The sequence below is a fragment of the Macrosteles quadrilineatus genome, unplaced genomic scaffold (genome assembly GCF_028750875.1).
Source record: "Macrosteles quadrilineatus isolate MER2022 unplaced genomic scaffold, UCM_ALF_1.0 Scaffold_2__2_contigs__length_208266976, whole genome shotgun sequence".
NCBI lineage: Eukaryota > Metazoa > Arthropoda > Insecta > Hemiptera > Cicadellidae > Macrosteles > Macrosteles quadrilineatus.
The window spans coordinates 15,834,218-15,964,387 of NW_026542595.1; the positions used below are offsets into that span (position 1 = coordinate 15,834,218).

The following is a 130,170-nucleotide window of genomic DNA, read 5'->3' on the forward strand; positions in this document are numbered from 1 at the left end:
CCCAAAAAATATTAAAACACATAATAATAAACTACAAATCCAGTATCTACGAAGTAAAAGGCCAGGGACATGAAAACGTACGTTTTTAAATTTTCACTCACTTCCATTTGAATTCATGGTTTTAGAATTTACCTGATCCGGCATGCCTGAAGGTCACACTTATCAGTCTAGTCGCAGTTCTTTTACAGTCCAGTCTCAGTTGCATCCGCAATTTCTCAGTCAATTGTCCGTCAGTTGGGTTTAGCGGTTTAAGGCATTGAGATATAGATTATAACTGGAGTCACTACTCTCTGGTTAAACATTAGAGAAAAACGTGCCACTGTTTTTGCTGGTTTGTTTTCGGTGTTTCGTGTTGTTAGGTTGGCCGTGTGATCGGTTGGTGGGATGCTGTCAAAGTCAAATTCCAATTCATTCTAACCTAACCATACTATTCATTTGAGGTTAGGCCTATCCGTTATTTCAAGGACTTAAAAAACTTATTTAAGACATCGCACGTTAAAACCTGTGCATTTAAAGTTATTTTGAAACATTATAAATTGTTTTTGATGATAAATAAATAGGCTACTAACTTATTTACCTCTTTTCAAGCTATGTGGTGAAAATAGGCTAGTCACGTTTCCTGGTTTGGAGATATTGGTTTATTGGTTTAGTCTTGGGTTTATTGTGGCAGGTTTACCTATGGCATTTGATAAAGAACGACCATCGGCTTATGATCTTGTTAAAACGGGTTTATCTTGCACGTATAATAAATAATTAAACTTATATTGCAATCATAATGTTGACATATTTTTGTTTGCTATCAACAAGACAATAGACAATAGGATGACGCCATCTTGATTTTTCCTCTAATTTGACAAATCCCACCAACCGATCACCTGGCCAACCTAACAACACGAAGCTCTAAAACAAAAACATCAAAAACAGTGGTACGTTTTTAAAACACAGAGTGGTTACTCCAGTTATATTATTATAGCTCAGTGGTTTAAGGTCGATTCACACACATCAGTCCAGTCACAGTTCCGTTACAGTCCAGTTGCAGTTCAGTTACAGTCCAGTCACAGTTGCATCCGCAATTTCTCAGTCAATTGTCCGTCAGTTGGTTTCAGTCAGTCTTCCGTCTCTAATATTTACAGTATTTTACAGTTAAAAAATTTAAATTTTAAACCTATATTCTATTAAATTATCATTGTCAATCTTGTTGATTGTTACAAACAGTACTCCAAATACAAACGCAACCATTTAAATAACAATAACACTATTTCCTAACCTTAAACAGTTCCGTCAGGCGTCCGGAGAATCAAAAAGTATCGTTGGAAAGAAATCTGAAATTGATTGACGGATGCCAGCAGAGTGACTGACGGGACTGCAACGGATGAGTGTAGATAGCGCAATAGAAAATCCATCAATGAATATTTTTGTTAACTGTGACGTGCTTGAAGTGACTTTACTGTGACGTGCCGTAACTGATGTGTGTGAATCGACCTTTTTTTGACTGTAAATTACTGTAAATATTAGAGACGGAAAACTGACTGAAACAAACTGACGGACAATTGACTGAGAAATTGCGGATGCAACTGTGACTGGACTGTAACTGAACTGCAACTGGACTGTAACGGAACTGTGACTAGACTGATGTGTGTGAATCGACCTTAAAGGTAGATTCACACATATCAGTTCAGTCACAGTTCCGTTACAGTCCAGTAACAGTTCAGTCTCAGTTGCATCCGCAATTTCTCAGTCAATAATCCGTCAGTTGGTTTCAGTCAGTCTTCTGTCTCTAAAATTCACAGTAATTCACAGTCAAAAGTTTTAAATTATAAACCTATATTTTATCAAGTTTTCATTGTCCATCTTGTTGATTGTTACAAACAGTACTCAAAATATAAACACAACCATTTAAACAACAATAACACTATTTTCTAACCTTAAACCGTTCCGTCAGTCGTCCGAACAATCCAAAAGTATCGGTGGAAAGAAATCTGAAATTAACTGACGGATGCCGGTAGAGTGACTGACGGGACTGCAACGGATAAGTGTAGATAGCGCAATAGAAAATCCATTGAATATTGTTGTTAACTGTGACGTGAGTGACTGGACTGTGACGTTCGGTAACTGGGGCCCTATTTTTGAAATGGTTGACAGTTGAGTCGATCGTCAGCACAGCACTCAACTCAACCAACAACAAGATTTGGTATTTTTGAAACCCAACAGTTGGGAAGCGAGTTGGGAATCACTAGTTGAGTGACTCGTGGTGGAAATGTAGAGCATACGACCGCACGAAATTCAGATGACGTCATTTTCAACCAATCACAATGCAGAGTTCTTGCGATCTTCGATTTAACCTCTTCTTACTCTAAAATGTGGCAGCTAATCTCAATCTACCATATTTCGAGACACTGAGGTAAACTGTCAACTCCGTTCTTGAGAGATTGAGGTTATGTCTTCAATCTTAGTGATTGCAAAAGTACCTTAACTTATAAAATAAAATAAACTTAAGTATTAAAAATAAAATTTACTATGGATGTTTGTTTTAGGGTGTAGCTAATTATAAGTTTAGGCATATCCTAAATACATTATTATTTGCTTTCTTCGTCTCTATTTTGAAACACATCACCTTATTTTAGTTTCCTTCATCGGTTTGCTTGATGTTATTTTAATTGTGTTTTATTTAGGGTAAAGGTTAAAGCGGCTATTTGCCATTGCACTGAAAGCATATCGTAACTTAAATTAATTTGATACCTTTATTAGGTGAATGGTATTGAAACAAACTATGATATTGTTACCACAATCTTTAATACCTTAAATCATAGGTCTAATAACAATAGGCCTGATTATCTTTTAATAAGTTCAATTAGTATGCCTAGTGCATTTCAAACAAATTAAATAGTCTTATAACAAAGTAAATAGATTAAATAGTCTAGTATTGACACAGTAAATAAAATTAACAATCGCATAAAGTATTGGGTGCTAAGACATTGACAACAAATACATAACCTCTAAATCGCAATTAATTAATTAGTAAATTAAAATTAAAGCAATAACAAAACAATATGGCGTCGACTCAAAAAGAGTAATTTTGGCCGAAAGAGAGGAAGAAGAAAGTGCAGTCAACCTCCACTCAACAGCTCGATAGGTGTTGAGTAGTTTTGGTTGTACAAGTCCACCGTCAATCGTTTCAAAAATACGAAACGATTGGAAATAGAATGACTCGACACTCAACTCAACAGTCAACCATTTCAAAAATAGGGCCCCTGATGTGTGTGAATCGACCTTTAGTCAGTATTCCGGCTCTAAAATTTACAGTAATTTACAGTCACAATTTTTTAGTTATAAACCTATATGCTATCAAATTATCATTGTCCATCTTGTTGATTGTTACAAACAGTACTCAAAATGTAAACACAACCATTTAAATAACAATAACACTATTTTCTAACCTCAAACAGTGAAACAGTTTCGTCAGGCGTCCGAACAATTAAAAACTATCGGTGGAAAGATATATGAAATTGACTGATGGATGCCAGCAGAGTGACTGACGGGACTGCAACGGATGAGTGTAGATAGCGCTATAAAAAATCCATTAAAGAATATTTTTGTTAACTGTGACGTCACGTGCCTGAACTCCTGGGGCCCTATTTTTGAAATGGTTGACTGTTGAGTTGAGTGTCGAGTCATTCTATTTCCAATCGTTTCGTATTTTTGAAACGGTTGACGGTGGACTTATACAACCAAAACTACAAACTACTCAACACCTATCGAGCTGTTGAATGAAGGTTGAGTGCACTTTCTTCTTCCTCTCTTTCGGCAAAAAATTACTCTTTTTGAGACGACGCCATATTGTTTTGTTATTGCTTTAATTTACTAATTGCGATTTAGAGGTTATGTATTTGTTGTCAATGTATTAGCACCCAATTATGCGATTGTTTTCTGTAGAATAATCGCATTTTAATTTTATTTACTGTGTCAATACTAGACTATTTAATCAAGGGTTTTATTCTTGTTGGAATGTTTGAAATAGACTAGGCATACTAATTGAACTTATTATAAGATAATTATTGTTATTAGACCTGTGATTTAAGGTATTAAAGATTGTGGTAGAGAGAAACAATATCATAGTTTGTTTCAATACCATTCACCTAATAAAGGGATCAAATTAATTTAAGTTACGATATGCTTTCAGTGCAATGGCAAATAGCCGCTTTAACCTAAATAAAAAACAATTAAAAATAACATAAAACAAACCGATGAAGGAAACTAAAATAAGGTGATGTGTTCCGAAATAGAGACGAAGAAAGCAAATAATAATGTATTTAGGATGAGTGTAGGACCTAAAGTAAAGTGCAGCCTATGCCTAAACTTATAATTAGCTACACCCTAAAACAAACATCCATAGTAAATTTTATTTTTTATACTTAAGTTTATTACTTTATATTTAGTTTACTTTAGTTTATTACTTAAGTTAAGGTACTTTGCAATCACTAAGATTAAGCAAGACATAACCTCAACCTCAATCTCTCAAGAACGGAGTTGACAGTTTACCTCAGTGTCTCGAAATATGGCAGATTGAGATTAGCTGCCAGATTTTAGAGTAAGAAGAGGTTAAATTGAAGTCCACAAGAACTCTGCATTGTGATTGGTTCAAAATGACGTCATCTGAATTTTTGACGGTCGTATGTTCTACATTTCCACCACGAGTCTCTCAACTAGTGATTCCCAACTCGCTTCCCAACAACTGTTGGGTTTCAAAAATACCAAATCATGTTGTTGGTTGAGTTGAGTGCTGACGATTGACTCAACAGTCAACCATTTCAAAAATAGGGTCCCAGATGTGTGTGAATCAATCTTGATCCGATTTTACCGGACCGGAGTGACCGAACGCAGTGTGTGACAAGCCTTCACGGGAAAGAAATAGCCGAGAGGCTTCTGACGCAGTCAATCACATCCAACTCTAATACATTAATCCCCTCGCATTTTGCCAGTCTAATACATTAATGTATTATAGGTGGCTGTGAGTCAATCCCACAAGCTTGGTCAAAGACGAAATGTTTTTTCTTTCCACCATGGAAGACATCAAGTATCAAGTAAGAAGTAAAGTGTGAACGTCATGAAATCGTGACATCGAGCCTACATCATGGAGCGTCCCGTGAGCCTTGCGGGAACTCGACCCGACTGACACTAATGCACATAAAAAAAACTTAAGACCGAGACGAGACGGAGACGAGACGACTAGACGAGAGACGAGACAACGGAACTGGAAGACCATCTGATCTGACCAATGAAATGACCATATGTCTCCCTGTCAGTGTTGCCACTTTTAGGGTAATTACCCTTTTTTAGGGTAATTTACTGGTCTTAGGGTAAAGTTTAGGGTAATGGTAGATTTGGAGTAATTTTAGGGTAAAACTAAAAGTTAGCATAACAATGGAAATTTTACTAAAAACATGAAAAAAAAACTTCAAAATTTGGCAAAATACGTTCATTACATACTATGGCCAAACCATCATATTCGATTCAACCGGTTTAAATCGATCGCTATAATGAATTTTTCATAATAAGTTATCCTAATCGATCTTATCAATAGTTGTGAATTTATTTATTTATTTTATTTATTTATTTATTGCATACACGGCAAACGCCATTTTACAGGAGAGTTGAGTTGAGATTGATAGTTAGTGCGATCAATAATTAAATATTTTAGCAAGTATGAAATACTAATAAATAATATGAAATATAAAAATATGAAATACGATAACAATACAGTTTTGATTAATAAAATATCATGATTTACAGGACGTGACAGCTATACAGGCATGTTGCACGAAAAACAAAATAAATAAGAAAATTTAACAACAAAAACAATCATAAATATAGACTATTAACAACAAAAACTACATGACAAACCATTTTGAACAAGACAATATGGATCAATTACAACAAAAACAATATAAATAGACTGAATTATCTGTTTTAGAATGTATTCGATTCTATAACACGTTATAGGCCAAATAAAATATGAAATATTATTCATTACTGGGTTTGATATTTAATTATGTGATTGAATTGAATTAAACTGGATTATTTTACAAATTGTGTCAAGAAATTACTACTATGTATACTGTATAGATTAAAGCTTTGGTGATACCGTACTGTATTTTAAAGATATGATTGTCCAAAAAACAGTAGTAATGGGTCGATACAGTAAAAAATACGATAGTTCTTGATTCGATATTTTTCGTATATACGATAGAGCTGAAGCTGAATATCAACATTTTGTTCTTCTTTCGGGTTGTTTTTTAGAATCGAGTATAATTTTACGTAAATTGATTGATATTGGAACTTCATTTAGTATAATTAACCACCTTATGTAAGATTTATATGATTTTAACAATGTTTTATAGCATTAAACGCAAATATTAACATTTAGGGTAATTTTTAGGGTAACTCAAAGTAGATTTAGGGTAATTTTAGCCCGCCTTTAGGGTAAAATCGCAACAACGTGGTGGCAACACTGCTCACTGTCATCTGGATCTGATGACCAAACGCCGTGCCGTGACCCGTGACCCGTGATATATATATTTATTTCGCACTTCACAGAAAAATGGTAAGAATTATCCAATAATTTACTAGTAATCCTCATGATTACCATGTCAACACAAATTCACCTATATATTAGGAGGGATTGGGAATCGAATTAAATGGATTAATTGCGTTTTAAGTCACGCCGTACAGAATTTGGTATTAATATAAAATGTTAACCTAACCTATTCAAAATAAGTTTCTTTTAAGTCATAAGTCGTTTATTCAGCAAAATTAACATAAAATGCATTAGCTACGTCATAAACAAAATAAAATAACCTAAGTTTAGGCCTACAGTATATACATAAAAAAAAACATTTTTAAAATTAGTACCAAAAAAGGTCTTTTATAAAAGTATAATTTTGGGTCTAGAATGCAAGTAAGTAGGCCTAAGTAGCATAGACCTAATGGTAATGGCATTAAACCTATTGAGAATGGCTGTCAGAGTCAGATAAGTGCCGGAATGCCAATTAAAGTAGGCTACCTGGAAGTTTTTTTTTGAAATTTTTGTTGGTTTGATTACAAGCTGGCCTAAGTTAGCTTAACATGACCAGGTACTGTAGGTAGGGCTGGCCCAGCATACCTATGTGGTTTTAACCCTCCCAGTGTTACTTGACGAAAATTCGACAAGCAGCACACTTTGTGTAGTGTTACTTGTCGATTTTTCGACACGCAGACATCGTTTACGGCGAAGGCTCTATGACTGACTGAATCGGATTGAACTGGATCGAGTTAGGTATCGTTCTTTCCGTAATATTCTAAGCTTTCTCCAGAGGTCTGTCTCTAAGCGCTATTCATTTTAGTTCCGAAAATATTGTAGCAGACAGCTGACGTGCGTGTATTTGTAAACAGCTAGGTTCCCCCGGACCGATGACTGATGTGTTTTATTACGTTTATCATTGTTTTAGTGTTAAAAATCAAAAGTAGTGATATACGTGGTGCATTATAAGAAGATTTAAACTTAAGTGGTTTTGAAGTGCTGGTTGATGATCCTGAAGAAGTAGGTAGTGATATTGATGTAAATTATCAGCCAGATTCCTAGCTATGGTTAGGCTATGCATTCTTAGCTAAACGCTATGTACTGAAATCAGTTTTTTGCCCATAACTTATTTATTTGCAAATATACTTCCTTATATTATTATATATTTGTAATCCTCAAAAAATTTAGAACAAAGTGGCTATTTTCAAATATTTATAGGCCTATAATTTATACAATTTCATTGAGCGCGAACTTATTTTTTTTTTGAAAATTTTCGAAAATATATTTTTTTTACCTAAAAATTTTTTTTTTGAAAAAATGTTCCTTATGTTTTATATATAATATTGAAGCCCATGATTTTCCAAACAAAATGGTATATAGAACATTAGAATTAACATTGTTTTAAGCTTCTCAGATCCGTTTTAATAAAACCTTGCAAATGTGCCAAAAATAGGTGGACATTAAGGCCTAAACTATGGACACTTGGAGGGTTAAGAAGTCTCATGCTTAACTGGCTGGAATTTATTTTTATTTTCTCCCCCTATTACCATGGAGAAAGTAGGCTATTGTCAAAATTTTTGAGTTTGGGGTAAAAATTTAGGACCCAGACCCCAGCTTAAAAACACTCTGAAGTGTGAAATTGTGTAAAGAGTGTATAAAATGAAGTTTTGGAGGATAAAAATTGGGGGAAAAGCAATTCCAGTCCTAAATATTGACTGGAATTTAATAAAACCGACCCTAACAACAGTTCCTCCAAAACCTCAATATAGGCCTACACCAATTTTACACAATTCCACACTTCAAGAATGTTGGATTCACTATATCGGCGTGAAAAATTCACAAGGAATATGCACTCGACATATAATTTACTTACTGCTGTCTCACTCAAAAATAACCAAAACCGGCACGCACGGAGAGCACCATGTCTTTGGTTTGCCGATAGCCAACCAGCAACTAGCCTACAACGAAAATTGAAATCACTTAGTCCAACAAATACATAATGATAGGTATCCACATACGGTATTTCATTAGGAATCACCCCGTTTTCTACATAATGTCCGAACGCGATTTTCCGACTAGAGTTACACAGGACACTGCCTCCTGCATTGATCACATATTTGTGCGTTACTGTGACATGGCTGCTGTGCGCGCTGCTGTACTGCACACTAGCCTCACCGACCACTATGCAACCGCCCTCACTATACATGACACTGCATACACTCACGCACACACACTTAACATTCACACTGCAACCGGACCTTCTCAAACTTACCTTGATCACACCCTTCTCACTCAAAATCTCTCTCAGACCGACTGGGGACCTGTCCTAAACTGTATAGATATCAATATGTGCTGTGAAATGTTTTACAAAAATCTAGATTTTTCTTTACAAAATGCAAAAAAACCTATAGCTTCAAGATCATCTAGACGTAAAAGAATTAAACCATGGATTACTGACAGTTTGGTCAAATCAATACGTACTAGAGACAAATTAAGTAAAGCCACTCGTCGTGAACCATTTAATGATTATCTACAAACTTATTATAGGAATTACAGACAAAACCTATGCAATCTATTAAAAAGAGCCAAACGAGATTTTTACAGGGAAAGATTTACCAGAACAATAGGAATCCAAAATTGTTTTGGGGACTGATCAATAATCTTGCTGGCAGGCCACGTAATAAAAATTCATTTCCAATCGATAAATTTATTCCCAGCATGTCTCATGATACTCAAGCCGCAAAACACGAGATAGCAGATGATTTTAATAACTTCTTTGCTTCTGTTGGAGTGAATCTATCGAAGCAGATAGATGCGGGTGGGACCCCAATGGTTGTTGACTCTGACTACAGACTGGACTCTACTTTCACATTGCAAACTGTTTCTGCACAAGACGTACTACGACACATCTCCGAGCTGCGCGGTGGCTCAGCTCCGGGTCTGGACGAAGTTTCGGCTGATTTACTTAAACAAAACGCACTCATAATTTACATTCCGCTGCTACACATAATTAATCTATCTCTACTGACTGGTATATTCCCGGCTCAATTCAAAACTGCAAAAGTAATTCCTTTATTTAAAACAGGTGATCCAAAAGACTGTAACAACTTTAGATCAATCTCATTGTTAAGCGTGTTTTCCAAGGTTTTAGAGCGTATTGTCAAGGAGCAGTTGGTGGAATACCTTCATAATAACAATATAGGCTATTATCTAATTCACAATTTGGGTTTAGAAAAGATAAAAACATCTCTGATGCACTTTTTGAAGTATGTAAATCTATAAATAACTCAATGGCAAATAACAATCGTTCTATGTTAATTTTCTTAGATTTAAAAAAAGCATTTGACTCAATTAACAGAAACTTGTTGATAGCAAAATTGGAACAGATCGGTGTCAGAGGCACTGCTCTCGCCTGGTTCAAAAACTATTTATCTGACAGACATCAAGTAGTTTCCATTTGTGGTGTGAATAGTGATGCAAATTCAATTGAGTATGGGGTTATTCAGGGAAGTACTCTGGGGCCTAGATACTTTTTCTAATCTATATAAATAACATTTCAAAACTGAACCTGGATGGTGAACTATTTTTATTTGCTGACGACACATTAGTTTTGTTAAAGGGTCGTTCTTGGGAGGATGTCAGGTCTAAAGCTCTCCGTGACCTCTCACTTCTAAAAAAATGGCTAGATCAAAATGTGCTCTCACTTAATGTGAACAAGACTAAATTTATTCCGATATCACTCAGTACAAGCACTGATTATAGTCTAGACAATTTGAAGATTCATTGTTGCGGCGACCATAACAGTATATCTTGTAATTGTGAATACATTGAAAAAGTAGATTATTACAAATATTTAGGTGTTTATTTTGACTACCGAATGAGGTGGTCAGAGCATGAGCATGATTTCTTAAAGAAAAGGATTCGTAAATACATATATGCTTTTAATCAACTGAGTGTCATTTTGGACGAGGAGGACGTAAAGAGAGCTTATTTCGCTTATGTACAATCCTTGATTTCATTTGGTATTATATGCTGGGGAGCATGCTATCACACCACCTTGGAACCCTTGAATGTGGTCCAAAGATCAATTTTGAAAGTAGCTTTTAGAAAAAATAAAAGGTACTCCACTGATGCGCTATTCTGTGAGACGGGAGTATTACCAGTCAGACATATTTTCATTCAGTTTCTTCTTAGTCACACATTCAAAAACTCAAACACGATCCTTACAGCAGTCACACATCAACACTACACAAGATATTCACACAATGTTGGAATATCTGTCCCTCAGCTACATAAGTCAGTTCTAACTACCAACTGTTTTTATGTTGCTCAGATTCTATATCGAAATCTAATTCAAAAATATAATATTCAACACATTTTTAGTTTACCCTCAATACAGAAATTCAAAAAACAGATGCTTGTTTTACTGCACACGATTACCAATGAAGAGGCCGAAACTTTGATCAGACCTAACCTTACTTGACCCTGACTAAACAATCCTTGACCCTTCGACCCCCTCGCCCTCACAATGTCTCCTGTCTTAGATTGCACTGGCTTTGGTTGTCGTCGCCGACATTCTCTTATCCGCTAAACGATTAAGTTAAATTAACAAGGCTTAAAAACCTTCCCAATTTTAGTGTGTGCCCTCAATTTGCTTAGACTGATAACAGCCAGGCCTACGCACAGGCACCTGCCCATGTAGGCCTATCCCATAAGTAAGGCAAATTTTATTTTATTTTAGAAATATTGTACTGTTAGTTGTATAGCTACTCTCTGTTTTAGTTTATATTCTTGGGATAAATAAACGTTTTTCATTTCATTTCATTTCATTTCAATAAGAATGAAAATTAAACACAAATTTGAGCTACGTCCTCCTTGGTCACTACTTCACTTTGAACTAACAAACATGGAGTCATGGAGACGGTTCAAAACAAACAACTAACAACGAAACCACCAGCCAATCAGATTACTACACGAAAGAAATAATCTGCCAATCAGAAATCTGTACAATTACATCATCTGTTGATCTGTTGTTTTGACCACAAACCAAAACAATAGCAATGCAGTTGCAGTGACAGGTCACTGTACCACAATTACCCCTAGAATTCCCTCAATTTAACCTGAATTCCCTCTGTATATCTCGTAAAACCCCGTTTTTAATAGCAAAGTACAGCAGTTAAGATTTTAACATGTAGATCTTATGAACACTCACTTTTTGAGAAAAAAATAACCGTTGATTATGAAATGAAACTGTTCTGAACTAACCAAACCAACCAAACTTGCTGTACGATTCCCAGAGGAAAAAATAATAGTTCATTATGAAATGAAACTGTTCTAAACTAACCAACCAACCAAACTTGCTGTATGATTTCATAAATCGGTTTTGTAAGAGAACTCGTTAGCTAGATATACAACCAAACAGTAAAGTACAAACCATGAAATTAAATAACAAATTATGTTACATAATCTGATCTAATCTAACCCAACCTAACCCAACCTTAATATTAATGTTTAAATAGCAGTTAAATGTCAGAAAAGGCATGTGAGGAAGATAGGTCGGACTTTATGCGGATTCGTGACTATATTAAGTCCTTTGAAGTGAGGTTAGATTAGGTAAGTTAAAGGTTAGGTTATAATGAACCGACTCATTAATTTATGCAACTTCCAGACTGTTTTTGCACAATTAAAATAGTGGGTGAAACACAATGAAATAACAATATCAAAAATGCTTGCGCAAAAATGCTTATCAAAAAGTCATAAGTATGATGGTAAAAAGTTATTTTCACCTATAATTATGTATCAATTTGAGAACGTTTTGAATTTTTTGCGCATTTCGAGAAAATGGAGTGTACAGTATTTAGTAGCCTATATAATTTTTTAACCAAATTTTTTACACCCAAACCAATATAAACATGTTGTAGTGTATTCATTTACCTTTATAAAAATGTATAACACCTTGGGTAAATCATTATATATCATATATATATCATCTCTGAATGTCAGAATCGTCATTTTTGGACATGATGCTAACAAAATACAGTATTTAGTATAGGCTATAACTTTTTTACAAAATTTTTTACCCCCAAACCATTATAAACATGTTGTAGTGTATTCATTTACCTTTACTATAAAAATGTATAACACCTTGGGTATATATCATATTTGCTTACTAACAAGGATTACTAAGCATATAGTAATATAGCATTCAAGCATGGCGAACTAAGGTCCGTCTCGTACAACAATCTCTGAATGTCAGAATCGTCATTTTAGGACATGATGCTAACAAAATACAACCTTTTATGAACACTATTTCACACAATTCAGTAATATTTATGCATGAAGATTACTGTTATATACACACACACAAACTTCACTAACACTAACACTACGAACTAATAACGTATTTAGTAATAAATCACGGATAACACGAGAACGAACACTATTACCGGCAACAACACAAACAAACAATGGCGAATACAAGACAGCTGACAGACTGTAGCAGTAATGACTCACTTCCGTCGTCTACATGCGAGCATACAGAAATAACCCTGAGTGCAGGGCTGCCACTCTCTGAATCTATATTTCTTCCTCTTCAAAATGACATACTATATGACTAGTAATAATAAATTACACTGTATGTAATTCGTATTTTCCACATCGTCACCTGACGACCATTGGCCATTTGTTAAAAATTTCGAAAACAGCTGTTTTCATAAAATCGTACCGGTTGTGCAATCAATATTTCGTTCTAAATATTACTACCACAATGAAGATAAAATCAATGGCTATTCAGTGGTACCACCCGCAACATCCCACGACGAAAATTACCTGAGCAGGGTAATGCCAAACAAGACGTGTTTTGCCAGTTCCCATGTGTCGGCTGCAAAAGTCATGCCGCGCCAAAAATTCATTTGATTTCTAATCGTCGTGACATTGTTATATACCTGCTACAGGGTTTGTTTATGTAATAAAATGAAAGTTCAGAATGTGATCTTTCGAATGGTATATATATTATTTTCATCTGAGTTGATTATACGTGTTTTTTTACCGCAAAAAAAATTTCGGCCCACATCGTCACCAGACGACTTTGGCCATTCTAAGCATCAACGTCAGATCGTCACCAGACGACGATCGGCCACTGCTATGGTTAACATACGCTAGTATGTTATGGTCCTTACAATTTCGATAGTTTTTTAATTTATTAGAAATTTTGATTTTTAATGGGGATTTTCCCATAAAACCCCATAAAATAGCAGAAAAAATGGGATTTTCCCAAAAATGGCCTGAACGATTTTGATAAAAATTTAGTATGTTATAGTCTTTTATATTCTGAACAAAATGGTACAAATCCCATTTCTGTAAAAATTATGGGTTAAAAGTTACGGTACCGTATTGTAAATTATGTTATTTTCCCATAAAAACCCCATAAAATAACGGAAAAGTCGGATTTTCCCAAAAATGGCCGGAACAATTTTGATAAAAATTTAGTATGTTATAGGCCTAGTCCTTTAAATTCTGAACAAAATTGTACGAATCCTATTTCCGTATATTTACTCTCACCGCTTACACATAGGATAAAGGTCGTTGACAAACTTATGGGAGAAAGTATGTGTCAGAATGCTGATACCGTACCGTTTATTGTTTTTCTTAACCTAGGCTAGGGGAAGGTGTTGTACCTTGGACCTATGCTCATTCTGGCACTGGCACTATCTGTTGAGTAAAGGGAGAACTTGTACCCTTAGTTTATGCTTTAGCCACCAGAGGTCTATCCTAATGTGTTCAATTTGGAATTGAATGTGTCCTTTTGACAAGAAAACTAAAACAAGTTTTTACAAGGAAAAAGTAGGTATATTAAACTTTTAATTTTCTTTTATGTTAGATTTAATGATTGTTTATCTCAGCTGGCAATTTGATGCTATAATCCAACAACTCAGCTACAGTTTCATATGATTCACACCATGTTAATCCTAACCTAGAATAGTCTAGAACCAAGTTTTTACAAAATGGCCAGGTGTTGTACCTGGGACCTAGCTCATAGGTAGTTTGTACCTTGGACCATAGTAGCTTAGACTACTAAAAGCAGACGTTAATAATTCTGTCAAAAAGGTTTATTATAGGCATTTGTAATTTAATTTGCTAAAAACGAACAGGACAGAGCCCCCAAGACAGTTAGACGAATATTTTACGTAGGCCTTAACTAGCTATAAGTGAACTTGAGTGAATTTCTTACAAAATATGATTAAAATATGTATTGTAAGGGCCAGTTTTGTTATATTTGATAAAATAAAAACTAATTATTAATTTGATAATATTTAAATGTGTTTCCTCTACTTAAAAATCAGTGGTCCAAGGTACAACATATGTAGGTGTGAGGTACAACATAGGTATTGTACCTTGGTCCTAATGTCTTTTTTTTATTTTTTTTTAAAGTTGAATAACTTTTTTTGTTGAGTGAAAATAAATGGTTAAATAAAATATATGTAAATTATGAATTGGTCTCCATGGAAGCATGAGAAAATTCACAATTTTACCTTTGCGTTGAAGTTTTTATATCTAGGCCCTAGTCTATATAAAAATGTCAACGCAAAGGTAAATTATGTGATTTGAAAAGATAAACCTATTTATTTTTTTCAAATTAAATCATAGAGTTACAGTATTTTTACACACACACATCAGCACCACTTATGTACTGTAATAGTACTGTAAATTGCCTAGGAAATTTAAACCCCTTGTACAAGTAGCCTATGAAGAAAATACTAGCTACTACACTGAGTGGTAAAATTAAGGTCTGTTATTTAAAATAATATATTTGTAACTACTTCAACCAGCAGATATAAATAACATAATTATTCTCTTCCGCGTCCTCTTTCCGTTGCAAAGCGCAGGAGTAGTAGTTTGTTTAACATTTAATATTGATTTAACAATAATTTCAATAACATAGAGTTATGTAACCTCTCTTTACGATTGTTCTGGGAGAATTTCTAAATATACATTAAGTTAAAGATCCTGACAAATTTGTGTTTCAGCAACCACAAATAATATTACTGAAAGAGGGTACAGAAAATTCTCAAGGGAAGCCACAACTGATATCTAACATCAATGCCTGCCAAGCAGTGGTGGAAACTGTCCGAACCACACTCGGACCCAGGGGCATGGACAAACTCATAGTTGATCAAGGAGGAAAGGCTACAATATCAAATGATGGAGCCACTATCATGAAGCTACTGGAAATTGTTCACCCTGCTGCTAAAACATTGGTTGACATTGCCAAATCTCAGGATGCCGAGGTATCCAAAATCAGGATAACTTACTCAAAATTTTACAGTAGTTGTAAACCACCCCTCTCTTTAGGAGAATGGATCTGGAAAGACTTTTTATTCATTCTCCTATTACACATATATTTTTTGAGGGAATATTAAAAGGACTAGATGACTACTGTACATAAGAAGTTTATTGCTACAGTTCAAGGCTACGGCTACAGTTTTCCATTATTAGTGAGGATTTAGTAAATATTTTTGTCATTAAAAAATACCGCTAATGCAGCAAACCTAGTAGACTAAGCAAATTTCCATTTATCTGGTTGGATATTCACTAAAATATTCATTATATATATTCTTGTGGTAGGTCTACGTTTTTGTATTCTACAGTTAATACAGGTAAATGTTTCATATTTTAATTGCTTATTAAAGTTATATTTAAAGAACATTTTAGTAGACTTTTAATAAGTCAGATGATAAACAATTTAAACTCAATACCGCTTTAAGTTTTTTAACTTGAAAGCTTTCTTGTAGGCTAACTCTGTTAAAAATTATTTGAAGTGTCAAAAGAAAACTAGAAATATTAGGCTCGTTAAGTTATGACACCAAAAATAGGCCTACTAGGCACACGATCTCCGAATTCGTTATCTTTGTTGTTAGCTTACATTTTTACATATGAGATCAAGGTATCATGGTCTTTGTTCTTACAATGAATCAATATTAAAAAAATATATACCCTTCCATTTTGAATTACTGATGCTTAAATTTTAAAATCACATAAATCCAATCAGTATGAGCGAAATAGATAAATAAGCAAATTATCTAGCACTTGGCTGCAGCAGTCATCACGTTGCAACAATGTAGTGTAAACTTACCTAGTCTGTTTAACAGCTTTGACCCAACAACTCAATCATCTTAGATTCAATCCAGCTAATCTGCTATCACAGTTATCTAGCTACCAGTAGGATTGTGTAGTGATTTAGCTGGGTTTGAATCAAATATAAATCAGGTTACTTCATAATACTTTCAGTTAGGCCTGTTAAATATTTTCAAAGAATCTTTACGACATTATCATTATATTCATTAACAGTTTCCCAATTACAGGCTTAGAATAAAATTATACTTAATTATTCTGTAATTGTAATTAACTTAACTTAATACACTTATCCACTGTACCAACCGGAAGGCCTAATGATTTGTCAATTCCAAAATTGATCGATTCTCAATTTCTCATTATCAATACCAGAAAAATTAATTCTGGATTCTTTATACTCGAGTATATGAAAAACTCTAACTAGCCAATTTAAGTTTAAACCCTTCTTTTAAACACATTATTTATCTATGGTAAATATTGATATTTTCAAAACATGTCAAAAAAGATTTGATTATAATTAGAGATATGCCAGTCTGAGGTTTTTGATCAAGCTCAGAGTAATAGTTTCATCATATCTCGCGGTTGTGAAGACATGGTCACCGTCTTCCGCAGTCACTGCAAAATCCTGAATATCTTCCTCAGTCATAAAAATATCATCACTGTCTTCCGCAGTCGTGGTAAAATACTGAATATCGCTCAGCGATAACGGAATCATCATCATTGTCTCCCGTGGTAATGTGGACATTATCATCGCATTTAATGATTGCGGCAAAATTATGATCATTTCCCGAAGTCATGTTAACATTGTCCTTGTCCCTCGCGGTAACAGGACAATCCTGAATATCCCCTGCGGTAACGAAAACATCATCATTGTCTTCTGCAATCACGGCAAGATCCTGATCATCTCCTGCGGCCATGTAGGTATCATAATCGTCTCCTGTGATTGTGGCAAAATTTGTGTAATTTCCTGCCATTGTCACAAAATTCTGATCTTCTGCGGTAGTGTGGACATTATCGTCCTCTTCCACAATCCCGGAAAAATTCTGATCATCTCCTGCAGCCATGTTAACATCATCTTCCTAGGTCAAGAAAACATCACCGTCGTCATACATGATCGTGTGGTAAAAGCGGTAACTTGACGATCGCGTGATCTTTGGAGACATGCTGGTTATCAGAATTGGCACTTTTGAAGATTGATTCTTGATACTAATGTCTAATCAAGAATGGACACACCCCTAGTATGTCTCACAACCTAATGTAATCTGTATTGAATATAATATTATATTGTATCTATTTTTGTGTAGGTTACGTCTAGGGATGGGTCAATTCCTCTTTTTTTCGATTCCGATTCCGATTCTTGCAAATCGATTCCCGATTCTCGATTCCTATTCCATTGATTTCTAATAAGTAAAAAAAGTCCTAATGAGTAAAATACCATAGAAGTAGCCTAATTGAATAAAAAAAAATTTCAGATTTTCCCAACTCATTAAAAAAATAAATGATTTATTTATGACTTTTTAAAACTCTATAGTTTAATTCTGATAACTGAGATTTTGCATTTTGCAAGCAAATTTACAGGCTACAATTCAACAGTTCAATCAAGCATACAAAAACTATAATTTATGTAATCAAAAATATAATTGTATATGATCACCGTTTCCTTTTTCCCCGACCATTAATAATGTATCATTCATGACCCAGGCCTACCACCAACTAGCCAATTTTCTGTAAAAATTCTGTATTCTGAAAAATTAAATAAAAAAATTAAATAATGATCTGTCATTTACTGAAGAACAGATTTCCCTGTTGTAAATCAAGAAATAAAGAAATCCCAACCTCCATAGCCTGAATGGACACTGATAGTCATTGCCTACCCATATGAGTTATTTACGTCGACATATATTTTCACATTACCTAGCCATATGAATTTTTGACGTCAACAAATACTGTAAAATTGCCTAGCCATATAGGCTTTTTCAAAAAAACCGTCGGGGGAAAAAAAAACTTATCCGGATCCGGTACCAACATTTTCTTGGATCCGCCCATCACTAAAATGAATAAAGATGTTTTGAATTGAATACTGTATTAGGTGGGAGATGGGACAACCAGTGTTGTACTCCTGGCAGGAGAGTTCCTGAAACAAGTCAAGTCTTATGTGGAAGAAGGTGTTCACCCTAGAGTTGTCATCAAAGCCATCCGCAAAGCCTTGCGGTTGTGTCTTGAGAAAATTGATACCCTAGCTGTCAAGGTAATATAGGTACCTTTTATGGAACTACATATAGTATAAGAATTTAGTTTCAGCATAAATTATTATCAGTCATAGTTATTTTATTATTTTCTAAATACTAAATTTTTTAGCGATAACTGGGTTTTGTGGTACAGAATCTGTGGGTTTAGTTCCCATTTCTAGGCCTTTCTGGCAGTCTGCGTATTACTCTGTCCTAAGAGTATACGGTTCTGTGTATAACTAGGTATATTAGTAGGGTATGTTTTGTTCTGTTTTATTTTTTTGACCTTGATTTATGGTAGGTATAGTTCTTTTCTCTTTTCTAATAAACTAAGATGTATGTTTAAGTTTCAATTGTAAACCCCACGATGGATGTATACAGATCGTCAGCTGTAACTCCAAAATGTAGTAATAATTGCGTCTAGTTGATTAAAGGTGTCCAAATATACACAGCCAAATGACCCGTGCTAACCCCCGCTTATACATCTTGGGATGTTTTACAAAACAAGTTTTTCTATATTTTTTTTACAGCAGAATAATTTAAATAACTGAGACCAATATTTTCATAAAAAGCTATTAAAAATTATGTTACGTTTACCATTCCCTTGAAAAATCTACGTTATAGGTCATGGCGTCCATCTCAGCGTGTATTCAAATGCCTTCAATCTGAGTGACACAATTAATTATTCCTTTATTTTGGGGCTACTGCAATTTGGAGTTAAAGCAATTCATATATTTTTGGACTTTCTGAAATTTGAGCAACAGAAATTCATACAGTGGGTATATAATGATTTATAACTGCACAAAACCCGAAGGACAGTCTCTTTTCAAAGTTTATTTTAATTTTAGAATGTAAATGTTTACTTCTGATAATGACTGTACTTTTGGACGTAGAGCATTATACCTTGGAGCTACAGAAACCCCTGTGTATCCTGTAATAGCATGTTTTTGGAACTGCAGCAACAAAATAAATAGTTTTGAAAAACTGGACCTTGTGCAATGCTCCCATGAATAACTAACTGTTTCATACAATAAATCTTAAATAACCTAATTTTTCTCCTTTGTGTCTCCCCCTCCGTGGTGAAGGATGTGTAGTGGCTAGTTGATCGTAATAGTTGACAGAGACAATGTTGTATCATCATTTGTGTGGCGTCGTCCTTTAATCCAGCTACTAGGAGGTCACGAATTGTGGATATTTATAGGCATGCACTGTGGATGTGATACTCCCTGGTGTGGATTAACGTCCGCACGAGTGAGTGCTAAGACTATCCGCAGTACTATCCTAATAATTAGACCAATTCGTATATACCAAGGAAAAAATGTGGTTCGGATTCCACTATAAACTGTAGGTCCCTTAGTTGCCATTAGCTGTATGGGCTATTAATTAACAGCTGTGTCTAAGGAATGTCCACATTAGTCCCTAACAAGACTACAAGATCGCGCCACTCATCCTACACTCATCTCCATTCACACTTGGCTTAAAATACCTACTATGTCTGGTCGCCATTTCATCGAACAGTATTAACAGTATTTTGATTTTCAGATTGAGAAGAGCAACACCACAGAACACCGTGCTTTGCTACAGAAGTGTGCTGCAACTGCTCTCAGCTCAAAACTGATCCATCAGCAGAAAGATTTCTTTTCAAAAATAGTTGTGGACGCAGTTCTATCCCTGGACGATCTATTACCCCTGAATATGATTGGAATAAAAAAGGTTCAAGGTGGTGCTTTGGAAGTAAGTATTTTAAGCCTGAAGTTGTTTGTGTAATATCATATCACATTATATGAAATGGTGGCCGTGTGGCTGGTTCCGGAGTAGTTGTTAATCTAATCAATTATAACTGATGGTATCTTTGTATGTCCATTTGGGCAACATATTATATTCTCACTCATTATCATTCATATTTATAGTGGTGGTTGGTTGTTCTTATACAGGGTGAGGCAGACCACCCGTACGCATACTTTTACTGGAGTACGTTTTCACCTAGAAACAGGAAATAAAATTGTTCCCTCTTAAATCACCTACGAAGAACCCATTAAAAATATTTAGAACATAATACCAGCACAGGGTATTCCAGAAATGGAGGTCACAGGTTCGAATCTTGAAATTTTGTTATGTCAACCTGTATCTTATTATACATTTTTAGAAAGTTCTTGCTTATAGCAACAATTTGGTGAAAACAGACTTCAATTATCTTAATTAGTTTTAAAATGGCGGGCCATTTTTGTAAATTTTTTCCGTATTTAAGTAATACCCTAATTTTTCAAAACCGCTAAACATTTTTCCGTATTTAAGTAATACCCTGTATTTTCAGAATCGCTAAACATTTTTCCGTTCTATTTGAAAATTAGCAATCCTGGTAAACACAGATTTAAACAATGATGTGTCACATGTAATAATTATTATCAAACATCATTTTATGGAAATTTTTTTAAATGTAGGTATCCCTCCCTGTATCGTGGCAGAGCTTCAATTTGTATACAGAAATACTTATCTCTACTAATCTTTCCTATAGTCAATGACAAAATCCTAGACTACATAAAATAACCTCATATCATAGTTCTATTGAATATTTTTATATCTATCCAGCTGTTAGTTTAACCCTTAAGTGCGTGTGCATGTTTTTTTTACGCTACAGCATCCCCAAATAAAAATAGCTTTGATTGATTTAAAACTAATAGTTTGAACGCTTTATTTTTCTATATATATAAAATCCCTCCCGTGCGGTACCGGGTTAGAATAGGACCGCAGCCTCCCTCGGCTTGTCGTAAAAGGCGACTAACAGGGGGTGGGAGATCCTTCTCTTTATGCTCCCATCTCTGAGGCCAAGTTTGCTTCTTACCTTTGGCTTGTACCTCGAAATCTTTCATCTTTCCTTTTTACACTTCTTTTTTTCAACCCCGGTTTGAATGTTTTCCTTTCTTATTTTTCGACCGGCGTGCACTATTGAGCCTTGGGAGTGCCCTTTCTGTGCAAAAGGGCTGTTTTGTGCCTCGCACTGCCGATGGGACCTCTCTGGTGTGTCGTCAGGAACCAGCCCCTTCGGGCCCTAGTCAGGGAGTGCGGCATGGGTGCAGAGGTCGGGCTCTGCACTGCCACGGACGACCCCCGGTACGTCAGGATTCTCGGTACTAGGCAAACGGAGACCGGGCCCCAGGGAACTGGGGTAGGGGCTACGTCCCCGAGGGTATACCCGTTCCTGGTTATTCCGGGCCGTCCCTTGCCGCACGATGCGCTGGCAAACATTTTTATGGCTATTTCAACCCCAGGTAGCATGGAGGGCTTGCTTGGCAAGCAGTCAGAGGAGAATGCGTATAAGAGGGGAGGGTGTGTTTCAAGGTCACCCCCTCTGACGGTAGAAAATATATCGTTGGCACCTTCGCTGGTAAAGGGAGCGACTGTCTCCCCTCCACCGGTGCCAGCTTTCAAGTCTGGTGAAGGGCTGTTGGAGGAACACCTTACAACAACGTTGCAGTCGGAGAGCTCAGGGATGGTGCTTCTGCGTCAGAAATACCTTGACGCAGAGAGTAGCATCGAAACCCGGCTTCGAGACATGGAGGAGACCATTAAAGCTATGCTGGACACCTTTCGGACCCAGAAAGTGTTAACCAAGTGGTCAAAAATGGCATGGCCAAGCTAGAAGATGACCTTGGATTCGTTTTTGCCTGCCGGTTGGTAAGCAAGGCGGCCATGGAGAAGATTGCGGAGAAGGTAGTGTCTATGCCCGACGACAGGGCGCTGCCTTCTAAGAAACGCAGAAGGCCATCCACTACGGAAAGCCCTCCAAAAAAGGAAGAGGCTGTTCAGACCACAAGGGCTAAGGTTAAGGCTAAGGCGACCCAGACAGACCTTTTGTCTGCCGGGCCCAGGTCTTCCCCAGATGTAGCTGCTTTCCCAACAAAGCGTCTGCAACCTCAGCAACCCGTGACCCCTCTTAGGGGAAGCTCCCGTAAGGGATCAGTCGTTGAGACACCATCTGGGGCTGCATGGGAAAAGCGTCTTACCCGAAAGGAGAAGAGACAGCAGAGGCGGGCGGAGGTCACCTCCAAGAAAAATGTGGCGGTAAAGGCACAAACGACAAACGTTGCCCAAATTGGGCCCGGTTTGGCCCCCGCTCTTAAAAGGTCGCGGCCAAAAAAGCCCAGGACGGAGGCAATCTTGGTTAAGCCCTCAGGGGGGAGATCATTCGCTGAAGTCTTGGGTATAATAAAGGCTAAAGCTAAGCCGGAGCAGACCGATACGGTTGTGCGGTCGATTAAGCAAACCCGGGGCGGGGACGTCCTCCTTGAACTGGGTAAGTCAAAGGACAAATCCGCTTTTGCTGCTGAACTAAAGGCAGCCGTGGAAGGCCAGGGCACCGTCCGTGCACTCGAGCCTAAAACGTCAGTTGAGGTTCGGGACATAGATGGTGTGTCGACAGAGAGTGAGGTGGTTGAGGCCCTAAAGGAAGCAGTCCCCGAGCTTGCCAGAACATCGGCTGTTCTTAGGGTGTGGCTCACAAAACCAAATAGAAACCAGCAGCGGATGGCGGTCGCCGAAATGGCAGACGCACACGCTAGTAAGGTGTTGGCACTCCAGCATTTGAGGGTCGGTTGGGTCAACTGCAGGCTCAGACGGAGGGTGGAAGTAACCAGGTGTTTTAGGTGCCTCGGTTTCGGTCATTCCTCCCGAAATTGCAAGGGGCCTGACCGAGGCAAGCACTGCCTCCGGTGCGGAGGGGTGGGTCACGCTCAAGTAGTAGGGACTGCCAAGTCGAATCTTGCTTTCTTTGTAAGGAAAATGGGCTCGCGGACAAAAACACCAAACATATAGCTGGGTCTGGGCAGTGCAGCGCTTTTAAAACTGCGCTCCAGCAAGCAAAAGCCCACCCACGAAAATAAGAATACTCCAATGTAATCTTGGGCGATCCAGGACAGCTGACGCGCTTCTCAGTCAGCTTGCCCTCGAACACGGTGTCGACGCGCTCTTGGTCAGCGAGCAGTACCAGTACCGGAATAGGGTCCCACCCTTTTGGTTCCCCGATAGTCTTGGTACTGCTGCTTTCTGGGTGCGTAATACAGCTCAAGTGCAAGTGCGGGGTCATGGAAAGGGCCGTGGATTTGTTTGGGTTCGGTGCAAGGACGTCACCTATTACAGTGTCTACCTCACCCCTAACGAGGCTATCCATGACTTCCGCGAGGAGATAGACCGCTTGGAAGAGAGGGTGCAGGACACCACAGGGCATGTAGTCGTGGCTGGTGATTTCAATGCTAGGGCCGTCGAGTGGGGACTGACCCTCACTAATTCCCGGGGGAAGTACATCCTGGACTTTGCTGCCAGGGCCGGACTCGTTGTAATCAACGAGGGCAACACGCCAACGTTCCGGCGACCCGGGATGAGGGGAACGATCCCAGACATAACCCTCGCATCTGAGTCTCTTCTGCCAAGGATCACAGCCTGGAGAGTCTTGGAGGATTATACGGCCAGCGACCATCAATACATTATTTCCAATGTCTTAGATCGCCTCCCGAGACAAGTTGCTGCATCTCGGGAAGTGCCCGTTCGGTGGAACACCAAAAAACTGGACGTGGCTAAATTCACCGAGGCCATCCTGCGGGGAGTGCCAGCGGTGCCTGCCGCACCTGGCATGGCTCATGCAGAGGCTATAGTTACATCGATGATGGGGCTGATTGCCTCGGCTTGTGATGAGTCAATGCACCGCAAGAGACTCCGTTGCGATAGGAGACCCGTATACTGGTGGACTGCAGAGATCGCGGATTTGCGCCGAGCTGCTTTGAGAGCTAGACGGCTCGCTACCAGGGCCAGGGCACCCTTGGATAGACGCCGTAAGCTGGAGACAGGGTGTCTAGTAGTCGGGAAAATCGGGAAAGTCGGGAATTAGTATTGAATTTCAAAATGGTCTTGAAAAGTCGGGATTTAGTCTTAAATTTGATTTCAAAGTCGGGAATTTTTATGATTTTTCCGCGATCGTCGTCTTCCGTTTACGTAACCGCGAAAGCCAATGATGATTGTCCTCACGGCCTCGGGAAATGTTCATGATTTTGCCGTGATCGCGGACATCGACGATAACGTTTCCGTGACCGCGGGAGATGACGGTGATGTCTAAACAGCCGCGGGAAATGTTCATGATTTTGCCGCGATCCCGGACAACGACGATGACGTTTCCGTGACCGCGGGAGACGACGATGATGTCTACACGGCCGCGGGAAATGTTCATGATTTTGCCGCGATCGAGGACGCCGGCGATGACGTTTCCGTGACCGCGGGAGATGACGATGACGTTTCCGTGATCGCGGGAGATGACGATGACGTTTCCGTGACCGCGGGAGATGACGATGAAGTTTCCGTGACCGCGGGAGATGACGATGAAGTTTCCGTGACCGTGGGAGACGACGATGATGTATACACGGCCGCGGGAAATGTTCATGATTTTGCCGTGTTCGCGGACGATGACGATCACGTTTCTGTAACCGCTGCAGTCAATGATGATGTCTAAACGTACGGTACACAGAAGATTTCAAGATTAAAAAAACCAAATTTGCTAGTTAGAATTTTTTATTGCTGCATTATTTCTTTACTTGAAAACACCACATTATCATAATACTACTTTATGACAAAGACAAAGTAGTAGACAAAGGTGTAGTATTATTTAGAAAATTTGGTTAGAAAAAGCTATAAAAATAGGTATCGGTATCAAGAATCGAGAATCGATACATTTTGGTATCAACACTAAATGTGGAAAAAACTAGTCTTGAAAAATTTGGAATTAGTCTTGAAAAGTCTGGAATTAGTCTTGAATTTTATAATGGAAATAAACTAGACACCCTGTGGAGAGCTACAAGGTGGCGAGGAAGTCTCTCCGCCAGGCCATCAACCGGAGCAAACACAATTGCTTAAAAGGACTAAGGGATGATGTCGATTCCGACCCGTGGGGCCTGGGTTACAAACTAGTAACCCAAAAACTCACCACTCGCTCTCCACCTTCCGTCATGGAGGGGGCCGCTATGGAGAGGGTCGTCAAATCCCTTTTTCCAGAACATATTCTGCGCCCACTGCGTGAGTTTGAGATGATGGACGATGTCCCACTCTTCACTCATGAGGAGCTGGAGACTTCCGTTTTATCCCTAAAAAACAACAAGGCTCCTGGACCTGATGGGGTACCTGGCGAGGCTCTTAAGAAGGTTTTTTCAATCAATCCCCTGATTCTTCTGAGCATGTACAACGCCTGCCTGGCAGAGGGGGTATTTCCGTTGTGCTGGAAAAAAGCTAGGCTCGTGCTCGTAGGGAAGGGGAAAGGAGACCCAGAATTGCCGTCCTCTTACAGACCCCTTTGCATGTTGGATACGGCTGGGAAAGTCCTAGAGAAGTTGATCCGTTCCCGACTGAATTCAGCCGTGGTTGCTGCAGGGGACCTGAGCCCTCGCCAATACGGCTTCAGGAAGGGGTGATCAACGGTTGACGCTATTGAGGAGGTGAAGCAAGCCGTGATGAGAGCTGAGGATTTTAATCACTACTCTCGTAGGGTTGTGCTGCTCGTTACACTCGATGTGCGAAACGCATTTAATTCTGCAAGATGGTGCGATATGCTGGACGCTCTGGAGAACAACTTCCACGTCCCGGCATACCTCATGCGCATTATAGAGGATTACCTCTGGTTCCGCCTCCTCATGTATGATACTACAGAAGGCCCGCGGACGATGAGTGTCACTTCTGGTGCTGCCCAAGGTTCCATACTCGGCCCGGACCTCTGGAACGTTGCCTACGACAGCCTCCTTAGGTCTGAAATGCCTGAAGAAACCGTTTTAGTTGGGTACGCAGATGACATTGCAGCTTTAATAGCTGCTCGTAAGAGCTGGCCCAGCTAAAATTAAACCGAGTCATGCGAACTATAAACTCATGGATGGCAGATCACGGTCTCTCACTCGCGCTGAACAAAACCGAGATCGTGATTCTGACCAAAAAGCGGATTGACACCATTGTGCTGTTGAGGGTGGGGGACGTCGAAGTCCATTCCGTTCGTGCCGCCAAGTATCTTGGTGTCATGGTGGACTCTAAGCTAAGCTGGCGGGACCAGATATTCCGAACGGCGGACAAGGCCGCTAAGGTGATCTCTTCTCTTAGCCGGTTAATGGCCAATGTCGGAGGTCCTCGTTCCAGTCGCAGAAGGCTGATGATGTCTACAGTTCAGTCTGTGCTCCTGTATGGTGCGGAGGTGTGGGCAGACGCGCTCAATAAGGAGGTGTATAGGATGCGGCTTGCCAGAGTGCAGCGTCAGGCAGCACTCAGGGTAGCATCCGCCTACCGAACAGTGTCTGAACCTGCCATCTTGGTGGTTGCTGGAGTAATCCCCGTCAAACTTTTGGCGGCAGAGAGGAAAGTGATTTATCAGCGGCGTGGAGAGGACCACGCAAAAATGGAGGAGCGCAACCGCACCTACCAGCTCTGGCAGGAGAGCTGGGAACAGGAGTCGCGGGGACGCTGGACCAGGAGACTGATTCAGCAAGTCCAACCATGGGTTGACCGACGGTATGGTGAGGTGGACTATTACCTGACCCAGTTTCTGACAGGTCACGGGTTTTTTCGGTCGTACCTGTTCAGGATGGGCAAAGCCGTGTCACCCGATTGCATCTACTGCCCAGGCACTCCCGACGACGCGGAGCACACCTTCTTCCGCTGCCAGCGTTGGGAAGGTTCCCGCCTGGAGGCTGAACAACATGTAGGGCAGTTGTTGGTGGACACGGTCATTCCGATGATGACGGAGGGTGAGGACAATTGGACCTGTATTTCACATTTCGTCCAGGATATTCTCCGCACAAAGAAGCTAGAGCTTGACCGAGATGCAGTCTAGGTCATAAAGATATTGAATGCCAGAAACGGCGTGAGCCCTGAGGGCTTAGGTCACACGTTGACCTGACCTGAAGTAATGTGACAAACAATCCCAGGTCTGTGTCCAACAGAGTAGAGGGGGTTTTTTAGTGAGTAGTCTGACAAGCTCAGGAGTCTCACACTACAGGCTGGCTACCTGTGTGCGTGAAAGCATTTTTACCTCCTCTCCCTTAAAAAAAAAAATATATATATATATAAAATCCAAAGTATGTATGTTTGTTTGTTTGTTTGTCCTTCATGGACAAACAAACTTATGGACAAACAGACTGTTTAAATACAAAAATAATGATAATAGGCAAGAATAATTACAATCTTTTATTATAAAACATCAGCATAACATTTTTTTATTAATCACGCCTAACTTATTAAAAATGCCTACGATTAGGAAACAAAGTGATATCAGTTAGGATAGAGTTCAACTTATCCTAAAATAAAATAAATCATAAAATAAAAGCAATATTAATTTTTATAAAATAGTTACTTGTTTTGACTTTTTATAGTAATTAAACATTCCTCACACTGCTTACACTTAACAAAACTTCTCAAATGTTATTAAAGTAATATTATTAAAATAATTAAAGTAATATTTACATTTAAAGAATTAATTAAATAAGAACGCCTTCGCAAAGGAAACGCAACTACAACACGCTCCTGTATTGCGGGTATTGCATTGACTTCCAGCAGGCGTTTTTAATTTTTGTTTTATTCTCGTCTCGATAAAAATCTCGGCCAAAAAGAAATCTCGTCTCGTGTAACGAGATTTAAAATTTCCCGAAATTTCGAGACTTGACCATCCCTACTTAAAATACTTTACACTTTCATTCCTGTCTCTGAATTTTCTCACTCTTCTCCGATCCTTTTTCTTCCTATGGCCCTCTCTCTATCGGTACATTTGGTTGTTCTCAAATTTCACTTGTAGTGTCTCAATAGCTCCTTCTGATCTTTCGTCGTCCACTACAGTCTAACCTTGATATAACGAACCTCGATATAACGAATTCCTTGATATAACGAATTTTTTTAAATCCCCCAGAACCCTCCATAAGACACAATGTATATTTTACCTCTACATAACGAACAAACCATAATAATGACCTTGATTTAACAAATTTTTTGTGATTTCGGCTAAAATAAGACACCTCAATATAACAAATTTATCATTGTCAGAACCTCTATATTGCGAATTTAACCACTGCATAACGAATTGTCTACGTCTTTCCCTCGATATAACAAATCCCCCACCCAATTATTGTTTTGGGAAAATCTGTTTCTTTATCAAATGAAATGGAAAGGTCACGTCATCGCTTGCGCTAACATTTGTCTGCTCCGTTTTACATCTTTTGTCTGCTGTCGCTGCGCGCGCTATGTTGCAACTTGCAACTGAGAACTGATTTCAATTTCATTCACTGAGGGAGGACTGATGACGATGTAATGTTTTTAGTAAGCTGTGATTGGGCGATATGGGATAACTATGGTGAATTGTACAATTTTTGGATAAAGAGAAACCTAAGAAAGAACAAAACCAAAGAGAAAGAATAGCAACATCGTTATTTTAACATTCCTTTTACGAGTGTTTTTATTATCCTTAAGTTGACTATGATTATACACTTTTATAATGACTTATCTAATAATTTATTGTTTTCAATACGATTTGTTTCAACTAGCAACACCAATGCTATAGTTAATGATTATTATTGACATTCCTCTGTTGTGACAAATAAGTACTGTACTGTAAGTAGCCTACCGGCCTATCCCGAGCAGTAGCTTACAAAGCTTTCTACTGTTTTGTTTTGTTCTTTACATGGTTTATGACTACGCAATACAGTGTTTGGCTAGGTTTTAGGAGGGTTAGAACAAGCTGTGATTTTAAACTTACAGTTTTTAACCTGTACCAAGGTCAATGCCATTGTCATGATTGCGCAATATTCAAGATCCCTCCCCTTTATTATGCCGGATAATTTAGGTTCTACTGTACAATGTAAACACTGTACTGTAAAGTATTGTAGCCTATGCTACTTTAATTGTACTGTATTTTAATGAGGTCAATGGTCAAATCCCGACCTATATTGATCGACACTGGTTCTGAACCTCGACAGTCGACTTAGCGAAATTCCTGCAAACCTAACCTCTATATAACGAACCTCGTTTTAACGAAATCCTTGATATAACGAATATTCGGTTCGGTCCCTTCAGATTCGTTATACTGAGGTTGGACTGTATAATTGCCTTGACTTCTCGACGCATCGCAGTGTCGGGGCTCGTCGCATCCGCAGAATTCCCAGTCTCTCTTTTGATTTTGTTATTTCAGGCTGTAGGTCTTCCGGGATCGGCTCTTTGTCCATTGTTTCCTTCTCGTCCGGTTGTTCGGGGCCTAAGTCGGTGAGGGGGGGAAGACCAAGTAATGTGGTCGTATCAATGGAGAGAATCTCCCACTCTGTTACAAATTCAAGGGGGACTTCCTCAGATATCTGCACTTCCTCGTTATCTACTTTGACTTCAGGTTTTACCATTGATGGTTCATCTTCTTCTGCTCCAGGGGTAGGCGGCGCCTTTTGATCCTGTTGTTCCCGTGAGGTCCCACTCGATCGCGATGAACTGTCGGAAGAGCTACTCGCTGTACTTGATGACGATGAGCTGGTTGAAGTGTCTGTCTCATAACTAAATGTATATCTAAAATAATAAATGAATTCTTATAAAAATAATTTTAAAAATGATCCAAAATGAATAAACTATTTTTTTCTTATCTTTACTTGTAGGATTCCAAAATTGTGGATGGTGTAGCATTTAAGAAAACATTTTCCTATGCTGGATTTGAAATGCAACCAAAGAAGTACCAGAACCCAAAAATAGCACTGCTCAACATAGAGTTGGAGTTGAAGGCAGAAAGGGACAACGCCGAAGTGAGAGTGGATAATGTCAAGGTAGGTTAACCTGTTAACACATTTACTCTTTGTATTATTATATTCAGCATGAGTAAGAAACAAGTTCACCATACAGTGCTTAGTTGTGGGGACTAAAATGAAGTATATGAATAATAACTAGAGATGGACAAGTTCCAAAATTTTGGGAAAAATAAATTCACAATCATTGGAAAGGACTTACAATTAATTCAACCGGCAGCGAATGACAATGATGACGTCTCTGCAATTGCGGGAGATGACGCTGATATGGTGGGCGACGATGATGATGGGAGATAATCACAAGGTTGCCATGACCATAAGAGATGTTCTCGATGGCCTCGCCAATACGGACCTGGAGAGTCAACTCATGACCAACCCTGATCCAAAGTTTGAGAAGGAAATAAAAATCCTATCCTGTCCCGTCTGGAACTAAAAATAAAATACCTAATATCAACACAAATGTTTGCATATAGCTAGGAAATTCAATTATAATTTTATTTTAGTTGGTCTTTCTATTTAGTCAATGTTAAATTTTATATGGTTTTACCTAACTTTTTAGATTTTCAATAGCAATACCTAATATTTTTACTTCTCAGCTTAAGCTATAGTTGGCCAATATGCTAACTTGCATTCTGTAATTGGTATCTTAAATGGTCATTCAGTAATACTATTGGTTGTGTGTACTGTTAGAAAATACAACAATTTAATTGTGTAATTGTGAAACCAACAAATTGGACATAATTTGTATATTATGTAACCAAAAGATAGCATCACATGTTTTTGTAAAGATCTAGGAACCATCACCCTCCAACCTTTATGATACAACCATCATGTAGGCATAGCTCACCGTCATGATAACCGTAGTGCTCCAGCGATTTTCCAGTTTCCAAAGCTATTAGCAAGTGTTACATCCTTTTTCGTTTCTTGAGCAATTAGGTTATGGTTTAGGTTGATCGTTGCAATTTAGTTCATAGGTACTAGTGTACATGTTGCTCGAATTCGAGCAATTGCAAAGTGTTACAGGATTTTTTTTCAAAACGAATAACAGTCTATTTACAATGAGTTTAAAATAGTCAACTCAAAGATTACCGTGGTGTAGGCTAACTCAGACCGTGTTTATCTTCCTTATTGATAAACCTAAAGCATTCCAGCCGGTTTTCTCCTTCTCAAAATGCCTCACTGTACAGGCAACACAGGTCATTGAAAGAGGGCCAATTGAGAACGAAAAGTCGTTTTGGGGTAGTGTTAGGGTGCATTTGTAACCAATAGTTGACATTGTCCAGGGTCAGGTGCTGACTGTGATGAGTTAAACCTATTACGCGCCACTGTAGCTGCGGTCGTTATCACGATTACGCCTCCTGTCTATATGTTTCGTTGTCGTTGCACCGGAGGCATTTAAAAGAAAAAAAAAAAACAAATTATAGCTACACAAAACAACGATAAATGCACAAATTTCAGTTACAATCATGCTAACACGATCCGTCATAGCGACACAAACAACGATAAATACAAAAATTTAAGATACAACCTACTAACACGATCCGTCTTGGGGGTTATGTTTAAACAAACTCAAATAGTAAATAAACGTACTCAATGTGTTACATTGAATTGAAGAATAAATAACAGCAGTTAAATTATACAGCTGATCAAAATGTAAACAATTATGTTCTTCATAAGGATAACATGGGAACTTTCAAAGCCACTGGGGCAGAGCCCAAGGGACTTTTTCAAAAATGTAAGGCCAGTTTGCAAATCTACGCAACACGCTCTTTCCAATGAGACGTCATTGGATAAAATCGGTTAAGAAATGGCGGAGGAGTTCAACCGACAAAGTTTCATGTAGCGTATTAATTATATAGATAGAAAACATCAGTCTGGTCCATGCTAGCATTTGAATATTTTTCAATAGGGAGTCTTGAAAGGAAGTCCGAATTTCCATGATAATTTGTTCGTCTAAATTCTATTTTGTAGTCAAAACCTGATAAGAAGTGTGGAATAAAGATGATTTGATTTGAAGGTTTGGATGTCAGCACTGGCTATCCATTTGTGGGTGTAAGCATTGAGTATACACGTATTGGAGTGCCCACTCAATGGGGAGCATAGCATTACCTGTGCAGCGCTAGAAAGAGTTCGGTGGTCCGAACTACGCGACCTTGGGTAAGGCAGTACAACCAGATGCTAGTGCGCTCTACCGGTAACCATGCAAGACGCAACAATGACGCTACTCGTACCGCTGCTGCGGACTTGGTGTCGGGTGCGCTGTCGTACTTGCTTTAAGCATACTTATAAGCATTGAAGCGTACTCCTTGCGATACCAATATGGTTTAAAAACTGACTTTTAAATATGATGGTAAACATTTATTCTAAACTACTCGTATAGAGTAATTTATTTTATAATGCGTACAATTTTTATGAATATGTATGTACTGTACCTATGATGTAAGATTGTACATTACTGTATTTACGACCCTGAAAAAGTCTGTAAGCATGCCATTGCTGTACAGATAAATATCCATAATAAACCTTTTTGAGGTTAAAATTTCCCTTTGAGTTAGCGAATAGGGATGGTTATAATTTTATTTGATTATTAATGTTAGGTAAATAATATATTTCCCTCTTATATATATACAGTCTTGGTCTTCGGGTTTCGACCGTGTCCTTAGGTTATGTACACTATGTACAGAAACTACCGACATTTCGGCCACACAACAGTCAGCCATCTTCAGGGCGAGCGAGCACTATCACCGTAGTCACAGAACTCAACTGGCACGGGAGGGCTGTTGATATTCAAAATGGATAATCAACAGTACCCGCTCGCCAGAAAAAGCCAAGAACATTCTAGAAGCGGCCTGAGTCCAGTAAAGCTAGAACGGAGTGGAAAGTTCCAGAACACCCCCACCACCATCAAGAGGGTATATAACCTACGAGGCCGGCCCACCCGTGCCAATTGAGTTCTGTGACTACGGCGATAGTGCTCGCTCTCCCTGAAGATGGCTGACTGTCATGTGGCCGAAACGTCGGTAGTTTCTGTACATAGTGTACATAACCTAAGGATGCGGTTGAACCCCGAAGACCAAGAATAAGTGACGACTGTGGAAGCCTATCCATGAAGATATTTCCCTCTTGTTTCAAAGTTCAAATAAAGCTTTCATGTGACATTTCAAATTTGAATATCATGGCTTTTGTCTGCTTAAAGAAACAAATTCAAATAGTTACAATACGGTATCTTAATTTACTCTTTTATATATTAGCATCAACGACAATTTATTAATTTAATGAAAATAGTTATTGTCAATGTCATTTAAAAATGAATCAACAAACGTCGGCATAGTAAAAAATATGGTTTATGGTTGTGAGAAAATAATGGTACAAAACTATTCGTGTTTAATTGAACAAACTTTTGTTGGATTAATTTTGTATGCAGCTATTTTCTTTTGTATACTTTTTTACCAAACCAGGACAGCATACTTTTTACACTTATGTTTTAAATACCATGAGCTGGTTGACAATATAATGAACATGTCACATGTTAATTGAATTGATTATTTTAGTTTATGTATTTTTTATATTTTTTAGGAATACCAGAAAGTTGTAGATGCTGAGTGGCAAATTTTGTATGAAAAATTAGACAAGATCGTGAAGTCTGGTGCACAAGTTGTACTTTCAAAACTTCCAATTGGCGATGTTGCAACCCAGTATTTTGCTGACAGGTAACAACACAATTTATCTTGGGTTATACTGTTTTGGGTTTCAAGTGGTTTTTAGTCAAAGTATTTTAAATGTATATATAGGTACGCAACACTTTAAACCCTAAGCCTAAATATAGCTTGAAACATAAGTTTGTTGAATCTCACCTGCTAGCTCTAGTGAGCTTATAGGGGCACTTGTCGTGTTTGGCTGACGGTGGCATGGTAGCTTAGCTAAGGCGTTGCACTGACGAGTGAAAGTAGCTTTGAGATCTTTCTAAATGCACAAGTGATGGGCCCATTCCGATTCTCGATTCCAAAATACTCTCGATTCCGGTGGAGTCAAATCGAACGTTCAATTTGATTCTCCATGGTTTTGGGAGTGATTGCACTTTCTTTGATTCTTTCATAAAATTGGTTAAAATAAGCCATAAATGCCATAAAAAACAACTACAACAAAAACATAAACATAAACAAAAGAAATCCGCTACCCCAGTAGCAGAGCGTGGCTACCTGCTTTAACTTTACAACTATTTACTTTAACTTTTCAAACTTGTTTGTAATTTCCAACGATCAACTGAGAATGAATTCAAAACTAAAACTTCACTTGAAAACTGCCTTACTAAACTTGAAGACATATATTACGAATACAAGTACACTCTTGGAGACTACATACTTCACAGAGTTACAACTTGAAACTAGATGTACAATACTGTAAAAATAAATGTGTCATTGTATTTTTGATATTGGCCTATATATGAATGAAAAAATCAGATGCATATCAATGCTCAAATTTTGCATAAGTTTCTTTCCAAATATACTCAAGTAACAATGAAAGTCATCATGATGTACTTAAGTACCTCTAAGGCCCAGTCTACACGAGCGTGAAACTTGCGACAGGATTCCCCCGTCGGGGCCACGCGCTTGACAGGGACCATTGCATTAAATTGGCGTGTCTACACGAGTGGGATTCATGACGCGGGTGGATGTGTCAATAGGCGAGAGTGCTGAGTTGACTTTGATATCGGCATCAATCCCTGTCGCAGATTTATAAGTTTGGTTCTAAATTAAGTAAATATATTAATGTGGAAGCGTGAAAGAAGTTTTATTTTTGACAATTAAAGTATTTAAGTTTCAGTTAACATTATCTTTTTGCTATTAGTTCAACTAGTACAACTCACATTATTTTATTTTCATAATCACAACATATGGTATTAATTACATATGTTAAAAACAGTCTTGTAGGAAAAAATATGGCTTTGCCACACTCCGGCCACTTGAGAAATTTCTTCAACACACCTGGTTAGTCTCATCACGGTTAATTTCAAGAGGATAAGAGTAATTTTAAAGGTCAAATTATTTTCTTTTTGTTGCTTAAAGTGACTGTTACGCTTCTGATATTTCCATCTTTGCTTGAGTGTAGTTTATTAATTCGACCAAGTCTCCAACATCCTCTGGGTAAATTATAATATAAGGAATAAGGACAATATCTCCAATACTGGGGAATTGTGAAGACCGGCAACGTTTCTGCTTGATTTCAGATTGAGTCCTTTCTCTCAAACTAGTTAAGTAGTCTTTCTTCCAAAGAAACCAAAATGTGTTTATGAGGTTCTGTCCTTTTTTCCAAGTTTGAAGTAAATGTTCAGTGTTGGATAGCTTATGGTCTGGATTAGTTGTCTTGTGTCCGAGGTGATTTCCACTCATCTCAATTCCATTTTTCCTGTGAAAATTCAGGAAATTACCTGGAGTTAAGATACAATCTGATAGGGATGGGCGAGTAGTGTTTTTTTGAGTCGAGTCGAGTAATTAGCCCTAATACTCGAGTATCGTATCGAGTCGAGTCGAGTAGTTCACGAGAAAATCAACAATATTATTTTACATATATTCCATCTTCATTTTTACGAACAAAGCATTTCTCAATTCACCAAAAATAGACCTGGTTAAAAACTTTTATACCATATAAAAAACACAATATGTATGTGTATCAAACTTATATTTTGGTGTTAAAGGTTTATTATTAATTGCCAAAAAAAATACAAAAATATGGAACTAAGTGTTTATTTTAAAATAGGCCTACTGTAAATGTTTGAATTTGACTAAAGCATGAGATCTAATAAAGTTTCCTCTAATTTATAAATAGGCTTATAAGTATTTATCTAAGTCATTTCTCAGTTTTTGTATTTATTTGAAATTCCATGAAATTGTCTTAGTTAACTCATTAGTTTGTAATTTTTTTTTATTAGTACCTAGGTCTACAAATACTCTTTGTAAGGTAAGTTTTTCCCCCCAAGTGAGTAAAAACTAACTTCCTATATAATGACATTTCCTCACTAATTATGTATCTTCAAATTTTTTTTAACTATGAAAAAGTCACCAAGTCTAGCTGAAAACATAATCATAAATGAGGATATTTTTGAAATACAGAATAACTAATCAAACAAAATTTTTAACACTGTTATTTCTCAACTTTTTTTCCTTGAAAATGTCAACAGTTTTCCACTTATTTTTAATAAAGATTATCACTTATAATTGTTTTAAAGAAGTCCAGATGTGTGAACTTGAAGAGCAGACAAGAGACATACGTCACTGCCACAAAAACTCTTCTCTACTGTGAATGAATAACTGAACTGAACTGATTCTGAACTGTTTATTGTGTGAAGCCCCATCCACCGTCTAACGGGACATGGGGGAGGAAAAGAGAAAGTTTGGCAGAATGTGCCCTTGTTCTAAAGCCTGGTTCACATGCCCTCCCTCACCCTCGGCCTCAGTCGCTTGCAGATTTCCATTACACAAGAGTGTTAATTATTTTGAAATACTGTAAATGTTTGAATTTGACTATGATGAGATCTAATAAAGTTTCCTCTAATTTATAAATAGGCTTAACTTTTTAAGTATTATTCTAAGTCATTTGTCAGTTTTTGTATTTCTTTTTAAAAGCAATTGCAGTTATACATTAAAAAAATTACAAACATCTTGGCCTACAAATACATTTTGTAAGGAGAGTCTTTTCTCTAGTGAGTAAAAACGATCGTGGTCAAGGAATGAACTGTGCTAAAACAGCACATTGTCAATGTTTACAAAAGTATTTTGACTGAAACCCTGGTATTTTTTAAAGACATTGCATAATAGCCTATGTCGACGTCTGTGGAGAAAAGTATGGCAATAGATAGGTTTTACTTTTAGCCTACAATAAAGATTATGTTTTGGGACTAAAATCTCCAAAAGACCAAAAGAGTGGTTTTAACAAACATTTCATAGTTTTATTTAGCAACAAAAGTGTTTGACTATGTTCCCGATTATACCAAGAACAAGGTTCGGCAGAGTGGGTTCACTGTGAACCGGCCTGCCTGGCCCTTATGCACGACGTCACTATAACCTCCGTGTAGGGGTGTCAACAATGGATCGGAACAATCGAAGTTTTGAACCTGTCTGTAACCTAGTTTTTTATACTTAAATACTCATTATTTATAAACAAACACGTCTAAAACATATTTCAATGTTAGAACAAAACAGTATACCGGTATTTATTATGATAGAAAAATGTAAACATAAGCATTCAACAGATGTTTTAGATAATTGTTCATAAATTATAAGCCAGGTATAATTGAAATATATTACAGTCTTCCCCTCTAAAAAGAGAACAACAGGTCGAAGTCTTGGTGTGGAAACTCATAACTGATACTTGTGTGGTGTAGGCAATTGGCTTTAGTTGTTTTTTTTTCTTTTTTTTCTGGAGCAGGTGTATAGCTTAATAGCTTACTGGAGTCGTTGAATAGTAGAAGGTTTTGTCTGGAACTGGAGTAGAGTATTCAAAATTAACAGGAGCGGGAGTTAAAAACTGAACAGGAGGGAAATCAACTAGGGGTCGTAGAATTGACATGGTCGATTTGTAACCGTTGGATACTGCTGTTGGAGCTGGAATGGAATACTTGTAGCTCACTGTCGGGGCGGAAGGAGTTAAGTACACACTGGGCGGAGGTAAGTATTCATAGCTAACTGCAGGCACTGTTTTTGAATACTTGAGAGTCTTCAGTGGAGTTGGAGTAGAATTTTCAAAGTAGGGTGTAGTCATGTACTGGACTGGTTTCAGCGGTGTTTTGAAAATTTTCGGCACTACAGGTTTCACAGCTGGGTAAGAGTACTCGTAGAAGACAGCTGAGGCGGGTGGTGTGTAAGTTACTGGTCTCAATGGCATTTCGTAGGTTATTAGTTGAACTGGAACTGCAGAGTAGCCGTATTTCACAGGTTTTACAGAGGGTGGTGGAGGTGGCAAAGAGCAAGTTACAGCTTTCAATGGTGGAGGAGCTAGGGTGGAAGTGGATAGTTGAGAATCTAAGGGAATTTTCAGTTGTTGCAACCAATCTCGACCTAGTAATGGATTAATAATGTTATCCACAACAAACAAGTTCAGGTTTGTAGATTTGTTGTTGTACCATACCTCAACTTTGGCGACACCCAGAGGTTTAAAGATTTCACCGGTAACTGTTTTAAGTGTAGTCGATGTTGGCTGAAGAGTTCTGTTGGGGCAAACTTTTTGAAGGTCTTTGTTATTGATTATAGTTACTGGACTCCCAGTGTCGATTTCAAAGGTAAGCTTACCATTTTCAATGTTCAGTGTTGTCGTGAATTTTTCCGTTGGTGAAGTAGTGGGCGCAATACGGACAGGAACAATTCTTCCAATAGAAAACTCATCATGTTCTATGTCTTCTTGAATTATGGTATTTACCTTGCGATGATTTGATCTTGTTAAGGTTGATATGCAAACTTTAGAGATATGTCCAGGCTTATGGCATAAACTACAAAATAAGGTGTTAATGTCCCTGTCGCACGATTTTGCCAAGTGGTTACTCTCACCACAACGCACACATAGTCCTGCAATTCCTAGGCGCTCATACAAGTTCTTTGGATTGTTTTGACTTTGTTTTGTTGATGTGCTATCACAATCATAGTTTTTTGTACGAAAAACTCTAGAAACTTTATTTATCGAATTAGTTTCATGAAATGATTTGCAACCCTTTTTTGATGCTTCAAGAGTCAGAGCCTGTTCATACACACCTTCAAAAGTCAATTCTGGATGCTGAAGAATCTTTTCACTGATTGCTTCGTCTCGTAATCCTCGAATGAATTGTGCACGTAAAAACAAATCGACCACTGAAGATTCACAAGAAGGGCAGTTGAAATTGCATGTGAATGTAAGTCTTCTTAGTGCAGCTACAAACACAGATATGGACTCTGTCGGACATTGAACACGTGATAGAAAATTATGTTGTTGCACAAAAACATTGGGTTTTGGACATAAATGTTTTTCAGCTATTTTAATCAATTCGTCGTAGCTTTTGTTTGATGGTAGGTCTGGAGATACAAGACTACCTAGTAGCTGATAGTGTTTTGGTCCAATACAATTAATCAATATTCTTGCTTTGATTTGTTGTACTTCATCTTCGTTTCCTGAAATGTTTTTCAAATGAAAGTAATTTTCAAGTCGTTGTCTATATGAATTGAAATCTTCAAGATTTTCATCAAATGAATCGAAATTGAATGATGTGATTCCGTTCTGGGGTGTTGAAGGTTTTGGATTCTGTGCATGGGTTTGTACTATGATTTCATTAAACTTGTTCAAAAGCATAGCCTGTTGTTGAACAAACGTTGATAAAATTGTTGAAAGGTCTTCAGTCATGATAGTATGTTAATTTCAATGTTTATCCTGTAGAAAAGTGTATGAGTCATTAAAGATCCCGTCCTCGTCGCCACTAAAACATATTTCAGTAATAAAAGTCATTGTAAAATGTTAGAACAAAACTGTATACCGGTATTTATTATGATAGAAAAATGTAAACATAAGCATTCAACAGATGTTTTAGATAATTGTTCATAAATTATAAGCCAGGTATAATTGAAATATATTACAACGTCCTACATGTCGGATCTCGAATCACGATATTTATCGATACCCTTTCCACCCACAATAAAAACGATGTCAAAGCAATCGTCATTTGCTCCATTGAAACACGAAAGTCGATTGGCTGACATGGTAGTGCACTGACGCCTCCTGACCAATGAGAACTGTTGTTACATACTTCTATTGTCAACATTCACCAATCGTTTTAACATTACAAAATCGACACGGACTAAGGCATATAATATTTTTCAATAAATACATTATGTTATAGTAGCACTTAAAACTTCACTAAACTCTTCAATCAGGTAGATAGTACAGATCAAAATATGGATCTACTTTTTGGCGCAATATGAAGCAAGCCTAACCAGACGATGTTAAAGTTTAATGGTTGAATATAATTTTTCTAATGATGCGTATAATGCAGGGATTATTAAACTGAAAATTTCGACGTGTTTTGGTTATTTATTTTGTACTAAAAATAAAAATAATACATCTAAATGTCTGACTTATTGATACAGACATTGTTTAGTATAATTAATTTCGTGTTGGCAGGACATTCGCGCGCCGGTTGTCTCTTGAGTTGAGTCTGACATCTTGATATGTAGATTCGTAGATTGTGTTGTGCAATGCTGAAGCTAAACAATGTCACCGGCACCGTCGCTGTTTTGAACCAGATAGTTTCTAAGTTGGCTATGAAAATTGTTAACCGTGATGACAAAACTAATACTGTAGCTATACAGTAAATAAATGTTAAAATAAAATATTTATCCTTGTCGGATATCGGTATCATCGGAATCGACTTTTGACAATCAAGTCTTGGTACCGATACCAATGTCCAAGTATCGGTGGTATCGATGACGATAATCGAATCATCCCTTTTTACTAGTAGAGCTGTATCGTGACGTTATCGATGCATCGGGATTTTGATGCATGCTGGATCGAATCGGGATTCGATGCATCGCACTCGCACACCTACACCACTGCCTATCACCATCACCCAGTGTCAGCTCAGCTGTCGGCGCTGTCGCTGTCAGTGAAATGGATGACGCAAGCGATGTCTAGGTTGCCGATTATTAGTAGGCCTAGTATGTCAATATTTAAAGGGGTTAAGGGATTAAATAAAACTCAAACATTTTCCTTTCTTACTATTAATTTGTCAAATATCAATGAAAAAAACAAAATCGGTTTAGTCTACTACTCGACTCGAGTCACGAGTATCTTTACCTACTAGACTCGACTGTCGAGTATTGCCAACTACTCGAGTAATTACTCGACAGTCGAGTACTCGCCCACCCCTACAATCTGATAAACTGGCTTCACTAGAAGAGATGTACACTAAAGGTCTTGAATTCAATACCGCTTCAATTTCAGTTAAAGTAGTTTCCAACTGAGTAAATGTAAGTACTCTCGAACCAATTGTCTTTCTTAAACACCTTTTTACTAGGGATATAAGTTGCTCATAGAAACCGCCCATCCAAGGTGATAGTTCAGGAATAAAACAGAACTCACATCCCTCATTATTTATGTAAGATAAAACACTAGAGTCATTAAAGTTTTTTGTCAAAATATCTTCAGTAAATGAAGCGGTGAGTTTGAATTGAGGAGCATTGTCTAGAAATATTTGTTTTGGTTTACCTCTTCTGCTTATGAACCGTTTGAGACATAGAAGAAATTCTTCAGTTGTTAAATCGTTAACTAGCTCTAGATGAATGGCTCTTGTTGTAAGACAAGTAAATATGCAGCCATAAACTTTCCTTAAATTTCCAGAGTCATTGTTGTGATAGTCTTTAATGTAATGTAAAGTGGGCCGAAGTAATCGAGTCCAGTGTGACTAAATGGGATCTGCTCTGTAACCCTCTCTTTTGGAAGTGGAGGCATGGGTGGCAATTTGTATGGACCACCCTCCCAACGAATACAAGTTAGACATTTCTTGATGGTTTTGTAGACTTGAGATCTTCCACACAAAATCCAGTATTCTTTTCTTATTTCTGCCAGAGTATGTTGAACTCCAACATGAAATAAAGCATTATGGTAGTGTTGTATACTAGAGTTGAGAAGTATTCATTTTTTGGTAGAAGTTTAGGATGTTTCTGGAGTATTGAAAGTTCAGCATATGAAAGCCTTCCAGAACATTTAAGCAGGCCGTCATAGTCAAGAAACAGTTTTAGGGGTGGGCGAGTACTCGACTGTCGAGTAATTACTCGAGTAGTTGGCAATACTCGACAGTCGAGTCGAGTAGTTAAAGATACTCGTGACTCGAGTCGAGTAGTAGACGTTAAGCCGATTTCGTTATTTTCATTGATATTTGACAAATTAATAGTAAGAAAGGAAAATGTTTGAGTTTTATTTAATCCCTTAACCCCTTTAAATATTGACATACTAGGCCTACTAATAATCGGCAACCTAGACATCGCTTGCGTCATCCATTTCACTGACAGCGACAGCGCCGACAGCTGAGCTGACACTGGGTGATAGGCAGTGGTGTAGGTGTGCGAGTGCGATGCATCGAATCCCGTTTCGATCCAGCATGCATCAAAATCCCGATGCATCGATTACGTCACGATACAGCTCTACTAGTAAAAAGGGATGATTCGATTATCGTCATCGATACCACCGATACTTGGACATTGGTATCGGTACCAAGACTCGATTGTCAAAAGTCGATTCCGATGATACTGACATCCGACAGGGATAAATATTTTATTTTAACATTTATTTACTGTATAGCTACAGTATTAGTTTTGTCATCACGGTTAACAATTTTCATAGCCAACTTAGAAACTATCTAGTTCAAAACAGCGACGGTGCCGGTGACATTGTTTAGCTTCAGCATTGCACAACACAATCTACGAATCTACATTTTCAAGATGTCAGACTCAACTCAAGAGACAACCGGCGCGCGAATGTCCTGCCAACACGAAATTAATTATACTAAACAATGTCTGTATCAATAAGTCAGACATTTAGATGTATTATTTTTATTTTTAGTACAAAATAAATAACCTAAACACGTCGAAAATTTTCAGTTTAATAATCCCTGCATTATACGCATCATTAGAAAAATTATATTCAACCATTAAACATTAACATCGTCGTATGGTTACGCTTGCTTTATATTGCGCCAAAAAGTAGATCCATATTTTGATCTGTACTATCTACCTGATGAAAGAGTTTAGTGAAGTTTTAAGTGCTACTATAACATAATGTATTTATTGAAAAATATTATAAGCCTTAGTCCGTGTCGATTTTTTAATGTTAAAACGATTGGTGAATGTTGACAATAAAAGTATGTAACAACAGTTCTCATTGGTCAGGAGGCGTCAGTGCACTACCATGTCAGCCAATCGACTTTCGTGTTTCAATGGAGCAAATGACGATTGCTTTGACATTGTTTAATGTTTTATTGTGGGTGGGAAGGGTATCGATAAATATCGTGATTCGAGATCCGATATGTAGGACGTGTTTGTTTATAAATAATGAGTATTTAAGTATAAAAAACTAGGTTACAGACAGGTTCAAAACTTCGATTGTTCCGATCCATTGTTGACACCCCTACACGGAGGTTATAGTGACGTCGTGCATAAGGGCCAGGCAGGCCGGTTCACAGTGAATCCACTCTGCCGAACCTTGTTCTTGGTATAATCGGGAACATAGTCAAACACTTTTGTTACTAAGGGTGTGCGATGCATCGAAAATGCATCGAAATTTCGATTCGCGAAAATGCATCGAAATTTCGATTCGATTCGATTCGATGCATCGAATCGCGATTCGATTCAGTGGTGGTCAAAAAACGATTCGATTCATGAGGGAGTCAGTATCCATATACGAAAAACGCCTGCAGAAAGTCAATGCAATACCCGCAATACAGGAGCGCGTTGCTGTTGCGTTTCCTTTACGAAGGCGTTCTTATTTAATACATTCTTTGCATTAAATATAGCTTTAATTGTTTTATAATTTTTTGTTTTGACTTTGCAAATGACGAGAGGTTTTGTTTTTTGTCTTGATGTAAGCAGTGTGAGACATGTTTTACTACTGTAAACCTTACCAAAACAAGATAGGCTACTCCAAATCATTCTAAAAATAAGTCTGAAAAATCTATATATTTAAATTTTAAAAATAAGTCTGAAAAACTGTTACTTAATACTTAACTAGCAAGATTGATGTTTTAGACTGATAAATTTGGTATTTTTGTTAGGGGTCTGTGGGTCCCCGAATTTTTCAGGTCAGGTCAGAGAAAAAAAAGAATAATTTATTTCCAAAGAAACACTCTTATATTAGGCCTATTATATATATCTTTACAGGGGAATTAAAATGTTCAAATGAGAATTAAAGTTTAAATTAGCTCACGACCTTTAAGAATAAAGACACAACAGAGCAATTGCTGCACTGCCACTAGCCAGATCCAGTCTAATCGTCTACTGACAAGAGTGACAAGACAACAGCCGTGACGCAACACTAACAGTGCCAAAAAAACAAAGTAAAAAAGACTATTTAAACAGACATACTAGTTTAATCATTTATTGTTTATTCCATACCTAATTAAAAATATATTTTAGTATTTTTACATAATATAAACAAAAGAAATATCTGATATAGTAAACAGATCTGTATCTTGGTTGGATGGGGTTTAAAAAATATATATTTCTAAGGTCCAATACACTACAATATTTACAACTCACAAATTACAATGAATTAATTTCTTTGAAAATGATCTGTAACAGTTTTGTGTTTTTGAATAAAAAAATATATTTTGTTGTCTCTACTTCCTTGTTTCATCACTTGCATTTTGTCAGCAATTGAAGCAACCGGGTAGCAACCGCGTGGTGTAAGATGGGAGGGGGAGGGTCTATGACCTTGAATGCACCGGTGCACTGATTTCGAGCACTCACTGGAGCGGCAGTAATGGGATCGCTAATCCTGTGGTGATTTCGAGCATGGAACCTCCAGGTCTTGAAGGACAATGCATCTGTCTGTTCATTGATGAAATAAGTTGGATTCTATAACCTTTGCCGTATCGACCTGGGCTGTTATCAGTAGGCCTATTAACTATATAGTTTATAGTTTGGGTCTAGACTATATAGTTATAGGTACTTAACATGTTATTTGATTGTACCTCAAAAAATACAAAATTTAAAAAATATAAAATTAAATTAAAAAAAAATTATAAAATTAAATTAAATTAAATTAAATTAAATTAAATTAAGTTAAATTAAATTAAATTAAATTATAAAATTAAATTAAATTATATAAATATAAAATTTGTGTATTTGAAAATATACTAGGGTGGTCTGCCGGTACACTTTAAAGGCATAAATTAGCGAAGCATTATCTTTAAGATTGTCAATAGCTAAAGCAGCTAACAACCTACAATATGTTCCCTTTCAACATATTCACCGTTTGTTTGCCCGATATTATTTAAGTTCTAAAGAATGACAAATTTATCCGATAGTTCATTTATTTACTTAATAATAAGAATAAGAATTGATTAATAAGAATTTATAAAAGGTTATTGGACATGTGTATTTGACATTTCGTTTAAACGGTCAAGAGCTTCTTTATTCTTTGCCGAAGATCCGTGTCTGTTAATGGACATCAACCGGTCTAGTGAAAATGGTGGATCCAGAAGCAGGCCTTCAAATGTCTTAACTCTTGATAGGTCTACGTGGGACAAACCTAAGCTAACTACCTATCATTATCAGCTTCTTCCGCCACTGCTTCATCTGGTTCTTCTTGTTCACGACGCCACTATTACAATATTTGCATTATTGGTGCGACGACCAATATTACGACGTGGCCTTTAAGGCATGCTCAAAACAAATATAGCAGAACTGTTACTTCCATTAATAAACTATTACATTTTAACTTTAACCTAGAATGAAAGTAAACATTGAAATGTAAAAAAAAAAAACAGTTACAAACAATTAACATATGTTCATCTTATTTAAATGAAACGAGATAAACCTGTAAGGGAGATATAGGTTTTATATTTGTAGATATATGTAAACTAGAGGTTGTAAACTAGAGGTTGTAGAGGTTGAATTGTAGATAGTGACCTTGCCAACTAGGAAGCGTGCTGGAGGTGTTTTGGTAAACACTGAGGGCTTTGCACTCAGTAGCTGTCAGATCAATAAATAGGCCACCTGAGGTAGAGAAAGGGGTCAGTTGCCCGGGGCAAGGTGCCCAGGAGAGTTGGGTGAGTACTGGTTTCTCTATCTTGGGGTTAGGCCCTGTAGTCGGGAGGTTTGTACGGGAAGTTTTGATTTAAGGGGACTGTAAGTTAGTTGGGGTTTTGTGATTTGTTTTGAAGGAATTCTTTTGGGGATAGATACTTTGGTTTGATTAGATTACAAGGGAATAGTTTCGCTTCGTTTTTGGGAATTATAAATCTAAGATTAAAGCTACCTCCAGAGCGGTTCCTACCAGGCATTTGTTAGTAGGCTATACTTGAGAGTAACTGTCACTGTATCAAAGTTGATTACTTAAGACAATTAAAATCCTATTTGATGAACACGATCTGATTCTCTTATTGAACAGCTACCCAGCTCATAGCATAAAGTAAAATAAGTTTAAAGATTCGGGTTTGCTATAAAGCTACGCTCCCATGTGCGTATGCAGAATAACCTATGAAAAGCGAGGGGGTTTTCTGCATATCACAAGTGGTGTAGGCGCCGGAATTTTGTAAACTTTTACAAAATTTTCGATTCTGGTACCTCATTTAATTTGGCTCTAAAATATTTTTGTTTGTAAATCAATTTCTGTTTGCGATACAAAGCGAGTTGGGTTGCTGTGAGGACATGCTAGGTTTGTGCTAGCTCGGCATAGTTAGCAGTATTGCTACATAGATTCTGTTGTACTTTGTTCAGTAGGGATTAAGCAATCCAGTCTAATTGTGTCTAGTAAGGTATACAGTGAGGCAATATTTTCGATCAAAGCATTCTCTTAACCTAGTTTAGAAGTTTTAGAGTTACAGTTACAATAGAAAATGAATTGTTTATTTTACGAAGAGAATGGATGTGGGTCTAAGTTTAACTGACATAAAAAATTTAAACAAGGAGCAAGCGAAAGAATTGTTTCATAAATTAGAATTACCTATACCTAAGGGAGCTGACTTAGAGTTTTTACGATCTAGTCTTAGGTTAATGAAATTAGATGATAAGAATAAGCAAGAAGGTGTATCATTTTATGAGGATATAAGTAAGTGGAATAGGAGAGTTAGTTTTATTCAAGAACAGCTTTCAAATGAAAATTTAAATAGGGAAGTTGTTTACGAAAACCAGAACGAGAACGAGGTTGAGAACGTTTACGAAGAAATCGACGACTTCAGTTCAACTTCGGGTTCTGTTGGTTTTCCAAACATGGCCGTAAATAAAGAAAAACAGCCTTTCTTTCATCCTGGGAATTTCTCGGGGTCGCCGGGCGAATCCATCGTCTCATTTATAAAACGATTCGAGAGGGCGGCTATAGTCAACAATTGGGACCAGAACAAAATTAAGACATATTTTCCTATTTATCTTTCTCAGACGGCCCTGGATATTTTTGAGAATATCGAAAGAAAGAATGGAGAAATAGAATGGGAGGAGATTAAGAGGAGGTTCATACAAGTTTTCTCTCCAGCTGAATCGCAGGAGTTAATGTTAGCTAAGCTGAACTCACGAGTTCAGTTGCCAACGGAATCGGTGATACAATATTTCGCGGACGTAGAAAAATTGTGTGCGGGTGTTGACCCTGGGATGTCGGAGGCCAGGATTTGTGGTCATATCCTAAAAGGACTCAACCCAGCCCTCCTCCAGCAAATTTCGATGCTGGACAATTCGACAACGGGGAGACTACGGGAGAACATTTCGAAGTATGAAATGTCATCATTTTTGATAAGGCAAAGGTTAGGGCTGGAAAATATTGGTGGCACCCCTAACACGACAGTTAACGAAGGTTTAGAGAAAAAGCTAGATTCGCTAACCCAGCTGGTGCAGCAGCTACAGGTTGCCAATCTTTCCGGGAAGAGAGAGGAACGTAAGGGGGAGCCTATCCATTATCAAGACGTAGATAGGGCGAGAGGGAGATACCGTGACGATTCTCGTGAGGTTAGGGATTCTTCACGTAGGAGAAGCTGGTCCCGGGGTTGGGATAGAGAATACCGGGGTAGGTCCAGGGAGAGACGTGGTGTGGAACGAGGTTATAATCAGAACGAGATTAGCTATGATAGAGGACATAGGAGTATTAGTCAGGATAGGAGAGTAAGGTTCAATGACCAACGAGACAGGGGATGTTATTCATGTGGGGCTTTTGGCCATTTTGCCAGGGAATGTAACAACAGGAATCAAAAAAACTTGAGGGGCTGGGAGGGGAAATTCAACCCTCCCAGGTAAATTGTGTTACAACAAATCAGGACATTTTCGAAAATATTGGTAACAGCAACATTCTATCCAAAATTGAACAGAAAATCTTACAACAAAAATGTGTATTAGACATGCTAAGGTGGGGGGTCATTAACTCTACTTGTGTTGATGATCAAGAAGGTCGTAGCAGTGCAGAGACCTCGAGTAGTGCTGACATTACGCCGCTCAGCGCTGAGGCCTTGGTGTGTAAGTCCGGTGACATTGTTGAGTCAGTAAACAACAATCACAATACTACTACGCTAGCCTTGCATGTCAATGGGTTATTAAATGGTAAGAATGTACAAATATCACTAGACTCAGGGGCAAATGTATCATTAATAGATTGCAGTCTAGTTAAAGAGAATACTATGGTCAACCCAGGAGGGGTTTTACTAAAGTCTGCAAATAATTCTCCTTTAGATGTATTAGGCAAAACTGATATCAAATTTACAATTGGTGATTTTCGTTTCAATCAAAATGTCTATGTTGTATCAAATTTAAGTTCCAAAGTTCTTTTAGGGAATGACTTTCTCTTGAAATATAATGTGATTTTGGATTATGCCGAAAATTTAATTAAGTTTGATTCTAATAATTCTAAGCTGACATTGCGTATGGACAAGGATTGGTTATTGAGTTTCAATACTAAACAGGAGGTGTTACAACAACACATAGGTGTTTACACTACAGAGGACGTACGAATTCCTCCTCATTGTAGAGTTGCGGTTCCGGTTCGAACAGATTTAATATTACAAGATGATATCCCTTATATTTTTGCGGATGGGAATATGTTACACAGAAAGAGTCTTTACTGTGTGGCAGGAAGTGCAATGACTCCACCAGTTATTTATGTGACGAATACTCAGAAGGTTACCGCAACCTTATGGAATGACACGTGTATTGGCTCGGTTACGCTTGAGGAAGGGTTGTGTCCGGAAAATGGCAACGAGGACATGGTTGTGGAGGAATGTGTTAATCGTTTAGTTAATAATGCTAGTTCTGAAACAGACACTACGGTTAAAGACATGGCAGGGAACATAATTGATCTAAATCCAGATTTAGCTCCTGAAGAATACGAAGCTGCAAAGGCTTTGATTTCGAGATATTTGGATGTTTTTGCCAAAGATGCAGAGGACTTAAATGAGGCGAGGGTGCCTGCCAGTTCTTTTGAAATGCGGTCAGAAGATCCTATAGCTGTGCCTCCATATAAATTAAGTAAACTAGAGCGGGAAGAAATGGATAGGCAGATTGAAGAGTTAGAGAAGGCAGGTGTAATTGAGAAATCACGTGTATATGCCATATACACATATGTGTATATGGCATATGTCATAAGCCCAATATAACTTTTCTTTCAACTTACATTAAAATAACAAGCGAAATTGCGTGACCCGTAAAATAAAATCCAGAAGGAAATTTGAAAATATTTTTTACCACAAACATTGTGCTCAGTATTCTTTAACTGTTGGCCAAATTTCATATCAATTGGTCAAGCCATTACATTCTGATGCGCTTACAAAGAAGTTACAAAGTGAGGGAAAGTGAGCTTCGCTCAATCAATAATTGATTTTGGATCCTAGGTAGCCTAGGGCCTATTCACACTGGGCCACCATGGTGTCGACACCGGTGGTGACACTGGTGGCTGGTCAAAATGCGCATGGACCACCAGCTCAGCCACCAGTGCAGCTGCAGCCACAAAGCTCAGAGTTGGACGTCGAAGAGGCAGGTGCTTAAAGCGTATATATTTTTTTGTAATTATGAAAACATAAGAAAAAAACGTAGTTTTTTGTTCATCCGTTTTTATGAGATTTAAGTACCAGAGAGACTTTTTTTCATTCACTACAAAGACCTTAGAAATAACCCTGACACGGTTCAAACTTACTCAAGAATGAGTGTTTTAATTTTTGATGAGCTTCTGGGACGTCTGAAAGATAAAATTTCTCCAGAAAAGAAACTGCTACTAACGTTGTGGAAAATTAAATAAAAACATAGTTAATATACCATTTATTTAATAACACTGTAATACCTTGACTCAATACATTGCAATGACGAAAAGATGTAAATGAAATAGAGTATACATTTTCTTATATCATTAAAATCGTTTCCCCATATTTATTATCTTAACAACTTCAAAAGATTATTAAACTAGTATACTGAGTAATGCCCACTGGTGGCGCTGCCAGTCGCTCCAATGTGAACAGTCCGATAAGAAACCATGGTGCGACGTGGTGGCTCCACCAGACTGGTGTCTTTAGGGCCTCTTCACACTGGGCCACCATGGTGGCGACACCGGTGGCGACACTGGTGGCCAGTCAAAATGCGCATGGACCACCAGCTCGGCCACCAGTGCAGCTGCAGCCACAAAGCTCACAGTTGGACGTCGAAGAGGCAGGTGCTAAGCGTATATTTATTTTTGAAATTGTGAAAACATAAGAAAAAAACAAATTTTTTTGTTCATCTGTTTTTATCAGATATAAGTACCAGAGAGACTTTTTTCATTCACTACCAAGACCTTAGAAATAACCCTGACACGTTTCACAATTAGTACTTACTCAAGATTGAGTGTTTTAAGTTTTGATGAGCTTCTGGGACGTCTGAAAGATAAAATATCTCCAGAAGAGAAACTGCTACTATTGTTGTGGAAAATTAAATAAAAACATAGTTAATACACCATTTATTAATAACACTGTAATACCTTGACTCAATGTATATATTACAATGACGAAAAGATGTAAATGAAATAGAGTACCTATACATTTTGTTATATCAATAAAATCGTTTCCCCATATTTATTACCTTAACAACTTCAAAAGATTAGTAAACTAGTATACTGAGTAATGCCCGCTGGTAGTGACTGGTGGCGCTGCCAGTCGCTCCAATGTGAACAGTCCGATAAGAAACCATGGTGCGACATAGTGGCGCCACCAGACTGGTGTCTCTGAAAATCGCAACCTCGAGCCACCGCATTTCTGGTCGCGCGGCCAGACGCGCCTCCAAAGCTCAGTGTGAAGATGTCCCACTTAAATCAATACTAATGTAACGTAGCCACCATGGTGTCGCCACCGGTGTCACCACCATGGTTGCCCAGTGTGAAGGGGGCCTTACGTGTTCACAGTCTGTGTTAACAAAAACGTACTACTGTAGTATAAAGTTAAGTAATACAGTTCAATTTTGTTTCTTAATTAAATTGTGGATGTGAAACCATTTTAAGGCATTTTCTAAGAACCAACATTGGATCTTTTGCATACTGACCCCGTTGCAAGGCATGGGTATAGTGGCTAGTTTTGTATAAATGTCTAAATCAAAATTTATTCGAACGAGCTCGTGCACAAGCATGTTCAGACCATGGGGACGGAGAATTATGGTGGTTTTGTAGGGTAAATTTGGGGTTCCCTATTTTTGAGCATCACAACTTAGGATTCCCCGATTTATCTTAACACAATTCTCAAAAGTTAATGAAAACAAAAAAATCCTAGAGCATCTTTCCGCGTGTGAAACTCTGTTTTTGGACGGAACACTGGTGGATGTTCCACCGGCGCCTATCCCGTGTGTTCGTTACTTGGCCAAGTTAAAAGTGTTATTTGTGTATAACAGTAATTATTTATTTTGACAAACTCATCAACGGATGAAAGCTCTTCAATCTCCTTATCCTTCTCTTTTATCGACAACCTATGTGCCCCAGATGCATGAAACAGCTGTAGTTGATTTTATATACATAAGGGATCGTTTGACAGAAAAGGTAACGTAAACCATTTTATATTTCACAAATTTTTGTTTTCATGAAATGTTTACTAAGTGCTCAAACAAAAACGTACGTACAAATGAACAGTGCGTTGCGCAGAGAAGAATCAAAGCAAAGGAAGGACACCCTAGTACGGCAAAAGTTTATCGATATAAAACTAAAACAATTGAGGGACTCGCACATTATATTGTTAAATTTTGTCAAGTTTGTGGGCCACAAGGTCAGAAAATAAATGTGGTAGTTTGATTTGAATGTTTTTCCCATCTTCCCCTATTTAATCATCCTTTAAGTTCTAGGAAGGCCAAATGCTCGAAATCACCATAGGATTAGGGAACCCATTATTGCCGCTTCAGTGCAATGCTCGATTTCACCGTGATTTGGGTTTTCGTGCTCAAAATCAGTACGCCCGAATGCACACATCGTTGCCCGGGCCTGGCTAGTGAAAGTGATTCATTGTTTTTGTTGACAAACCCTCCCTTCAGAGAAAAAGACCCTGCTGTTCCAAAAACATTGAGGGTAGTTTAAAAACATTGACCTGTGTTGCTAAGGGCACTAGAAGTTAGCATTTAACTATCTCTTGATTTAATATTATTTTAATCTTCTATATATTATTTAAGAGTTACTTTTCGGGTACCTAATTAATTGTGATATTGTTTGGCTTTATTTTATGGATTTTTAATTCTTTTCATTCATTAGCTATCAAAATCAGTTGTTTTAGGATTTTAATCTCTTGCAGTAGGTCTATACTACTGTATGACATGATATGCATTTTTTAGTCCTTATTAATTATAGGCTACCATAAACAATGTTTGTATGTTATTTACTGTTTTTGAGTTTTATGGTAAATTAGTTTACACAATATCTTTTCTTCAATGAGTTCTCCACTTGTCATGTTGCTTCTAGCCTATTACTATTTTAGGCCCTATAAAAAATAATGCCTATGTAAAGCTGTAGGCCTACTGATGCCAATAATAGATGATTCTTTATTTATGATGATGTAACAAATAATGTAAGTGTGAGGTTATTATACTAAGGAGGCAGGGAATGAATGATACATGTTGCATGGTGGAAACATATTATTTTTATTTTCTTCTTGCTTGCAGTCCTGAAGCCGGTCCACAGGCCCTAAACTTGTGATATGTTAATTGATTTGTTAATGGTCTTTTTATATTAAGTTCCATTCAAATTTGTTGCAATTTAGCTACCTATTTAGTTATTTAAACAGTTATTAAAATTAGAATGAATGTCTTGATAAAAAAAAGATTTTCTTCTTTCTTGCAGTTGAGCCAATTCCAAGTAAAAATTATGAAATAAGCTAGTAAAGCAGCTCACTGGTATTTCCAGCAATACAGGCTATTCTAATATATGATTGAAAATAAATATTTGTTCACCTAAAATTTATATGTTAAGTATGAATAGGCCTATAATACCACATCAACAAAAATTTGTCTTACATAAATGTGGTAAATTTTAATTTATTGTTAATCCACTCAATTGACAATTATGAATAGAAAAATACCGTATTGCTTCGAATCGAATTGCATCGAATCGAATCAAAAATCTTTTGAATCGAATCGTTGCTTCGAATCGAAAATTTTTTGCTGCTTCGCACACCCCTATTTGTTACTAAATAAAACTATGAAATGTCTTTATTGTAGGCTAAAAGTAAAACCTATCTATTGCCATACTTTTCTCCACAGACGTCGACATAGGCTATTATGCAATGTCTTTAAAAAATACCAGGGTTTCAGTCAAAATACTTTTGTAAACATTGACAATGTGCTGTTTTAACACAGTTCATTCCTTGACCACGATCGTTTTTACTCACTAGAGAAAAGACTCTCCTTACAAAATGTATTTGTAGGCCAAGATGTTTGTAATTTTTTTAATGTATAACTGCAATTGCTTTTAAAAAGAAATACAAAAACTGACAAATGACTTAGATTAATACTTAAAAAGTTAAGCCTATTTATAAAATAGAGGAAACTTTATTAGATCTCATCATAGTCAAATTCAAACATTTACAGTACAGTATTTCAAAATAATTTAACACTCTTGTGTAATGGAAATCTGCAAGCGACTGAGGCCGAGGGTGAGGGCAGGGAGGGCATGTGAACCAGGCTTTAGAACAAGGGCAAATTCTGCCAAACTTTCTCTTTTCCTCCCCCATGTCCCGTTAGACGGTGGGTGGGGCTTCACATAATAAACAGTTCATTCATTCATAGAGAAGAGTTTTTGTGGCAGTGACATATGTCTCTTGTCTGCTCTTCAAGTTCACACATCTGGACTTCTTTAAAACAATTATAAGTGATAATCTTTATTAAAAATAAGTGAAAAACTGTTGACATTTTCAAGGAAAAAAAGTTGAGAAATAAAAGTGTTAAATTTTTTGTTTGATTAGTTATTCTGTATTTCAAAAATATCCTCATTTATGATTATGTTTTCAGCTAGACTTGGTGACTTTTTCATAGTTAAACAAATTTTGAAGATATATAATTAGTGAGAAAATGTCGTTATATAGGAAGTTAGTTTTTACTCACTTGGGGGAAAAACTTACCTTACAAAGAGTATTTGTAGACCAAGATGTTGGCTAGGTACGTAATAAAAAAATATATATAATTTAATGAGTTAACTAAGACAATTTCATGGAATTTCAAATAAATAAAAAAACTGAGAAATGACTTTAGATAAATACTTGTAAGCCTATTTATAAATCAGAGGAAACTTTATTAGATCTCATGCTTTAGTCAAATTCAAACATTTACAGTAGGCCTATTTTAAAATAAACACTTAGTTCCATACTTTTGCAATTAATAATAAACCTTTAACACCAAAATATAAGTTTGATACACATACATATTGGGTTTTTTATATGGTATAAAAGTTTTTAACCAGGTCTATTTTTGGTGAATTGAGAATAGGCAGAAATTGAGGCAGTCGTTCAAACTATTAGAAGATTTCTTTGACTTGGCTGAAGCATCGTACACTATTCTTACCTTTGTTGTGGATTTTGCTTCGTTAATTATGGGATGATGTGGAATATAATGCTTAACAATGGCATTTCCAGGTTTCGGAACTTGTTCAATGATTCCCGCTGATCTCTGCTCCTTGATTATGTTATCATACTTTTGAAGCAAATCTGGTTGACTTGATAACCTTTTCACAAGCGATTTCAGTCGAGCTAATGAGAGAAAATAATTATCCGGCAAGTTTGGGGGGTATTCTTTCCATGGCCAAGAAACCGAATACCTATTCTCGACTAATTGGATAGTATTATTAAATTGCTTTAGAGCAATATCATCATCAATTTCAAATGGATTATCATGTATACCTAAAGTTTCAAGACTCCAGAGGTCTTTGACGTTAAGTTGTTCTACAAGTTGAGAATCTGCAGAATGAAAGTAAGCTTTAGGAACAAACAAGTTAGATGGCTGGACCGTAGTTAAGAATGAAGTTGAGTAAGAGTCAGTTTCAATAGAGTTTATTAAGCTCCTTCCGCTGATGACCCAGCCTAATTTAGTGTTTAAGAGGAAAAGTCCATTGCTTACCTCAATTTTGTCGTCATTTATAAAGTCCAAGTAATAGTCATTTCCAATAAGAAGGTCAATTTCGGAGTTCAGGTGTTGACCTTGAGCCAAAGTTAAGTTAGGATATATTGATTTTATTTGATCAATAATATCTATCATCCCGCTTGAGTGGACTTGTCAAGTTATGTGAGGCACAACATTTGCTTGTACGTTGATTGCGTCTTTATTTAAAAGCGATATACCAACACAAACAACAGGTGTCTCAAGAGTTTTACAACTTTTGTTTCCGAAAGTGAACACATTTAAAATCTGATGTTGTTCGGATTTTAATTGTAACTTAGAAGCTAATGTCTTTGACATGTATGACCTTTGACTACCCGAATCGAATAAAAGTCTAGTAGTGTGAGTTAGTTTGTTAACTTCATTTGTAACATTTACAATTGCAGTTTGTAAAATTACCTGTTCGTTAACTGCAAGAAGAGACGATAACTTAGTTGATTTTAGTTGAGTTGTGGTCAAGTGTGACGAGCCTCCAATTGGTTTTGGTACTTGTAACTCTCGTCTCGTAGGAACAGTCGGGGAATTCACAGCATCTTTGGTGATACCTGGTGGAAACTGTTTAGGGCAAAGGCTCCTGTGGTGAATTTTGCTTTGCTTACAAAAACACAAGCCTTGAAAGTTTTACAATTTTTAAGGCTATGTCCCCTTTTTAAACAAATAAAACATAACCCCTTTATTTTGTCCTTACGCTCACTTACTGTGCTGAATGCCGTGCATTGATCACTCCAATGGTCTTTCTCACAAAATATACATCGTCTTAGATTGCAGGACCTATCACCAGTTAACAGGGTCTCGGCAGTTGAGGTAGGTTTATGAATGATATGCTCCACAGACACATCCCTAGACTTAGTAGAAATTCTCAACAGCATCTCTGATCTCTCTCTAACGATTAGAATGTTTTGAATTGTACTACAAAGTCGATTTACGTTTAATTCTTCGCCTAAGTTTAGTTCTTCAACCTTCAGTATAACATTGAGAGGTAACTTACTAGTAATAAGTGTGAGGAAGTAGTTTGAATTTGTATCCTCCCCTAAGGCTTGTAATCATCTCATATGTTTTTCAATTATGTCGAAGGTACGACGCAAGAATTTCGTGTCATTAGACTTAACAGGAGGAATTTCTATTAGTGACTTGTAGTATGAGTTTACAATTATTGGTTTGTTAGCAAACCTACTCTTCAGTAAAGAAATTGCTGTATCATAGTTTAATGATGTTAGTGGGAGTCCGGATATACAACGTTTAGCTTCCCCCTCAAGTAATGAATTCAAATAGTTAAATTTGTCAATCACAGTAAGAGCATCATTGCTATGAATGGAGGAGGAAAAGGAATCCCAAAACTTCTGCCATTTGAGGATGTCTCCATCAAAGGTTGGGATGACAAGTTTTGGTAGTTTGACCAAACAACGTTTAGGTTCTGACACTACAGTTTGATCATGGGAGTTACATAGTTTGTCTGCATAATGGGGTGTGAAGGAATCTATTCTTACCTGTAGTTTAGCAATTACTTCTTCGCAATTGAGAACAACTTCAAATGGATCTCCCTCAGACGTACTTGCCTCTCCATTCGTTGAGTCAGTGATTACAATGTGATCAAGTTGATCATTCAAGTAAGGCTTCCAGACGTCTACGATATCCATCTAAAGTCGTCAGTGTACCTAGGAGGTCAGGTTTGGAAGAGTCCTCCCCTTGCAGAAGTGAATTGGCCTCGGTAATTGTAGTGCCCAATCTCTTGTTCAAGGTATCAATTTTCTTCAGTAGTCTTGAGGTCATATTTTCCAGCTCTGCTACCAATTGTCGCGGATTTATAAGTTTTGTTCTAAATTAAGTAAATATATTAATGTGGAAGCGTTAAAGAAGTTTTATTTTTGACAATTAAAGTATTTAAGTTTCAGTTAACATTATCTTTTTGCTATTAGTTCAACTAGTACAACTCACATTATTTTATTTTCATAATCACAACATATGGTATTAATTACATACATGTTAAAAACAGTCTTTTGGGAAATGTTATGGCTTTGCCACAATCCCTGCGTCGGGTTTCCCCTGGATTTTGGCGCGTTCATGCAGGAATCCCGTTGCGGGTTTGATGCTTGGCTTGTGTAGAATGGGCCTAACGCAGAAAGTTGACTGTCTCTTCTATACTATTGGACATTTTTACCATGAAAATAGGTATACATTAAAAACATGCACAATGTTAAATCTAAACCACACCTGCTGATTATTTTACTGTATTTATAAATATACAAACATATCATTGAAATAAAATTATTTAGACAATTACTCATATATGTACCTGGGGACCGAGCAATCATTAATATATTCTGAGTGAAGTCTTTGGTCAATGCCATATACCTTATCTTCTTTTGCAGTCTATTTATAATCAGTAAAATAATAATATCGTAGATGACTTTGTTTATGTAAGCAGCACTTATAACTTTTATGTACTGTATAGGCCTACATACTGTTGATATTTTTGTAACACACCGATTAACCCAAGTAAAAATTTTAAAAACTATATATTAACAATTATTGGTTTTTCTTTTCTGAGTCAGTTAGGCTCTTCTAACCGACCGATTTTCATAAGTAAGGAGGGGGGGGGGGTTAAAATTACCAAATAAGTGTGTTACGTAATATGTGAGTGGCCCCAAACTGAACCTGGTCTGTTTTTGACCAGGCATAGGCTGTTGATCCTGAGTTGAAGAGAGGGTCTACTGTAAAATGATAAACAAAAACCATCTTAGGCATGAGGGTTGGATATCTATAAATTGATATTGTTGAGGAGATTTTGTGAAATCTTGTTTTTAGATTTGATATATTAAAGGTACTGTAATGTGATTAGGGACATGTTCTGTGCGGGCCGCGTACCAGATGAAGACTTGAGACGTACAATGAAGGCTTGTGGTGGAGCTGTCATGACAACTGCCCATGATCTCAACGACTCCGTCCTTGGTACTTGCTCTCTGTTTGAGGAGAACCAAATTGGGGGTGAAAGGTGAGACAGACTTTAATACTAAAATGAATATTGATCGGTTCATCTGTAGTACAATCACAATTCAATGTATGTTTACACTTGAAAAAGTGAATTTCATTTTCGTATATACAATGTTTGAATTCAAATGTAATTAAATAAACAGTAGATTTGCTTCACCTGCAGTGATATTATAATCCGACCGATGATTGCCGATATTATAATCATAGAGCGTTATTTTTGTTGATAATTGTCACAAATTAATTAATATCAAAAGTAAAACAAAATATAAATACGCCTCGAGCAATTTTGATTTTTATCACATTTGATCTCGTGTTCTTGGTTTGTGACTAAATTTTAAGGATTAGGATTTCAGATTTTAAATCCCTGACTTTTATCTGTGGTTACCATAACCAAAATAAAAAAACCAATATAACATCAAAATTATTGTTTGTTTAAGAGTTAAAACATTAAAAACAAAAAAGCATTGTACAAGGTGAAAAACATGTAAATTTTTGTTATCAGCTAGTTATTGGTCAGTTAAACTGTTTTACTTGATATCACCAATTTAATTATTCTTTTTTAGATGTTTGGTAATTTTTGGCACCAGTCTCCAATTAAAGGATACATGTTTTATAGTTTTGATTGTTATTTTTATTTGTTTGGTATAGTTAAGTCATCCAAAGTTTCTTAGTTTTAAAATGTTTTATGCAGTTCTTGAATCTGGAGTTATTCTTGGTTTTTTTTATGTCCTAGTTGGTATAAGGAAGTAAGTTATGCTTATTATAAGCGGCCAATTTTGTCCTAGAATTTTCAAATTTTTTACCCGAAAAACCTGAAAACAAATCTTTTTTTAGTGGGGCGCTGGACACCCTCTATGATTCAATTCAGCAGGTTACTGTTGTTTTTATTCATTTACACATTTAAACATTTGTATTTTTAACATTTATTTTTTAATCATTTCTAGGTTCAACTTTTTCTCTGGATGCTCAAACGCAAAAACATGTACAATTGTTTTGCGGGGAGGAGCAGAACAGTTTCTGGAAGAGACAGAGCGTTCACTGCACGATGCCATCATGATTGTACGAAGGACCATCAAGAATGATGCAGTTGTTGCAGGTAACATGTCAAAGAAAGTGATGTTATAGAATAGATTTGTATTTTTTTTTTTTTTTTTTAGTATTTAGTTAAGAAATGCGGTAGTTAGGAGTGGGAAGTGTATTTTTTCAGCGGAGTCGAGTATGTATCTGATTATTGTTAGTTTATTAAATCTTTTTATTCATGAAGTGTTAATGAATTGATTGTAGTGAAATCTTAATAAGATTAGCCTCTGTTACTATGTCAGGATGTGCAGCCAACCTGGAAACCGGAAAGTAAACATGAATTTTGATGACCTGGGAAAAATCTATGATTAGTATGTCTAGAAATTTGTATAGGATAGAACAGAGAAATTAAAATTGTTTAGCAAAACTTGAAAAATTTGACTGAAATCACTTATTGTTCTGGTTTTGCTTAACTAGTAGAAATCGGGATTGTGGGAAACTATCCTGAATCACATTGCAGTGATCGAAAGGAATCATCACGCACATTGCTGCGATCATGAGATCATCACAAATTTGTCTGTGATTGCAAAATGATCACAGATGAGACAGTGATTACAAAAAATAGTCATGGGTGTTGAGAATGTTGAGATAATCGCCGGACATTATTGCAGACGTTGCCACGATCTCATGAAATCATCACAAGTCACAAGTTTCACGATCACGGTATATCATAACAGTTATTGCAGAGATTGTGAAAAATGATCAAAGGTTTATGATCGCCGGAGAGATAAACGTATGGTGCCGCGATCTTAAGACATTATATCACATGTGTAGCCGTGATCGAAAGACATCATGTGTTGCCGTGATTGTGAGAAATCGACACAGTAAAAATATTAATATCTACCTTTTGGCATTGCTATTTGCGACTTGTTTCGTCAACACAGTAACATCTTCAGGCATTCACTAAAGCTTCGTCATAAATATTAACATGAAACTGTCATTACACACATAGTAAAAAAAAAATACTTTTAACAAAAAATTGGTATTGTATGCACACCATCAATTCTGCCCGTTGCCCCAACAATTGTTTGGATAGAAATGCATCAACAGATAAGTTTACTGGAGAAAATTGAAATTAGTAGGTAAATTATGATAATTTCAAAGTCATAGAGTAGTAGGCTACAGTAATTAAATGTTATAATCATCAGTACAAATTTGTTTGAATTAACCAGTGAAATTACTAGTGGAGTGAGGAAACATCTCACTCACCAACGTAAGGAAAAAATTTAAGGTTTAACTTTACAATTTGGCCAACAATACACTGTACAGTGTGATATGATATCTTAGTTGCCCCTGAATAAATTTTTGAATGACCATCTTTAGATTTTAGTATCAATCTTTCATACCAAAGCCCAGTGACAAAATTTAGGCGGTTTGAGGGAAAGTTCCCCCACAACATTTTTCTGCTTAATGTATGTTGCATGATTAGGATCAAGACGTGGATGGGATGGATTTTTAAAGTTGATTACAAGTTAACTAAAATTCTTGCAAATTACAATTCAACGACAATGTCATGTTTAATAACAATAAATACTCTTATTCTTAACCAACTTTAACTTGTTTTTTTACGACAAGTCCATTTATGTATTAGGTGGTGGTGCTATTGAGATGGAGCTGAGTAAGATGTTGAGAGACTATTCTCGCACCATCGCAGGCAAGGAGCAGCTTCTCATTGGAGCCATTGCCAAGGCTTTGGAGGTTATTCCACGTCAGTTGTGTGACAACGCTGGCTTTGATGCCACCAACATACTTAACAAACTCCGCCAGAAACATGCTCAAGGTGAATACAGTTGAGCTCCAACTATCCAGATCACCTCTATAGTCCAAGAATTTTAGGGATAAAACTGCCATTCGACCTAACAAATTCGGACTAAGTGGAAACTTTGCACAGTTGTTTAGTAAGCCGACGTAAATAAAATATCAAAAGTCCCCTATAAATCCCGGCTGTGCTTCAGCCGCCATCTTGGAAAATGGCGGCCAATTTTCATTTTTTTGACAATATTTCACAAACTATTGGTATTAGATAATTTTTGTAAATACAAAAGTTAAAAAACGTCTAAAAATACATCTTTTTTATATTAGAAGGTTTGCTCTATCTCTAACGGTTATTGAGATAAATAATAAAAGTTAGTATTAAATTTCAAATTCCCATGTTATTCTTATGGAGGAAAATAAAATGGTTGCAGTTGCTTATTTATGGATATATTTTAATCAAACTTGGCAAATTGATTTATTTCATACTAAGCTAATAATATTTAACACAAATACGCGCTTTATTACTCTCCCCATGGCAGTAAACCTAGTACTCGTTAAATTTATAGGGAATCTATCTTACATTTTTAGGAAGTATTTTGGTAATGATCCAGTCTGGCAAATGGAAATTTATTTTTTGACATATATTAACAATAGTTTTCCCTTATTAGTAATACAGTTTAAAGTCCACTCACTATCTTTTCACTACTATGTAACTACTTACATGGTAGGCCTACTTATTACTCCCGCTATAATTATTTTGTCGGTGAATATTAGGAAATTCAACCTTAAAATCCGGACTAAATGAGCTGAGGCACAGCCGGAATTTGTGGTGACTTTTGCCATTTTCATCAACTAGGTTTACTGCGAATAAACTGTGCAAAATTTCAATTTAGTGTGGATTTTAAGGTTCAATTTCCTAATATTTACCGACAAAATAATTATACCGGGAGTAATAACGTACCATGTAAGTTTTGAGTAGTTACATAGTAGTGACAAGATAGTAAGTGGGCTTTAAATCATAAAACTAATAAGAAAAAATTATTGTTAATATGATTAACAAATGAATATCCATTTGCCTGACTGGAATTTTACTAAAAATATATCCTAAAAATGTAAGATATATTCCCTATTTAAATAACTTTAAATTTAACGAGTACTAGGTTTACTGCTATAGGGAGGGTACTAAAATGTGTATTTGTGTTAAATATTAATAGCTTAGTATAAAATAAATAAATTTGCCAAGTTTGATCAAAATATATCCATAAATAAGCAAACTGCATCAATTTTATCTTCCCCTATAAGAATAACATGGGAATTTTAAATTTAATACAAACTTTTATTATTTATCTCAATAACTGTTAGAGATAGAGCAAACCTTCTAATATAAAAAGATGTATTTTTAGACGTTCTTTAACTTTTGTATTTACAAAAATTATCTAATACCAATAGTTTGTGAAATATTGTCAAAAAAGTTAAAATTGGCCGCCATTTTCCAAGATGGTGGCTGAAGCACAGTCGGGATTTATGGGGACTTTTGATATTTTATTTATGTAGGCTTACTAAACAACTGTGCAAAGTTTCCACTTAGTCCAAACTTGTTAGGTTGATTTTCCTAATATCCTTCCACTACTAGTAGAATAAAGTCAGCTAGAAAAATAAGTTTGTTGCAGTTTATGGTAATCTGTTACATATTTTAAGTGAGCCAATTGTGTCCATCATGTAGCGGCTAGTCTATCGTAGTGTTATACGATTTGCAGGTGATTAGACAAATCTAAATAGTGCAACTAAGTGAAAAATACAATCATCCAGAAAAGATACAGGCCCCAACTGATCCAGTTGTTTAATACTAGAACAATATCTCTTTTGTAATATCTATTGTAAAATCTCTGATGGAGCAAACTATAAAAAGCCAATTTTTACATAAGTGATGTGCTTATATGATAAGCCACATACAGCAAAAATGTCCATGTTGGTATTTGATCCTAAGCCGAGTTATACAATTTTGAATTTAAAGGAAACTTCAACTTTTGCGCCAGCTTTAATCACCAGATATAGGTATAGAAAATTTATACACAAGCTAGTAACAATGCAATAGTAAACTTGTTACAAAATTAAAAGCTAGAATATGTCCAGGAAAAAGATCAGGAACCAAAGTGGTTAAAAGCGTTTGGTTCTATCTTAAAGATTTACAGTCAACGGTTCTATATAACTTAAATGGACTTATGGACTATATTTAGCGTTTAAGAAGACTCATCCAGAGGGTCAGTGTTATACATATGATACATTATCAAAACTTTGGCAGATCAAAATTTTGTGAGCTGCTGCCTAAGTGGTGCATTTTGGCTGGACCCTCAGGTCTTTTTTCCTGGACATATTCTAGCTTTTAATTTTGTAAAAAGATTACTATCACATTGTTATAGATTTTCTACACCTAAATCTGGTGATTAAAGCTGGTGCAAAAGTTGAAGTTTCCTTTAAATTCATAATTTTATAACTCGGCTTAGGATCAAATACCAACATGACATTTTTGCTGTATGTGGCTATCATATAAGCACATCACATATGTATTATTGGATTTTTATAGTTTGCCCCACCAGAGATATTACACTTCAAACTTTTTAAATATTGGAAAATTTAGATTTTTAAAAGCTTATTAAAAGTTAACGAGACTGAATTCAGGCCTAATATTCTGACATATGTTAGTATTTTACCTTATCTTACAGGATAAAAATCATAAGCTATGGTATTTAATTCCTTTATTGTAAAACTAGGCCTTAAAAAGAGCACTTTGTTGAAAAGTGTTTTCAAAATAAGATGACAATTTTAAGGCATTAGTGCTTGCTTTAGAAAAAATGTTTTATTGCTGATGCTAAGCCCAAAAACGCTATGCGCGGCCTGACAAAAATAGCCGCAGCTTCTAAACAGAACTAGATAAAGATATTTAAAAACGGTTTTAAGGTCATTATTATGAAGTTAATAACATATATAATTATTTTTAAAATATAGAATGGTCATATGCAACCAAGTATTTTTTTATTGGATCACTTCAGATGGATTGACCCGTTAGCGAGAAGCAAACATAAGTTATATGTGCTATTTAGTGATGGGCGGATCCAAGGAAATGTCGGTACCCGATCCGGATCCAGATACACACTGTCATAAGGGCGGGGGGAAAAAACGTAATTAACAGAATGCCAATTTAAATCACACAGTTTAAAATTAAATTGGTAATGTTTAAAGGTTAATATATCTTATATATAGAGTAATCTCCAGTTGAGCCCATAATCCCTCATTTTTTGGAGACACTAAAACTTTTCAAAATCATAAAATTAATCTTTGTGCTAGGTTTGCACAACCACCAAAAGGGTATCTGTGTATATTTTATAGGGATGGACGGGTCCCGAAATTTCGGGAATTTTTCGGGAAAAAAATATTCCCGATTATCGGGACGGGATTACATTTGACTCGGGAATTTTTCGGGACGGGATTTGGTCCGATCGTCGGCGATTTTTCCGCTTCGCGAGTGCCGATAACGCCGTTATTGCGAGCGACAGGTCCGCGAACAAAGGAGACGAAGTCATGTCGACGATTACGCCGTGACCGCGGAGTCCTACCGACGATCGCGCCGTGACCGCGGAGTCCTACCGACGATCGCGCCGTGACCACGGAGTCCTACCGACGATCGCGCCGTGACCGCGAGTCATACCGACGATCGCGCCGTGACCGCGGAGTCCTACCGACGATCGCACCGTGACCGCGGAGTCCTACCGACGATCGCGCCGTGACCGCGGAGTCATGCTGACGATCGAGCCGTGATCGCGAGTCATACCGACGATCGCGCCGTGACCGCGGAGTCATACCGACGATCGCGCCGTGACCGCGAGTCATACCGACGATCGCGTCGTGACCGCGAGTCATGACGACAATCGCGCCGTGACCGTGGAGTCATACCGACGATAACCCCGTGACCGCGGAGTCATACCGACGATCGCGCCGTGACCGCGAGTCATACCGACGATCGTGCCGTGACCGCGAGTCATGACGACGATCGTGCCGTGACCGTGCAGTCATACCGACGATAACCCCGTGACCGCGAAGTCATACCGACGATCGTACCGTGACCGCGAGTCATGACGACGATCGCGCCGTGACCGCGAGTCATGACGACGATCTCGCCGTGACCGCGAGTCATGACGACGATCGCGCCCTGACCGCGAGTCATGCTGACAATCGCGCCGTGACCGCGAGTCATACCGACGATCGCGTCGTGACCGCGTGTCATGACGACGATCGCGCTGTGACCGTGGAGTCATACCGACGATAACCCCGTGACCGCGGAGTAATACCAACGATCGCGCCGTGACCGCGAGTCATGACGACGATCGCGCCGTGACCGTGAGTCATACAGACGATCACCCCGTGACCCACGAGTCACAAGTTTCTATAGGTTACCCATTTTTTGGTTTTTATAGATCAGTGCCACAAATGGTAAAAATTGATTTCGTATGTCTCTTTTGGTAACTGCAATACAGTACTTTCTTTTTATGCACAGAAAAAAATCCCGTCCCGTCCCGTCCCGAAAATCGGGAAGGAAATAAAAATCCCGTCCCGTCCCGTCCCGAACTAAAAATTCAATCCCGTCCATCCCTAATATTTTACTATAGTTCGATCTTGAGTATGCTATATCGTGGTTTTTGCATGCATCATCCAATTTATTTATGCCTGGATCACCTCTTGTTAATCTCTTCCTTAAATTTTTTCCAGGTCCACAGTACTGATAGCTGGGTATGTGAAGTTCTACAGGTAAAATACCCTGTGCCTGTGTACAAGAAGATTATACTGTGTTCTAGCTAACTTAAAAACATATTAGATGGGGGAGTCTTGACTTTTTATTCACCCTGTATGTACATTGTACACAGATAATCTTCTTTTACACAGACACAGGGTATTTTACCTGTAGAATTTCACATACCCGTCTATCAGTACGGTGGACCTGGAACGAATTTAAGGAAGAGATAAGCAAGGGGTGGTCAAGGCATAAATAAATTGGATGCTACATGCAAAAACCACGATATAGCATACTCAAGATCGAAGGATAGTAAAATTAGATCAGTGGCTGACAGCTTATTAGCTTGGGAAAGGGTAAAAGCTTCAATCTCTAGTATTGGTGAGAGAGCTGCCGCCTGGGCAGTTACAAACATAATGAAAACTAAAGCAAAACTTGGCCGGGGAAAAGGGAAGACTCAAAAAAAAAAAAAAAAAACACAAATAAGAAAGAAAAAACCTGTTGAGAAAAAGAAAAAAATCCTAAATGTGCCTGCAAGTGGAAAAATAAAAGTGGTAAGTGGCTCTATTTGAGACCTTATATACAGGATCTGGTAGTAACAGTAACAAAAATGTATTCATATGAAAAAATTTAAAGACTTCCAGAAAAACTATTAAGTAGTTTGGATTTAATAAAACTTGCTGCCGATTTAAAGTTGCCTTATTTTAGAGGAGTCTTCTTGTACACAGATTAGTGATGGACGAGACTAGATTTTTCACTTCGAGACGAGACAAGATTTTTTTAATTCCCACGGGATGGGATTTTTTTTGGGACGAGATTTAATTGACAGTTATAAAAAAAAAATATCAAAGAATTGATATGGCAAAGCCATGTCTCAGTGTTTGTCTCTTGATGCAAATAAGTTATATGGCAAGGCTATATCTCGGTGTTTGTCTCTTGATGAAAATAACTTAAATGGCAAGGCTATGTCTCGGTGTTTGTATCTTGATGCAAATAAGTTATATGGCAAGGCCATGTCTCGGTGTTTGTCTCTTGATGAAAATAACTTATATGGCAAAGCCATGTCTCAGTGTTTGTCTCTTGATGAAAATAACTTATATGGCAAAGCCATGTCTCAGTGTTTGTCTCTTTATGCAAATAAATTATATGGCAAGGCCATGTCTCGGTGTTTGTCTCTTGATGCAAATAACTTATATGGCAAGGTCATGTCTCGGTGTTTGTATCTTGATGCAAATAAGTTATATGGCAAGGCTATATCTCGGTGTTTGTCTCTTGATGAAAATAACTTAAATGGCAAGGCTATGTCTCGGTGTTTGTATCTTGATGCAAATAAGTTATATGGCAAGGCCATGTCTCGGTGTTTGTCTCTTGATGAAAATAACTTATATGGCAAAGCCATGTCTCAGTGTTTGTCTCTTGATGAAAATAACTTATATGGCAAAGCCATGTCTCAGTGTTTGTCTCTTTATGCAAATAAATTATATGGCAAGGCCATGTCTCGGTGTTTGTCTCTTGATGCAAATAACTTATATGGCAAGGTCATGTCTCGGTGTTTGTATCTTGATGCAAATAACTTATATGGCAATGCCATGTCTCAGTGTTAGTCTTTTGATGCAAATAACAAGGGCAAGTATCTTGCCGCACCGAATCCGACCCGATTTTTTGGATATCCGCACACCTCTAGTTTTTAGTTTTGTACCTGGATGATTAGCTAACGGCCCATAATCTCGTCTCGAAAATATCCTGTTAGTATTTCTATCCCGCCCGAAGCTTCGGGATAGAAAAGTCTCGATGTTTCGGGTCTGGTCCATCACTAACACAGATAGTCTTCTTATACACAATCACAGATAGCTTTGTGTTAGTAAAAAATCGGACAAAAACGGTCTTGTACATACCCTAGACATAACACCTCCACCATTGAACATTCTCCATATTACTCTGGTATAAAATTGTATAATAGCCTGCCTAGCACCATAAAGGGTTTGACAGATTTTAAAAGATTTAAAACCAGTTTATTCAAATTGTTGTCAGATAAATGCTGCTACGAGATCGGGGACTTTTTCAATTAGCTATTAGTATGTCAAATCAATAGTTATGTATATCAATGTATAGTTATGTTTATTCTTGACTTGACACAATTCATGTATACAAATGTACTGTTTGAATAAAGGATTTTTTGATTGATTGATTGATTTGTGTTAGTAAAATATCTGTAAAAATCGGATCCAGCCCAAGATCCGGAATTTTTTGGATCCGATCGGGTGCCGGTTCTAGCTCGGATCCGGTAGGCCGATATCCGGATCCGACCATCACTAGTGTTATTAAATGAATTTTTAACAGGTATCAGTATCGAGTGCGGAATCGAGAATTGAAACCAAAGTTGTAGAATCGGAATCGACCAATTCAGTAAACGGCCTAAAACATTACCACAGACCAAAATCAGGGTCTTTAAATGTATACCTTTTAAACTGATAATTGTTTCCCCATTCATTGTTTCCACAGGAATAATTTTTTCTTTAAATGACAGGGCAGTGCTGGTATGGTGTTGATATCACAAAAGAGGATGTCAGTGACAACTTTGAGAACTGTGTGTGGGAGCCAGCAATTGTCAAGAAGAATGCCCTGACTGCAGCGTGTGAAGCGGCCTGTCTCATTCTGTCCGTAGATGAGACCATCAAGAACCCCAAGTCAGGTGGAGGTGAAGGAGGTCCTCCCATGGGTCGGGGCCGTGGTCGCCCCATGTAATACTTTGAACCTTTACATATGAGTATTAACACATCTAATGGAGACTAATAATTTAAAGTGTTGCCTTAAGATAGTTCAACACATGCATTTTATGTTAACAAAAGCTTTTTTTAATGTTGCTAAGAAAATAAAAACTGAAACAATAAACAACTATTTATTTATTTGTATTTGTAGTTTATATGTTATTTTGAGCTTTTTTTTACAACAAAACACTTCCAATTTATTCTTGAGTGATTTTGGACACAGCAAAATTGATAACATCTCACAATGTCATGGTGAATCATTAACATCTTCCACAGTCACAGAAAAATACGTGAAAATTGTGAACGTCTTCCAGACAACTTCATTATTGTCTACCAAGACTGTGAACATCACTTGCTGTGATCAAACATCTCTGTTAAAGCTTTCTGCAATTTCAAAAATAAAAGATCGACTCAACCCAAGTTTGGCCCAAAAAATATATCCCGCCCAATCCAACCACTAGAAATTCATTATGTGCAACATTGATTTAAATTACATTTTGTAGCCCTGAACTGCGTAGTATAGACCAAACTATTACATACCTCATCTTGCAGTTCAAATATAGTGTTTGAAGTCCACTAAATATTATGTTTCGCCATATATGGCATTCTCAAGTGGTTACAGAAACATTTTACCCAATTTGGACTCGTCAACATGTTTGTCTGTCTCAGTCAGTGTTGTTGGTCGGGTCATGTGTTGTAGGCCTACATGTTTAAATGTTTTTTATTCGTTTATTTATTTTGGTGTCATAATGTAAATATTTTTTTATTTGAAGCAACATGTTGACGAGTCCAAATTGGGTAAAATGTTTCTGTAACCACTTGAGAATGCCATATATGGCGAAACATAATATGTAGTGGACTTCAAACACTATATTTGAACTGCAAGATGAGGTATGTAATAGTTTAGTTGCAACATTGAGTTGTAAATAAATTAATACAAGGTGATTAAAAAAGAAGTGAAGAACTTTGTACATCTATAAACTAACAGTTACATAGATTAAAATCCATGTTTTAGCTCCAGAGCTGTATAGTAACTAAAAATAGGCTTTATCTTTGTCAATGCAGGTCTAATAATGGTGTAACTACGTTGGTTACGGCCGTTTCGGCATTACAATGCAATCGTCAGACTACGAAATCTCGGCTGAAGTAGCATCGTTGAAGTTAAAACACATAACACACAATATGAATAACATTTAAACATTTTACAAAAACGATCAGGCTTGTCGTACTAACTGAAACGGTTGTTCCGAGCAAAACGCCGACTGGAGGATTCCTATGTTATGCCCGGTGTGGTGGCGTTATCAGTTGAACTTTGTACTCCTGGCTTCCGGTTCCTTTTCTGATTTAAAATGCTAAATGCTATTGAATATAAAGTGTGACTTGTACTTTAGTTTGTCGTTTAAAATTATATTGTCCAAATTATTTTTGGTGTAAGCTTTGTAAATTTCATACTCTTCTAGGGTGTCCAGTCTATTGCCTTTCTTACTTGTGTGCACTATTTCTAAGACAGTGTTCAGATCGTTCAAGTTGTGCTTTTTGTCAACCAAGTGTTGTGCAAAGGATGGGTCCGCGGAATTGGATAAATCTGGAACTCACTAACCCCATGTTAAACGCCCTATCTTCAAATTCGGTCGATGAGAGGAACTCGCTGACTTGTTCGGGTTCGGAATTGGCTAACTCCGGAACCCACTTAGCCACCTAGAGCCCGGTTAGCGAGTTCCGTCCTCGTACGGAAGTTGCTAACTCGGTCCCTCGGCGGAACTCGCTAACTCCTAATCAGAAGCCTCGCGCGCCGTCCGATGGGAGCCCAGCACGAAGATTGTTGGCCAGTGTTAATACTACCATTTGGCTACCATAATGTCGTATCCTACGAATAATTAGGAGTAAGAGCAATGTAGTCGATAAAATAAATATATATAAGAAGTATGTTTAGTATTATTCTTATGATTATTATTAGGGTGGGGAAAATGCATTATAGTCTTACCAAAGACTAACCAACTGAAGTAAACTTAACATCCCATTCTAAATTTTGAAGCTCGTTTTTCGTGTCTAGTTCATGACACTGATCACACAGTGACACTGATCATAATCTGTGTCACCGGACAATGCTATAAATAATGCTGGGTTGGAAGTGACAAAACCTCCAAAGCGATTTTGAGAAGGTTGATTCACACACATCAGTTACGGCACGTCGCAGTCCAGTCACTTCAGGCACATCACAGTTAACAAAAATATTCTTAAATGGATTTTCTGTTGCGCTATCTACATTCATCCGTTGCAGTTCCGTCAGTCGCTCTGCTGGCGTCCGTCAGTCAGTTTCAGATTTTTTTCCACCGATATTTTTGGATTGTTCGGACGCCTGACGGACCTGTTTGAGGTTAGAAAATAGTGTTTTTATTATTTAAATGATTGTGTTTATATTTTGTTTGAGTACTGTTTGTAACAATTAACAAGAAGGACAATTATTAACATTTGATAGAATATAATAGGTTTATAATTTTAAATTTTGTCATTAATTTAAATGTGTTAATTAATGTAAATTAATGTAAATATTAGAGACTTAAGACTGACTGAAACCAACTGACGGATAGTTGACCTAAAAATTGCGGATGCAACTGAGACTGAACAGTATCTGTACTGTAACGGAACTGTGACTGAACTGATATGTGTGAATCGACCTTTAGGCCTACATAATTTCACAGTTTCATCCGTTGACAAAAGATGTTGAGTCTATTCTTCTTAATTAATCAATTTTTTATGTCTAGTGTATGAATGTAATGTAATAATTGTTCATAAATTCTAAACTCTATGAAGTATTTTAAGTCATTTTGCCGGTGGTGTGATAACCGATGGAAGGTCTAATATTACTTGAACTGCAGCGTTTGTCCAAACTGTGCTTGTCAAATATGATTTAGAGATACTCTTTAGGCCTTCATAATTTCACAGTTTCATCTGTTGACAAAAGATGTTGTGTCTATTCTTAATTTATCAATTTTTTAGGCCTATGTCTAGTGTATGAATGTAATGTAACAATTGTTAATTAATTCTACACTCTATGAAGTATTTTAAGTCATTTTTCCGGTGGTGTGATAAATGACGGAAGATCTAATATCGCTTGAACTGCAGTCCAAACTGTGCTCGTCCAATATGTAATTATGGCAGTAATGTACGAGAATTTTTCTGGGATCAATAATTATTGAGAGTTAAACAGAATATGTGTAAAATTTGTATGTCAAATATGAGAAGGGCGAATATCACGTGTTATTTGCACTGCACTGACTTTTGACATAATAGAACAACAGAAGGACCAGAATTGCTTGACAAGATAGAGAAAGAGAGTGATTGAATAGGTTTTGTTTTCTGACTAGGACGTCAGTAGGGCCTAACTGTTGTACAACTAATTGTACAAAACACAAAATTTTGGTTATTATTTACAGGGATAATTATACGAATCTGAGTTCCACTACTTCCTTAGTGTATTTAATTGTTGTGATTCTAATCAATTAGGCATCCTCTTAAAACCCCGCCAATCTTAAATTCACTTAGTATAAAAATTCCGGCTTGTAAAACCTGATGCCTTGGAAGGGTGAGGGGTGAGGGCTTTGACCTTGATCCAGCACCTCTATTTCTAGTGCAGTTAAACTACAGTAGACTCCCTCTTATCCGGACTTCTCGGGACCAATGTCCGATTAAAAGGTGTCCGAATAATAGGGAGTCTACGGTTTAGTCAAACATTCAACAAGACGGACGCCGAGTGTAGGGGTACCCCTGACGACCCTGCATAAGTAAATATAATTTACTAAGCAGTAGTGATGGTCGGATCCGGATATCGGACTACCGGATCCGAGCTAGAACCGGCGCCGGATCGGATAAAAAAAATTCCGGATCTTGGGCTGGATCCGATTTTTTCAAATTTTCCCGATTTTTTCCTAACACAAAGCTGTCTGTATCACTGTACAACTCCGATTTTTTTACCAACACAAAGCAGTCTGTATCACTGTACAACCCCGATTTGTTTACTAGCCACAAAGCTGTCTGTATCACTGTACAACCCCGATTTGTTTACTAACGTAAAGCTGTCTGTATCCATGTAAGAGACCGATTTCCACCCGATTTGTGTACTAACACAAAGCTATCTGTATCACTGTACAACCCCGATTTTTTTATCAACACAGAGCTATCTGTATCCATGTACAAGACCGGCTGAGATTTTTTAGATTTTCCTTACCTGCCCCACTCATCAGCAAGTCCGCTAAGAACTTAAATATTGGATTTACATATGCTATGTGGCTAGGGGTCTCAATCCCGGGCCTTCAATCCAATCCCGCGATTTCATTTTTGTTTGTATACTAGCATCTCATTTTCCTGGTCAGGAACCGATGAGAACCTCTTCTGCGAATGAGTGAGGGATTGTGGGTGAGCCCCTCACGTTGCTTTAAGAAAAATTATAAAATTAATTTTATCATTTTGAATACCGGTAATGATATTTTTAAACTGTCATAACCTAACCTAATCAACCAAACTTGCTGATATCGAATGAAGGTTTACTAATAAAGAAATATTTCTGTTCATAAAATAAAATTATAAATGCTTCAAATTCTAACAAAAGATGTACAGTTAAGAAGTAATCACATTCTAAGCAAAATCTTTGACAAAAAGTTCATTTCACCGATGGGATTCGATCTGGATACCTCATGGACGTCAGTTGAGTACTCTCTCTTTCCACTACACCAAGAGAAGAGTGACGTCACGCCCCCCACTCCTTCGCTAAAGAGGTTCTCGACGGTTCCTGACCAGGAAAACTAAAACGCTATAGGTTTGTATTACTGTATTCTGTTTTGTTTATTTCAGCTTAACTTAACCAATCAATAGTTTTATTAATACTTATGAAGTCAAATGAGGTGAAGCCCGTGGGTAACAGCTAGTAGAGCTAATTAATAGTCAATTGTATATTATTTGGTATGAATTGGTCAAAGTTTATTTTACATTTAGGGTACAATGTGGAAAAAAATGTTTGAGAGTAATAGGAAAAATACTCTTTTTACAATTAAAAAAAATATATATCTATAAATAAAATGAAACAACACACAAACAACATACAAATATTTAGACCATGTGAAATTGCTGAATTTGATGATCACTTGCAGGAAACGTAGTGTAAATAACCGTTTCTGTTTGGCCATTCTGCTCGGTGAGCAAATTTCCAGTGATTGTTTGTCCACCTGAGAAAACAGCATACACATTAGCTAGCAAAGACTAAGCAATTCTTGAACATGCATTTAAAATTGGGACTGTTGGTGGCGTAACATTAAATTGTTCACTAATCTTAATTTATTTTTAATTTACAAAAATAGAATAAACAATACTGTCAGTAAGTAGTATCAGCAAAACATTTGAACTAAGTTGAGTTCTTTTCTGTTGATTTACATGGTTGCTCAATTCATGCCAGTCATTTGCTTGTGTTATGCAACATATGGTTATAATTAAAAAAAAAACAAAAAAAACCTTCAATTAATGTTTATTTTCAATAAAGTGGTAATTAACATGTGTACAGAAGATAGCGAGAAATAATTGTCAACTCTTCAAAACAACTGTAAAAATAAGAAGATATAAAGAAGTCAATGATAACAACTCATCTCCATTCATTATTGGGAAAATTTGTAGCAAAGGAGTTGGGCCACAATACGTCTTACGGGGTAATGCATTTAACACATGCTGAACAATGAATGCATTTGACTTGCGTCAGTACTATCAGTTGGGGGCTGCGGTGTTAATGCATTTAACATATGCTGAACAATGAATGCATTTGACCTGCATCAGTACTATCAGTTGGGGGCTGCGGTGTTAATGCATTTAATATATGCTGAACAATAAATGCATTTGACTTGCGTCAGTACTATCAGTTGGGGGCTGCGGTGTTAATGCATTTAACATATGCTGAACAATGAATGCATTTGACTTGCGTCAGTACTATCAGTTGGGGGCTGCGGTGTTAATGCATTTAACACATGCTGAACAATGAATGCATTTGACTTGCGTCAGTACTATCAGTTGGGGGCTGCGGTGTTAATGCATTTAACATATGCTGAACAATGAATGCATTTGACCTGCATCAGTACTATCAGTTGGGAGCTGCGGTGTTAATGCATTTAATATATGCTGAACAATAAATGCATTTGACTTGCGTCAGTACTATCAGTTGGGGGCTGCGGTGTTAATGCATTTAACAAATGCTGAACAATGAATGCATTTGACTTGCGTCAGTACTATCAGTTGGGGGCTGCGGTGTTAATGCATTTAACACATGCTGAACAATGAATGCATTTGACTTGCGTCAGTAGTATCAGTTGGGGGCTGCGGTGTTAATTCCTTTTCACATATATGCTGAACAATGAATGCATTTGACTTGCGTCAGTACTATCAGTTGGGGGCTGCGGTGTTAATGCATTTAACATATGCTGAACAATGAATGCATTTGACCTGCGTCAGTACTATCAGTTGGGGGCTGCGGTGTTAATGCATTTAACATATGCTGAACAATGAATGCATTTGACCTGCGTCAGTACTATCAGTTGGGGACTGCGGTGTACTGAAGAAGTCGTTGCGGTAAATGGTAAATTGTCGTTGCTGGTGACATGTAAGCTACAACTTGACCGATCACTTTTGGAGTAGCTCAAAAACATGTGCCGTCATGCGGGTTGTTCTCGTGACCCAAGTAAAGGCCACTTTACTATGGCTATGAGTTATCTTAGTATTAAAATAGGTAAAGCCTTTAGCTCAACCTTTTTTTAACTCTTGACACAATCCTGTTAGGAGTCAAAGCATAGACTACATAATCAATCCTCATGGATAAAAAAAAAACAAACAAAAAAGTACATACATTAAAAAAGTAGTTATGTATTAAGAAGTGTATTTGTTCATGTTTTAATACATTTTAATTATTGTATGAGCTTGTTTTTCGTGTCTAGTTCATGTTGGTCACAATGGGCGCTAGTGTGGACAAAATTTTGTTTATATTATTTTAGGGTTGATTTCATGATTTATGCTTTACTGTTTAGTTGTATGACTTGGAGACGAGTTATTTTTTATGATTAGATTGTTTTATTTGGTTAGACAAGGTTTTAAATAACTGAAATAACAAGAAACAAATTCTAAACAAAAATACGATCCCATCCAGTGGCAGCTAGCCCATAAGGACTCCCGAACGCTGCCCTCCCAACAATACATAGATAAATTACATTTTAATATTCTGCATTGGAGCAAGTGTCCAATTTGCTCTAATACAATACCGCTATGTGCGGATTCTTTTCCAAAAGTTTCTCACTGTTGCTTTTAATTTTAGCTCCTCTTGAAGAAGCTCTTAAAATCCTATTTCTTAGCTCATCCGCTGTTTGAATTGGTGTTCGGTAAACTTCCTGTTTTCTGGTGTCCGTAGTGTCCAATCAATTATTGTTCCGCCCCTTCCAATCCACATTGGAAAAGTATTTCCACTGTAAGCTCGTACACCATTATCGAAGTGGGAAGGTGCACAATCTGCTTGCTAAACTTTGCTGACGCACATCCAATGGGGCAACTTCAATGAGCCTTGGTAAAGTATCAGGAAGGACGTTGAGATACTGACAGCAAGTGAATGATGGTGGAAGATCAATGCTGATTAACTGGTTTCAGATTATTCCAGCCCATACATTGACTCAAACCTTTGTTTCATTTCAACATCACATGTAGGTTTTCTGTAGCATAATGATGTCCATTATTGCTGTCGTAAATACCACCCCAAGTAAACTTCATCTTGAGGTAGTCACGATGATCAAGTTGACCAACAGAGCAAAAAAACTGAAGTCTCTGCAAACATTCTCTTGGTTGTATGTCCTTGTGTGAAATGGTATTAATGGTAGGGATGCAATTTTCCTTTCTCATGAGGTCTCTCTCTTCTTCTTAGAGACGTAAGTTTGAGAAATTCTTAACTCACGAGAAACTGTGCTTGTCTGAGGATCGTCCTCAAACCACCCCAACACATTGATTAAGACAAAGATTAACCCATTGGGGTAGTAGTTTTTTTAGTGAGCGCAGACCCTCAGGCAGGAGTTAATTTTACAAATTTTGTATACTTTTGCTAAATATGACATAAAAACTTTATTTATTGAGATAAATCAATAATTCTTTTTGTATTTTGTGTATAAAAGTCTGTTCTATCAAAAACAATAATATTAATGATGAAATTCCATTTACACCTTTTTTTAAGCGGTTGAATTAAAAAAAAATAATTAAAAAATATTTTTGAAAGCATGTATATATTTTTTTTATAAATCTCTATGTAAACCAGCTATATTATATATTTTCAAAAACTACAGAATAAACTCTACATAGAAATACAATTTTATTAGTATCTGACCAAAAATAAAGTAACTAGAGAAAATATTCGGATTACATATACCTTCAATTTTTACGAGCGCAAGGCCTCAGGCAGGAGTAAATTTTACAAATAGTGTAGACTTTTGCTAAATATGACATAAAAACTTTATTTATAGAGATAAATTTATAATTCTTTTTGTATTTTGTACATAAAAGTCTGTTCTATAAAAGAAACATATAATTTTTAGTGAAATTCTGTAAAAAAAATTTTTTTGTGGTTGAATTTTTAACAATTTTTTACAAAAAATGTTAATTTTGAAAGCAAGTACACATATTTTTTTTTTTACCTGCTAAATAACATATTTTCTGAAACTACAGAATAAACTCTTCATAGAAATAAAATCTTATTAGTCTTTGAATAAAAATAAAATAATAATAAAAAATATTCGGATTACTTACTTTTTGAAGACATTTGTTGCTACGGATACAGTTTGCTCTCTTCAAGATGGATAATATTCACAATATATTACAGTCACGCTAATTAAATTCAACTATTTACATTACACTATTTAAATTAAACTATTTACATTACACTAATTCAATTCAACTATTTACATCAGCCTACTAGGCCTATTTACATTTGCTTTGCTACTTGTTAGAAGTGTAGTTTAGTGTGGTACTCCCGGAAACAATTGTCTAGGTGCAGGGGCACATCACACCTGTCACACATCCATGTGGTCTCAGAGCGTATTTTATTTGCAGTGCACACTTTGCATTTCCTTGTTGGGTTAGTCTTGTTGGCGGTAGCTGGGAAATGTGCCCATTGTTTTGACTGCAAACGCAAAGGTGAGGGTGCAATTGGGGCTCACCCTGGACTGCACCGATTCGGGAGCACTGAAGTTTCCAAAATCTGTTCGACAATATTCAAACGAAAATCAGAGAAGTGCATGTGGTCAATCTTTTTAACTTTCTTAAAAATACAGAATGCGTTGAAGAGGGTCATGTCAAGCAGATAAAAAAATATTTTTTTATAAGCCTTTACAGTGCGTCGCATGATTGGAAAGGATGAGAGGACTTGGTCCTGTCTATCAACACCTAACATACCGTGGTTGTACGCAATCACACATTTTGGCTTCACTACTTCAATGTTCTTGCCCCCTATGTTGACGACCTTTGACACATCCATGTCAATGTCTTTTTGCATGGTTGACAGCATGTACACATTTTTTCTGTCACTCCACTTTATACCAAGAACTCCTCGCCCTGACCGTTTCACTGCTTCCCCTTTGTTTAGTTCTACTTCTTTGAAGGCCTGTGGCATGCATTTTCTATGTGGTAAAACAGTACCAACACAATGTGTATTCCTTTCAATTAGTTTGACGTAAAGAAGTGGAGAAGAATACCAGTTATCCAGGTAGACGATGTATCCGGTGTCAAGAAATGGTTGCATCAAGTCCAACACAACTGCTTCACTTGCCAATAGCTCATCACTCTTGTCATCCCCTACTTAGATTTTGAAAGTAGAGCAATACCCTGAAGAGCTTTCAGACTTTGTAAATTTTTACTCCAAATCTGGCTCGTTTTTTAGGGTTGTATTGAATTATGGGTCTAGCTCTCATTTTTAGGAGGGTCTCATCCAATGCGAGGTCTCTCTCAGGCTCTAACGTATGCAAGAATTTAGTTTCCAGATACTTTAAGATAGGTCTGATTTTTTTCAGTTTGTCATTATTTACTTCAGTTTCTGTGGTACTATCGTAAAAATGCAGAAATCTGGATATGGCAGAAAATCTTTCGTATGACATGGTATTACTAAATATCGGTGTTTCGATTATTTTCCTCCATGACCAATATTGTTTGATATTAGGTTTTTTCATCTGACCCATGTTTACATACAGTGGAAAATAAACTTTTAATTCGTCAACTGTAACGTCAGTCCACCTCTCGTCTGATTTTAGTTTTTTCCTATCAGGATTGTCTAGTTGTTGATGAGCATAATCGTTGGTTTCGACACATATCATGGTCCAGAATTCGTCACCAACAAATTGCATAAAAGTTTGTAATTCTGTCGGGTTTTCACCAAGTGCACGCAAAGTGTGTACATTTACCCCGGGCACACCTCGGAATTCAATAGGTTTAGTTACATTCTTCTCTTCTAACCACGGCCAATCGCTGTCTTAGAATTTTCGGTTCTTCGCTATTTGTTTGTTAGTGGGTTGGGGTTGGCTTGGGTTTTCAATAGGGTTTGATTGATCAGAAGGACCACTAGACACAGTATTATTAGGCTTAGAAGCCTTAGACTTCTTGGTAGGCTTTTGAGGTTTAGTCATTAGGGTAGGCCTATTAGGTTTAGGCATCAGGGTTGGTAGGCCTATTAGGTTTAGGCATCAGGGTAGGCCTAATAGGTTTAGGTATCAGTGTAGCTTTAGGCTTCTTAGTAGGCCTATGAGGCTTAGGAATTAGGGTAGGCAAACAAAGACCTATTTCAGTTGAACGTTTACTTTTTTGACTGGTCTTTTCTAAATTCTGAGTAACTAAAGGCTCATCATTATTTATAGTCATGGTAGAAATATTCTCGTGATCTAAATCATGTTGTACAGTCTCATCACTATTGGGCGCATTTATAACAATTTCATTTTCAATTTCAAGACTCAAATCACATGATTGGTTTGATACAAGTTGAGCATTATTATCAGTATTAGCTAAAACATCTATCTGAGCCTAATTGTTCATTACCTGAAAAAGTAAAAGATTCGTCAAAAATCACAGGGGACATATTTCCATTGCCAGCAGCGTGAAACTCGAGAAATTCAACAGTTGGTTCATACTTGTGGCCGTGAGAAATAATTTTGTCATCAAAACTTCTATCACTTCCATCGGAATCAAATTCAAAGTCACTATCTAATAGTCGGTCTAATTCCGAAGTCCGTAATGATTTATCACCCATAATGAATAACAAATACACACATAAACACTCTGAATCACAAGCGTTGACAGTACCGACGACAACAAACAACAATAAATACCGGCTAACTGACAGACGACAACGCCAGCTGCTTCACAAAAATAATAATAAAGGCAGGTTTACCAACAACAAAGATCAAATATCTATCCTATTGTAGCTAAATAGTGTGTTGATGACATGCCAACACGATCTAGCAGAAAATCAAGGAACTACGTAGTCTACTGCGTATGAGATATAGAGGACGAGCTGTGCTCGTCTGTCGGCATTCAGTCCCGCGCGGACGCGACGAGTAGCGCTCGTCTGTCTACCCCAATGGGTTAAGACAATGGTCATTAAAAGTAATTTTGAACTGCCATTTTGTAATTAATGCTCCGATTTCTATTTTATTTATGTTAATTGTTATGTTTCGTCAAGACCTGTAAAATGATACCAAACTCGACTATACTTGCTGTTTGAAAATTTTGAGCTACCCCCCCCCCTCCTGCTACTCCTAAGGGCAAAATTTTCAAAACTGACCATAATTATTATAGCCCTTCATACCCAAACAAGTTGCAGCAAACCGATTTCAAATATCTCAAATAGTTAAAAAGTTAAAGGGGGTGCAAGTTGATTTTCAGCCACCCTCATGGTTATTTGGATTTGAAACGTTTTAGGATGCCATTTTGTTATTAGTGGGTTGATTTTGGTTTTCTTTATGTCAATTTTTATGTTTCGTCAAGACCTGTAAAATGATATCAAACTTGGCTATACTTGTCATTTGAAAATTTTGAGCTACCCCCACTACTCCAAAGGGCAAAATTTTCAAAATTGACCATAATTATTGTAGCCTCTCATATCTAAGAAGGTTGCCGCAAACAGATTTCAAATATCTTAAATGGTTGAAAAGTTAAGGGGGGGGGGGGGTTGTAAGTTACTTTTCAGTCACCTTGTATAACAAAGAAAACGACAAATACTGTATTACATTTGGTTCAATGTTTAAATTCCCAAAACTCCAACCTTGATGCAGTTTTGACCTAATTCTTTTGAGCTTTTAATGCAGTAATAACTGTGTTGTTATTCATATGTGTTTATTAACATATGGTGTTAGAATATTATTTGTTTAGTTTTTGTTGGTAAACATTCTGGATCTGGATTTTATTGGAAAAACTACCTAATAAAGTATTTGTCTTATTGAACTATATTTTAATTTAACTTGCGATAACACTACATGGTGGCAGCGGGTTTTTTATTGTTTTAGCAATACAGTACATAAAGATGAAAGGTTTTAGTGTTCCTTCCCCAGAACATTTTGATTTTAAAGGAGAAAACTGGTCTAAATGGAAAACCCGTTTCTTGCGCTTTCATGCGGTATCTGGGCTCACCAATGAAGAAGAACCATATCAGGTAAACACCTTACTATATATGATGGGCGAAAAGGCCAAAAGCATATTTGAATCATTTAATTTGACATCTGAGGAAAGTAAAAGTTTCAAGACTGTTTTAACAAAATTTGATACATATTTTGCTCCTTCTAAGAATGTAATCTATGAGAGGTACATGTTTCATACTAGGGTTCAACATGAGGAAGAGCGTGTTGAAAGTTTGATTCATGATCTTCATGAGATGGCTTCTAGATGCGATTTTCCTGCTTCTTATAAAGATGAGGCTATACGAGATCAACTTGTTGTAGCGATTAGAGACAAAAGTTTATCTGAAAAACTACAAATGAATGCAGATCTAACACTTAATTCTGCTGTCTCAAATGTTAAGCAAGCCGAATCGGTTAAAATGCAACAATCATTGATGAGGTCCTTGCTTATATACAAAATATTGACACTACCCTACCATCTGTTTCGGATGAAAAGTTGCGAGAAATAAATCAAGAAACTATGAAAGATGAAACTCCAAAGCATGTGTCACAGTATTGTGTGAAAGGTTGGCCAGAAAAATCTAAGATTCCAGAGGATGTATTGCCCTACTGGTATCATAGAGAAGATATAAGTGAGCAAAATGGTATACTTCTCTTTGGAAGTCGTATTATAATACCAAATTCTCTAAGAGCTAATGTACTAAGAAGTATTCATGAAGGACATCAAGGCATAACAAAGTGTAGATCTTTTGCAAAATTGACTGTGTGGTGGCCTCGTCTTTCTCAACAAATCAAAGAACTAATAGAAAATTGCAAGATATGTGCAGAAAATCGCGCTACGAGAGCAGAGCCGCTGATACCAACCCCTTATCCGGACAGACCTTGGCAAATAGTGGGTGCCGATTTGCTGAAGTGCAAAGGTCACTGGTATCTCTTAATCTCAGACTATTATTCTAGGTTTATGGAAATTGCTAGACTAAATGACTTAAAAATGGGCACTATAGTAACATATACAAAGTCCATCTTCGCACGTCATGGTGTACCTGAGACAGTGAGAGCAGACTGTGGTTCTCAATTTGACTGTTGTCAATTCAAACAACTTGGTCGTGATTATGGATTTAAATTGATTACATCAAGCCCAAAATTTCCACAAAGCAACGGCTTCATCGAAGCGCAAGTAAAAAACTTTAAGTACCACTTAGAAAAAAGTGATGATCCCTACAAAATGCTACTTATGTTAAGAGCAACCCCTCTAGAAAATGGGAAAAGTCCAGCGGAATTACTTTTCGGGAGAAGGATCCGCACTTATGTTCCAATAATGTCTGATCAACTAAGACCCTATCTGGTAGACGCTGAAAAGTTAAGGGAAAAGGAAGAAGCAAGAATTGATCGTCAAAAGATTTATTTTGACAAAAGACATGGAGTCAAAGAATTGCCTACTCTACCTGATGGAGCTCAAGTCCATATAAAGGACAGGAATCAAGAAGGAACTATATTAAACCAACATCCTGCACCTCAATCCTATATAATTCAAACGCAAGATGGTTGTTTGCGGAGGAACAGAAGATCACTGCAAAGATTTAGCTCTACTATGCCTTCAGACCACTCTCAACCAGCACTGCAGACCAGTCCTTCAGAACACCTCAGAAGATCAGAACCTCTCGATCATCCTGCAAGGAAATCGCAGACAAAACCTTTAGCGAATCTAAGAAGATCAACAAGACAATTCAAACCTACCCGGAGGTTCGATCTTTAAAGGGGAGATGTGTTGTTATTCATATGTGTTTATTAACATATGGTGTTAGAATATTATTTGTTTAGTTTTTGTTGGTAAACATTCTGGATCTGGATTTTATTGGAAAAACTACCTAATAAAGTATTTGTCTTATTGAACTATATTTAAATTTAACTTGCGATAACACTACAATAACCTTGTTGGTTACATCAGGGGCGCTGCCCCCCCCCCACCCCCCACCACCACTGAAATGTGTGAAAGGAAAAATTAAACCACAACATTAGCTATCACTTTTTTAAAGTTTTGATTAATAAGCCAATAAAAAACTATTAATTTTGAAAATCTATACAAATGAAATTGAGACAAAAAAATTACAGGTTAGTTTAATTTAATTGATAAAAAGGTTTTTTAATGTATATCTATCTCACTAACATGCATTTTTTCACTATAGTAGAATACCCTATAACCAATTTGATAGCACTGGCCTTATACGATTGATTCTTAAGAATACAACAACATGCAATTAAAGTAGATAACTAAATTTGTTGAAAAGCTTAGATTTATGTGTGAAAGGAAAAATTAAATCACAGTAAAGCTACAGTTGCATAAGTAAATTTTGTAGAAAAAGTTGAAAAACATTAATATCTGTACTTACTAAACATTTCATCTGGACTGATTTCATCATACATATCTCCTTGGTGAAGAGATTTTTCACCTTTGGTAGCCTAAAACACCAGGCACATAATTTAATGTTCCTTTGCTAACTTGAAAACAATGTGTGACTACTAACAGTGCTAATGAATGACAAATGACATTTTTACAATTGTATAAAGCAAAATAAGTCAGTATCTCCTGTTCAGGATTTCAATTTTTGGTGGCGGATTTTAGTGTTGTGAATTCATCCCAACCATTATATTTAGATAACAAATGGTACATAGTCCTAGCTTATCATTATCAATTGATTAGTGTAGTCTTTATAATACTAAATTATCCTACTAATATTATAAATGAGAAAGTTTGGATGTATGGATGTATGTTTGTGACAAGTAAACGCGAAAAATACTGGTCGGATTGGGCTGAAATTTGGCATGATGATAGATCACATTCCCGATTAACATATAGACGCATTCTTATCTTAAAAGTCCTTTTGGGCTCCGCCCCAGTGGCTCTGGAGTTTCCCATGTTAATCTTATGAGTAATCGTATTTCAAAGGAATAATACCCCCGCCGCAGCAAACCTGCCGACTAAGCGAATTTCCATTTGTCTTAATTGATTTTCAATTAAATACTAGACGAGGTGTTAGCCCGTCCTACGTACGGGAATTCAGAGTAGTCAGTTAAAACCATGTACAATTCAGATCAGCTAGTTAACACAAATAAAGGCAAAGTTTCTTGCAGTTTTAATGTGAAAAACCATCTTGTAAACAAATGTTGTGTGACCAAATATGTTTTTATTCAATCATAGGCCTATGCGATATGCATTTTAAATCCGATAATTTTACAATAAAACAGCAATTCTGCAATTTTTACGATGTGAAAAGCGTTTAAGTGAGATTTACAGCCGATTCGTACAGACGCACACTGATTATAAGTAGCCTACGGTAGAGAGAGTAATAGTCAATTGAGAAGTGTATAGACCTAGTCAACGATACCACCTTAATTATGTGTATAGTATAGTATACTAATAGTGTGTAGTATATAGTACTAATAAGTATAGTATACTATGTAGTGTATAGTAATTATGGAAGAGGCAGGTATGCTATGGAGCATACCTGCCTCTTCCGTATAATTACTATCACCAAAATATATCCATAAACAAGCAAACTACAACATTTGACAATATTCTACATAAGAATAACATGGTAATTTTAAACTTAAAATTTTTTTAATTTTCTCCGTTACTATTAACCGAACAAAAATACTTTTATATACTAAATTAATTGTTTTTTTAAGCTCTTTAAAAAAGTCTAAAGAGAAATTAGGAAATTTTGTGTTTTGAGGGTCAAAACAGAGAAAAACCTATTTTTACCCCATAAAAGCCCCCGTAAAGCCCCGTTCCCATGGTCCGATCATGCTGGTTCGCAAACTCATTCAAGTTTATCCTGCTTTACACCTTAAAACCAAATTTCATCAAAATCGGACAAAATTTACTCAAGTTATCGCGTTCACGGACGTGTGTATATATATATATAATATTAATAAATAATACACCATAGTACCCTTTTTAAATTTTTTTTTATAAAAAAAAAATAAATAAAAAAAATAATTAAAAAAAGGGTACTATGGTGTATTATTTATTAATTTTAATTACAGTAGCCCTAAACGTGAACAATATCAAACACAATATATATATATATAAGTCTATATATATATACATATATAAAAATTTGAACTAATGGTGTTTTTGGCCTCTGGGAACATCAAAATGAAAAAGTAAATCGGTCCCGGGTCTAGGTCTTACCGTGCCACCTACGGTAATAGCTACTTCCCTATAGGGAAATTCGCTAAAAGAATTTTGTCAGCTTTTTCAACTACACAAGTTGGTTCTATGATATTGAATAGCATTAAAATTTACAAGGTTTTAGTCCAGGACCTGACTAGGGTTCTGTGTGCATGTCGTGTATAGAGAATTTTGCTTTTGCATTTCAATATAGGTGTCTTAGGAAGTGTTTTCCACTCGGGTGTCAAGTTCGCACCTGGTACGTTTTCGAGCTATGACGTCATCAAAATGGCGGCCATTGATTTTTTTAAATCGTATATTTCGCAAACTATTTGTCGGATCGGAATGAATTTTTTTTTGTTTGAAAGATAATTTTAAATGCTACCTGTTTTACATTTACACATTTGTTGTATGTTTAGTACATTCTTCGTAATTTTGCAAAAACCTGTATTTTTAAATATTTTTGAGTTATTTTTGTTTGTAACGTTTTATTGATACAATTTATCAAAAACCACCAATGAAAAAAGTTGTAGAACGTTTAAAAATCTAACATTAAATTAACAACTCAAACAATATTAATTTAATAGATTAATTGAAAATCAATCCAGGCAAATGGAAATTCGCTTAGTCAAAAGGATTGCTGCACCGGGAGTATTTATATAGTGGAAACATTCCTATGGACTAATTACATTGATTTGTTGTGCTTTTATTTGCATAAAAGAGGGTAATGGTCTTATTTTAAGTAAAATAGCTGGTGAAATCGTAACATGTAGCAATTTTAAAGACATCATAACCGGAAACTGCAGTGGGTCCAGACGTGACACCCGAGTTAAAAACACTTCTTTAGACACATACATCAACATTGAATGGTAAAACTGTCTATATATGACTCGTACACAGCCATCGATGTCGGATTTATATGCGTTTTTGTGCAAAAGGTTGTTTTGTACGATTTTCTAGTTTCTTGACGTGATCTTTTGAGTTAAGCATATCAAATTTGGTATTTTTGTAAAGCTCTTTTAACGTGCTACAACTTTGTCTTTAAGTTATTTCTGATATATTGTATCAATAAAACGTTATCGACAAAAATAACACAAAAATGTTTAAAAATATAAATTTTTGCAAAATTACGAAAAATGTACTAAACATAAAACAAAAGTGCAAATGTAAGAAAGATAGCATGTAAACTTATCTTTTAAACAAAAAAAATTTCATTCCGATCCGATACATGGTATGTAAAATATCGTTATTTTTAATATAGCCCTTTCCGCCATTTTAATGACGTCATAACCGGAAACTGCAGTGGGTGCAGACATGACACCCAAGTTAAAAACACTTCTTTAGACACATACATCAACATTGAATGGTAAAACTGTCTATATATGACTCGTACACAGCCATCGATGTCGGATTTATATGCGTTTTTGCGCAAAATTAGGTTGTTTTGTACGATTTTCTAGTTTCTTGACGTGATCTTTTGAGTAAAGCATATCGAATTTGGTATTTTTGTAAAGCTCTTTTAACGTGCTACAACTTTGTCTTTAAGTTATTTCTGATATATTGTATCAATAAAACGTTATCGACAAAAATGACACAAAAATGTTTAAAAATATAGGTTTTTGCAAAATTACAAAAAATGTACTGAACATAAAACAAAAGTGCAAATGTAAGAAAGATAGCATGTAAACTTATCTTTCAAACAAAAAAAAGTTCATTCCGATCCGATACATGGTATGTAAAATATCGTTATTTTTAATATAGCCCTTTCCGCCATTTTAATGACGTCATAACCGGAAACTGCAGTGGGTGCAGACGTGACACCCGAGTTGAAAACACTTATTTAGACACATACATCAACATTGAATGGCGAAACTGTCTTTATAAGACTTGCGAACTGCCCTAGATGCCGGACCAATAGGCGTTTTTGCGCCAAGATTTTGGTGTTTTTATGAGATTTATCTAGTTTCTTGACGTAATCTTTTGAGTAAAACATATCGAATTTGGTATTTTTGTAAAGATTTTTAAACGTTCTACAACTTTTTTCATGGGTGGTTTTTGATAAATTGTATCAATAAAACGTTACAAACAAAAATAACTCAAAAATATTTAAAAATACGGGTTTTTGCAAAATTACGAAGAATGTACTAAACATACAACAAATGTGTAAATTTAAAACAGGTAGCATTTAAAATTATCTTTCAAACAAAAAAAAATCATTCCGATCCAACAAATAGTTTGCGAAATATACGATTTAAAAAAATCAATGGCCGCCATTTTGATGACGTCATAGCTCAAAAACGTACCAGGTGCGAACTTGACCCCCTTGTGGAAAACACTTCCTAAGACACCTATATTGAAATGCAAAAGCAAAATTCTCTATACACGACATGCACACAGAACCCTAGTCAGGTCCTGGACTATTTACCAACAGGGTGCAGTACTGTTATTTTTTACATTTATGACAACAGCTATCCTATTAAGGCCATAAAGGTAAAATTTTGTTTTTAAAAGGCTTATGTGTAACTATTTTATCAACAGATGTAAAGATCAAAATGTTTCTATTTCGTGTTCTCTTCCTGTTGCAAAGCACGGGTACAACAGCTATTGGATTATAAAATAAGCTATGTTAAAAATTACTTGTTGAAATGTATTAACTTCTTTATTGTGGATTTCTGTGAGGATAGCAGGTTTACCTGAATAGGAAAGAGTTCAATCTGGCACAAAGAAAGACAAAACTTAACACTAATACACGGATCATCTTCAAATGGTCCAAAATCGTTTGGTCCAACGTTTATATTGCCGTTCATTTGGTTCAAAATCGTTTGGTCCAACAGTTAAAAACTCGTCGTTTGGTCCAAAATCGTTTTATCCAATTTCATTTGGTCCAAAATCGTTTGGTCCAACAGTTAAAAACTCGTCCGTTTGGCCCAAAATCGTTTTATCCAACACTTAAATACGAGTTCGTTTGGTCCAACAGTATAAACTATTGCGTCTTTTACATTGAAGGCGTTCATATATCCGCCGTTTTATACAATAATAATATTAATACAATTTTTGCTTAAAAAATGCCGACTGTCTATGTTTTAAACGTTAAAGACACCATGTTTTGTAGTATTCAACCCACTAAAGCGTACATAAGCAGACTTAAAGCTCAATAGTGTATCATACGGTTAGGAATCTTATAAATTAACAGTTTTTATCACATTTGGCAACCTTCTAATATACAGAGTGTATAGAAATTCAGTGGACCAACGTGTTTTAAATGTTTATCATACACCTTAATTTTTATTGTTATATCTATTTATTAAATGGAGTGTTTACTATTGATCCTCCATCGTTGTCTATAATTCTTAATCAAAAGTTTGAAATAGAACATGAAAATTACATTAATTAGCCTACTCATATTTTCTGGACGTCCGCAATTTCCTGATAAAATTTGGTCTTACAGAATTATATATAAGGATCTTATTTTCTTATGTTTAAATTGATTTTCCTCTGTATAATGTCATGTTTAGCAATATAACGTTCCATTACAAATAATTAATTGTATAATCTTAATATTACAGTAACTCTTTTAATGATTTCTTATTGCATTATGTTATATCTATTGTACTGGTTGGTGTCTGCCTTTTTGACTACTTTTGACTAGATAATATCGTTGGTATTCTTGGGACTATTTTTACTTCAAACTTATCACCTATGATTGTTCCTACGATGTTTTTATAGTCAGTCTGGTTCCGTTGCACAGTTTGGGTGGATCTAAGTTTCACATTAGTATTATTGGCATTCCTTCTTTTAGTGACAGTAATGTGGTCGGTTTATGACAAATTGCGAGGCATTTGTATATCTGAGATAGCACGCACAATTATTTTTCGCAGGCGGTTGGGTTGACGACGTGACGGCGATTATTTGAACGCCTTCAATGCGAGGGACGCAATAGTTCATACTGTTGGACCAAATGAAATACTCCCTAATACACAAAACATTAGACCTTTCATCCGATCCACTTTAATATCCAACCTAGTAAGCAGGCTTACATGTATACACAGGGTGAGGCAATGAAAGCGTCCCAATTTATAAATAGTACAAAATTCAATACTATTTACCTTATATAAATAGCACATCAAAACCCAGCTATCTTATGCCATTTTAAATTGACAGAGTCACTTTAACATTTCTTGAAATCAACGTCCTGAAATAGACATCCCTTTCCTACTTGTGTACTAAAGTTTCAGTAATGAATAAAAATAACATTACAATGTGTCTATAGTTAGAGCTTTGTGTTGGATCAGTTGGCTAACCTGTCAGGAATTTTTTGAATTCAAACTGTGATAACTATTGTTTTTGTAACTACCAAACTATCTACTGTACTGTACTTCTGAAGAAGTCTCTGAAAGGGACAAAATGGCAAGTCTATTGTGTATATAATTTATTTATGCTGTTACACTTCTGCAAACATTCTTCAGCTTAGTTAGCTGTGTTCTCTCCATCCCATATCATAATTTAATCCAAGCTAAATGCTTTTTCCTAAAAACTTAACCTTTTGACTCGCTTGAAAACTCCATCGAGTACTCATTCCAACATTTCTTAAGGATGCGTTTTAATTTCCTGGACAATTCTTAGGCTGGGCAAATACGTTACCTACTATTTGTTGCCGAAAAACTAAGAGCCCATGGAGGTCCAGGTTACAGAGACGGAAATGGCAATGGAATAGGGAGTGTTGCATGACGTCCTAACTTTTTTACCATGCATATTGACCTAACCTAGCTCTTAAGGAGCTCTGGACGACGTAGTGCAGGGCTGAACTATTGGCCGTCGTGCAACTGGCAGCGGTTTTGGACGTGGTGCTACTGTTAAGGTTTTAAGAATATAAAGTGCGCTGTTGCACGACGACCAATCCCATGACTCCCAGAGCTTGTAGAAAGACTATGTTTATTGCAGTTACTGTACTTTTGGACATGATGAGATTTGGACGTCATGCAACGGTCAAATATTGTATATTGGACATTGTGAGACAGCTCAAGAATTATATTTTGGAGGATGTGCAATGCACCCATGGAATATTGGGCTCGAGTTGCCTGCAACGCCAGTCCACGTAGGACACCAAAATCAACAAAATTCTGCCAATTCAAGCGTTCTGCTGGCATCGCTCTTGTTGTGACGCTCCTGTCACCCATATAGGAATGGGCCTTAGCTTCAGTTTAAGCAAATATCTGGGGCAACTCTGAAAAACCTTGAAATTTTAGTAGTTCTTAAGGGGAAACCCAAATAAAGAAAAGAGCCAGCGTTAAGCTTCAAACTTGGAAAGCTTCTGGGCAAACCTCTTTGGACTTTGAGTACTGTGACTCACACTCTTTCGATATTTGCTGGTGTGGTAGAGATTTACTGCTTCCACTGATTATTTGTTGGGCTTCAGCTGCTATGCTAAAATAATTTTACCCAGTTTTATAATGTTTTCTGATCTGGAACAGTGCCAGGTCGACTAAGGTTGGAATGTGATACAACAAATCTCTGGGTTTTTTGCACAACAAACACTTTATTTTTATAGCTCTTCACAGGAAAATCACAGTGTTAATAGCCCCATACCACAATATTTACTAAAACACCATACACAGCGGTCCATTCATTGTTGCATTACTTATCAGTGAACAAAGAAAATTGGGGTGCTCTCATTGCCCCACCCTGTATATTCTATAAGTATAAAAGAGGATGTTTGTATACATATATATTTGTTTGGCAGTGATAAACTCACACACCGCTGAACCGATTGCCACGAAACTTGGTACATACGTGTAGAATTTCATGGAATAGGTTTATACACCATCAATTTCGTGATCCGTCCAATCGGCTCCGCCCCAGTGGCTCTGGAGTTTCCCATGTTAACCTTATGAGAAATGGAATTAATGAATCTTAACAGCTGTTTCAATTAAACAAGTTGGTTCTGTTCTATGATGTTCAATAGCATTAAAGTTACAAGGATTACCAACAGGGTGCAGCACTATTATTTCTTTTACATTTATGACAACAGCTAATTTGCTACCAAAAGGTGAGTGAGCATAGCGAACGAGCTCCAACCTAAAGGTGAGTGAGCGTAGCGAACGAACTGCAACCAGGACGTGATTGAGCCATGCGAACGAGATCATCTTGAAAATTAAGAAGTTAAACGGGGCAAAGCCCGCGGGTTACAGCTAGTAGTCTATACAAGATCAACAGAAACTGTTTATGGTAAAATGTGTACATATTGGCAACACTGTTACAGCTTCCTGGGTACCATCCTAATGACAACTTTTTGTCTTTAACTCATACATCCCCATGTTGAAAATCAGTGAATGTTAAAAATTATAATGTGTTGTGTAAAGTTTTGTGTTTCTTGTGACAGATTGGACTCTTCTATGTCAACATTTGCTTTGAATCCAGTGAATAAAGGCCTGTTCACTTACAGACGGTCTGGTAGTCCTAAATTTGTTATATGTTGTCTAGATTATAATTGGGGGTATAAACCATTAACATCTACCAACTTCACTATTTGAAAATTGCAATGAAGACTCCGACTTCATTCACTCACCCCCTACAAAACGAGAGAAGCTCCAGTAAATCAGGGTTCTTTTATGTTCTTAGTTTATTTAATATGACTATTTGTAAAGATTATTACTGTATTTTATTTTATTTTTTTTATTTTCGAGTCGCAAAAGCAAAAAAAAAATAGACCCATTGATTTAATTTGTTTTTTGTTTCTTTAGCCCCACTTCTAATGGTTGGCTGAAAAATAGAATCATTTTGAAGGTAATTAAATGCTCTACAAATTTGACTTTTATATAAATCATTTAAGATGGGGACACCACTATGTGCGTATTTTAACCCAAATATGAGTGAAGTATGAGTGATCATTGTTTTCCTAGAATAGGCCATTACTGAATGACAGCGATCTAAAGTTAGAATTTTGGCAAATTTAAGAAAAATTGAATTTTTCCCATATTTCTTAAGTAAATATTTTCTTAAGTCGTAGAAACAAAATATTATACATATACTAGTTGCTGTAACCGTGCTTTGCAACGAGAAGATGTACAATACCGCCTAATCCAAACATTTGTTAAGTAGTTCAAATTTATAAACAAAGAGCCACCAAGTCTAAACAAAATAAACGGTATCAGCATTCTGACACATACTTTCTCCCATAAGTTTGTCAACAACCTTTATCATGTGTAAGCGGTGAGAGTAAATATACGGAAATGGGATTTATACAATTTTGTTCAGAATTTAAAGGACTACATACTAAATTTTTATCAAAATATTTCGGGCCATTTTTGTGAAAATCTGATTTTTCCGTTATTTTATGGGGTTTTAAGGGAAAATAACATAATTTACAATAACTTTTGAACCATAATTTTTACAGAAATGGGATTTGTACCATTTTGTTCAGAATATAAAGGACTATAACACACAACATTTTTATCAAAAACGTTTGGGCCGATTTTGGGAAAATCCAATTTTTCCGTTATTTTATGGGGTTTTATGGGAAAATTCCCATTAAAAATAAAAAATTTTTAAAAAATGAAAAAACTATCAAAATTTTAAGGACCATAACATACTATGTTAAAATAAAACCGGATTTTTTTCTAAAATCCTATTTTTCGTTATTTTATGGGGTTTTTATGGGAAAATAACATAATTTACCATAACTTTTGAACCGTAATTTTTACAGATATGGGATTGGTACCATTTTGTTCAGGATTTAAAGGGCTACAACATACTAAATTTTTATCAAAATCGTTCGGGCCATTTTCGAGAAAATCCGATTTTTCCGGTTTTTTATGGGTTTTTATGGGAAAGTCCCCATTAAAAATCAAAATTTCAAAAAAAATGAAAAAATGCCTGGAGATACCATGGATTAGAACCTACATACCAAATTTCATCGAAATCGGACCACAGGTGTAGTCCCTAGCTCTGTACACATCCAGACACACAGACACACAGACACACACACACACACACACACAGACATCACTTTGAAAACCACTTTTTTTGGTCCAGGGGGACCCAAAACGGATATATCCACTCAAAACTCAAACTCGAAAATTTTGACGAAAACAATACTTTCTCCATATACTATGGTATAGGGGGAGAAAGTAAAAGTATGACCTACATTGTAATTGTCATACGTTTACATTTAAATATATAACAAAATTTCCCATAATCAATTATATAAATAAACCTACCACATAGTTCTGTAGTTAAAACATTGTATTCAATTTGTTTGGATTAGCGGTCTGAAATTGTGAGCATTTAGCAGTTCTGATTGTTTACATTAAAATGTCAACGCAAAGGTAAACAAATATTGTGAATTTTGTCATGCTTCCATGGAGGCCAATTTATATTTACTTTTGAAAACCTAACCTCCAAACCTTGGACATCCAAGGGGCGTAGCCCGAGAGGAAGTCAGGGAAGTGAATAGGCCAATGACATTCCCAGATATGTGGACCATCTTTGTGCTTAATTTTGACTGTAGCCTATTGGTCTAGTATTTTAGTCGTGGCAGCCGCACAGACAAATAGACACCACTTCATAGGCGAAAATCTCAAGAAAGGGCAGATTTTTTTAAATTTTCCCATATGGCGACAGGCGTGGAGGGGGGGTGGGGAATTGTGCATTTTGCATTTGAAACACCTAATTACCATCCTAGACAACATATAACAAATTTAGAACTACCGGACGATTTGTAAGGTAAACCCGGGTCCTCGGAATTGGCAAACTCTGGAACTCGCTAACCCCATGTTAAACGCCCTATCTTCAAATTTGGTCGATGAGAGGAACTTGCTAACTTGTTCGGTTTCGGAATTGGCTAACTCCGGAACCCGCTAACCCGCTCTATAGCCGGGTTAGCGAATTCCGTCCTCGTACAGAAGTCGCTAACTCGGTCCCTCGGCGGAACTCGCTAAACCCAATCAGAAGCCTCGCGCGCTGTCCAAGGAGCCAAGCACGAAGATTGTTAGCCAGTGTTGCCGAAAGTGTAGTACCTACGATCGTATCGGTGCCATAATATCGTATCCTACGAATAAGAGCAATGTAGCCGATAAAATAAATATATATTCAGAAGTATGTTTAATATTATTCTTATGATTATTATTAGGGTGGAAAATGTATTATAGTCTTAGGGCCCTTTCACACGAGGCCACTGGTGGCGGACACCGGTGTCCGCCACCAGTTACCGGCCGGGAAACTGCAGTGGATGGTACAGGCAACTTACAAGCCACTCTACTACAGCCACTGTACTGGTAGAAATGCTGTACATGCTGTCGAACAATGAACATCTCCTTCTTCTCGCGTTGATAATAAAGAAAATAAGGCAAAGACACAGGCGTACTATACCGAATAGCCGGTTACTTTTCAATTTTGCAAATTAGATCATCAGTATCCACTTTGTTTTCTATTATTTTGTTTATTCTCTTCTTCTGTCGTTTTCCTTTGTCTTTTTCTTTTTCAGCAACGTCCTCTTTATTTTTCTTCTGATCACTCATTTTCACAAACAAACAATTCAACACGAAAACACTCAACAACTACAACCATAGTGCGTTTGTCTTAGCAGTCTGCACGTGAACTGATTCAAAATAGCTGCGTGCTCATCCACTGGTGGCGGCCACTGGTTGCTACGTGTGAAAGCTCCCATATAATTCAATGCCCCGCGACGAGTTGCCGCCACTGCAGTTGCCGGCGGTGGCCGACTAGCAGTTGCGCGAGAAGACACTGCTCGGCCACTGTGTAGTGGCGGGCAACTAAAGTGGCTGTGTGTGAAAGGTCCCATTTAAAATAATGTTAAAGCTGTGGCGGGCAACCAGTGGCGGCCACCGGTGGCGGCCACCAGTGGCCTCGTGTGAAAGGGCCCTTACCATAGACGAACCAATACAAGTAAACTTTACATCCCATTGTAAATGTTGAAGCTCGTTTTTCAGTTTACTTCCGGTGACACTGATCGCTAGTGTCGTCGAAATTGTGTTTCTATTATTTTATAGTTGATTTCATGATTTGTTCTCTACTGTTTGGTTAACTAGGGGACGTGATATTAGTTATTATTAAAACGTTTTATTTGGTTAAACGAGGTTTTAAATTACTAAAAACAAGAAACAAATTGTAAACAAAACACGACCTCTACAGACAGTGCACCGGACAGAACCAACAATAAAATTGTCTTCACCTGGTCTATAAGGATGAGAAATGTACTAACATAAGGGAGTATGTTTTATCTACTTTTTTCTTACTTAAATAGTAGTTTTTTGGAATGCAAAAAGATACTGTACATTTAATTTGGATCTTTTACAGGTTATGAAATATCTATTTTCGTAGGCGGATTATTATTATTTGTTTCTTTTATTCAAATTAATACCATTTTGTGAACTTCTGCAAATAAAATTATTAAGTTTGTGTTTTGTATACTGGGCTTGTAACCTTAAACGCTTGTCCTTGACAGATTGTAATATTTGATTCTTTAAAGGTCTATTATATCTGTCGTGCGAGTGTTAACAATAGTTTGGTTCTTTTTAATATTTCTTTATTATTACCGAAATGATTCTGAATCATCGTACTGTATTAGTAAACAAATAAAATAGTTTCGATATTTTTGTATAGCAGGCACTTGATATAGGCCTACCTAGGCACATTAATTAATAACTTACTAGTGGGGCTTAGGTTTACAATCTAAAAACTGTTATTAAAACATGTAACATTATTACTCAATGATTCAACAAATTTTAGAATTAATTATGCAACCAGCTTTTATACTAGTATGCCTAAAATGCTTTGGTTTGAACTATTAGGCCTAGATTTACAGTTATTCTATAAATCATTATGAAACGTAGCCTATGTCATATTTTTACACGTAAGTTGGACAATGAAACAGCTAACCTTTAATTTTAAATTTATGAATTAGTTATAAAAGTTGTTTTGGTTTATTACGACATCACGGTTAAATTTGCTTTCCGTGTTTGATAACTAAATGTATGTGTGTGTATGTTAGCTTAATTTCATAGAGGTTTAATTAGTACTACTGGTTGATCAATATTTTTCATATTCTATTATTTTCCTATAATACTAGCATTTATATTTAATACCTATCTAAATCCATTCAATTGGCCGTTGTACAGGTAAATAAAAAATCACTTATTAATGATTTTTAATTGCTTTTAGCGAATTTCCCATATAGGGAATAAGCTATTACCGTAGTACTCATGGTAAGACCTGGATGCAGGACCGATTTTGTTTTTCATTTTGAGGTCCCTAGAGGCCAAAAACACCATCCATTCAAATTCATATATATATATTTATATATTTATATATATATATTTATATGTGTGTGTCCGTTAGCACGATAACTCGAGCAAAAATGATCCAATTTTGATGAAATTTGGTACAAACGTGTAAACCTACGTTTATTCGAACGAGTTCGCGATCCAGCATGATCGGACAATGGGAACGGGGGTTTACGGGGGGTTTTATGGGGTAAAAATAGGGTTTTCCCATTTTTGACCCAAAAAACATAAAATTTAGCAATTTCTTTCCAAACCATTTTGTAGAGCTTAAAAAAACAAATAAATTAGTATATTGAAGCGTTATTATGCGCCTAATAGTTACGGAGAAAATTGAAAATTCCATAAAATTGTAAATTTAAAATTCCAATGTTATTCTTATGGAGAATAAGTAAACTGTTGTAGTTTGCTTGTTTATGAACTTATTTTGATCAAATTTGGAAAATGTTTTTATTTCTTACTAACTATTAACATTTTAGAAAAAAAAACAGTTTTACCCTCCCTGATGCAGCAAACCTAAGTATTTGTTAAACTAATTCTATTTAAATAGGGAATAAATGTTATATTTTTAAGTAGACATTTCAGTGTAAATCCAATCAGTCGAATGGAAATTCGCTTAGTCTGCAGGTTTGCTGCGGCGGGGATATTTAATTACTTTGGGCTATGTAGCTGTTAAAAGTGGAATTGATAACAAAAAAACAATAACATTTACTGTATCTTTATTGACACTGACATTTTGAAATACGGCAGTGTACGATTATTTTGTAGTACAAGGTTGGCAACGCTCCATGCAGTGGGCGCGGCCGGGTTAGCGACTTCCAGAGTTAACAAATTCCGCCACGGGACAAAATCGAGTTAGCGGGTTCCGGAGTTAGCCAATTCCTGACTGAGACGGTTAGCCAGTTCCAGAGTTAGCCAGTTCCAAAACACGACCGAGTTAGTGAGTTCCTGAGTTCGTGAATTCCTACGTCTCGTAAACCCCCCCCCCCGCGCCATTTGATATGATTATTTAAGTGACAGTTAAAACTGAAAACCCAGTAAAAACCACTTGATAGTGGCATAAATAATTTTAGAATGAGCATAAAGCCAAACCACCAGTTTATTGTCAAGCAGCATTAGTGAGCGAAATACAAAAACAACTCTACATCCCAGTTAAGTATAGGCCTAGACTAGATTAAGGGTTTTGACACAGGCATAAACCTTTATTAACCTTTTTTACCAAGCCTTTATTACAAAATTTTTAACACAGCATTATTCTAGGTACAAAACATTTGTTAATGTAATTTTATTGAGAAAATCTAGTGATATTACAATATGGAAAAATATGTAACAGTAAAGAAGTCCTAGTATCACACTTAAAAGTTGTCTTATTAAAAGTGTGACACTTGAAATTGACCAGTAACTGGGGGCCAAACTAGTTACACAGTAACAATTAAACAGAACAATGGAGCAATCACCATGGCTTTTGTTTCCAACATACCTCTCTATATTTTTGTAGGTACATTTTGAGAGGCTCAACATAGTTATCAAATCCAAGGGTAGTCATGGCATATAAAATATCTTCTCCATTGATGGTCTTTCTCTTTTCTTGGTGACACCGATCACTGGCCTCACTGGTTATGAAACTGATAAATTCAGAAACACATTCTTGGACACATTCACGAGCATCTTTGGCTATCTGTTAACAAAGTTGATAAAAAAACGGTGTATTAACAAATAAATATAGGGGGAAAATCTGACAGCTGACCATATCTAATTCAGATTAAGTCTTTTGTTAATATTGGCAAAAAATTCAACTCCACAAGTCTTATAAGTTAGACCTAGCTATTTGTGTATTGAGCCCAAAGTACGTCAGTGCCATTCGAGAACTGTAGATGTTTTAGCTGAGTGCGACCAGATATTTTGAGAGCAGCAAACTGTACTCGTAATACACACAACATTTTTCCTACCACCATAATCATAACACACAAATACACTTTTCAGATGTATATAAAATGTCATTTAGGATATGTTTGCGTTAATTATTTAGGTTATGTTATTTGTTTACCAGATGTTAGTGAAAACAAAAACAGTGAAATCAGCTGATTTAGTGAGCGGGAATGAATAAAGTTAAGAGAAAATGAGCTATTTTGCGTATTGTTTACAGGTGTGGCAATGGGATAATTTCCAATGCAGTGGTAGGAAAACTACAGTGGAACCTCAATAAATTGAATCCCAAGGGGAACGGGGAAATTTCAAATTATCGAGTACTTCGAATAATAAAGGTTCGAGTTATCAAGGTCATCCTCCCCAAAATTCGATACATAGAGGTTCAACTCAGTGCAAACAATAAACATCAGTAGAATTGATGGCCTTCTTAAATAATTTTATGGTGTTTTGTACAGTGTGCACTGTATTGGAATGGATAATAATGCAATTATAAAATTTAATACATTAACACATTCCCTGCGGCCCACCAACGGCAGGCGTAGCTCTGGTGCGGCGCAGCGTCGAGCGAACCCATTTGGCTTTCAAGTATTTCGGTCTGATAAATAGCAAATGACGTGCGGTGATGTGCTTTTGCTGAAACACTTAGCACAGATAGCAGCACTTCCTGGAACTAGCCGTCCCATTGTATTGCCAATTGGAGGGAGAAAGATGGGACAACAATTTGATTTCTAAGCTTGCCTAAAGGGGATTTTAAGGGGGAATTTACTACCAACCTACACCATAGTGAAGCACCAATTCCTAGCTAAACGTATACATAAAAATACCCGTTCTGCCCCGTGTGCTGCTGCGCAGAAATTGAATAGAATAAAGGCAATGCTGGCGATCACCGGTGAGCGTTCAGCTTGGCAGAAGGAACTAGAGCACTCACCAGTGAGTGACCCGCAGCAAACTTGTTAAAATGTAAGAAGTATTTTAACCTACAACTGTGTGGTCAGACATTGCAAGTTTTTGTCGGTAGGCCTACCCGTAATTGTTTGTAAAAAGTGTTTATTTATTATGTGTCCGTGTTTTGAATTTAAGCTGTGAGAAAAAAATGTTATATTTGCTACCTGGAAGGAATAAACAGAGGACAGGTAAAACCAAGGCCAGACATCAGGGGTTCTCCTGTATAGAGGTTTTTGGACTAAAACTTATCAAGGTGTTTTTCATGAACTATTCAAATTGTAGAGGTAAAATTAACATTGCAACAGATAGGGAAGTTCAAGGGGAATAAACAAAGTTCAATTTATCAAGGATTTTGAATTATTTAGGTTCGTTTTATTTAGATTCCACTATAGTAAAAGTTACTTTTACAGATATTTTTGCCTGATAGCAAGTTGAAATACAAGTTTTACTATGGTGGTCATTTTTAACTTGCCTAATTGGAACTCATGGATATCTTATACTTTAATATGAGCAATGTCCATTTGTCTGTCTGTCTGTAATATATATCTTGAAATCCTGCAGAAGGATTTTGACTACATTTTGGAGTTAGGGACTTGTAGCCCTAAAAACTTGATTGGTGACAGCCACTACCGTAGGATAATTTGTATTTCGCTACATAAACTAATTTAAAAATAAATGAGTGATGAGTGTTTCGCGTGTTGGTGACGTTTCAGTGTACTGGCATCAACTCAATGTTTCATTCTTATTTAAGGGTAGATTTTACAATTTTTATGGCACTCTTTTAGCGAATTTCCCATATAGGGAATAAGCTATTACCTTAGTACTCATGGTAAGACCTGGACCCGGGACTGATTTATTTTTGTTTGTTTTGAGGTCCCTAGAGGCACCATCCGTTCAAATTCACATATATATGTGTGTCCGTTAGAACGATGACTCGAGCAAAAATGATAAGATTTTGATAAAATTTGGTATAAACGTGTAAACCTACATTTATTCGAACGAGTTCGCGAACCAGCATGATCCGACTATGGGAACGCGGGTTTATGGGGTAAAAACTGGTTATTTTTGACCCAAAAAACATAAAATTTAGCAATTTATTTCCAAACCATTTTGTAGAGCTTAAAACAACAAATAATTTAATATATTGAAGCGCTATTATGCGCCAAACAGTTACAGGGAAAATTCCAAAATATGTTAAATTAAAAATTCTCATGGAGAATAAGAAAACTGTTGTAGTTTGCTTGATTGTAACATATTTTGATCAAATTTGGAAAATGTTTCTATTTCTTACTATCAACATAAAAAAACACACTTTTACCTTCCCTGTTGCAGCAAACCTAAGTACTCGTTAAACTAATCTACTGTATATATTAATACGCAAGCAGTTTTCTTTTCACAGTCATAACTCGATAAGGGCTTGACGGATTTTAACGTTTTAGGTGTCAAACTAAAGGTTTTTTTCAAGTAGATGTGCAAATACGTCTCAGAATATTAAGAAAGGGCATCACTTAAGTAGAGTTAAGGGCTAAAGTTTGGGAACAGTGGCACTATCTGTTGACATTAGATCAAACTCAATTCCCTTTGTTTACAACTAAATATATGGACGTAGTTTGAAATAGTTTTTAAGGTTAACCACGAACTGCAGGACTTATTACTTACAAAGCAAAGCCGAAATTTAGGGCCTATATTTTTTTTAAACATCTGTTAACTAAGTCTGGTTCATAAATAGTTTCCTAGCAAGACTTGACAACAAATAGTTTGTAATGGTTGAATTGATTTAGCTTGCATCGTATTTTACTGAATCATCATGTAGTTTTGGTTACATTTCAGTGTGATTAAGTGAGTGTTTAAAAGTGATTATTCACATCACAGTTACCAGTTACTTTACCATATCATGTAATTTACAATGTATATCAAAATTCCGTTGAAGTGTTTCCTGTTGTTTGGTTAACTTTCGAATTCTATCTAAATTTAAAATTGAATGCCACCAGTAAGACAAGGGAATGTGAACGTGACCGCTCGCATCAATCTCTCCCAATGGAACATCATTGAAGGAACCCAACGGCGCATGAAACACAATTCAAACAAAAAATGCAATACAAAAATATGCGGGAAATAGGGTCACATTGCCAACCCATTTGCCCAATATTTTTAAACTGTGGCAGAAATGTGTAGGGACGAAAGCTCTGAGGAGTCAAGTGAGATTCTTATGTGCATAAGAGACAAAAGAAGTGACTTCCCTCGCTACAATGATGCTACCTGTATAGATGTCGCTGCTATTTTTTTAGCTGAAAACAGAGCACCACTTGGACAAAAAATCTTTTCTTTTTTTTTAACTAATAATGTTAAATGTGAATCCGTTCTAGATCCGTCATTTGATCCACTTACTTACCCTCTTATGTTCCCACCGGAGACTTTGGTTGGGGTCCCTAATTTAAACACGCCTAAAACATCAGTACGTGTCGTACTGGTTGGCGTCAAGACAGGGATTTAGCTTGCTACATTAGGTCTGAAAATCTCTCTTTACAGAGTGTGGTTGACATCTACGTTCAGAGGGCACCCCGCCTACTGTACATAAGAGATAACCGAAGCAGTATGAGAGCGGATCTATATTTAAAAATTGTAGGTTACTTTTATAACTTTTTACAACATAATATCGTTTTATCTATGATAATATTTTCATAGATTTTAGAATGACTCTTTGACTATTTTATTATTAAAAGTTACAGTTTTGCTTGATTTTGAGCAACTGGTTATCTAGTTCTATATAGGGAATAAATGTGATATTTTAAAGGAGATATTTTAGTGTAAATCCAATCAGGCAAATGTAAATTTGCTTAGTCTGCAGGTTTGCTGCAGCGAGGGTATTTTATATATTACATAATATGGACAGCTGTATTCAGTTGAATTACTTAGTGCTAAAGGTTATTGTATAATGTACTACTAATATTTATAGTAAGCAATATACGCTTGAATCGGACTTATTTGTCTTCAGCTAATCCATCATACAAGAGAATTTTAGAGAGTACCGGTATGTTCATGCTTAAGTTTTACTTTTACTTAAAGAAAGATTTAGCTTAGTACTAAAAAATAAATCAAATGAAAGCGTTTAATTTATTGACGGTTTTAATGGAATAAAACCTCTGGTTTAAGCAACCCCTATTTTCAGAGTACGTGAATGATAATCTCTCTCCCCCCCCCCCCCCCCCAAGAGAGTGTAATTTCATGCTCTTATGAGCAATATCTGATTTTGGATGTTCTAACACAAATGTATTTAAAAACTAGGAGAAGAATATGGTTGTAATTTTAGGAATAGATAATCTTGGAGCTAACAAGTACCTATCTTGGAGCTATTGGTGGACCAGTATTGCAGGGAACTGTGAATGTTGACAAAAATAAAATTTGTTTACTAAAAGTGTTAGCACTGGAGTTATGAAGTTTAAGATCGGAAATCTATGGGAGTAAAAATAGATTTGATCATTTCATTATACGGTAGACCCTCTCTTAACCGACCTCGTATTAACCGATAATCGGATTATCCACCTTCGATCATAAAATAATACAGTTTGTTTTAACCGACCTTGCTTTGAGAGCAGTTCGGTTTAACCGCCACTTTCTAGGAATCTCGGCATTTCCGCTCCCACGCTGGGCAATGAGAACTGAACCATAGGCTTATCTCCACAGGATATGACTAAGAATAAGTTATTTTGTATTGATTACAAAAAATATAGCATAGCCTATTGTCAGTTTGTCATAATCGTTCGTAGCGCGAGCACATCTGATCTGATTTGTTATCTGTGCGGCAAATTTTATAACATCATAAAGTGCGTTACGATTTTGAGAACTGATTATCTTATCGCTGGAGTAAACAAACAACGCAACTTGTAGGGAGGGCAGGGTAGGGGGGTTAACAACTCCAAGGTCAAGATAGTTTTTGTGACTCGAACCTCCAGTGAGAGGCTATAAATAAACATCCTGTCTTCTAACAAAATGGTTGCTTGTATCTTTAATTTCGACAAAAGGTTCTGTACTGTATTATGATGGATTTGGAAAGCATCAATTAATACATTACAGTACTAAAGATATTAAAATAGGAATTTGTATTGACTCTTGCTAGTATTATAATATATTTTACTGAAAGTGGGCCTATTTGACTTAACCATGTTTTGTGTTTATTTGTGACTTTTCTATTGTTGTGTTCGTGGGTTGAATTGGACTTAGGAAGTGGACTGAAATAAATACGATATCTTTACATGTTTAAAACACGGCTAAAAACAGATGGTTAAGGTATGACTTTTGGAGGTAGACTGTTGTTGTAGGGACGTACGGTCATGGACGGTGGTGTGATGTAGGTGGAGAAGGGATCAGGTGATGTTTGTAGCCAATGAGATTTATTGAAAATCATACGATTCATAGTGGCGTGATGTACAAGGAAATCCTAGTTACAACGGATATTGAATATTCTTAGGATATACTACATCTATCAATACGAAAAAAGAGTAGTTTATTTTATAAATAATGCAAGTATGACTTCAAAATAATGATTATATAATTCCAAATGAATAGCACTTCATTATGTTGATTTTAGGGATTGCCCGTTTTAACCGACCTTTTGAGTTATCCGACCTAGGTCCAGCCCAATAGAGTCTACTTTAATAATATTCAGATATAATTAATTTACTTGGAAATTCCAAGTGAATCTATATATTTAATACGCTAGGCATATTTTTGACATAATTGTTTTGGAGTGGTGTTGCTACCGATTACCATGGCCAAGGTGTCGTTAGAAAGGTCTTAGCATGTAGTTTTGCCATCAAACAAAAAAACTTTGGAATTCCATCAGGGCTCTGCCCCAGTGACCTTAAAAGTTCCCATGTTATTCTTAGGGAGAATATGTTTGTTTACATTTGAACAGTTGAATACTTTGAAATTGACACTAATATATTAAAAAGCTGGTTATACTAAAATTGGAGACATGTGTTATAAGGATTTATTAGATTAGTTAAAAAGATTGATGGTGCACTGTTTTAAAACAGTTTTTATTTCCACAAAATCAAAACATAACCAAAAAAACTTTCGACATAATGAAGACTGTAAGAAGTCGACCAGGACAGCCAATTGGAGAAGGCCGACAAACTAACTGGTAGACGCGATCAAAAGAAACAAGAAAGAAAAGGAATGAAAACTTGCTCATGAAGGGGAGAGGACAGGTTAGAGCGAATCACAATGACCTCTATCGCTCAGCTCAGGGCGGAATGAGGAAGGGAGTCGTGCTGTAATGCTTTTGTAGACATAATGTGTCTGGACGAGGATTGAAACTGAAGAAAGTGGCTGAAGCCTAAATAGAAGGAAGATTTTCTCGGGGAATTGGCCTGGCAAATAAGTCCCAGACTTGAGCCAGGGATTGGTGTGGGAACGAGGACTTTGCTACAAACATTTACTGACTTGGTTGAAATGAATTATTTACTATTTCAATTCGGGTTGGCCTAAATGTCACAACGGAAAAAAGCGAGAGAGCCTGGATAATTTGATATACTAAAAAGAAAACTGAATTAACACTGTGCTGCATTTCTTAGTAATCATTGAAAGAGCCGATTTGCAAACCATGGAAACATAAGAAAGTCATAGAACACCACCAGGGAGAAGAAAATAGAAATAATGATTTTTTTAAATAGAATTTATAATCGTTATTATGGACAGCCTAATGCGGCTATGTGAGAGGCTATTTGTAGAAAACAAGAAATGCACAAGAAATTTTGATTAAATCGATCTGTTATTTACATCTTGAGTATTTCCATAATCTTTGAGTCAAATCTTTTAAAGTCTTTAGAAATTATGACTGTTATTCGTTTCAAAATAACGCCTGTAATAACTAGCAATTGCTCGAATTCGAGCAACAGGTACACTAGTTAATATTACATCTGGAGGTTTTAATTGGTATAATATTAGCGTAAGCTAAATCCCAATGAAAAAAGGCAGACAGAATCTTAATTTCTAGTGATTTCCATGGCTTGATGTTTGGAAACAGACTGAAAAAACCTTGTTTATAAATTGTAATAATGATAAGAAACTTATGGTAATTTGGTTTACTCACTTTTCCGTTATCTGGAATGGCTTTCTTCATTATTTTGGCTACATTAGCGATTGGCAAAAACCTATCTTGTTCACGTAAAGGGTTTCCAATTTTATGTTCCCCATCATGATTTGAATCATCTGTGTTCTCAGCTGTCAAAACCGCTTCATCTGTAAAAGGAGGAAAAGTTTTAAAACATGGCAGAAATGTAGCATATTGCGGAGCCAAGGAGGAAAGGGGAGGAATATGTTAAAACGAAATAATAATATGTAAACCATTGCTAGGTTTTTTATTGATCTTTTATAGCACATTTTTGATCCACCGAAAGAGATAATTTTCAACACTATCTTGCTTAAACTATACTCCGTTCACAAAATTTTGCAGTTTTAGGGGAATAAGTCCATCTCCTCCATTTGATCCTACCTTAAAAAAATAGCTAAACAGCTGAGGTTTGTCAAAAAGTCAATCAGCTACAACATATACGCTAACCTAAAAAAGAAGTAGAGGAACCGTCTTAATTTTGTGAACAGACTATTATAAGAAACAAGCTGGCCCGACAGACGTCGTCCTGTCCTAATGTGGTTTTATGTCAAATGCTCTTCATTTTCAAGATGAGCTAGTTTGCATGGCTCAATCACGTCCTGGTTGAAGTTTGTTCGCTACGCTCACTCACCTTTAGGTTGCAAATTAGCTGTTGTTATAAATGTAAAAGAAATAATAGTGCTGCACCCTGTTGGTAATCCTTGTAAATTTAATGCTTTTGAACATCATAGAACAGAACCAACTTGTTTAGTTGAAACAGTTGTTAAGATTCAATAATTCCATTTCTCATGAGGTTAACATGGGAAACTCCAGAGCCACTGGGGCGGAGCCCGAAAGGATTTTTGAAATAAGAATATGCCTATATGTTAATCGGGAATGTGAGCTATCATCATGCCAAATTTCAGCCCAATCCGACCAGTATTTTTCGCGTTCACATGTCACAAACATCCATACATCCAAACTTTCTCATTTATAATATTAGTAGGATAAACGGTATCAGCAATCTGACACATATTTTCTCCCATTAGTCCCATTAGCTTGTCAAAAATCTGCTTTAAATCAAAATCTTTTTTATTTTTATTCCTTTTTTCCGTTTTTATGGGAAAATAACATAAGCTACAATAACTTTTGAATCACAATTTTTACAGCAATTGGGGGTTGCACTATGTTGTTAAAAATTATAACGATTACCACATACTAATTTGAACCAAAACCGGCCTTTTATAAAAAATATAATCACATGTTATTGCAAACCTTGATAAGAAGATAAGAAGTCAACATACAGTGTGAGTTTTAAATGATAACCCCCCTATTTTTTTCTACATTTCTTAAGATATCAACTCCAGACGACGTCAGATCATTGTAGAGAATTGATGGGTATACATTTTTGGCCGCCATATTGGATACAAAGTTTATTTTTCAAATGTAAAGGACATCATTTAAAACTAAAATTTTATGCTGAGTACAATAACGCAATTTATTTTTTTTTAATATTGATCGGTTGAAAAGTTATAACAAATTTTTGAAGATTAATTTTTGAACCTGTTCTTATATAAACCTATTGTTAAAATATGACCCTAGTATCAATAATTTGCTAGAAAAAGACATAAATCTAACACTCAACATTTTCGGGTCATATTTTTTTCTTTTTGAAGAATTTGACATTTTCAGATGCCATCTTGGATCCGCTATATTGGATACAAAAAATTATTGTCAAATGTAAAGGTGGGGTTGTGACCCATAATTTAAAATAGATTTTTAGGCTGAATACGATGCTGCAATTCGTTTTTCAAAACCTTATTGTTAAAAAGTTATTAGGAATTTTAAAAAATAATTTATTTTTTCCAATATGGCGGATCCAAGACGGCCGCTGAAAATTTCCAATTAAGTCCCCCTGTACCCAAAAAAGTTGTTTTCAAAGTGATGTCTGTGTGTGTGTGTGTTTCTGTATGTGTACAGTGCTACAGACTACACCTGTGGTCCAATTTTGATGAAATTTTGTATGTATGTACTAAACCATAATATCTCCAGGTGCCTTTTAAAATTTTGATTTTTAATGTTGATTTTTGCATAAAAAAATATAAAATTATATTTTTTATAAAAGGCCGGTTTTGGTTCAAATTAGTATGTGATAATCGTTATAATTCTTAACAACATAGTGCAACCCCAAATTGCTGTAAAAATTGTGATTCAAAAGTTATTGTAGCTTATGTTATTTTCCCATAAAAACGGAAAAAAGGAATAAAAATAAAAAAGATTTTGATTTAAATTTATCTGTTATAGTCCTTAAAATTCTAAACAAAAATAGTGCAACCCCCCCCCCCCCATTCCTGTAAAAATAACGGGTTAAAAAAAGCTAATGAAATGAAACTTTTGTGATTTTCCCCATTAAATACCTCATCACTTACCCATGATAAAGGTTCTTGACAAGCTAATGGGACTAATGGGAGAAAATATGTGTCAGATTGCTGATACCGTTTATCCTACTAATCCTACTAATCCTACTAATATTATAAATGAGAAAGTTTGGATGTATGGATGTATGTTTGTGACAAGTGAACGCGAAAAATACTGGTCGGATTGGGCTGAAATTTGGCATGATGATAGCTCACATTCCCGATTAACATATAGGCATACTCTTATTTCAAAAATCCTTTCGGGCTCCGCCCCAGTGGCTCTGGAGTTTCCCATGTTAACCTTATGAGAAATGGAATTATTGAATCTTAACAGCTGTTTCAACTAAACAAGTTGGTTCTGTTCTATGATGTTCAATAGCATTAAAGTTACAAAGATTACCAACAGGGTGCAGCACTATTATTTCTTTTACATTTATGACAACAGCTAATTTGCAACCAAAAGGTGAGTGAGTGTAGCGAACGAACTTCAACCTGGAGGCGAGTTAGCATAGCGAACGAGCTAACCTGAAGGCAAGTGAGCGTAGCGAACGAGCTCCAACCTAAAGGTGAGTGAGCGTAGCGAACAAACTTCAATCAGGACGTGATTGAGCCATGCGAACGAGATAATCTTGAAAATTAAGAAGTTAAACGGGCCAAAGCCCGCGGGTTACAGCTAGTATATGCATATATTTTTATCAAACTTGGATAATGTATTTATTTTATACTAAGCTATTAATATTTAACTAAAAAAACACTTTACCCTCCCTGTAGCAGCAAACCTAGGTACTTGTTACCAAGGTAACAACCCTAGAATAGTTGTTAACTAGAATGGTTATTTTAGCGAATAGGGAAGTATTTAGCAAATTTCCCTATAGGGGAGTATTGTGATATCCGTGGATAAGTTAAGTTATGTTTTTTGGTTTACCTGCTTTAAATTAAGTTTTAAGTTAATAAATTGTAGAATAAATAAAGAGTTAAACTTGTATCAACTTTCTTTCTTTAGTATTAGTTTACAAATCAAAATTGTTCCCATAGTAACTAAAGTCAAAACATTAAGAAAATAAAACTCAGCTGCTCCTCTATATTGCTTTAGCAACAGGGAGTAGCTATTACCGTAGGTGGCACCTGGACCCGGGACCGATTTACTTTTTCATTTTGATGTCCCTAGAGGCCAAAAACACTATTCGTTCAAATTTTAGCGAATTTCCCTATAGGGAAGTAGCTATTACCGTAGGTGGCATGGTAAGACCTAAGCCCGGGAGCGATTTACTTTTTCATTTTGATGTCCCCAGAGGCCAAAAACACCATTCGTTAAAATTTTTATATATGTATATATATATATATATATATATATATAGATTTATATATATATATATGTGTCCGTGAACGCGATAACTTGAGTAATTTTTGTCCGATTTTTATGAAATTTGGTTTAAAGGTGTAAAGCGGGATAAACTTGAACGAGTTCGCGAACCAGCATGATCGGACCATGGGAACAGGGCTTTACGGGGGGTTTTATGGGGTAAAAATTGGTTTTTCTCACTTTTGACCCTCAAAACACAAAGTTTCCCAATTTCTCTTTATACCTTTTTAAAGAGCTTAAAAATACAAATAATTTAGTATATAAAAGTATTTTTGTACGGTTATTGGTAACGGAGAAAATTTAAAAAATTTTAAATTAAAAATTCCCATGTTATTCTTATGGAGAATATTGTAAAATGTTGTAGTTTGGTTGTTTATGGATATATTTTGATCAATCTTAACACACTTTATTAGTTTCCTTGTAGCAGCAAACCTAGGTACTCATTTAAATATATTTAATTGAAAATCAATTCAGACAAATGGAAATTCGCTTAGTTGTCAGGTTTGCTGCGACGGGGGTGCTTATATATGTATGAAGGGCGCCTGGAACTTTCTACCAATATTTTACAGCATTGCTCCTCGGTAATTATAGTAACAATTATAGGAGCAATTTCAGTAACATTAGGGGTGTTATTTAAATATATTTAATTGAAAATCTAATCAGGCAAATGGAAATTCACTTAGTCTACATGTTTGCTGCAGTGGGGGTATTTAATGATTCAATGATACTGGGATTTTTGTTAAATAAATATGACGATGCAAATGGGTTAACATCTATCGCGGTCAAGGAGACACAATCATCATCTCCCGAGTTCAATGGAATCAATGTACAAATCTAATCTAAAAATGTTTGCCTTCACTGTAGTCTAATTTGAATGGTTTGTATTATAAATACAATGTGGTGTCAGTCCTCCTGTCTTTCAGAACACAAAAACCACTGGACAGATTTAATTAAAAACAGTCAATAAATAAGAACACAGATCCGCCATTTTCTATTTTACTACACTTTGGTTTGCCTTGTGCTCCAGAGTTTCCTACAGTACAATATTCTACATTGTGCATTCATCAAGAATTAGCGTCATGAGTAAATGAAAATACGTGTTATTTTCAAAATGTGCATAAAATTCGTTTAATGAGTAGAAGGGCCATGCGATCCAGCCACTTCTTAACTCACCAAGTAGCTTTAACTCACCATCCATTTCATCTGTTTGTACCATGTAGCTACCTTCAGTGGTGAGGAATGTGCCCCCTAGCTCATCCCCACTCTCACTATTATCCATTATCAAACTAATGTTGGATCCTGAAACAAGTAAAAATGCGGTGAAATGCAGTAGTATGAGTAATAAAGATACCTGGGTCCAATATATCTTCCACTAACCACCACTAAATCACCCACATTTCCTGTCGTAGCTCAAACTCTATTGAAAAGAACCCACCTATCTTGCCAAAGTGCACAATAATACCTTAGCTGCATATCACAGCCAGCTTTTATGCTATTTAATTTTTTTTGTCCTATGACGCTAGGCACGAGCCTGGGATTGTTTTTCACATTACTTCAGGCTAGACCTAGGGGTTGCGGCATTATCACTTAGATAAAATCCATGGGTGACTTGGCGGGGATCAAACCCGGGACCTCAGGGACTTAAGTCCCGCGCTCTAACCACTACGCCAGCTCGCTCCCCCTTATGTTATTTAATACATCTAATTAATACATAGTGAACAGAGAAATAATTATGTGAATGGACTTATTCTGATTCATAATAGTAACTACATGTAGCTAACGTGAATTCAAATATTAATCAGGCTATATAAATTTGGAATATTGATCACGAGACCACAACCGATTTGGTAAACTTAATAAATTACATAAATATTCATTCATTGCCCTAGTCTACACCCTTCCCCAACCCCTACTATATTATCTACTCAAGCTAAGGCTACTCATCGGATTGAAGATGTCCAGCAGGCCACTACCACGCACACACTACACTGTCATCCCTCCCTCTCGTCTACTCGTGGCAGATCTTTGCGTGCACGCGCATCTAGTCATTGCGACATCACGTGACTTTACACACACTAAGGCTTGTGTCATATAGCGGGGCTGCTACATAAACAATGTATGGAAAACAAAAATGTACACAGTAGAATCTCGATAAGAAATGCCTCAAGGGGATTAGGAAAATAGTCATTGTTATTGAGATGCTCTTCTTGTCGAGAGTCGTGTAAACAAGGTCGTTTCGGCCACTAGTCATGTCATCAAGTTCAATAAAGCGCACTTTATACAGTAATAAGTGAATTTCAGAACTTATGCAAACACATATTTTTCAAATTATTATGTATATGGTACAGTACAGTTAATATCGAGCAACGAATTGAAATAGGTTATTAGGCCTAAATCAAATGTAAGTACCTATGGGCCTAATCAAAAAGATTACAGTTTAATTTTTTAGTTATGGTAGGCCTACATTAATACAGTATACAGGGTGGACCGTATGTTTATTTTCAACAACTACACTTTTTTAACAGACATGTGGTATATTTATCATTCCCACTGGCACTTGGGAGAAGTAGCGCAGGGGGGGGGGGGGGAAGCTGTTTGCCCCAGGCAAAAACCTTTTTCCACATTAGGCTTGGTGGTACACAACTCAATGTTTCAAAATGATATCTGTATAGTTAAAAAAGTGTAGCCTATTAACTTAATATAGTAAAAAAGTTCTAATAGGCCTAACTGAATATGAGCAATAATACATTATGATTTAATTTCATAGATTGTTGGTTCTGAATCAATAGTTCAGTCATTAACCAAAAATTAAACCATACTGTTTGAGTACAACCTGCATAAACCAATACTCTATATGATTTGGTGTGACTAAACTGTTAATTCTTAGCTTAGTTTTTAGTTTGTAAGTTGACTTGATAAGCTTATAAGTTTTATAAACATTCTAGAGTCAACATAGACTAGCCTATTAGCTTTACAAAGACAAAGACTAGCCAGTGGCGGCGATAAGAGCCCGCGGGCCCCCCCGCAAGTTTGTTCGCCGGGCCCCCTCTACCAATAATCTGTAAAAACATTATCGCATGTATTACCGCCTAAACTTTCACTTTAGCTTGGCACGGCATCTATCGAGGCACCGAGGCGTCATCATCGTCAGCCAAGATCGCGGCAAAATTGTGAGTACTTCCCGTAGTCATGGGAGAAAGATTAGCCTATCATAGTCTACCGTGATTGCAACCAAACCTATGACATCATCAGATAACAACATCATCACCTCCCACATTCACGGCCCAATCCCTAATATCTCCCGTGACCCGTGGTGACGGTGAAATAATTTATTCCGTAATCGCGGCAAAATCCTAGATATATTCCTCGCGGAAAAAGAAGTGTTATTATTAACTTATTGTTTTCCGCAATCACGGATAAATATTGAACATCACCTGCGGCCACCGGCCACGGAGACATCGTCATCATCACCCACAGAGAAAAGTTCTCGTCGATATCCGCGATCGTGGTAAAAGCGTAGGCTCCAAAAAGCGTAAAAGCGTAGGCGTAGAAGCGTAGTCTTTCAATTTCGTGAGCGTGATCCTCGCGGACATAAAAGGTTTTACTTTTAATTGGGCATTATTGTATTTAGTACTGAGGAAAATGGCTCGCGCTTGATTTTCTGACTTTGTGCTTGATCTCTCAAGCTTGTAGGCCAGGCTCTGGTCGGCTCGAAAATCGACATTATATAAAAATTAAGCAACCAGATTTTAAGCCGATCCTATTTGGCCCGAGAGCCATAGGTAAGTAAAATCTTTTACCTGACTCAAAGTAAACAAATTTTTTGCAGCCTTCTAATAATAAGAAATTAAATTAGGCTCCATGATATACCCCTACCTTGTAGCCAATTAGGTAGTATACTTTAATTTAGGATGAATCTAATTTAAGCTGGTAGTAGAAGTGAGATAAATTAAAAGACAAAGTAGGCCAAAGATGCATTTATTTTACGGATGTCAAATTTCTCAAAATACACTTTCCAAATGAAATTAAATATCCAGTTGTTACTTCCAAAAATTATACTAAATAATAAAATAGTGGAAAGATCTTACTTTAAACAGAGACACTGGTTTAATGGTCAGAACAGGCACTAGCAGATACCATGCAAACTAGAAGTGGTGCAAAAAGCTACTGGACCAAGCATAAGAAGGTGAACAAGAAGTGGTAGTACCAAGAAGTGGTTGATTTCTGTAATTTTCTACAGCAACCACAACTTAGATGACCATATTTCCAGTGAACTTAAAACTGACAAAGTTGAACCTGGTTATCACTAACCACTACCAACCCTACAAAACTAAAACTTCTAAACTGCTGGTCACTCTTTCTTAATCTTTCTAGCCAATGATTAAATAATATTGATTTTGTTTTGTTATTTCAAATAAAAACTAACTACCATCGGTACAGAATTTCCCCTCCTTAACTTGAAATTACATAAACAAAATTATACACTCTTTCTCAAAATTAATATTTACATTTCCTTTTAAAACAACAACTCTACAAAAGAAAATAAACAAACCTTTTGAAACAAATAATAAAACTCTAACTCCGTTTGACATTTCAACTAGCGCTACCTATCAACAAATTCTACAAACACTAACTCCTAGTTCAATTAGCCTCCACACGTTTACAGCACCTTACAGAACCTTCTACTCAAAACAACAACTTCTATTTACACAATTTTTCATTTTGAACCATTTCATTTTCCTATGACAATTCAAATATTATCAATCTTATTTACAAAATTTATACCTTAAAATAAAACCTTTCTTTAAAACCCCCAATTACTTAAGCGATCTTAAACAAGCCTATTTAAATCTCTTTTGAACTCTTCACATCCGCTCACAGTTCACTGACCCCTCCCAACATCAACTCCAGACAAGACAAATAACTTTCACTTCTCCAGTTTAGTTTAGTTATGTCGTTTGCGTGTGCTGTGTTTTTCTTTAGTTTTCCCTTAATTTATTTATCCCAGTGTGTTATATTCCCTGTTTTTATGTTCCCTCGTGTGTTTCGTGTGAAGTGTTTTGTGTTCTGTGTTATTTTCCCTGTTTACAAGTGCAAAATTAATCAAAATGTTATTGTGCGTCCTTTAGTAAAAATCCCACTCATACACTACGTTCAGACTCCATTTTAGATTCATACAGATTCATACTACCTTTTGCTGCCACAAATACTCACACATTCACCAATACATACACATTTATACACTCTCTTACTAAAAACACTTTAAAACTTTGAAAAATTCTTAAGAACCTAAAACAACTCCCACAGTACTAATTTACAAAATTTCAAATTCCCTCTTAGCTTGCTAAAATCCCTTAACTAATTAATATTTCAACTAAACAAATCTAACTTCTACTTTACAGACATTTCATAAAGACCAATTTAGCTTCAGTCTTCCGTAATCTTCCATTTAATTCCATTTTTCACATTTCCTCTTCCATCAATACATTGGTTACTTTTGGTCCTCTTCACTACTTAACTCTTCTTTAAATCAATTATATGAATTTTCTTCACGTCTTCTAACTTGCTAGGATTTTGTACTAGTACTGTTGAATCACTCAGAAAATAGCGTATTACGTAAGGTCCAACGTATCTAGGTGCTAACTTCTTGCTGAATTTATTCGCTGCATTACTTAAATAATGTGTCTTGATGTACACTTCCATATTCAACTTAAATGGATGGTTTCTCCGAGGATAGCTATATCTCTCCCTTCTTTGATTTCTGGCAATGCTTCTTCTGACGTTATTTATGGCTTTCTCCAAATTTTCCCTCCTTTGATCAGGAGTTAACTTCTCCGAAATAATGTCATTAACATTCCATAAGTTTGTCAGTGCATTGTTACAAGGATGGGCAAACATTAAACCAAAAGCAGTCGATTTAGTCGAACTATTTACAGCAGTATTCAAACTTGTGGCAATCAGTCCCAGATCTGAATCCCATTTATCATGTTGATTACCATAAAAACTCCGTAAAGCATTATTAGTCTCCCTCAAATATCGTTCCGACAAATTTCCGTTTGCTCTGTACGCAGCTAGCTTTCTGTGTTCCACATAGTTATTGAACATGAATTTCTTAAATTCCTTGGATGTAAAATAACTTGCATTATCAGACACAAGTATTCGGGGTACTGAGAAACTATCAAAAATTATCTTCAATTTTTCTATGATGAATTTTGTCTTGCAATCCTTCAGAGGGTACAACCATACAAAACGGGTAAATGCATCGACCACAATTAAAATGTACTGATTGAGTTTATTTGATCGGGGAAATGGTCCAGCTAGGTCAATAAACACTGTGTTTAGAGCTTGAGTTACAGGAACAGATATCAGTCGACCTTCAAACTTACGTTGTTCCGACTTAGACATCAGACAGATCTTACATTCACGGACTTTACCTTTTACGAATTCATTTAATTCAGGATGGTGAAAACTTTCATTTACTTTACTTTGAGTCCTAAAAATTCCCATATGACCACCAATTAATGAGTTGTGATAGAATGCGAATATTACACTAAACAGTTTCTTGGGCAAATAAATCTTCTTTTTAAACAATAAAACTTCATTTTTCAGGGTATAATTTTCATTATTAGTCTTATTCTTGATGCTTTCAATGATTTTCTTACACTCTTCATCGCTCTCTTGATGTACTTTAATGTCCTTAAGATCCAATGGTATTTCATTTAACACATTACAAAAATAGACTTCATTGTTGATATTGCTTAACAGATTAGTTTCGTGAATTTCCGTCTCACTCTCTTTCTCTCCACTAAACATACGTGATAACGCATCAGCTATTATATTCTCCGAACCTTTTACATGTTCAACTGTGAATGGAAGACTAAACAACCTTTCAAACCATCTAGACAATCTTCCACGGCTTTTTCGAGATTTGAGCATGAAACTAAGACCTTGACAATCAGTAACTAATTTAAAACTTCTTACTTCCAAGAATTGATGCCATTTCTCTACACACAATATTACACTATAAGCTTCCTTTTCGTAAGTGCTATAACGCATCTCAGTAGGTGTGAATTTCTTCGAATAGTAAGCAATAGGCATTAAATTCCCCTCCTCATTTCTTTGCAATAAAACACCAGCAGCTGCTAGGTCGCTTGCGTCGGTATGCAATTCAAATTCTTTAGAAAAATCGGCCATTTGTAGTATAGGCGGATTTGCTATCTTACTCTTTAAGGTTTCAAATGCATTTTGACACTCCTCATTCCACTTAAATTTTACACCTTTCTTTTTCAGCGCAAACAGAGGTAAACATATTTCAGCATATTTAGGAATATATCTAGACCAATAACCACACATTCCTATAAACTGTCGCACTTGCCTCACAGTTTTTGGAGCAGGAAATTTCATTAATGAGCTAGTTCGCTCGGGATCTATTGTGATGCTATCTTGTTTAATAATATGTCCTAAAAAACTTATTTCCTTACAAAAGAATTTGACTTTTTGTGGATTTACTGTAAGTCCGTGTTGTGCTAATCTCTTAATCACTTCTGTAACATGCTCAATATGGTTTCTCTTATCAGGGCTATATACAACTATATCATCACAAAAGTTAATCATATACTGAAATTTGATGTCATTAAATATTTTGTCCAAATAATGTGATAGTACGCTACTGCCTATTTTCAATCCAAATGGAATTCTCTTCATACGGAATTTACCAAAAATTGTACTAAAAGATGTTAAATCTCTGGATTCTAAAGCTATGGGACATTGTAAAAATGCTTTGTTTAAATCTATGACTGTAAAATATCTAGCTCCTTTTAGATGCTGATACATATTCTGCATATCTCCTAGCGGGTAATCTACATTGATTAACTTCTTATTGAGTTCAGAGTAGTTAATTACAAGTCTGTCATCTTGAGTCAAAAATGCAGGGGCGCTATATGGACTAGTGGAAACTTCCGCGACATCTTGTTTTATCCAGTCATCAATTATAGCTTTCATCTTCTCTACTTTGGGTGGACTTAAAAAATAAGGGCGTATACTAACAGGTTTATCATCCGTCACTTTAAGCTCAATTTCCAAATCAAGTGCTGATCCTATCTTATCCGTAAAAACAGTAGGAAAATTCTTAATTAACTTCTCAGCTTCTTCACACATTTCAACATCTCCTACTTTAATACTACTTAAGCTTAATTCACTCAGGTTTGTACTTGGAATTAACTTAATTTCATCTTCAGGTTTAAATGTAAAATAACCCATTTGTCGATCCATATTTAGGTTTAACTTGCTTGCACACATAAAAGGGTATCCTAAAATCATGTCAAAATATTTTAACTCAACCACTAAAAATGTTTGTTTCCAGGTAAATGATTTTATCTTAATCAAAGTTTCACATTGCTTATTTATGTTCAAAGGTTCATTGTTTGCAGCAACTATGGTTCCCTGCCAAGTATTTTCACTCATAATTAATTTATTTCCCAATAATCTGTTGTATAAATCCAAGCTTATAAAGTTTTGACTAGCTCCAGTGTCTAACAAAGCTCCCACACTTAATTTGTTTCCTAAATCCACAGAAATACAGGGTAAATGTGTTACAGTTTTAGCTTTTACTTTCTTTAATCCAGGTGAATTTATTTTATTAAAATCCTTAACAACTCTTCTCAGTTCAGACTTAAAATTGGGACTATGAGAACTATATACAGGTTTATTATTTCCGAATTCTTTCTTGCCGTCCGGAAAAACAGATTTGTAGTCTAGGCTACGTGTTTTTCCTGGCTTAACTAGTTTTTTGGATCTGGTCTGTAACAATTACGAGCAATATGACCTACTCTTTGACATTTGAAACAAACAGGCCTCTCATTGTTACGATTTGAGTAGTGACTTTTAGGTCGTTGAACTCCTGGGTTAGGTTTATCCATCCTAGGCTTATCATCAGTTGATAGATAAGGCTTGCTAACACTACTATTACTAACTGGAAAACCTTGATTTCTGAGGTAATCATTGTATGTTACATTATTTAAACTTATACAAAGATGATCTAAGTCTAAAAATGTTTCAGGGTTCTTCTCAAATATTAGTTTGTTGCGCAAATCAGGATGTATTCCATTCTTAATAAAACTAACAAGTTGACTCTCAGTTAAATCACACTTTAATACCTGGTGGTTTATTTTTATTTCATGCACATATATAGACAAAGGTTCAAGGTGTTTTTGAGGTCGAAAAATTAAATCTTGTTTCAGCTTTTCCCTTAAGGTGATTGGCAAAAATGTAGTGATTATATTAGCATGCAACAAATCAATTGATTTTGATTCCCTTTTGAATTCTAATATTTTATTCACTAATGGTGCTGTAGAATAAATTGGTAGAATCTCATACAAATCTTGCTCAGATAAAGAAGTTTCATTTCGGACAGTAACTAGGTTTCTCAAAAACTGCAACAATGTGTTTGTTTCTAAACCATTACACACAGGAAAATTTTTTAAATAAATTTCCAATGGGTTTGACAACTTTGTAAAAAGGCTACTAGGACTTAGGCTACTATTTACAACTGTACATGAGTTTGGTTGATTATTTATGACTTGACCCGGCACATTTTGTTGAAAACAATCCATTTCTACTTTTTGAGGTGTTGATGAAGTGAAGTTTTCAGTTGGTGGAACTACAGATTTAGACTGATTTAATTTGTCCCCAATTATTTCATGCTCAACTATAGAGTTATTCAGCTCCTCTTCAAAATCCCCCATCTCCTGGTCTGAGAAGGTATGCATTGTTTTAAATTGCTCAAAACTATTTAAGATTTGCTGATTTAATTTGTCTAAACTAACTTTCTTATCTGGATCCAGCTTACATTGTAATAGATTAGTAGTCCGGTTTTGTACATGCACTAGTTTAGCCTTGATTTTAGCTATTTTGAGTTTAGTCACATTTTCCCTACACTGTTCAATTAGAGAATCAATTTGTTCACACTTTTCCCCAATTATAGTTATTTCCCCAGATAAAGTGTATGAACCTTTTAAATTTGTTAAATCGGTATTCTGGTTAATACAAGATCTTAAAGTTTTTCTTAAAGAGTCTACATCACTATCACTCGTTTCTTCCCCTCTTATTCTTATCTCGTACAGAAGTTCTTCTTTGTTTAGATAATTTAAATTGTATTTTGACATGTTGAAAATTTTCAGCCTCTATTTATTTGCTGTAGTTCTTCTAACATAGGCATAATCCTCAATAATCATGTAGGCCTATGTATTTCTCACTTTTACCAGCTTCTAATTTTAAATGATTCATTAGCAGAGTGGCGCACTTGTATACCCCTACCTTGTAGCCAATTAGGTAGTATACTTTAATTTAGGATGAATCTAATTTAAGCTGGTAGTAGAAGTGAGATAAATTAAAAGACAAAGTAGGCCAAAGATGCATTTATTTTACGGATGTCAAATTTCTCAAAATACACTTTCCAAATGAAATTAAATATCCAGTTGTTACTTCCAAAAATTATACTAAATAATAAAATAGTGGAAAGATCTTACTTTAAACAGAGACACTGGTTTAATGGTCAGAACAGGCACTAGCAGATACCATGCAAACTAGAAGTGGTGCAAAAAGCTACTGGACCAAGCATAAGAAGGTGAACAAGAAGTGGTAGTACCAAGAAGTGGTTGATTTCTGTAATTTTCTACAGCAACCACAACTTAGATGACCATATTTCCAGTGAACTTAAAACTGACAAAGTTGAACCTGGTTATCACTAACCACTACCAACCCTACAAAACTAAAACTTCTAAACTGCTGGTCACTCTTTCTTAATCTTTCTAGCCAATGATTAAATAATATTGATTTTGTTTTGTTATTTCAAATAAAAACTAACTACCATCGGTACAATGAAAATCCTTCTTTTAGCATAAATGAAAGAATGGAATTATTTATTAGCTAGTAGGCCTACCCTTCTAGCCACCTAAAGCAGGAAACCCACTGGTTCGACGCTCTCCGACACGACACCTTCCGTCAAGTCTCCGACACCTTCAGACAAAATTACTTTACATGACTTTAAATGGACTGTAACCCACTCGTCCAACACGACACCTTCCGATCCAACACGTCACGACAACATTGCTCTCTGGGGCATTCTTGTCGGATGTCGAATCCGTCATTTCTCCACTCTGCGTGCACCAGGCCTAGATTTAGTCACTGTCTAGCTTTGTGTATGATCACAATATGTGGAACAGATATATGGAACATGTGATCACAAGTGTGTGATGTTTTTGTACAATTATTGGTTACGGATCAATTCATCAATTCATGTAAATAGAAATTCGCTTAGTCGGCAGGTTTGCTGCGGCGGGGTATTATTGTTTATGTTTTGTATTGTACTTTTTGCTAATTTCCCTGTAGTAAAGTAATTGTAACCGGAATTATCAAGGTGGGCCTAGGAAGGTCCTTGACCATTGTAATCGCTCATACTAACAGAGACCGTCATAAATGCTATGGACTTTTTTTTATTATTTTTGCTGTTGTCTCCCTAACTACTGCGCTTGTGAACAGTATGTGATCACATGTTCCATCGGAACTGGAACTGTTGGAGTGGTGGTGTATTTCTCGTCGGAGGCCTACTGTCGGAGCCCATCGGACCAATGGGTTAATGCCTTAAAATTGCGGAAGGGGTCGGACACTTGACGGAATATGTCGTGTTGGAGAGCGTCGGACTAGTGGGTTTCCTGCTTAAGTTAATTCGCCCATTTGATTGTAAAAAAAATTTCAAGTTCATTTAGTTGAATCAGCATATACGGCCCTCTCTGGTGTGACTCGCCGGGGCCTAGGGGGATTAACATTAATGTTTTATCCTCCTAGGCCGAGAGTTGTTATTTGTTCCCTATTATAGTGGCCACGAGAAAAGTTGATGCAGCCTGCAAGACTGATGACAATTCTTTTACTTAGGTTGGTAGAGAATTTATATTGATCAGTCAAGTTTAGCTGTTGTATGTGCTCGTTAGTTGTAAACTACTTGTTCTGCTGCTCTTACAGGTTTTAACAAATATTCGTCATAAAAAGCTTATGGCAATTCTCATATAAGTATTGTTATGGTAGGAGGGCCGAGCCTGTTGCACAATCACGGGCCCATGTCCTGGTAAAATTTCCCGAAAAATCTCGGTCAAGGATCACGCCCCCCCCCCCCCCCACACTGCGGGTCCGCTATCGACGCCACTGAGACTAGCTAGATAGCATAGATAGCTTGACATAGACTAGCTTTGATGTGTTTATTACTCTTGCGTCCCCAATTTTAGACAATATAAATAAAGACTGCAGTCAGGGCGAGATAGGTTTGAACAGCTCTTTTTTTTACTTTCACAGATGGCAGATGCCTTACCAACTACAAAATCTAAGTAGTGATAGTTCTAGTATTTTATAGCGCCAGTACTCATCAGGTCAGGTGAGGAGTATATGGAACCTGTCCTAGATTCAGCTTAAGCACAAGGGATCTGGTCTTGGGATGCAAATCCACAATGGCATTCTTTAATTCTCAGGGATGAAAAAGACATTGAGCCAGAGCCTGAGTAGAGAAACACCTAGTGGGTATCATCTATCAGCTCAGATAGGGAATATTGCACTGCTAAGTTAGTGTTAGAGGGTCATGTTAAAACTCAAGAAAATAAAAGTATGGTTAGGTTTAAGTTACATTTTTTTGGGTAGTAGAGCATAAGGTAATGTTGGCTATGAGGTAGCAGAGAATACGACATAGGAGTCAAAAAACCCCTCGTTTAACCAGAAAGGAATTGCACACACTTTTACATGTGGAGCTGTTTGGCGGTTGGGTTTGAAAGAGCACCATTGGCATTAGAAAAGAACAAAATTTAAATTTTGGCCTATTCAACTATCTTACAACAAGAAAGACCTAGCCCCTGCTCTAACCTAAAACAGACAAGGATCTGTTCGAGGGGGGGGGTATAAGTTATCCCCCTGGATCCCTCCTCCCTTACCCAGGGCCGTATTTCCTTAACGGCGGTTGCCGGGGGCCTCAGCTTTTTTTTCTTGGTCGTGACCGCGGGAGACGAGACGATGATGACGTCTACACGGCCGCGGGATATGTTTATATTTTTGCCGCTGTCGCGCAAGACGACGGTCACGTTTTAGAGACCGCGGAAGACAGATTATTTCAATATCAGACCGATTTTTATGATTAAAAGTCTAAAAAAATGGCCCTGATCTGTAGTTTTGCAAAGTGGTTTTCATTTTTTGACATCTTTATTAGTTTGGGCAGGATCTTCCATCAAAGTTTGGTTTCCTCCCGTAAGGTTAACATGAAGGAATCTATTTATATAATTGGAAACTTTGTCTCCACTAATTTAAGAGAACTGCTGGGCGTAGAAGCTTGGTAGAGGTGTCTAAAGAAAGTTGTTCCGGTCTGTAGATGAGCCATCATCAACATCCTCCTCAACATGATCACAACGGAGGACTAGTCCTTAGGCCCACGCTTGGAGTACCTAACCAAGGTAAGCAACAAACCTCTTTGGTTAAAATAGAAAAAAGAACTATTGACCTTTAGACCAGGATAATATTCCAGCTCTATGTAATATTTTTGAGAAGGTGTCAATTGGGAGACGATCTATTCCGCCTCAGATTCCACAAATGCCTTCACTCTCTTCTCAGATCTCTTTCAGATTGAGTTTGACTCTGTTTTCCCATGTTAAAACAGTCAAAAATAAGTCTAAAGACACCATGCCTTAGTTCCTCAAACTCTCATGTAAGACGTGGTATACCCCGGAATTAAGTAACCTGCGCTCTCTAACTTAATCGTTATAGCTTATGACCACTACAACTCGACCCATGAAAACCAAATATTTCTCTCTCTACACTCAAATAAAGAAATATTACAGCTCTAAAGTTAAAACTGCCAAAAAACTCTCTAATGCTCAAGCTATTCTGAACTCCCCTAATTCCTGCAAAGCCGCGTGGGACATAATAAACCAACACAGACCCTCCAGTCATGCTCCGGCATCCCCATTGTCGCTACATGTAGATGAGGATAAATACAACAGGAAAAAGTACAATGATTACGTACCTTACTCAATATGTAAAGGTCTAGGAAGTTCTAAATATCGTTTAGTTTGTAGAACGGGTTTTTTACTAGCCACATATGAATTTTAGCATGAAAAACTTTGTAAGGAAGCGATAGTAGTTGGTTGGGCAATTTATTTAGACATTTTAGGCCAAGAATTTTGTGGGGAAAACAACCTTTGCACCAGTAAGCTCCTACAGCAGCCTATTGTTTAGAAGTTGAGGTAATACTGATAGTACAGGTAAAACTCACCTTAGAAAACATAAAAATTGGTCCGTTCATGAAACTTGCAGGAAACGTAGTAATTACCATTAGGTTTTGAAATCTGGAGAGACCCTAGTAATTGTGGGGGTGGAAGTACCATTTTATGGGGGTTAAAGTTTATGGGGGTAGTGATTTTGAGAAAGTTTTTATTTATGGGATCCAAGCAAGTGGGGTGTCGTTTTCTATGTTTCTTAGGATGCAGAATCGAAAAAAAAAAACATAATTAAATCAATACAACTAATAGTTTATTAGGAAAAGACAAATTTATTCATGAAAAACTAAATATGACAAATTAATTAAGGTAAAATGATCCAGTCAATATCAATTATTACAAAATTGATCATGAGTCTGTGTCATATGTTAAGGTTGTGAGGAAAATTAACCATGAAACTGGTAGTTACGCCTCTTTAACCACCACATGTCATCAGCTACTGATGCATCATCACCATCCATGGAATCGTCAGAGTATCTAACTCGTTCTTCTCCATTGTCGTCTTAACTTGACACTGACAGCTTAGTAGAGGGGATGGGCAACAGAAAAATATTTCAGTTCTGGCAGTGATCCTGCAACTTAGGGTGAAAATAATATAAGACCAAGAAAGTAAATCCGCCCAGACACCAACTTTTAAGGACCTTGGTCGCCCGTAATTACGTCATCAATATGGCGCTCGTAAGAGGATGCTGGGTCGCTATGAATTGGTTATAATACCAAAATGCCTGAACCGATTTTAATGAAATTTGGCAAACAAGTGCTTGAATACAATATCTAATCCAGGTTTGTCAATGATCGAGTTTGATTAGGTCATTTCAAAATGGTGGCCGTTAATAACTAAAATAATTAAAAACTATTTAGTGTTTTATTTTTTCAACTCTCTCCACAAATCTGCAGCAATCTTTCATTTTCCTTGCAATCACAGGTTGTGATGCCGTCTCAGGGGCCCTATTTTTGAAATGGTTGACAGTTGAGTCAACCGTCAATGCTCAACTCAACCAACAACAGGATTTGGTATTTTTGAAATCCAACAGTTTGGAAGTGAGTTAGGAATAACTAGTTGAGTGACTCGTTTTGTAAATGTAGGGCATACGACCGCACGAAATTCAGATGACGTCATTTTAAACCAATCACAATGCAGAGTTCTTGCGATCTTCGATTTTACCTCTTCTTACTCTAAAATCTGGATCAGTTAATCTCAATCTACCATGTTTCGAGATACTGAGGTAAATTGTCAACTCCGTTCTTGAGAGATTGAGGTTATGTCTTGCTTAATCTTAGTGATTGCAAAAGTACCTTATATAAAGTTAAGTATTAACAATAAAATTTACTATGGATGTTTGTTTTATGGTGTAGCTCATTATAAGTTTAGTCATATCTTAAATAGGCTTATTATTTGCTTTCTTTGAACACATCACCTTATTTAAGTTTCCTTCATCGTTTTGTTTCATGTTATTTTTAATTGTGTTTTTATTTAGGTTAAAGCTTGTGGCTATTTGCCATTGCACTGAAAGCTTATCGTAACTTAAATTAATTTGATCCCTTTATTAGGTGAATGGTATTGAAACAAACTATGATATTGTTTCTCTCTACCACAATCTTTAATACCTTAAATCATAGGTCTAATAACAATAATTATCTTTTAATAAGTTCAATTAGTATGCCTAGTCTATTTGAAACATACCAACAAGGATAAAACGCTTGATTAAATAGTCTAGTATTGACACAGTAAATAAAATTAAAATGCAATTATTCTACAGAAAGCAATCGCATAAAGTATTGGGTGCTAAGACATTGACAACAAATACATAACCTCTAAATCGCAATTAGTAAATTAAAGCAATAACAATATGGCGTTGACTCAAAAAGAGCAATTTTTGCCGAAAGAGAGGAAGAAGAAAGTGCAGTCAACCGTCCACTCAACAGCTCGATAGGTGGTGAGTAGTTTTGGTTGGATAAGTCCACCGTCAATCGTTTGAAAAATACGAAACTATTGGAAATAGAGTGTCTCAACACACAACTCAACAGTCAACCATTTCAAAAATAGGGCCCCTGGTATGGTAGTTCCACCCCCCACAATCACTTAGGGACTCTTCAGATTCCAAAACCTAATTGTAAATAGCCTACTAAGTTTCCTGCAAGTTTCATCAACGGACCAATTTTTATGTTTTCTACTGTTTTTTTAGGCCTAGTATAATTTTACCTGTACAGTACTATGAACTTATACTTCTTAAAAATGTTATATTGAATTTTTTTGCGTTATCTACTTAAATTAGACTATTTTAAGCACTTTTGGGGGAAACGCCTATTTCACCCTGAAAACCGCGTTTGAAAATCTAGAAAAATGCTAGAAAACAATGATTTTTGGGGCTTGAAAATTTTCTTTTTAACTTAGGGTGTGTTTTTTTTTTTAATTATCAGTCAAATTTAAACACTTTTTTGGCAAATGCCGTTTTTACCCAGGAAACTAGGTTTGAAAAATCGAAAAAATTGGAGGTAAAGTGCCAAAAATTACCCCATTTTTTGGTAAACCAAATTAAATATAGCCTATAATAAACTAACCTATTCTAACCTAACCTAACCTAACTAACCCAACCTAACCCATGATTAGGTTAACATTCAGTGCCAAAATAACCGATTTTTGGTAAACCCTGGTTAAGTTACGTTAGGTTACTAATAAGCTATAGACACAAAGTAAGTTAAAAAGAAGTTGGGTACAGTTTCTTAACTTAGCTTTAGCTATGCCAATACCAATTATTAGTAGGCCTACATCTTCATTCGATGTTTTCACTATTAGCAAGTTTGGTTGGTTAGGTTAGGTTATGACAGTTTAATTTTATAACTGAATATAGCCTACATTCTGGTAAATATATCGATTATCAAACAATACTTTAAATTTGATAGTTTCAATCGATATTAGCATAAGTTAGTCCAGTAAAGAAACTGTAGGTCTACCCAACAAGTTTTTCATGTGTCTAAAATCGCCAATTTCTAGAACTCTTCTTGATTTTCAAGTGCAAATGGTAAAAAGTGCTTAAAATAGTCTAGTTAAAGTAGATAAGGCAAAAAAAATAATATAACATAAGTAGTATAAGTTCAGTATTACCGAAGTTGATTTTGTCAAGAAAAATAAACCCAAGTTTTATTTTACCCAAAATAAAACTTGGGTTTATTTTTCTTGACAAAATCAACTTCGGTAATACTGAACTTATACTACTTATGTTATATATTTTTTTTTGCCTTATCTACTTAAACTAGACTATTTTAAGCACTTTTTACCATTAATAAATCCAAGCCACACCAAGTTTATAAATACACTAGGCCTAGGCCTAAGTTAGGTTAGGGCCTATAGGATTGAGGTTAGATTTATCAATATGGGCAAAGCAGAATAAGCCTAACTTACCCAACAAAGAGATAGGGCTACAAGGAAAAATGTGGTTCGGATTCCACTATAAACTGTAGGGTCCCTTAGTTGCCATTAGCTATATGGGCTATTAATTAACAGCTGGGTCCAAAGAACATGTCGGCTTTAGTCACTAACAAGACTACAAGATCGCGCCACTCATCCTACACTCATATTTGGGTTAAAATATGCACATAGTGGCGTCCCCATCTTAAATAATTGATAAGTTAATTGATAATTAATTGATATTAACAGGCCCAATAAGACAAATAAATTAGGCACACCAGGGTTACCCCTGATTACTCATTACCTACTTAATTTAAGTAAGCTTAAAACTGATCTAACTTAGTCTAGGCCTAAGTTAGTGATTTTGAACCTTCTCTCATTTTCTGGAAAATAATAAGTTAGTTACGTTAAGTTACCTACTATTAATTTGAAATCTTCCTACACACTACACAGATAATCAGAAAAATAATTTAGTAAACTGCAAACAAGAACCTACGCCTATGTTTCAAATTAATGCCAACAAATGGGACCCCTGCTCTTTCTGATCTACATAGACACCTTCCCCACCCTCCTACCAGCAGACAATACATGTATAATGTTTGCCGACGACACGACCATCATAGTCCCGGGCACACCAACACCCAACCTAACAGAAAAAACAATAGACACAGCAAAAAAAATCTGCAATAGCCTAAATCTCCGAATCAACGAATCTAAAACTGTCTGCCTGAAATTCACACCAACAAACAATCCTTCAACCCAAGAAGACACAACAAATGCCAACCCCACAACCAAATTCCTCGGCATCATTCTTGACCAGCAACTAAACTGGCACCCCCACTTGGAAGGGCTCCAGCGAAGACTCTCATCAGCTATCTATGCCCTTAGAAGACTCAGGGAAATCACTAACGAAGAAACCACCAAGATGGCTTACCATGGAATCTTCGCTTCACACCTGAAATTTGGCCTAATTGCATGGGGAAGTGCCAGCGAAAGCCTATTAAAAGAAATTCAAATCATTCAAAAGAAAGCAGCCAGAATCATAGACCAATCCCACTACCTTGAACACTGCAAGCCCCTTTTCATAAAACACCAAATCCTAACCCTAACCTCCCAATACATATTTGACACCATCAATTTCATAAAACAAAATCCGCCTGAAACCAGACAAACATGCCACAACCACAACACCAGATCAAAATCAAACTATAACACCCAACAAAACAGACTAAATTAAACCAACAAAACCCCCACTGCAATGGGAGCAAAACTCTACAACCTACTTCCACAACATCTCAAAACAATAAATAACACAAAAAAATTCACTGCTGCACTAAAAAACTACCTCCTTCAAAGACCATACTACACCATCAAGGAGTTCTATGAAGACCACAACTACTACATAGGGCTACTATAAGAAGAAGTGAGAAAGTAGTAAATGACGATTCTCCAGTCTCTACGACTGCGATGAAGAGGACGTATGTAAGATGTAAGAATGACGCCTAAGTTAGGTTAGGCCTAGTTCCAGTTAAAGTTAGGCCTACAATGTTAGAACGTACCTTTTCTTTCCTTTGGAAATAAACTGGCAGTCAGAGACTAATCTAAAATCATAAGGAATTAACTTATAAGTATGCACGTTGGTGAGTAACGTGTAATTAAGTCCGAATTGTAGGCAAATCAATTATTAAAATCCAATCAACTGTTGTAACTGTGTTTAGGTTAGGGTTTTTGTTTTTTTTTAGACTAGACGAGACGTAGACGTAGAGTAGACCAGACCAGACCGTCAGACGGACCGTCGTGAAGTTAGCGGCTCTTTTCATCGGCGCTTTTTTGGTTTGTAATAGATGTGGGTTGGTACTTCTGTGGACGCCACAAACGTGTTTTGCAGGGATGTCGGAAACACAATTCAATGACAATACGGTGCGAAATGATGTTTTTATATTTATATAATGTCAATTATACATTGATAAAACGTGTATACAAGTTAAAACTAATTAATTGACGTATTTTAAAAGGCATATTTGAGACCGTAGTGTACATTATACGTAGCTATGGCTTAACATAACGCGATCAATTAAAACTCCGAACATAAAAAGTGCGTAATCTTTTTTCCCAAGCCCATCACATCAACTTTGAGCTATTCTAATGGTAATATACAATGTGTAGAATACTCAGTATAAATATGATTGAGGCAGTCCAGTGAATTACGAAGA

At 36.4% G+C, this 130,170-nt stretch overlaps 2 protein-coding genes across 3 annotated transcripts; one reads left to right on the top strand and one right to left on the bottom strand.

Annotated features, from left to right (window-relative positions):
- The first annotated feature begins 6,489 nt into the window (after positions 1-6,489).
- On the top strand, positions 6,490-69,505 carry LOC128985703 (T-complex protein 1 subunit eta). The gene is made up of 10 exons (XM_054405494.1): positions 6,490-6,601; positions 15,583-15,843; positions 18,777-18,935; positions 20,458-20,649; positions 30,555-30,719; positions 34,275-34,408; positions 58,821-58,973; positions 59,917-60,068; positions 61,644-61,832; positions 69,121-69,505. The coding sequence occupies exons 1-10, from the start codon at positions 6,599-6,601 to the stop codon at positions 69,336-69,338; spliced, it is 1,626 nt and encodes a 541-aa protein (XP_054261469.1). The 5' UTR covers positions 6,490-6,598; the 3' UTR covers positions 69,339-69,505.
- Positions 69,506-74,319: 4,814 nt separating this feature from the next.
- Positions 74,320-129,707, bottom strand: LOC128985909 (nuclear transcription factor Y subunit beta). 2 transcript variants are annotated; one of them, XM_054405890.1, is made up of 6 exons: positions 129,517-129,707; positions 111,434-111,541; positions 106,463-106,611; positions 98,975-99,172; positions 84,414-84,483; positions 74,320-74,583 (listed from the first exon to the last, which is right to left on the bottom strand). In XM_054405890.1, the coding sequence occupies exons 2-6, from the start codon at positions 111,519-111,521 to the stop codon at positions 74,468-74,470; spliced, it is 621 nt and encodes a 206-aa protein (XP_054261865.1). In that variant the 5' UTR covers positions 111,522-111,541; positions 129,517-129,707; the 3' UTR covers positions 74,320-74,467. The 2 variants fall into 2 exon arrangements, with proteins under 2 accessions (XP_054261865.1, XP_054261863.1); XM_054405888.1 differs by lacking the exon at positions 129,517-129,707 and adding an exon at positions 129,303-129,411.
- Between the last annotated feature and the right edge of the window lie 463 nt (positions 129,708-130,170).

What these genes read in the sequence shown, in the direction of transcription:
- LOC128985909 (XM_054405888.1), bottom strand. An exon ending in ACCTACAAAAATATAGAGAG is followed by an intron (nt 84,484 to 98,974) that starts GTATGTTGGAAA and finishes CTGGTGTTTTAG; the next exon opens with GCTACCAAAGGTGAAAAATC. An exon ending in CAGTCCAGATGAAATGTTTA is followed by an intron (nt 74,584 to 84,413) that starts GTAAGTACAGAT and finishes CTGTTTTCTCAG; the next exon opens with GTGGACAAACAATCACTGGA.
- LOC128985703 (XM_054405494.1), top strand. An exon ending in CCAAATCTCAGGATGCCGAG is followed by an intron (nt 15,844 to 18,776) that starts GTATCCAAAATC and finishes ATACTGTATTAG; the next exon opens with GTGGGAGATGGGACAACCAG. An exon ending in CCGCCAGAAACATGCTCAAG is followed by an intron (nt 61,833 to 69,120) that starts GTGAATACAGTT and finishes TTTAAATGACAG; the next exon opens with GGCAGTGCTGGTATGGTGTT.